General features: G+C 42.8%; 1 protein-coding gene and 1 long non-coding RNA gene across 11 annotated transcripts in view; both read left to right on the top strand.

Moving 5' to 3' along the window:
- Positions 1–8,169, top strand: part of LOC125430592 — an 11,722-nt gene extending 3,553 nt beyond the window's left edge. The window contains exons 2-3 of the long non-coding RNA XR_007244196.1: positions 5,183–5,384; positions 8,042–8,169. This is a non-coding gene — a long non-coding RNA (uncharacterized LOC125430592). The remainder of the gene's footprint in view (positions 1–5,182; positions 5,385–8,041) is intronic.
- A 23,896-nt stretch (positions 8,170–32,065) lies between these two features.
- MBNL2 (muscleblind like splicing regulator 2) lies at positions 32,066–139,947 on the top strand. 10 transcript variants are annotated; one of them, XM_048492733.1, is made up of 10 exons: positions 32,066–32,368; positions 67,499–68,208; positions 97,619–97,783; positions 99,828–100,028; positions 101,587–101,850; positions 110,287–110,340; positions 110,973–111,126; positions 120,239–120,274; positions 123,750–123,844; positions 137,884–139,947. In XM_048492733.1, the coding sequence occupies exons 2-10, from the start codon at positions 68,035–68,037 to the stop codon at positions 137,896–137,898; spliced, it is 1,158 nt and encodes a 385-aa protein (XP_048348690.1). In that variant the 5' UTR covers positions 32,066–32,368; positions 67,499–68,034; the 3' UTR covers positions 137,899–139,947. The 10 variants fall into 10 exon arrangements, 9 of the variants coding, with proteins under 9 accessions (XP_048348690.1, XP_048348692.1, XP_048348688.1 ...); XM_048492735.1 differs by lacking the exon at positions 120,239–120,274; XM_048492731.1 differs by lacking the exon at positions 123,750–123,844.
- The last annotated feature ends 4,232 nt before the right edge of the window (positions 139,948–144,179 follow it).

The raw sequence follows: 144,179 nt of genomic DNA, 5'->3' as shown, positions 1-144,179 counted from the left end.
GTTGACCCCCTACCTCTCCCATGCCGATCTAACCACAGTGATCCATGTGACAGTCACCTCCAGGCTAGACTACTGTAACTTGCTGTATGCTGGTCTATCCTTGAGACTGATGTGGAAGCTAAAGCTAGTTTAATATGTGGCAGACTCCTCATTGGAGCTTCAGTGAAGGAACATATTACTTCCATCTTACACTGGCTGCACTGGTTACCAGTTGAATTTCGGGTCATGTTCAAGGTGTTAGTTTTGACTTTCAAGGCCTTGAGTGGTCTTGGACCTTCATATCTTCAGGACCACATTTCCCCATATTGTCCACAGAAGTTCATCAGTTCCTCTGACAGAAATCTGTTGGTGGTCCTTAGCCCTAAGGACATTAGGTTTGCCTGAACCAGAGCCAGGATGTTTGCGGCCATGGCTTCAGCCTGGTAGTATTCTCTGTCAGTTGGCATCAGGGCCCCGTGGGATCTTTCCCAATTCTGCCGGGGCCTATAAGACAGAGGTATTCTGCCGGGCTTTTGATTGAGGCCAGCCATTGCAGTGGTATCATCTTGCTGGCCACCCAGCCACTTACCACCAACTATAAGTGGATTTTTGAGTTTAAATATCAGCAAGCGCCTGTTGTTATATGCTCAAACCTCCCCTTCCGGTTTGCACCTTACTCCACCCGCTCTTCTTCTTGTGTCTAGAAAATGGGAACTTTATAAGCTGTATTAATTATATTTATTGCCATCTAGAAAGGAATTTTAATATTCTAATTGTATTTTAATGTTTCTGCCTTATGTCAGGTTTTACTCTTTGTAAGCTGCCCTGAGCCTGGCCATGGCCAGGGATGGGCAGGGTATAAGTGCAATAAAATAAAAATAAATAAAATAAATGAACTAACAACCGCACAAGTCAGGAAGCTACACTGGGGAGGAGACAAAACTATTGTTTCTGCCCCGTTCATCAGTTCAGATCCACTCCTGGAAAACGAAGGATGACTTTTCCCCCTTCCCAATTCCCTTTGCAGCTTTCCAACCCATGGGACTATCAGTCCATGTGAGTCCCATGACCTGGGAACAAGCCCGCCCAAGGTTGGAAAGGATTGCAAGGGGAGGGAAGCATGGGAAAGAGCTGCCGTCTTTGCCATTACTGACCACTGGATCCAATCCCTTATCTCAAATGTTTAAGATAACAATTGTAACAACTTCACATTTATGAGGTTGACACATTAACTCTTCACCCATTTGAATCAGTTATCAGGCCAGGTTTGAAGACCAAATCAGCATGGGTAGATGCAATCTGTTTAGAAATCGATAGAGATAATGACTTGTTATCGATCCCTTTTGATTTGTCTACAGCTTTCCACACTTTGGATCTTTCATTCTCCCTGAAGTGCTTGGGAAGGGAAGTGGGGTTTCAAATACCATTTCTGGGTTGTTTTGTTCCTTTTTCCTTAAAAGGATATAAAGAGATTTCACTAGGGATGCTAAATCATCTGTTTGAGATGTGAAGTCCTTCAATACTCTTATTTAAAAAAATGCTGTCAAGTCACATGTGTCTTATGGCAACCCTGTAGAGTTTTCAAGACAAAAGTCGTTCAGTTGTAGTTTGCCATTGGCTGCCTCCATGTCACAATTCTGGTATTCCTTGGAGGTCTCCCATCCAAGTACTAGCCAGGGCTGACCATTCTTAGTTTCTAAGATCTGATGAGATCATGCTATCCAGGGGTTATCAACTGGGGCTATCCAGCTCTCACCAATAGTTTTCAAATATTTGTGCTGTGCCCCTAATTACATCATCTGGAGCTTTGGAGCTTGGTGTTATCAATATACTTGTCATACCAAGCCTCTGGAAGCAGCTGTCTTCGTCCTGAAATATGGTCTGGAAGTCAGGTCAGTCTGTGCTCAAGTGGGTGAAGGTGAACAAACTGAAACTGAATTAAGGTAAGACAGAGTTGTCATTAGTTGGGAAAGCTGATGTTCTAGAGGGGACTGACCTACCAACTTTAGATGGATTCACACTGCCATTAGCAGATCCTGCACTGAATCATTATTTGACTGAAAAGCAAGTTGGAGCTATTTCTGACATCTTTCTGTCATCTATACTTGATTTTAGATTAAATTATCCTCCCTTCTGGATTTTGCTGACTTACCTTATGGATCTCTGGTTCTGTTAGTGTTATATTAGACAACTGTACCACACCTTGGCGACATCCCCACTGCCGATTAATCCCGGTTTCACAATTAATCCAGGGAAGGGGAGGGAGGGAGGGAGGGGTGGCATGCAAGTGAGGAGACGGAAGGGGAGGGGGCCAGGCATCTGGACATGGCCCACCCACCCTAGCAGAGGAAGAGGAAGGGAAGGGAGGGGTGACATGTAAGTGAGGGAAGGGAGTGTGGGGTGGCATGCAAGGAAGGGGAGGGGGTTAACCCAGGTTTCACTGTCGATTAATCCAGGTTTCATGAAGAACTCCCCACAGCTGAACCGCCGAACACAGATTCATTGCGGTTCTGGTGCTCCTCCCCCCTATTCTGTGTTCTTTCTGAACCTGCATGAATGTGAACCTTTAAAAAAAACACATCTCCAATCCAGATCGGTGGGGAGGTTCGGGGGTCTAATGTGGTCTAATTTCCCTCCATAGAAAGTGACGCAAATGCGTTCCAGCCAATTAGAGTGCGGTGGGCTGTGCTTGATGCATGCGTAGCCTTTTTTTGTTTCGCTTGGCTTTTTCTGTTTCGCTTGGCTGAGGCTATTGTTGAAACGTGTGCACGAGGGAGCGAGAACCGCTCTAGCGTGGGCACAAGAGAATGGGAACCGGTCAAACAAGGGGTCAATCAGAAAGGGGTCAATCAGAAGGTCAATCAGAAGGGGCACAAAGGGTCAATCAGAAAAAAAGCTGCATATTGAGCGTAAGCATCTATGTGCTCACTTACCACGTACTGTTGCAACAAAAAAGTTCCCGCCCCTACATGGCATGACAGCCAATTAGGATAGACCCTCCAAGCCAATCGTGTGTAAGTGGGGATTGTCACATTCTTTGCAACCGAGATAGACATAGATGCCTTCACTAGAAACATGCTGCAGTGAGGTGGTTGAAACCTCGATGAAAAGGTGCAGTTTATGTTGAAACCTGGTTGTATCTGTATTTAATTTTCAGTGGGGATTTGGCCCTTGAGTGGGATTACCCGTGAAGATGATGTGGGAGCTTCATGTACAGAATGTGGCTGTTTGCCTTGGTCACTTGGTGCATGTTGTTTGTGTAAAGTGCCATCAAGTGCAATTGATGTATTGCAACCCAGTAGGTGTTTCAAGGCAAGAGAATATCTCTCCAGGTTCCAGAAAGAATTGATCCCAGCTGGTTGTGAAGGAACTGAAAAATGATGTTGCTTGAGCAGCTACATTTGAGGTTACATGGGGAAGTTTATGGATGTGAAATAGCAGCTGGGGGTCGGGTGGGGTGGGGTTAGCCACTTCTCCCAGCATGCTGTGATCACAAACAGAAAAGAGTTAGTGTGCAGGTGGAGGCACAGAAGTAGCCATTTTGAAATCTACAGCCTGATGCTTCAAAATATGAGAATTACCCACCAAATATCGCTGCCGCTCACCTTATCTTAATTTCAACGTGGTTTGAACAGGAATTCAATTCATGCAACTGAGCTAAGGTTGCTCTGTTCTGTGTTTTCACACTGGGTTACAATATCTTATACCGTGTTTGTGTGTGTGTCAGTATCTATCCATCCATCCGTCCATCTGTCCATCCTGGATGGATGGATGGATGGATGGATGGATGGATGGATGGATGGATGGATGGATGGATGGATGGATGGATGGATGGATGGATGGATGGATGGATGGATGGATGGATGGATGGATGGATGGATGGATGGATGGATGGATGGATGGATGGATGGATGGATGGATGGATGGATGGATGGATGGATGGATGGATGGATTTTGCCCCTTGTCCTCATTTGCCCTGCAATTTATCCAGTCCTGAACATCAGCCTGTTTCAAGAAGTTTCTAAGGTTTGGGCTGCTGGCCAATTACAAAGCATTAAAGCGTTTGCATCCCTGAGCTGATCTGGCTTGTTTTTCCTTTGCCCTTGGACCGCACTCTCTCATTCCTCCCTCTTTTGCTGGGTGTAGGAAGAGAAGGTATCACTAGATTTTAGGCCTCTCAGATTGATAACATCTGCCTGGTATTTTTTTAACAGACTGTTACCATCTTATGCTAGATACAAGAACAGCACACAGGGAGTTTGAGATGCTATTCTAAAGGCAGCATTTTTCAGCTATAATTACACCATTTACCATATGAGATATGTTTACTAGCATAATAAAAACTTGGGCAAATATGGGAAATTAATATTAGCTTTATATTAGCAAAAGGCTGTTTTAAACATTTTCCTATGCTACATAGATACCAATTTGAAATTTTGTTTCTCAGAGTATTCCTCAATTCAAACCGTAAGTTTTCTTCATCACTGTTCTATGCAGATTCTGTGCAGTGTGAGTGAACGGAAGAAAACAATATATAGGTAGAAAATTTGGCACACCAAAAACCTTGCTGGTATTCTTTAAGAAAAAAACAGAGGTTCTTCAAAGCATACTAGGAGCTTGACAAGGATTGGAAACCTCAATTCCATTATTTGAGGCATCCTTATCAGAAAGAGAACCAAGATTGAGATTTACAGGGAACAATATAGATTTACACTTGTCGGCCCACTGTTTTGCCAACAAGGCTTGTTTGAACTCATTTGGACTTTTGTTAAGTGCTATCAATTCATTCCAACCTATGGCGACGCTATGAATCAGTGTCTTCCAAAACATCCTATCATTAACAGTCCTGCTCAGATCTTACAAACTGAGGCCCGTGGCTTCCTTTATAGAGTCAATCCTTCTCATGTTGGGTCATCTTCTTTTCTTGCAGCCTTCAACTTTTCCTAGCAGTATTGTCTTTTCCACGGACTCTTGTCTTCTCATTGGGATTTACATTCCTGTTAACCGGGGGCAGAATCAGTCTGACTGAATATTAAAGATCTGAATAGTAGTACTAACCAGAAAAAATATAATGAATTTTTACAGAAATAAATGGATTTGAAGAAAAACATGGGCTGTGTTAATAGCTTTAAACCTCAGTATCAATCAGGAAAGACATAAAGAAAGCTTGGCTATTTCTAACGTGGCATCCTGTTTCCCTCAGTGTCTGACCAGATACTCAGGAAAGCCCACAACAGAATCACAAAAGGAAGATTGCTCCTTGCTGCTGCTTCAAGGACAACTGGAATAATGCCTCAGGAAGAAGAAGAGTTTGGCTTTACACCCCACTTTTCTCAACCAGAAGGAGTCTCAAAGAGGCTTTCAAACTCTTTCCCTCCCCCTCCCCACAACAGGCACTTTGTGAGGTAAGTGAGGCTGAGAGAGTTCTGAAAGAACCATGACTAGCCCAAGGTCACCCATTCATTTTCATGTGTAGGAGTGGGGAAACAAACCCAGTTCACCAGATAAGACTCTGCTGCTCATGTGGAGGAGAGGAGCCTCAAAACCAGTTCTCCATATCAGAGACCACCGCTCTTAACTACCACATCACAGAGGTCTAATTCAGCCATCATGGCTAATAGTTTCTAGTGAGCCTGTTCTCTGCAAATCTGCCTTCAATCTTTTTTCTCTTTAAAGCCTTCAGTCTTTACCATATAGCATGGCAATAATCTCCACTCCACAAATTAATATGCCTTCTTTTGTCCTGAATCTACTGCCAGTCAATGTCATTGTATGAGCCCATGTGCTAGCATTTCAGGAAAGGGAGATGTTTCCTCCATAAACTTTCTGTATACTGTGCATAATTTAAGAAATGTTTGTGCATTATTATATCAACCTCTATCATGTTGTCTCTATCACCTCTATCACTGTTGCCTCTGTAATGCACCATTATTACACAATTTCCTGCTTTGGTCACTTCATTTGTCTTTGTTTTCCATCTTCAGATCACATTTAGAGTTCTGATTGGGTTGGTGATAATTACAAGACACAGTTTACAACGCCATCAATGTTGGGGTTAAATCCCCACCCAGATGACACTTTGAGTTTGTTTTTGTTTGTTTTGCAGAGTCCATAGAGAACTGGCTCTACAATATTGTCCTTTTAGGACATTATTAAACAATGGTTAATTCTGCACAGCGAATGCATTATGGGTTGCAGTCATTATAAAGGAACCCGTTTTCCTTTTTCCTGTTCACATGTGTGTTGTGCAGGCAGTGATTGGAGCCCATGGAAACAATTGAGGTTGCTTACCACTTTTGCTTGGAGGTGCCTTTATTTTTTTTAAATTTCCTACAACACATGCGTAGCTATGCAGGCATGCAGAAATGAAGCGCCGCAGCCATGCCGATTGTCACACAATCAGCTGCACCTGTGTAGCTGTACATGTGCAACATGCAAAGAAAAGAAAAAGGGGCCACTGGCAAAGGCAGGACAGTGGCAGGAGGATTATCACTGACTGTGGATGGCGCAGTAGAAGGGAGGAAAATAAAGCGCCTCCTGCCTGGCCGTTTGCACAGAAGTGGTTCCATCCCAGGCTGAGGGGAATGGGCAGACTCATTTTGGGATGGGACCTGTGTGAAGGCCCCCCCCCCCAATGATTTGTATTGCATCCTAGACTCATTATATTTGCCCCGTGTGAGATCCACCAATGTCTCCAAAGTGCAGTGACTTACCACATACAGTTTTCATTGTGTAAACAAAAAAAGCACCTGGGTACAAAAGAATCATAGAAATATACTTATTTTTGCATGTGGGCTGCTTTTTTGTAGCTTCAGAGTATAAATTGCATTTGGAGTTTAAAAAAATACCCCGTGGGTTTCTCCCCCCAGAAAACACTGCTCCAGGAAAGCTTTGTAAAGTTCTCTAGTTCCTTTTGATAATCTCCTCATTGCAGGGAAATATGTCCTTGGGCATTTATTTTCAATTTCATGTAAAAGTATGTTTTCAGGCTCTGAATATGTTTTTTTTTTCTTTGTGGAACATTTTGTATTCTAAGGTACATTGCAGTTGCACTTGAGCTATTAAGATACCTTATATGATCTTTTTATAGAGTCCAGCAGCAGAGTCAAGTGTAAATTAACTGACAGTAAGGGGAGGTTTATTTTGGTTAAGGGGTTTATGGAAGGGATTAAGTTGATTGTATATAAACTCCCCAAGCAAGGATCATGTAAAATTATTCGAAATTTTTAAAAGCCTTGTGGAAGGTAAGATACTGGCAATGAATTCTATGGAACATTTCATATATATTTGCATGCATCTGACAGTCCAAAGCATAAGTCTAGAGCCCTCCCAAAATGCTACAAGATCTTTATCTTATCAGTAGTCGGATATAACTATACCTTAAACTATATGCTTTAGACAATTTCTTATGGTGTTTAGTCTCATATCAATTATTCTTCTCCAAGTATTTTTTTAAAGCTGATTGTGTTCAGATATGAATTAAGTGCTAAAAGGTCAAAAATAAATACGAGTCACTAAATAAAAAAAGCAGATATAAAGCAAAAATATGTATGCATTTATTACAAATTACAATCTTCACATCATAGTAGAAGGCCAATGATAGCCTGCCTTTTGTGCATAAAATCACAATGACATAACAGAAATCCTATGTCACACTTTATGACCTGAAATTTGACGCATTTCGGCCCACTGGCCTTCCTCAGTGGTTAAAAGTGGCAATACAATGTATTCGCTATCAGACTACAAATGCAAATAAAACATTTAAATGACAGAGACCAATTACTAGAAAGTTATATAAAACTGACACCCAGGTCTTCAATATAAAGCCAGTGCCCCCTCAAAAGGTATAATGCAGAGGCCCAATGATACCAAATTCTGTTATGGCAGCATACTATAATAAATTATATATAATACATTTATTGCTCCTGACTTAAATAAATCCTTTCTGACTGAAATATTATAGGCCCATGTCTATTCTTGACTTTTTGGTACTTAATTCTTCTTCTTTTTTTAGGGTAAATTTTGTTAATTTCCACTTTTCTTGTTGACACATTGTTTTCAGATAGGTTCATATGATTATGGAATGGGTCCCACTTACACTGCAATTCTAAGAACACTTACCCGTGAGGAAGCCCAGCTGAATAAAATGGGACTTCTGAGTATGCCTGCTTAGAAATGCTCCCTTGGTAAAGTAATAATTTTATTTATTGCTATTTATTGTTTGTTGTTTTAAGAGATGTCCAGGGGTGGTTTGCCATAGCCTGTCTCTGCGTTACAACCCTATATTTTCTTTGTGGCCTCTCATTAAATACTGACCAGGGCCAGCCTTACTTCACTTCAGAGATCTGACTAGATCAGGGGTAGGGACCTGCGGCTCTCCAGATGTTCAGGAACTACAATTCCCATCAGCCCCTACCAGCATGGCCAATTGGCCATGCTGACAGAGGCTGATGGGAATTGTAGTTCCTGAACATCTGGAGAGCCGCAGGTTCCCTACCCCTGGACTAGATCAATCTAGCCTGGGCTATCCAGGTCAGGGATGATTGATAGATAGTGGTGCTTAAATATGTTCGTTCTGAAGCCAGCCTAGACAGAATAAATAAGGAAAGAGATTTCTTATTTGTCAGTCCATGTTACAAAAGGAAAGAACTATAATATTTATGGGACAGAGAAAACGGTTTTTAATATATTAAAAAGTTTTAGCAATGAATTAGTTTAGATGATAATAAAGGAAATAATTTCAACGCCAAATGGGGAAAAATGACTGAGAGATAAACCCTTCCTAACATCTAGCCTTATCATTTTGTAAATGGACCATCAGTATTTCCTTTCATTAGTTTCAAAGAAAATGTGCTATGAATGTGTTATGTTGCATTGTTGACATTTTTCTTCTTCTAAACTGAGTAAGATACATCATTGTCAAATTACAAGATGGAGATGTAATAAACTGGATGCAGATTATAAGTGGTTGCATGTTCTGAAGTCCACATTTTCTGGAAAAAATAATATACCTGATTAAAGTCCGCACCTACACTCTGTCTGGAAAGGATTTATTATTGTGACCAACCCCTATGCTGGCATAGTTTATAGATTCATCAAGATTGGCCATTAGTTACAAAAGGGCATCTTCCATTTGAGTTCTTCTGTTCATTACTGGAATATACGGACAAAACTGCTCAAGATCAGCATAATCTCATATGTCACCTGTTAACAGCTGCAAGAATCCTGATAGCTGTGAAATGGTGTTCTCCTAAAGTGTATCTGCGAAAACTGATATGTCATATGTGGAATGCAGCCTCGTTTTCAAACATTACAAGATGATACAATTTTAAAAGCTTTTTAAATGCTGGCAACCATTCATGTTACTTTTTCAAGGAAAGATTGAATAGTGATTTGTATAAATGGGGATGTTGCTTAATGAGCTGATTTATTTTTTATATTTTTCACAAATGTAGAGACGAGTGTGCCCTGCCCTAAATGTTCAGCAGGAATCTTCTCACTCTCGGGATACCAGCCTCCAGGTGGGATTTGGGGATCCCCTGGGATTACAGCTTATCTCCACACTCCAGAGATCAGTTCCCCTGGAGAAAACAGATGTTATGGAGGGTGGACTCTGTGGCATTCTACCCCACTGAGGTCCCTGTCTTCTCATCCGGTGCTGGTGGTCGGGCAGCAGATGTGAAGACAGGGAACTCAGTGGGGTACAGCCTGGCAACCCTTTCTCTCTCATACTTATCCTCCAGTCTTTATCTGTCCTTCATTCTTGAAAGGTAAGATGGACTACCCATTTGCTTCATTTTTACATTTTAAAAATTATTTGCAAAGTCTCTTTGGATAAGCCCAGGGGCTCTGAGCCCGCAGTGGCATTCATTTCATTCAGAATTGATATTCCAGCGAAAGCAGAAATTTTAAATGCTGTAATGGGTGAGCCTCAGAATATAAATCAGGTATGTGGCTGCGTGATAAGGGCATGAGAGAGAAATGAAAATGCCACAAACTACCATTGTATAGGAGTGGGATTTTATTAGTCTGCATTAATTTTGTAGGAACAGATTTAAACAAAACCCCAAATCATCTAGTATTTTCTTTAACAGAAGTGCTCTTAGGGCTGGACTGAGGCTTTAGTACTGCATTTTTAACTTCTGCCACAGAACCAGCGATCCTCTCCCCAATGTTCTATATGAGCCCCCTTGCCCAGCTGGTCAGGAGTTTCAGTCTAGGTTGCCATCAATTTGCAGATAACACACAGCTGCATCTGTTGATGGATGGCAGGCTGGATTCTGTGCCAGGAGACCTGGCCAGGTGCCTGGAAGCTGTACTAGGATGGCTGAAGAAAAGATGCCTAAAATTGAACCCATCAAAGATGGAGGTCCTGTGGTTAGGTTGGGTGGTTCAGCTGCCCACTCTTGATGGAGAACAGCTGGTATCAACTTTCACTGTCAAGAGTCTGGGTGTGACTTTGGTTGCCTCTCTTTTGTTAGAGGCCTAAATCACAAATATGGTTAGGGTGGCATTTTTTACTTCTGCCAAGGGCAGCATCTGGACCCCTACCTGTCCCCCATTTCATGCTGATCTGGCCACAGTGTTTTGTGCAACGGTCACCTCCACCTACAGTAGACTGGACTACTGCAACTTGCTGTACACAGGGCTGCCCTTGAAGTTGTTCCAAAAGCTTCAACTGGTCCAGAATGTGGCAGCATGGGTCCTCTAAAGGACCCCATGGAGGTTGCATATATAACCAGCCAGCTGCATTGTCTTCACATTGAGTTCAGGTTCAAGATTTTGGTACTTACCTTTAAAGCCTTGAATGATCTGGTACTACCTTTGCATTTGTGGAGTTTTTGCTCTTAGAACTTGCTAGTGATCCCTGGCCTCAGAACTACCCAGCTCAGCCAGGACCAGGGCCTTCTAGGCCTTGGCTCCAGCCTGGTGGAACTCTGTGTCTAATGAAATTTGGGCCCTATAGGTTAATTCTGCAAGGCCAGGTATGTGGTTGAGGCAGCAATGATTTGCAGATGAACTGGCCTCCCTCTGCCTTCCCTTCTCTTTTCTTCCTCTTTTCTCCCTTTTGCCTTCCTTCCCTCTTTCCCTCCCCTTTCATTCCTTTTCTTCCCTTCGTTCTCTTTTGTCAGTCCCCTTTTGTTTTTCCTAGTTTCTTCTTGTCTCAACTCCTTGGAGGATCTGTGAAATTCTGGGTCATTATTGGTCATCTGCCTATGGCTGGTTATATACTAGCTCATCTTTAGGAATAATCAGCATTATGTATAGTAGGTATAAAATTAGCATGCCATTTTTTAACTTGAATTAGAAATTGTTTTATTCTGTGTTTTAATTTATATACTGTACTCTGTATGAATTATTTGTTAGAAGCTGCTCTGAGTGTGACTTAGTGGGGAAAGTGTGGAGTATAAGTTAAATTACATTAATTAAAATAAATAGTACTGTCACAGAGATCTCTGGACCAAGGCGAATGACATTCACTGCATCCTCAGATCATGAGCCGCTGCAGTCCTAGTTTGTGTGAATCACTCATTATTATAGCAAGACAAACATATTCTGGATCTAGTCTATAATCCCTATTGGTCTAAGTTCAGGTTTACACAGTTGGCGATCTACCAAGCTGAAGGTGATCATGTAAAACCCTAATAAGGGCTTTATAAATTACCTGTGTTTGCTGCTTGATTGGTACTAGGGAAACATGGCTTGAGGCATTTGATAGGCTACAATAAATGTCTGGTGGGCAGAGTTTTGCCTGGTAGGTCACAAATGTTCTGGCCTGGTGTGATATTTTCTTCAGTCAGTAGGTGCAAAACAAAGTATTGTCCTGATTACATTACTGAAAGGCAAAATTACTGCAATAATTGCAGTTGCAAAAATTGGCTCTGTGGAATGGATTCTGCACAGCATATTTATAACAATTGCAACTGGTTGTCAATGTGCTGTGCAGAATCCACCTATGTTGAACTCATAAAAATGTTCAGTGTGGTAATACAAAAGAAAACTTACATGTGCATATATTTTCTTTATCAATTTGATTGCATTCTTAAGAAGTTTTTGCCATAAGAGGTTTTTATTTTGTCTTTATTTTTTTATTTTGTGATTAATTTCTCCCACCAGATAAAGTGTAAAAGTCTTCTATTTATCAGCATTTCATTTGTGGTGAATTTTGCTGTGAGTAATCAAAGTCTAGGGAACTGAAACTCCACCATCTTTGCACTGTTTCTTTATCTATCTCAAGCGATGTTTGTATGCTGAGGTGGTTTCAATACAGCTTGTAAGTCCACGTGGAAGATAATTTGCTTTTATACCTTTATTGTCTTGTACATTTACAGGTGCAAGAAATAACAGCATTTCTATACAGTGTCAACTAATCTGGTAATGTATAATTTCTTGTAGCTTCAAGACATATCAGCAATACCTGCAATAGTTATAATGCTAGAAAAATGACACCAGTGTTATACAATTGGAAAAGAGAGCATATTGTCATTCTGAATTTCCGGGTTTTCCGCAAATTCAAAAACCTGGTCCTCATCTAGATAATTTATACTACCCCCAAATCATGTGCCTTGGGATATGCTGAAGGACCCTTCAATTAAACTCCAGCTTGGATGCAACCATCATTTGCTGCCCAATGGAGCAGAGGTTCCTTTTTGATAATTTCCCGGCTGCCACTGCAGATCACTACCTCCTCCAGTAGAAGGTTTGTCTGGAATATCCTACTTACCGTTTGCATCTAGCACTGCTGATTCCCTGATTCTCTTCAGCACCATGTTAAGCAGCTGAGCAGTAGCCCTGGGGGGTGGAGTTTGACTTTCTTCTGCTTTCCAATGGGAGTTAAGGAGATGGGGGCTGCACCTTTGAGGGTCCATAACTTTGCCCCCCAGAACCAAACTTCACCAAACCGGGGGGGGGGGGGGGGTCATCAGGACAGTCTCCTGAAGATACCCTGAAATTTTGGTCTGATAGCTTAACAATTACACCCCTGACAGGCACCCCCAGAAATTTGCCCAAGAATCTTACTTCTGCATTGATTTTTTTCCATTGATGTCAATGGGTCTGGTGCAGCCTGTGGGGTGCACATTTCTGAAGGCACAGTCACAAAGCTTTCAGGGTATCTTCAGGAGACTGTCCTGATGACACCCTCCAAGTTTGGCGAAGTTTGGTTCAGGGGGTCCAAAGTTATGGACCCTCAAAGTGCAGCCCCCTTAGCTCCCATTGGAAACAATGGGAGATAGGGGCTACCTCTTTGGGGGTCCATAACTTTGGACCCACTGAACCAAACTTCACCAAACCTGGGGGGTATCATCAGGACAGTCTCCTGATGATACTCTGAAATTTCGGTGCTGATATCTCTAAAAATGCGCCCCTGCAGGCCGAAACATGAAAAAACACCAAAAAATAAAAACGCAAGAGCATGCCCTGCAAAATTCCTGAGCCCTGGGTACTGCCCACATTGCCCAGTGGACATTACACCACTGCCAGGATGTCACACAGGGTAAAAATATGACCTTTGAATACATGGAGTTCCCCTTCAAGTGCTCTTTTGAACTTAAATCCTTAAATAGATAGCAGAGAAGCACCAGAAATGACATCCTTCATAACAGAATGACTTGACTAGAGTGTCTTGCTGGAGCTGGGATATCTTAAACTACACATTGAATTTCAGTTTTCTGTGGATTTGGGAAGTGAAAATGTCTGTCTCAAAGGCAGACTGTACTTGTGCAGAATGTACAATCCGTTATGTTGTTTCCAAACTGAGAGCTTTGTTCAGCAGGCATTCAGGTCAGTGGGAAACAATCCATTCCTGCCAACAAAAGCAGGATCATTGCAGAACATAGCCATGGTTGCCAATTATTGAGACCATGTTTGTGTCTAAGAATGAAGAGCAGCATTACCAAAGGTCACTGCTCACAAATACTGACTTTAGGCGTCCCTCATTGATAATATTTGGAATGTCTGAAAATCAACATGGAAGGGTTAATAATACTGCAGTATTCAGCTTCCCAATCCACTGTTTTGGTGGCTTTGTTAAGGGGCAGCCCCATCCAAACCCTGAGGCAGTTGGCCATGGTGCAAACGCCCCACTGCCTCCAAGAGGGCTTTCCAGCAGGGCAGGGAACAGCTCTGAACCCCTCACCCCACCGCCGAAAAGCCTTATAGGGCACACAGCCCCGTAAGGCTCCCAGCCCTCAACCCCAGGTGGGAGCTGACTAATATTGGCTCCACTACCGGAAACCCCTCCCCCCTTGCCCATGCTGGCATCCAAGCGGGACATGAGTGCAGCCCCACCACAGCCTGGATTTCTGGGTTTTGCAGCACTGGGGCTGCAAGACAGGTGGCTGCTGGCATGGCTGCCCCCTCCGTTGGGGTAACTGTCCTGGCAAACACGCTGGTGCAAGGCTGCAACATTCCCCGAAGCCCTTTTGCTCCCACCCTTTGCATGAGGCTGAAAGTCATTTTTCATTCTGTTGCTTTACTTCATGAGTTTCTAGATCTTGTAGCCAAGAACAGTTTGTGAGTTCAGTCAGTGGTAGATCACTTTATGGTGGAATAATTTCCTCCATCCAAAGGAGCCTTTCTCCAAATGAAGTGACTTTTCTGTGCCACTTAAGTTGGAGGAAGTCATCAGATTTTGCTTAGTGAAGGCGTAGGATATAGGCCAGTGAAGGAAAACAGGCCCACATGAGTGTTCCAGAGGTAGTGATGCCTGCTGCTCCCTCTGGCCTAGTAAAAATCCAGGTACATATATCATGCTCTGTTTAGGAGCAGAAGAGATGCAAAGCACAACCCTAAAAACTTACCATCTGCTTGATATGACTACACTTAAGAAAGATGTTATTGGAGATCAGGATTTGGGGTGGATGAGGCAGAAAGCCAAATGGCAATTTTCACTGATTATTTCAATTTTAACTTTTTGAAATCTATGTTCTTGGAGAATAGTGTACCCTAAGTGGGAGGGTGACAGAGTGTTCACTTTTGTGGTGCAGAAAGGAGCTCTGATTTTCCAGGAGTTAAGGACAGCTTAGATAGGTTTTGCGTTGGAGAATCTTGGCGTGATTGCTTTCAGTTGTATTTGACAAATAAAGCCTTGTTTACTGTTAGTGTTTTGTATGATTCATGTTCTAACATGTGCTGATTGATTCAGGCAACGAATGGGTGTTGGCAAGCAGTCTGAGAAGGCTTTGAATTAGGGGGGGCTTCACTTTGGCTGCCGTTTGCTCCATGAGTTGATAGGGCTTTGACGTTTTGCTCCTTGGAGGGATCACCCTCACAGCAGCTGGTGCTTCTGAGCTATTAAAACCATTTGGGGTGCATGAGTCATAACTGCATATGCTCAGCAAGATGGAGGCCCTGCTGCTTGAGATGGTTTTACAGTGGAGATGCCAGGAACTGAATGTTAAGCCTTATGGATGCACAAGGCAGTAGCCGGGGGTAGGTGCACTGGCCCACCTAGAAGGCAGATTCACCTGACCTAGATTTTTTAAAAACCCCACTGGTTTCTCAACATGAGGCCTGAAAGCTCCCCCGCCCCCCTAATAGGAAATCTATGCATTTGAGACAAATCAGTGGAGGCTGTGTGATCTGGCCAAGGTTTCCTGGCTCAGGGTTAATTTTCAAGATCATTAACATGCTAAAGTTATCCAGAAAAAAAAACCTCCTTTAACTGCAATGATTGTAAGCAAGGTAGGTGCTTAAACAAAGAAAAAAGTGACATTAAAAAGGGTGCTTGACCTCTTTGGCCTGGACTTGGGTCCTCCTCAATCAGGCTTCTTGAGGACTGTTTCTTTTCCCATTCTCATTGGCCTAATGGATAATCAGTCTTCCAGCCTGAAGCCCCCTCCCTAATAAAATGGGAGGGTCTTTACATCTAACATGGAATCTGTTCTGCAGATGGCACACATGTACCTATCCAGAAACTTTTTCTTTTTCTCCAGATATTTATTTATTAAAGGAAAACGTTTATCATAGGTGGGTAAAAGTGTGTACTTTTGAAAATATCTGCCATCCTTTGACTTCTTTGTTGTGGATGCTAATAATCTGTAAAACACTTATATAGGAAAAATGGCCTTGGCAACAGAGTTACAGAAATCCCAGTGGGTTACAAGGAAGTCACTAGGTGGCATCCTATCTGGCAAACTTCCTCCAGCCTCCAACTTAAGTGGCTCTTTCGCCAGAGGAATGTCACATAAATCAGAGGAAAGCTCCTTAGACTGGAGGATGTTTTAGATTTGCATAGTGGAGCGGTAGGGTGCAGGCCACTCATTTTCCATCCCCTTTTCTGAAGCGCCACCTGGAAACATAGCAGTCTCCCTCAGGTCAAGGGAGGCTGGCTATGACTCTGTGTACAGAAAGCATCTGCTGTACCACTGAGCCACAGAATTCAATCTATCAGTCAACTTTTATTAGGCATCAATTATAAAGTTACATCACTCAGTTATATGTCAGTAAACAACAACAAGACAAACAATAGTAATGTTCGGACTCATCCTCAGCTCAAAGAGGATTATTCATACTTCTTAATTATGTATGATAGGAATTTGGCTGTTGTCAGCATTACATTATAGTTCTTATTTAGCAGGTAAACTTTTTTTGCAAATCCAAACTACATGGTTTCCTGTCTAGTACCAGTAAGTTAGTTCTGAAAGACACAAAAAAAATAAAACAATGTGTGGCCCAGTGTCTCAACAGCATTCACACTTCATGCACAGATTCTGTCCTGAAATGGGATTTTTAACTGCCAGCCTTGTGGTATGGCGGAAGTGTTAGGGTTGCATCTAGCGCGTATAGAAACCCGTCGCTGGCAAGGTACAGATAGCTGAAGTAAATACTTAGATATACAACCAATTTCAGGAAGAATAGAATTCTATAAATGAACTTAGGAACAGTGTTCCTAAAGGCGCTGTTGGGTTCTGCTAGGGACAGGTTTGAGCCCATCATCCAACTCAAGGGTTGCTTTTAGTTGAAGTGCCCCAGGATACCGCCTTAGAATAAAGCAAGAGGGTGTTCTTCTTTACCCAATTCACCCCCACCTGTCAGTGGGCAAATGCAGTTCAATGTAACAAAATGTAAAGTGATGCACACAGGGGCAAAAAATTGTTAGTGTATAGAGTCGGGTTAGCGCAATAATGAGACAGAAGCAGCTGCTTATAGAAAAATAGTTTAGTTACAAAAAAGGGGAAGGGTAACTTGGAAAAACAAGACAAGAAAAATCTATCTGATTGGCTAGCTCCTTCATGGTGCTTGTTGGTTGACTATTACACGGCTAACAAAACGCTACTACTGAGCACGTGCGGTGTAACAAAGAATATATATCTAATGCCTAATGTTATATTTATTTCAACCTGGGTTTTACAAAAATTGCTAAACTAAGAACATGAGAACATTAAGAAAGAGCCTGCTGGATCAGACCAGAGTCCATCTAGTCCAGCGCTCTGCTACTCGCAGTGGCCCACCAGATGCCTTTGGGAGCTCACATCCAGGATGTGAAAGCAATGGCCTTCTGCTGCTGCTGCTCCCGAGCACCTGGTCTGCTAAGGCATTTGCAAAATCAGATCAAGGAGGAGCAAGATTGGGAGCCATACACCGACTTCTCCTCCATAAATCTGTCCAAGCCCCTTTTAAAGCTGTCCAGGTTAGTGGCCATCACCACCTCCTGTAGCAGCATATTTCAAACACCAATCACGCGTTGCGTGAAGAAATGTTTCCTTTTATTAGTCCTAATTCTTCCCCCAGCATTTCAAAGTATGCCCCCTGGTTTTAGTATTGCGAGAAAGAGAGAAAATTTTCTCTGTGTTAACATTTTCTACCCCATGCATAACTTTATAGACTTCAATCATATCCCCCCTCAGATGTGTCCTCTCCAAACTAAAGAGTCCCAAACGCTGCAGCCTCTCCTCATAAGGAAGGTACTCCAGTCCCTCAATCATCCTCATTGCCCCTCTCTGCACTTTTTCTATCTCTTCGATATCCTTTTTGAGATGTGGCGACCAGAGCTGAACACAGTACTCCAAGTGCAGTCGCACCACTGCTTTATATAAGGGCATGACAATCTTTGCAGTTTTATTATCAATTTCATTTCCTAATTATCCTCAGCATAAAGTTTGCCTTTTTCACAGCTGCCATACACTGAGTTGACATTCCCATGGAACTATCAACTAAGATGCATTTGTGATGGGATTTGGCAAGTGCCAGTCACACAATCCAGTAATGAAAGAGTTAATTGATGCATGCTAATTAGTTAGTGAGGTCAGAAGTCGACCAGGTAATTATGGCCACACTACCGGGAAAACCCACAACAGTCAATAAATTTTCAATTTTAATAGTGCAATCCTAACCAGAGTTGTGCCGTTCTAAGTCTAGTGAAGTCAATGGACTTAAAAGAGTAATAATCTCCTAAGGATTGCACTATAAACCTTGAAATGGTGTGAAATTCATGTATAGGTGGGTTGTCATTTGCGACACAGAGGATTATAGTAACAAGTTACATGAAGGTATACCCAATGGATCACAATAGTTGTTTATTTTTCTAGGCTTGCAATATTAGATATCTTGATCTCAAGCAATCCCTTAAAACGGGTAAAATTAGTTGAAAAACAGTTTCAAACTAGAATCTGTCCCTGTATCATAAATAGCGTGTAAATTATAAGCAAAAAGCTATTTCCCACTGCCCGCCTGCATGCTGTATGCAATACATGCTAAACAGATTTTGTAAAAAAAAAATCAGTTTTCTTATGCCTACATTTGTGCCTCCTGCTGAGAAGTACACAAAAAAATTAGTAATATCTTTCACTCCAGGGCGTGAACCAAGCTGGAATATCAGATGTGCTCAACTAAGAAGGATGCATGTTTTTGCAAGCTTTCTTTTAACTTCTCAGCATTAACGATCCCACGGGCACATTCTTGGGAACAGTTGGATGGTTCTCCTGTAGAAGTAATGAAGTCCATGCAGGACCTGAAGTTCTCTCCAAATTATAACTGATCTCTTGACAATAGTGATCAGTTTACCTGGGGGAAATGGCAAGCTTTGAGGGGGCACTCTAGGAGAAACTGGAGTCTCCCCTCCCCCAGCCAAGGCACTGCCCCCAGATCTCCAGGAATTTCCCAAACCACAATTGTCAGCTCTGTTCTGCTGATAGGTTCAACCTAGGCCTTGTTGGAGAGGGCTAGGAGTATATCAAGATATCTTCTTGACTGTAGCTGAACAATGCCAGTTGCACCAACTTGGAGCAGTTGATTTTTTTAAAACATTATGATATTTTACATGTTGACCTCAAGATGAAGGAAGAGAATGAAATTTCTTTCCAGTTCAGCCTGTCCATGATTACCCCTTTTGATTCCCTGTTAAAAGGCAATTTAGGTAGAACTTCCAGTACATCCCCGTGTCCCTGGTCACCTTCTCTGTGGGGGCACACTCTCCCATCATCGTGCTTCTGCCCCTTGTGTACCACATTTATGAGGATTTTGGTCTACACTGAGTGGTATCCTGCCACTCTGATCAATAAACAGTGGAGCCTATCTCCAGCCCAAGGAGTCTTCCACTGGCAGAAGAGGTTACTATGTTGCTTTTCCTCTGGGGGAAAGTGACTTGAGTTTGAGGAAGGTTCCCTATTTTCCTAAGCAGAGTAGTAAGCCGCAAGCCCATGGGTTCCTTTTTCCCATTTTCATGGCTACTAGAATGACTATGAGACCTGAGCTTAGCTGCTGAATCTGCTGAGCAGGTATCCTGCTGTTAGTGTGGGTAATTGCAAAGGATTTTGCTTTTTCCAGGATCAATTTGTGTACTTCTGGTTGTATGTTGTCCCACTCTGTGCTTAATTAGATATTTAAATGTTACAGCATAGCCATCGTCTGAACACATGAACCTGCCTTGTAATTGCATCAGACCATTGGTCCATTATGGCCAGGACTGTCTACTCTGATTGGTCGCAGGGCTCTGGGGTCTCAGGAAGAGGTCTTTGACAGACACCGTCCAATGCCAGATTCTTTTTAACTAGAGCAGGTGGGGAATGAAGCTGGGCCTTCTGTCTGAAAAGCAGATGCTCTATCACACAGGGGTCAAACTCGCGGCCCTTCAGATGTCATGGACTAAAGTTCCCATCATTCCCTGCCAGCATGATGCTGGCAGGGGATGATGGGAGCTGTAGTCCTTAACATCTGGAGGGCTGCGAGTTTGACACCTATGCTCTATCACCAAGCCAGGTCCCCACTTTAAAGAGTCATTTTGAAAAGGAACTTAGTAGAGAAGGATTGTTCTAAAAATTAAAAGTTCCCAGTTCTGAGGTGTGAAGAATCAGGCAAACAAATTAGTCTGGCATGTCTTTGTTGTGCAGGAGGGTCACCTACCCCTGGCCTAACGTATTTCACAAGGTGGCTCTGAGGATAAAAGGAAAGACCAGACCGTGTGCTCTTTTGAAACCCTATGGATTGTTCGTAATGATGGCCAAATGTCTGGGAACTGGCTATTGAAATTGCCTTACATGAAGGGTGCATGTGTTACTATTCTTTGTTGGAGCGTATCTGCCTGATTGTGATGTGTGGGTGGATTCCACAATGGAAGGCGTTTGTGGGAATTGCGTGTTCAGAACACAGTTCTGCATGTGGCTGGCTGACATTTCTTGCAGGCATCTCTTCTTACTAGCTCTGTTTGTTTCCTTCTCCCTCATCAGTTTAAATCCAGTTTTTACCCTACGGGGAACATTATTGTCTGAGGCTTGGGTGTTGTGATGAATTCTCTAGCAGATATTATGTTTGCGCACATGCTGTTTTCACTCCACCATGCCTTCTTCATTCCTGCTGTGCTTCCCCAGTGTTGTCTGTGCATTTCCTGACTTTTTGTTCTTGTTCCGTAACCCACTGGGTCTGTATTTTTGTATATGGGAGAGACTTGATGCCTATGCAAGTGTGGGGAGAAGCAGGTGTGTTTAGTCATGTATTTAAAAGGTGTGAAGTAATGGAATGTGGCTGGTTTGTGTGGAATGCAGAAAACAAGTGTGGACTAGGATGTTGTTGCATGGCGGTGTTCCAGTAGTATTTTCTCTTGACGTTTCACCTGCACATGCAGGCAAAACGTCAGGAGAAAATACTACTGGAACACAGCCATACAACCAGCAAAACCCACAACATCCTAGTGATTCCGGCCATGAAAGCCTTCGACAAGTGTGAACTGTTTCTCTCATTGGGCTGCAAAACTGGGGTTAGCCATTTGGGTGAGTTTGAATTAATACTAGGGTGAAACTGAAGTGGTGTGGCAGATCTGGAGCAGGAGATGGGCAAAAGTGTTAACTCCCATCTTTGGCTTCGAGCCCTTAAGTGAAATACTACCAGTAAGAAATTTCTTTCACTCCTGGTTAATACTCATGTTTCAGCCGGCATAACACATTGACGTTGCATAAACACGTATTATAAATAATTGGTGCTGGAGATGCAGTTAGGTCATAATATTGTGTGTGTAAAGTACTGTCAATCCCAGCTGACTTACGGTGACGCTGTAGGGTTTTGAGGGAAGAAGAGACCAACAGAGGTTTGCTGTTGCCTTCCTCTGCATAGTGGCCCTAGAATTCCTTGGTGGTCTTCCATCCAAGTACTAACTGGGCCAACCTTGCTCAGCTTCTGAGATCTGATGAGATTGGGCTGGTCTGGCCCATCCTGGTGAGAACAGATCATAATGTTACTGATATTAACAAGGCATTGAAATCCCACGGATTTGCTCACACACTGCCTTTGGCAGTTTGCTGTCCTCATTGTTGCTCAAGCTGTTTTTGAATTTTTATACCCCAGTCTCCTGGAGTTTCCCAACCTGGATCTGGCAACCCTACCCTGCCCACCCACCCCCATCTGCTGCCGGTGGCCAAGGGGGACCTGGCAACACTAACCTCTGCCACCAGTAATGTAGTTTTTCCTTTAACATTTTAGCTGAACCTGATAGAGTTCACATGGTCCCATAGCATGGCAGGACCATGTTTCATTTTTGTGTGTGTTGTGCTGCACCATTCAAAAGGGCCTTTGGTACAAGGATAGGAAATGGCACATTTAATTCCTCCCTTTCCTCTGCACACCACACCCATTATCCTTAAGTGCTGCTTGGGGAGATTTTGCTCATGCTGCTCTATGAATCACCGTGCTCCACTAGGACAGGAAACCCTCTGCAGTTATATCTATACATTCTTTTCTTTGAACGAGGAAAAGAAAGGGCAGTAAGAACATCCCTAAAACTGAAGAAGTTGAAATTGCTCTATATTTGAAGCGTACATACTTCTTTTTAGGTTTGAGCAGCAACTGAAGTAAACCTTACATGTGATAATGCCTGGTTATGGTTTGGCCATCTATACATATTAAAAACTGTTTCCAGCAGCCCCAGTTTGCTACATATTCCAGCAAGTCTGGGTAGGTGGCCAGGTGGTGGTAGTGGCAGTTGGGTGATTAAGAGGTGAAATTATGTAAATCGGAGAGCAAGTCTGACTCTTAATAGAGATAGACACCATGCATCATGGGAAGTTCAGCTGAGATGCTGAACAGGGTGCCACAAATTTCTGCCTGCAGTCTACAGGGCACCTCTTTCTGCAAGTGCCCAATCTGTTACAACAGCAGGAATTTCACTGATGTTTAACATAATCTAGTTTTCAGCTAAGGTTATAGGCCTATGAATGGTTGCTTAGAAATATAGCCTTTTGAGCTCAGTGACTAGGGTTGCCAACCTCCAGGTTGGGCCCAGAGTTATAACTGATCTTCAGGTGCCAGGGACCACTTCCCCCAGAGAAAATGGCACCTTTGGAGGGTGAAGTCTGCATATTATATCCCACTGAGGGATCCCACTGATTCCCCAAAACACATCCTCCCCAGGGTCCACCTCTAAATCTCCAGGAATTTCCCAACCTGGAGTTGGCAACTCTGTCCATTAGATTTATTTCCAGATAAACATGCATAATCAGTGCAGGAAATGGGCCCACCAAAGAGTATAGTGAGAAGACAGGGAACGAGAACATGTTACTGGTAACAGACGGGGGGGAAAACTCTATTTGCTAGACGATGATCTTTTTTTCTGTTTGGGATAATCACCTCTGGAAAGGACAAAGAGGAAGACTGGGAAGAGCAGCTTAAGAAGGAAACTGAATGTAGAGAGAGTTGACAGGAGATAGCCAGTAAGCTGATTAGAAAAGAAGAGGGCAGAGTTGAGAGCCAGGCTTAAAGCGGAGGAAGTTGGCAAGGCCTCCAGACTTTCTCCAGAGGCGTTTAATAAGGAGCACATGTGGGCAGAGTAATCTAAGGACGGAGCTGCAGTCATCTTTAGAAACAAAACCGCACTGAACATGTTTCTTTGTGATGAAGGACCTTGATGCGAGTTAGAGCAACAGCCTGTAAACCAGAGGAATGTGTTTATTCAAAGCCAAGCCCTTGGCTTCCTTTCTGTTCTGACTGTGCACCACACATGCATGCCACATGAGTTGGCAAGGGGTGACTGCCCATTCCTCCTTCATCCAAAGGCAGCAGCTTGTCAAAGGCTTTTGTTGAAGGCTGTTTTGCCTCAGGTAGTTTTCTTTTTCAAGCCATACTAAGAAAAAAATGTGATACACTTTTGTTGGACTTATTTAAATCATGAGGCTAAAGAGATAAGATTCAGCTGAACATGAAAGTTAACTTTCTAGGAACCCAGAATGACTCATATTCAGAGGTTTTATAATCACTGACATAAATCCAACCTTTCAAAATTATAGACAGTCATCCTTACATTTTTATTGCACTTGGCTTGGGCAGGTTGGTTATCTACAACATACACTGAAGCAAGATAAAAACAATGTGTTTCAATTTATACCCCACTTTTCACAACTGTAATGAATCTCAAACCTTCCTCTCCCCTTCCTTCCTCTCCCCAGAACAAACATCTTATGAGGTAGGTGAGGCTGAGAGAGTTCTGAGAGAATCTTGACTAGCCCAAGGTCCCCCAACAGTCTTTATTTTTAGAAGAGGAAAAACAAACCTGGTTCACCGGATTAAAATCTACTGCTCATGTGGAGGAGTGGGGAATCAAACCTGGTTCTCCAGATTAGAATACACCTGCTCTTAACCATCACCATGCTGGCTCTGGTGTAGTCGTTAAGAATGAATGGGTTGTCAGAAACCAATGGAGCAAGGATGTGAAACCAGATTTCCTCTGTTCAAGTCTCACAACCTATCCTAATATTTCTCAAACTGTGCCATTGAAAGTAACTGAAGAGTGAAAGGGTCAACAACCCACCTGTTCTGGAGACAGCTTATTGCATCTCTGTATAATGTGTTGCTTGTTGCCTCAAAGAGGGTATTCTGATCTGAGACTTGCCTATATTGGTCTTTTCCTTGGGGCCCCTGAATGGCATGTGTTGGGCACAAAGCACATATTCCACTGTTGAACAGTCCTTACTGTCAGGAGGTTCTTCCTAATGTTTGGTGGAATCTTTTTTCTTGTTGTTTAGATTCACTATTCCATGTCCTAGTCTCTGGAGCAGCAGAAAACAAGTTTGCTTCCTCTTCAACATGACATTCCTTCAAATATTTAAACATGGCTATCATGTCACCCCTTTGTTGGTTCTGAATATCCCTTCTGTCCTCAGGGGAGGTCTTTTTTAATCCTAGAATCACACTCTGTCCCAATCCTGATGCAATATAGAGCTGTTCAGATAAACAGAAACATTATCATTGGCCTCTGCAGAATGTAGATTACATGCAGGACACTTGCATACTGTCTAGTATTCACTACTTTAAATATAATCTGCGTAAAAGTGTGTTACATGACTCATAACAGTGCTTCCCAAAGGCCTCCATATTCAAGGTAGCCAGGCCATCATTTTCTCTTGCTGCTGTCCTAAGGTGAGTTAGCATGCAGTTTGAATGTCTTTATATAACAAAGCCATTAAAATGGTACCTTCAGCTTCTCTTCTGACCCATCAGTCTGGAAGGTGTCCCCTCTCCCAGCAGTCAGTGTTCAATATCTCTGGACATCTCTCTGTCTGTTGACATTGTCCCCAGAGCGTTGTTTCTTCTTCTTCCAGACTTAGCGTGGGTCACTAAGCTTTGTTCATTGGATCTATAGCCACTTCAGGATCTGGTAAAGTACCCCTAAAAACTTCCCAGTTCCCTTCATATATCTCCAAACCTAACCACTCAACACTGCTTACATCCTGGGACTGCATGTATGCTCTGCTACTTTGATCATTGTGTGCTTGTATTTTTATTATTTTCTTTTAAATAACATTGTTAAGCTTTATTTTGCTCTCCTATGGATTTCTTGCTAAAGCAACTCTCCATAGACATTGGCAACCAAGTATGCTTGTATTCCAAGCTTGCCCAACCCCTCGCTAAGCAAAAGGTCTGTTCTCGCAAATTCCCCAACTCTAAAAGGAACAGACACACCACCACCACCACCACTTCAGTTGCCAGCTCTGCCTAACTGATGCCACAAGATACTCACTACCTCTGGAAGACCAGTTTGTCCCCAAATGAGAACTGTCAAACTGTCTTTTAGCTGTTTCCCTCTTCATAGGGACTGGCCTTTATAGTCTCTAAGCTTACAGGTTCTGTGTCTCTTGACTGGCATAATCTGCTTTGGAAGGCAACTGTCTGACCACAGAACAAAAATACAACAAACAAAGGTTAAAGGACGTGGCCCAGCCATGCCGCCACACTGTGTATCATATATATACTTACATAAATTCATATATATACTTATATAAATTCTTATATAAAGAATGCTGATTTAAATCCTGCCGAGTTCAATAATTGAGCAAGTGCCTAATGCTTCTTTGAAGCCAACTGGGCTTCAGAATGTAAATGTAGATAGATTATGCCCAACATATGTTTGATGTAAGTACAAATCAAAGTATTCCTTTTATTTGAAACTAGATTGGACTGATTTCAAAATATTATCGTGTAACAAGATTTAACATTAGTCAAATGTACTCCACAGTCAATATTCAGGGCTGCCTTTCCCTTCCTAAAGGATACTTGAAAGCAGTTTGCAATGCTGAATAATGATAAGAGGATTTTTTTCCCTGCCTTGAACGGCCCATCTAGAATTTAGCATGAGCTCTAAAGATGTAAATGATGCCATTGCTGAAACAGTAGCACAGATTAAACATCTGAAAACAATGAAAGAAGGAGATGCGACATTACTTACCCACTGAAAGAGCCATAACACCTTTTCTGTATTTCTTCTGTAAGAAATAAGGAAGAAATGAACAAGAACAGTCTATTCTTGACAATCTCCCCATGCCTATTATGCAAGAGCTTTAATGCATTTAAATCTTCTATGAATCATGGGGGCTGGGGGGGATGACGAGTAGTGACAACAAGCTAGCAGATAAAAGGTTTCTGAATTACTAAACGTACAGGAGGGGGTTCTTCAGAGCAAACTGAATATGTGTCTGTTGTGACAGGGTTTTTGATCAAAATAAAAACAGTGTCTAGTAACTGCAAGGAAATAAAAAGGGAGTGGGTTTTCAACTGAGGCAAAGTTAATCACAAGGTGTCTTAGCCTAACCCCTAGCAGAGAAGTGGAAGCCAACCACAATCAGCCCAATCTTCCTTTGGGATTGGGTCAATGTCTACAAATCCATCTGAATAATAAAGCAGTTATGGAGGTCCTGTGCTGTAGCCAATGGGGCAGAGGGGGTGGGAGGCTATTTCAGAGTCCTTCCTGGAATCTCTAGCACAGCTGGAGAAACAGAACACCTGCATATCCCTCTTTCTGTTATTCAGAACCTTATTGGAAGAGTTTGGTCTAGAGTTAAGATTAATGCAAGGTGGTTCCAGGTGGCTCCAAAAACGTGGGGAGGTCAGTGTGAGAGCCATGTGTGTTATGTGTAGAAAGATCCCAGATCTGGGGGCCCTCAGTACTCCCATTTACAAGGGACTTTGTGTAGTAGCTGATGTGAAAGACACACCCAGAAGCCCTTTGAGCTGCTGCCTATTTGGGAGGAGGTGATACTGACCTTGATCAGTTTATGGCTTTTGTGTGCTCCGAACTGCCTTAAGAAAGCGAAGGACTGGCATACAAGTAAGCTGGGATTTGGGTTACATATGGATGGGCAGTGCAATTGTAAAGGTGTTCCAATACAGGCTCATGTCTACTTGCATCTTCTAAGTATATATTACCTGATTGTGCTGCTATATTGGATTACCTATCTCTTAGAAATCCCACATTGGGGCCTAAAGATAATACCTTTTTAAAACTGGAAATCAAAGGGCCTAAAAAGAAGACTTAAAACATCCAATTCAGTGAAACCTTTATTAGTATCACATGGTGTTGAGCATTTTTTCATGACTCCTGCGAACCAAAGGGTTGGATTCCACCAGCTTTTCTGTGGGTGGGAAAGGGAGGAAGTACCCACAAAGGCTATCCTGGGGATTATGGGACCTCTGTGGTCAAGAACTGTGTGGGATGGGAACTATAGTAAGGAGGAGAATATGGGAAACTGGCTGGATCCAACCTGAATTTGGTAATGCATGCCAAATCAATAAAGGTCAGTGAACTTTGACAGTACAAATACATGACAATTTGGCAATAAAAAGGGACTTTAATTCAATGCTGTTAAACAGGCACATTTCAGAGCATTTAGGACCTTTATAGATTTGTTTTTTAATTACAGTAAAGGCATGTGTGTATTTCTTGCTTCAATGGTGTTTTAGCTGGAAGAAAGCCTGTATTCTTGCGTTTCCCCTCCCTTCATGTCTCTTCTACTCATTCCAAAAACATAATCATCACTAAAAATCAAGGCTAGCCTAAGCATGGTATTGCTAATATAGTTTCTTCCTGATCTGAGTTTTACAAAGTCTCACTTGCCCCTGTGAATATAAGCATATAGCTCTGAAGGTGAGCAGAATGCCACATGTGGTTTCTTTGGGGCTTGTATAAGACCAACGGAAAAACAAAGAGCAATCTTGGCAGTATCAAATGTGCGCATGCTATGACGGTGGCTAAAAAATGAAAGCTTGGGAAATGTGTTGAAGCCTAGGGTTTTTTTTATTTTCCTTTTCAATTTTTAAAAATGAAAATGCAACAATACATGTAAATCTCAGTTTTGAATGTTGGCGAAATGTTAGATGAGCACTTCAAGAAAGAACAAAGCTGCTTCAGTCTTCTTCAACTGGTCTGGAAACAAAATGAACATTTCCAAACAAAATATGTCTTGGAAACTACAAAGTGAGTTGGTATCATTGCATGCATATGCCACGCGGTGCAACCTGAAATCTTCCAGATTGCTCTTTCAAAACCCACCTACTGGGCTCCTGATCATTTAGAGCGCATTGAAAATTAACATTAAAATAATGGATGTGACATTTTATTTCAATCACTGTGTCTAATCCTAACTTCCACCTCCTGGGCTGCCTGACATGCACATTTCCTCGTGCCCCAGGAGGTGCTCTTTCAAATCCCACCCACCAGACAAATGGCCGTTTCCAGCAAATATCTCTTGGACTTCAAGCCAGCAAACTGAGGGCTGTGAAAGGAACAGTTTTCTGAGCCATTGTTGGACTGATAATATCAGCTGCCCGTGGGGAATGAATTAACGTCTTCCTAAATCCCAGCCAAAGCCAGCAATTTTTCCTAGCAGAAGGAGCTTCCTTAGCTGAGGACCATCTGGTCCTGGGACTTATTTGTTAAAGCAGGTAGGAAGCTATCATCTGCCGCTTCAGGAGGAAAGAAGACATATGCCTCTTCTTCTCAAGCAGTGACTACTTTATAACATCCCAAACAACAAAATGTATTTACTTTTTAAAAATATGCTTTTTCATGATAGTGTTCAATTAAAGAATGAAAGACATCTATTCATTAGATAGAACTGTAAAGATACATTGGGTCAATCACTATTGACGTTATAAAACTTTTGGTATACAATGATCACAAGGCTAACAGAGAACGTTATCTTAGGCTGATTATGCACTAGCGTTCTGCCCCTTAGTGAGCGTACGGTTCCTACGGGGCAGCAATTCTTATACTGACGCCATTAGAGCTGTCATAGATCCTGGACCCCCTGCAGTTTGTGAAAGTGGGAAAACTGCCAGGTTTCCCTCTCGCTGTGAGGTTTCCCTCCTTCTGGGTTGCCGCAGTCAAAAGGCGAGATGAAGGTTGCCTATTTTGTTTCTTTAAGGCCCTTTAGTAATGTTGATATTGCTAGTATCAACCCTTTATTGGCATATATGTTGCTTATATCAATATTGTTGAGGCTGCTTTTTGCTGCTATTGCATTTTTAGGGAAAAGCTGGCCATGGATCCCTGAGAGGACTAGGAGGGGATCTGCCATGCCCCTAGAGACACCCTCATTACTTTCCTTATTTAAGCCTCAGTTGTACCCTTAGTTGGAATGCAACCACGAGAGACTACTCTTTCAGGTTTGAAGAAAAATACAAACTTCTGGGAGGACAGACAATTGGGCAGAATAACATGGGATAGGGAGTGGCCAGGCAGGCAGGCAGGCAGGCAGGCAGGCAGGCAGGCAGGCAGGCAGAGAGAGAGAGAGAGAGAGAGAGAGAGAGAGAGAGAGAGAGAGTGAGTGAGTGAGTGAGTGAGTGAGAGTGTGTGAGAGTGTGTGTGAGAGTGTGTGTGTGTGTGTGTGTGTGTGTGTGTGTGTGTGTGTGTGTGTGTGTGTGTGTGTGTGTGTGTGTGTGTGTGTGTGTGTGTGTGTGTGTGTGTGTGTGTAACCAAGATTCCCACTGACTGTGAGTTTACTTGAGGGGATGAGCCACGACTGCATCGCCTGGGCCCAAGGAAGCAGCATGCAAAGGAGTGCAGAGGGAGGGAGGACTAAGCAAATGGTTCAGCAGTGGGACGCTGCCACAACCAAGAACTCACCACATGCAAATCTTGCAGGTCCCCTCTCGTAGAGTTTCAGATTTGTGCCATACAGGCCACAGCCTGAACTAAACCCTTGTGTTATTTGGTCGGGTTCAATGCTGTTGGAAAGCATTTTTTGTCATGTTTCTTCTTAGCATCATAGCACATTCATTCACCTTCCAAGGTTTCCTTAGATTTTCTCTGAACTTCCTCAAACCTGCTTGGTTGCAAACTTTTGGTAAAGCGTGGATGACTGCCAAACATGGAAAAAACTGAACTTTCCCACCCAACATAGTAGCCATTTTCCTTGACCCTGTCCCTGGGAAAGCCATTCACCTCCCACAACTTTTTTTTTAAATCAGAAACTATATTATATTGATATGGGATTTTAACGATGCATGTTTCAGGTTCTCTGCCAAAGGAAGAATAACAATATTCTAACATTAGGTATTAGTTTGTTGACATCAACCGTGTCTGCGTTTTCACTTAACACATTTTTAAATCTTACTAAAAGCTACAAAGTAGATCAATATACCAATTTTTTTATTGCACCAAAATTTATGTTTTGGGTTATCAAACCCTTTAATCAAGCTGAGACGAAATCGCCCTGAAGTACATTATTCAAAAAGCCAAACAGACATTCAAATCAGATTTAAATCAGAACAGTGAATGCATTAAAATTATGCTATGAATATATTCTTCTGGTTCATGTTATTAAAGTTATGTGCAAAGAACAGGCAGAAACATAACAAAACACTGTCATCTGTTACCTCAGAAGATCACAGTCCAAGCTAGACTCCCATTCTGCCTTTCTACAGTTCAGGGAAGTGATCATAGCTTAGTGGTGGAAACCTGTTTTGCACATTACCCAAAGGTTCAATCCCTGGAATCTCGAATGAATGGACCAGGCAGCCGGTGAAGTGAAATCATCTACCTCAGACCCTGGAGAGCTGCTACCAGTTACAGTAGACAACCTTGACAGAGCAAAGGTCTGACTCAACTTCATGTGTGCTTTCTCAGATAGGCCAGGAAATCAGCAACACCTTCCACAACACATCCCAAAGAATGAAGCATCAGGCTGACAAGGGGTGTGTGCATCTTTGAGGCCTTTCACCCATCTGAGCATACGCTTGACTCCCTCAGCCATTTTCAGGGGTGGGAGTACAACAAAAGATATAAAGCAACCCAGCAAGGCACTATTTTACGTTAACTGTGATTGTTAGAAAGACAGGCTGTATATATTTTAAGAGTCCATTTCAAAATCAAGTCTCTGCCCGAACCCCGTTATCTGTTTTTAAGGGGGGAGGATGCAAAGTACTTTGTCATGCGAGGTGCAAAGCAAGCCCTCCCCAACCCAGTTCTGCGCTGGTCTTCTAAAAACATCCACTGGACAGACAGCGAATGCTTCACCTATTTCACACATGCATGTAAAAGCGACCCACCATGGTTCAGGAGCTGGAAATCCCACATTTGAATCTCCCCTCGCTCTTGCTCAGCCTGACCTGCCTTATAAGGCTGCTACTGGGACAATAAAATGCTGAGGAGGAGGGAATAACATTGTAAACTGCTCCAGGTCCCCACTGGGTGGGTAAAAAAGATCTAAAATAGCACAGAACCCAGAAGGCAACCAGGTTGCTCTTTTGGCAAGGTGATCAGTTAGGCTCTTTATCATTAAATATTTAAGGCTAACTTGCTGCAGGATTAGGATCGGGGTGCCCACCCTCCCATAGAAACGGAGTCCAAAGAGAAACCCCCACTCTGAAGATACCAGCTGCAGATGCAGGCGAAACATCAGGAGAAAATGCTACTGGCACACGGTCCTACAGCCTGGAAACCACACAACACCCCAGAATCTCCCACATTTGTCATGGAGTCACACAGCCCATGTATGGCGACCCTGTGGGGCTTTCAAAGCTAGTGTCTAACGGGATTTGCCATTCCTTGCCTTTGCGTAGACTCTGGACAACCTTGGCGGTCTCCCGCCCAAGTATTGACTAGAGCGGACCCTGCTCGGCTTCTCCGATCGGACGAGATTGGGCTACCCAGATGGAGGCACAAGTCCCTAAGTCTCCGTGTCTCTCCTTCCCCCTCCCCCCTTCATTAAAGGGCCACCAGAAACCCGCCAGCATCCCCGCAGAGGCGGCCCTCCGCGCCTGCTTTGCCTTCGCTTCTCTGCCCAGGACACCCAAACACGTAATCCCTCGAACTAGCCCGGAGGCGCGTGTGAATGCGCGCGAATGCATGGGGGCGAGCGCGCGCACAGGGAAGCGCCTCCGCAGCTGTGCAGTCGGCAGGCGAGGATGGGAAGCGGTGAGCGAAGGGGCGGCGGGACTGCCTCCGCCGCCGCAGGGAAAGCCGTGCCTGGTTTACACCGCCCCGCAGCTCCTGGGCGGCCCCTGAGCCCGTGAAGAGGGAGGAGGCGGAGGGAGGAGAGAGCCGCCACCGCCGCCGCTTTGGTTCAGCCCTTCGGGGAGGGGCCGGTCCGGATTGTCGCCGGCGACCGCGCCAGGAGAGCGGCCAAGTTTCTGCCTTTCCCGCCGAGCCCCAGAAGGGCGGCCTCTGTCTGTGCAAAGGGCTCCCCAGCAGGTGAGCGGGTCCGGCGCGCGCCTCCTCCGTCCGAGTCCCCGCAGAGGCGCGTTGGAGAGACTTGGGCTGAGGCGGGCGATGGGGCGCCTGGGGGCTGAGAGGAACCAGACGGGGGTGCCTGAGGGGGGCGCTCTGTTGCGCCTGGGGGCTGCGGGGAGGGAGGCGCGCTGGTGCCGCGCTTCATGGCCGTGGCGCGAGCGGGGTTGCCAGGCGTCCTGTTTACCCTCCACACGCCGCTTTCTTTCGCATTGGCGGTTCGGCCGCTGCCGACCTGGGAGGGGACCAGCCCGAGCCCCGGAATACTTCTCCTTCGCGCCTTTAACCCTTCCCGCGCCTCCGCACCTTCTCTCGAGGGAATCTGCAGGACGACGGGGCTCTGCCTTCCCCGAGGAAACGTGCGGCTGGCGAAGGGCGGCGCGCCGTTGTGTTTCTGGGGGGCGGGAGAGGAGCTTGTGCGCGCCATGGGAACCGGCTCCCCCTTTGCCTCAGTAATGAGGAAAGCCGGCTGGCGCTCTCCCCCTCCTCTCGGCTGGGTTATTATGCCCAATAACATCAAGCTCTTCTGGAGAAAGGAGCTGGTGTTTGCAGCCCTTTCACCGCTTCTTCCCTGCAATATGCAGCAACATCAGCACCGTTCTGACGTCTGCCGGGACACGAAACGCCGAGCGCAGGGGAGGGGGGGGGGGTGATTCCATACCATAGTAACGTGAATCCCGCCTCGGTCATTTCAACCACTTTGGGGTAGCTTGGAGGTTTTGTTAATGTCGGGGTTGTTATTGTTTTGTTTTTTTGTTTTTTAATCACACACTTTCGTTTGTATTGCGGAGGAAAAGTTATCCGCTTGGCCGCACAGGCCGGGATCGCGTCATGGTTCTTGTGGAAAGAAAGTGACCTGCTCCCTATTAGGTTTGGTTCAGTGCTGATTCATAGTTTTGTGAACTCAGCGTTTTGGCAACCTGGGGCTTTTGGTAGATTGCAGCAGAGCACCGAGCGGTTCGTTCTAGCAAGGAGGACGTGTCTCTGCAAGGTACACACCACCTTCTGTATTCTTTTAAAACTTCCCCAGTTCTGCCACTCCAGCTGGCTGGTAAAATTGGTGTGAAAAGTAGCACTGGGAACTTGATGGATCCTGGAGTGATTTGACGGTCAGTATTAAATAAGGAGGCTGTACGTGTTCTGTCTGCTGCTACTGATCCCTAGCAAAACTATTTTGAAGGGGAAAGGGGTCGAATAAAATACAACATATGAGCAAAAGAACTGCATTTAAAACTAAGGTTTTCTCACTGATACTTGAAGAAAGGATAGCTTTTCAGACACAAGGAAAAAATGCACAGCACAATCTTTTGCATTTACATTTATTTCAGGATAGACTAGATCTGACCCAGGTTCAGAACTGAACTTCACCACTGAATCTTGCTGGGTGATCTTGGATCAGTCACATACTCAGCCTAACCTACCTTACAGGGTTGTCATTGTGAGGTTAAAATGGATGATGCCAGCCACAGATGCCTTTTGGGTCTTTGCTGGGGAGGAAGGTGGAATATAATGGAAGTAAATCAATAATTAAAATAACTAATAATTAAATAACTAATAATTAAAATAATAGAATTGCACTAATATTATACTAGAAACTTTATTTAGTATTAAGTTTGCAGAAATGCATTAGGGACTGGTGTCTCACATATTTACAGGGGTTTTTTTTTGGTGTGTGTGTGCAAACTTACCTAAGATCATCCTGCATGCATGCAAACCACCTTCCATTCAAATCACTGTAGAGGCTGTATAAATTTCAGTAGAGGTTGTTTGCAGAACTTGGACCCCAGTTGTGTTGTAGTCAAGCACAGTAGAATTTCAGGAAACTAGTGGGTAGCCTGAAAAAGGGTTTGTCATTTGCTGTGCAAAACTAGACACACCCCATCCAGCCTGTGTGTTGTGGATGTGGGTTGCATTGAGCTTATATCCAGTCTGCATGATATTCCCTGTACTACATGTGAGGCTAGGTGAGTGAGTATGTGAATCCCTAGAGGCCGAAGCTTGTTTCCCTGTGTTCCCTTTGCTGAGTTGGGCAAAAGGAGCTGTCTTGTTCCTGTTGAAGTGAACGACAAAACTCTCATGTATTGTTGAAGGCTTTCACGGCCGGATTCAGCTGGTTGTGGTGGGTTTTCCGGGCTGTGGCTATGGTCTGGTGGATCTTGTTCCTACCGTTTCCCTCTGTGATACACCTCTGAAGATGCCAGCCACAGATGCAGGCGAAACGTTAGGAACAAGATCCACCAGACCACGGCCACACAGCCCGGACAACTCACCCAAACTCTCATGGATGTACTGGAACAAGATTGCTGCGTAAATGAGATTATTAAACAAAAATGATCAGATTTTTTTTCAATTGCAGTTATCAACATGTAGAACAAACTTTTATGTTATTTTTAAAAACTCTGTGTGCATTTGAAAACCTGATACACATTCAGCTGCCAAACTGTGATTATATGTAAGTATAAATATATAATAGTCTAGTATGGGAGTGTTACGATGTAGGAGAAACATCATCCAAAATGTTGGGTAGTTCATTGGAATTAAGTCCCATTGAATTGAGCAGAACGTACTTCAGCAAGTATTCTGCATCCCCATGTACCTTTACCTGGGAATACATCCTATAAAACTTGGGGTGGGGGTGGGGGTTTCTGAATAAATATGCAAAGTATATTGCATATTTAGGTTTGCAAGTGAATATAAACACAGAGGTTATTAAATATTTGGATTGTGTGGGTGGGTATTAGTCCCATGGGCTGGATGGTCCACCAGAGCGTTCTTAATGAATTAGCCAGCGAGTTGTTATCTTCAAGGCCCCTCGGAGAATGGGTGATATGCCAGATGCCTGGAGAAGGATGACTTGTTTTGATTTTTAAAAAGAGGATGAAGAATGATTTGGGCAATTATAGGCTGTTCAGCTTAACCTCTGTTGCAGGGAAAATCTTGAAGCAAATTTTGGAAGCTCTGATTTGTAAACTTCTAGAACAGGGGTCGGCAACCTTTACCACCCAAAGAGCCATTTGGATCTGTTTTCCACGGCCCTGAAGATCTACTGAGCTGGAGAGGCGGCTCCACATGGAGCCGCCTCTGGTTCGACCCCTCCACTCACCTTTCCTTCCAGCTCTGGAAGGCAGAGCCGCCAGGCAGGGAAACTCCCTTTGCCTGCTCCGTGGGGCAGAGGGGGGTGGCAGCTGCAGGGATGGCAGAGGGGGGATGATGGCTGCTCTGGAGGGACATGCGCAACTACCTTCCGACCTCCAGGGGTCAGAGGGCAGCGTGGGCATGTCCCTCCAGCACTCCAGAGCAGCGCTGGAAGGAGAGGTGAGTGGAGGGGACACGGAAAGCGGCGCCCTCATGCACGGAGACGCCTCTGGTTCAGCCCCTCCACTCACCTTTCCTTCCAGCTCTGCTCTGGAGGGCTGGAGGGACATGCCCACGCTACCCTCCGACTTCTAGGCCACATGGAGCCACAGTATAAGGCTGAAAGAGCCGCATGCAGCTCCAGAGCCATGGGTTGCAGACCCCTGTTCTAGAAGATGACTGGGTGATAAGTAGTAGTGAGCATGTATTTGTCTCTAATAGGTACTGTCAGAGTAATCTCGTTTCCTTGTTGATTGAGTGGCAGCTTTGGTAAATTGTGGGGATATCATGCATATTGTATACCAGTACATAGGCATATGATAAGGCTCCTCATGATGTTCTGATCAGTAAGTTGGAGGGCTGTGGATTAGGTTTTAGGATGACTAGGTGGATAAGGAATTGGTTGGATAATCACACCCCCAAAATGGTAGTTCATGGCTCCTTGTCTGATTGGAGGGCAGTATCTTGTGGTGCCACAGGACTTGTTTTTCAGCTCAGTGCTTTTTAATATTTTTATCAGTGATCTAGAGGAGGGCATAAAGGGGCTACTCATCAGATTTGCAAATGACCCCAAAATAGGTGGGACAGTGAAAACTCTGGAAGATAGAGATAAAATACAAGCAGACTGGGGCCATTTATGCAGGTTGGTCTCCTTCACTTTGAGTGTAAATTCCCTTCAGGCTTGATTCTCAGTTGCGTACTTGTTTTCCCCTCTCTGGCATTCACCCTTGCTCAGATCAGAGAATTCCTGCAGTTTCTGAAAGCTCTTTCAGAGTGCAGCTTTTTTTCTCCCTTCACAGGGAAAGCGAAGGAGATCCATGTGCATTAACATGTCTTCAGGTTTTCTCGCTCCTTTCCACCATCCCTCACTCGCACCAAACTGTCTTCCACTCTACCAGCCACCATTTCACGATGTTCTGGTTTCCCCAATGGCTTCTTCTTTTTCTTATTTTCACGTTTAAAGTCTATCGCAGGAGCGATAGACTGGAGCAGTGAACTTGGTGAAATTGGCAAGGTTGACTTGTCTACTTGAATAAACAACCAGGGCTCTTGCCAACCTAACTTGTCTCCCCCCTCCCTTCAGCTGCCACCACCTTTTTTCCTTCCTCCATCACATCCCTCCCAAGCCTCCTGCAAGACTTTAGTCTTTTATTGCTCATCACTGCAGACCTTGCCCTGCTAGTGAATCACACTGCTTTTGTGAAGCAGGAATAGACCAAAGCCCCCCCCCCCTCAGGTAATCTCCCAAAATGGAGATTGCATGGCAACAACAAGGAGACGGGTAGGCAAAATGGTGGATTGGCTTGAATAGGGAAACAAAAATGCAGGGGGAAAATGAATGGTATAAACAGGGAAACCCCACTGTGAAGCACAGTTAGAGAATCATTTTGTACTGGGCTACCCTATTGCTACATGGAAAAGCCCTGCTGAATAATTCAGTTTTGCATAGTTTGCAGAAAGCCTGAGGAGTGGGAACCTTTCTGACCTCCTCAGGCAGACTAGTGGTACTATCACATTTCATGTCCTAGATGCATCTGTTGAGACGCCATAAGATCAAATTTGCGTTCTTTGCTGCTGCATCACATTGGCTTCTCATACTCAGTTTGCAAACCACCAAGCCCCAAGATTCCATTCACACATGCTACTACCCAAAAGAGTGTCCCATATCCAGTATAATGTGCATAACATTTTTACTACTTTGGTGCAAAACTTTATATCCATTAATGCATGCAGCCCATTAATGCATGCACAGCTTACCCCACAGTTGAGAAGTGGTCAATTCTCAAAGTTCCTTGGACAAATTATTAGTGACTGTGGTCTATACTATTGTGTATAGTTTGCTGTAAGTTGGATCCTATTATAGTTTTGCATCATTTAATGTGTCATGTTAGTAATTTGCTTTGTTTCACGTCAGTTTTTTTTAAATTTCTGGTTGGTTCTTCAACCCAAATCCTGTTTCATTTATTCAGTGTCCCATTTTGTTGATAGGATTGACTCACTCTGTGTAATCCACCTTGAGTTCTAGTGAGAAAGCCGGACTATAAATAAAGTCAATAAATAACACAACATCACATTTGGAGATACTGTGTCCAGTTCTGGAGGCCTTTTATACAAATAACATAGAAACCTTAGAGCAGGTACAAAGGAGAGTGATAAGAGTGATTAGGGGTTTGGAGACTAAAGCCGATTATACACAATGTGCTTACTGTGCAATGGGGGCAAATGTCCATTGCCGCAAGATTTCTTGTGTGGACCTCTTTCCTGGAGCCGCGCTTTCACTTTCCATTCTCTCCACAGCAAGCAAGACCAGTTTTAGCATAACTTTTAATTTGCTTGGCCACCAGAGTGGGCAGATTTGCCAGTGAGCACAGCTTTGCCCTGAACATCTTCCCTCCAGTCAAAGCCAGCCTTCCCACTTTCTCGCACCATTTTGCATGCCTTTCCCTCACCACCACCCTCCATGTTGCTGGCTCCTTTCTGCTTCTCTAAGTACTCTTATCAAGAGATAGATATCTCAATATACTAACAACAAATAAGGCTTTTGCATGGAAAAGTACAAGCAGGCCATCTTTTTGGCTCCACCCCATGGCCCCTGCTCTGTTTCCACCCTCCCCAGTAATCAGGAGAGCTTTTAAAACTTTATTTCAGACAAGACTGTGTTTTAAAACAAGCCTCTCCTCTTGCAGCATCGAGAGAGAGAAAGTGTGTTCGGGGGAAGGGAGGGAAAGAGAATATCAGCTCTAGTGCTGAGACTCCCAAGTGGGAAGAGATGTGTGCCTCTAAGGCTGCTGATGGGCAGAGTTAAGAGAACCAGGCCAGGAGAGTTTTCTGCAGAAAAGCTGCACACCCAGGAGGGAGTGCCTCTTTGCATTTAAACAAAGAAACATGAGGAGAGCCCACTGTAAGCCCACTGCACAGAAAAGAGTCCCGAGGCAAGTGTTTCATTCATAATGGGCCAACAGTGCAATCCTAAGACCATGTTCCTTGGAGTAAGTCCTATTAAAAATGCCTGAGTAGGCTTGCTGAGGATTGTCCTCTAACTTATGAAGAAAGACTGAATGAACTAGGAATTTCCAGCCTGGAGAAGAGGAGGTTGAGTGGGAATATGATTATTCTTTTTATTTGTTTAAAGGGATGTCATTTGAAGGAATGTAGGGTGTTATTTCAGTTGGTAATGGAGGATAAGACTCACAATAATAGGTGTAAATTATGGGTGGGGAGATATTGGCATGATATTTGGGCGGAATCAGTTGCCAAGCAATTTTGTGGGTCTCCCTCCTTGGGGGTGTTTAAGCAGAGATTAGATGATTATTTGTCAGGTGTACTTCAAGACAGACTGCATATTGCAGGGGATGGGACCGGATGTTTTTTCAGCCCCTTCCAAGTTTTTAATTCTATGATTCTGGGATTTTAAAAATTCTATGAATGTGAAGAAAATGGTATTGGCAAACATATGCGTTATATTCTGAGGGCAAAATCCTCACCTTGTTATTAGAAATATTTTACACTTAGTGAAACCAGCACCACACTGTGATTTAGGTACTGTGCCATAGCTATGACAGTGGTGAAGGGGGTCTTTTTGGTGGGGGTTTCTATCAAAGTGCCATTCAATGGAGTTGTTCCAGATAGTCACAGAACTACATAAAGTTTGTCTTTTCCTGCTCACTGTGATAGACATTCAGCTATTTCATAGTCAGATTTTTTCAGGCTTGGGTAACTCACAGAACTGATAGTTGGAACAAGGAATAGAAATTGACGCTCCCTTGGAAATAAACTTGAGCACAGATGAAAAAACTGCTACATTTCAGGCGTTTGTTTGTTTTTTAACTCAGATTTTTTTAACCCAGAATCCATTGGCTTTATTTGACTATTACTGAAAATATTTGAAAAGCACCGGATGGGGATGGATCCTGCATGCAGGACTGAACTGGGTCAGGATAGGGCTGTTCCCTCCCACCCCCTGCCCTTGCTTCCCAAGCCCTTAGGGCTTGAAAAGACGGGGGGGGGGGGGGATAGATCCTGCATGCAGTGCTGAGCTGGCTCAGTGCCGCATGCACGATCGGGCTGTCTCTCCCTCTCCCATCAGTGGGGGACAGATGTCCATATGACATAAAGATCTCTCTCTCCCTCCCCCCTGCTCTTTGCTGGCTCCGAAGTCCACATGGACTTGGGAAATGGCGGCAAGGGGAGATTTCAAAAGACGAAAAAGCCTAAAGTTATTCAGCTTTTGCAGCCCCAAGTGTATTTGGCTTTTTGAATTCACCCGGTTTTTTTAATCTGTAAAAGTAAAACCTGAAAAAACAGGGGTAAGGGTGTTGCCCGTCTGCGCTGTTTTAGTGTGTAAACCAACAACAGTGATACCTCTGCTCTGCTTTAATGAAAACTAGCAGACTTAAGACTTCTGCCAGAAATAGCCTTGCTGCAGGGAGAGACAGACAACTCTTTAAAATTTTAGTTGACTGGTTGGGCATGGAAGAGAATGTAGCCTTTAAGGAAAAATTAATAACCAGAGGGAGAAACATGTTCCAGTGGTTACAGGGCTCAAAGTAGTTCAGGAATGTGAGAGAGATTTTTTAATGTGCCTAGCTCTGATGTAATAGGAACCATCAACTGAGCGCTCATGATAGTAGTACAGGCCTGCGCCAAAGAATGTGCAACAGTTACACATTGGAGGCAAGAATCCAACTCATTGAGTTGCAGTGCAATCCTAAACATAGTTAGACCTTTCTAAGCCCTTTGACAGTCCTGGCCTGGAACTCTGTTTAACTCTGTGTAAGACTGCCAGATTTGAGTCCAGTAGCACTTTAGAGAACAAGAAGGTTTTTGGGGTATAAGTTTTTCTAGTCAAAACTCCAGATACCCATGAAGGTGATGCATTTCCACTCTATGCATTTCCACTCTAAAAGCCTTCTGTGAAGCCTTTTCAGAGGCTATCCGGGTTGATCTGTAGTAGAACAGCTAGATTCGAGGCCAGCTGTACCTTAGAGACCAACAAGATTTTTTGGGGTCTACGTTTTTGAGAGCCAACACTTCACATATGACTTCATTGTTAGAGGTTCATTTTTTCCCCTCTTGACTCTGGTTGATTTGGTCGTGTTTTTTCATTGTGGTGATAACCTGAGAATTGTTACTACTTTGATGCCCTCGAATTTCTTCTCTGGTTTGCTTGAAATATTTAGCTTTGTTTTTGTTATTTCTTTTGTGCTTCTCTTGATGTAATCTGCTTTGAACAAATCAGAAAAATTCAGTACAAAGATTTTAGTACCTAAAAGAATCACTCTTTCCTTACCAACACCTCCAGTTAATGGTGGTGAATGGATGTAAACATTGCTCTTTTGTAGTGGTAATGCTTGTTCTATGGGCTCTTGGTTATGTTTTTTTTTCCAGCATAATAAAGACCTGTGTGGCTTCAAAAATGGTCTGGATATTAGCTAGTCTAGTTTTCCAGGAGGCTTGTCTAATGCTATGATTGTGCTTGGAAATTTGACCAATAATTCTCACTGCAGATGAATATGACACTTTTGTTTCTTCATTTATGAAATCCCTCAGGAAAACAGTAGAGAGTGATGATTATGCCCTGGGACTTTCACTAAGGATCTGTTCTTTTGTGTGTGAGAGAGAGACATCAAATGACAGCCGATTTATGGCGACCCTCTAGAGTTTTCAAGGCAAGAGATGTTTGGAGTTGGTTTGCCATTCATTGCCTGTACAGGCTGAGAGAGTTCTGAGAGAACTTCGACTGGCTCAGGGTCACACAGCAAGCTTCATGTGGAAGTGTGGGAAATCAAATCAGGTTCTCCAGATTAGAGTCTACTGTTCTTTAACTACTACACCACTCTGGGTCTATCCATTCTTATTCAACCTTATGTGAAACTATCAGGTAAGATTATAGGAATTAATTGGATTGACAGTGATGCTTGTCTCTTTTTCACGTCAGTCTGGGTCATTTCGCACAATATGGAAATTTTGGTAGCAGATTTTTGGCTTTTTTTGTACAAGTTGTGATAAAGAAAATTTTAACAGAGAGGGGAAATACGAACCTTTGAACTCAAACTGACTGCAGCACGTGTTTGCTTTGAGTGTAGGCTGAAGTACATCTTGTATAAATAAAAATGGCCTGCACATTTTGAAGGACTTGTCAGCAGTGATCCAAACGTTATATTTCCAAGTATACATTAGTGTTCTATCCTGAATACCATTTGAAGCTCAGCTGTTATATATCCCTCCGTCCCTATATGTTCCAGCTTCCTGTGTTCTAAGTGTACTCTTAAAATCTGCTTTGTTTTAATATTTGGACTAGAAATAAATTATAAGAATTAGAAATGTGACTTGTTTTCTTGTGCTATTAATTAATATATGTATACATAATTCAAGTAGAAATGCAATTGCCACAGCAACTTGTAGCTTGAATTCTTCTGAATCATCTTGAGCACATTTTTTAGAAAGGGAAGGTGACACTATTTTGATTGACTCATGTATATATATATATATATATAAATCCCTTGACATCTATGGATAACCTGTTGTTAATTGCAGTCTGTTTAGCCGAGAGTAGACCCATTAGCACTAACAGACTGCTTCTGAGAAAAATCACTAGTGATTTGTGGTTGGATCAGCACTCCAGGTTTAAGGCATGGTTTGTTTCCTTCAGACTATGCCTGCCGTCCTGCTTCTCTTGTTAAAGCTGTCTAAAATCTCCCTGTAAAACAGTGAATCAGTGCTTTAGCATCAGATTGTATTGTGTTGCTGAGCTTAAATTTCTGGGGTGTTTCGTAGGTGTCATTTTACCTTCCCAGAAACACCATTTTCCAGCGAGAGGGAGATCCCTCTTTCATTGGCATGGATGTATTGTTTTTGCACATTAGGCAAGCCCTGCTGCCTTGTCAATCACGACATTCCAACCAGTTTAAGACCAGTAGAGCTGCTGAACTTTTGTGTGATTGGTTACAGTATTCTGGGAGGGATTTCGCTAGAAGGAAGGGCTGCAGTCGCTCACCAACAGAGTTCAGGCTGTCTTTGCTTCATCATCTAAAGGAAAATCCCCAGATAAGGCACACAGTGTTTTCAGTGAGGCGGGGGAAAATAAGCAGTGGTAATTGTTTCACAGGAGACTTATTCGTCATTGTGATGCAATCGAAAAGATAAGGCTACTGTTACATTGCAGGTTTCTGTTTGCCAGATGAAAGTGTCTGATAGAGCTATATAAGGTAGGTAGAAGGCTGTTTTCTTTTACTGAATGTTTAAAGAGTTTGCTGCAGTGTGCTGCATACCATATGTGTTGCTTAGGGGAGTCAAGGAAATGAGATTTCTCCTATGCACAAAGAATCTGTGCAGGTGAGGGTGTTTATTGTTTAAGCAAATTTAGCTTGAAGCAATTTAAATTATGTTTGTGTACAAATCACAGGAATGATAAGTCTCCCATTAAAATACACATATGCAAAAATTTACTTAAAGGAAAAACCCAGGCAGTGTGCTCTAAAAAGTATTACTTGTCTAAATATAAATTAGGAGAACTTTGTACCTTGGAGGAAAAATTTAATGATCTTTACAGTAGACAGATTTGAAGGGAGTTCATGAAATTAAAATATTTTGTCCTTAGGGTCTGGTAAATCCCTGTAAACTAAATGTGATGATTTTAGCAAAACTTTGTAGTTTCTGATATATATATATATATCAGTGAAAGAAGGGAGGAAATTGTAAATATGCATTATAAAGGATCTCGTATTGTGGTCTAATTGAAATACATTTCTTTTCTGTTCATTTTGAAAATAGTCAGTACACTGGAGCCCTTACATAAAATCAAGAAAGGCTTGGGCTAGTAATAGTTACTGCAGATATCTGTTCTATATCCATTTTTAATGAGTACACAAAGTCAGTACGATAATTTAATGAGCAAGACTGGCTTTTAAAACATTGCTTTTCTTATGCTGAAGTGTGTTGGCTTAGTTGATAAGGACTAGTGGCAAGCAGGAGAGAAGATTTATAATAAACAGTGGGACAGTGGCTATTGGGGTGAAAGTTGGACTTAGAAATGCAGTATTTGTAGCCCATTTTGTTGGTTCTAGTATCCATTGCCTTTAAACAGAAATTTCCAGGTTTTGTTGTCAAAACCTGACAACCCCTATGATCTCCACACACACACACACACACACCTTTTCAGGGAATATACTATATGGAAAAAATGTTCATCAGAAAGAATGAACTGAGCTCATTTAGTCGTGTTTTGCAAATGTTTCTTTTACAGAAGAGTCTGGTTTGTTAAGGGTTCCCTGTTGAAGTAATAGAGTAACTGGCTGAATGCTTTCAGGATTGCTCTATAGCTAAGTAAACTAATATTTCAAAGTTTGTTTACTTTTTTAAAAAGATACTTAAAGAAAGGTTAAATTATTTGTGCATGCTGCAGTGTTGCTGTCATTTGCAACAAGTTTTTTGTTTTGACCAATCCAAACTTTTCTATACCTGCTAAAATAGGAGGGTGTCACATTTACCTGCCCTGTCTTTCTCTTTCTTATCAAGTGCAGATGGGAATGGAGGTAACAAGTGAAATATCACCTGAATGAATAGGAAAGGTGCCTAGAAGGTTAATTTTGATTTTTTGTTGGTTTGTCTGGTCTTAATCTGTGCCTTTTTGATATTGCCACACAACAGATAACCCTCTTAACAGACACTCATTTTAGTGTACTGGAGTCTGCTTTTTATGTTTTCTCACATTTCCCCCCCTCCCCTTTTGTATTTAAAGTTTTTTATTTGTACTTCAAAATCAAAGCAAAAGCATACACAAATACAGAAATTCACTAAATTATAAAGTACTTATTTCATATAGACTCCCAGTTTCTTCTGCACTGGATACTAACTGTTAAACCTGACCCCCTCAGCACTTGGCCATTAAGCATCAAAATGAAATTAAATCTTTATCATCATTATTAATAAATAGGCTCACAGTTCTCTATTAGATCTTAATGTAACAATTCTTAACCTTCAAAACCACTAGTCATCAATTAATTTTTTTCAGTTTTATCTAGCTATTCTGTCAAGGGTTTCCAATTGTCCATTAACTTAATTGTGTTATTTTCTTTTACTAGCAAGTTAACTTGGCCATCTCAGCCAACAGTGGTACTTTCACCCACCATTCTCAATTGTAGGAATAGTTGGAGTTTTCCATTTCAGTGTATTTTCCCACAGTTCTGAAGCTCCTCGTCCGGCAACACGCAAGACTGCTGTAAAGGGACAAAAAGAAAGCACATGGAGCCGTTGTTTGGATGATGGCCTCTTCTTAGGCTGCAGTGTATTAAAAATGGGCCTGCCTGTTCAAAATTAATATAACTGTATCTAAATATAATTCAAGTAGCATCTGTGTTATCAGTAATCATATTTTAACTTAAAGGTGTCCAGGCATATCTGTTTAGCTAGGAAATAATTATATTTCTGTTTAAATTATCAGTCACCATCAATTAATATGCCCTGTGTACTGTACTAATTAAAGTGATATTAAGACCCTGCCTGTAGATGTGTGAATTAACTGTCAGCTCTCTCTAACTGCAACACAGTCTAAGCTTTTAGTTTGAGTGGAGAATTTCAACTCTTACGTTCGGTTTGCTTATTTTGCACTGTACAATTCCAAATGTTCTTTTTACCAAATGAGGGCAAGGTCAATACGAGGAGGTGGTATGGAAGGATTTTTCTCTCTCTTGATTTTTCTCTCTCTTAATCAGTCAGGCCAAACAGACTTCATACCAACGGGTAGGAATTGCACTCCTGTGTAGAATGTGCCTCAGTCCTTTTGCTTGAGTTGTCAACAGCTATTTGCTCTGTAAGTAGTTTTGTGCAGCACATCAGTTCTCCACTTATGGAGCATTGTTGTCTAGACAAGCTAGAATGGTCGATGTGTGGGCCTGCCCCTAGGCATAAGATGAGGATGGGAAGTCTTTGGTAATTTCCATCACTTTAGGTACCAAGCTAGGGACCGTTTCCTAGAGTGTCTTGTTCAACCATAGAAGGAAGGAATGCTTTTGAGTGTAGGTTGCAGAACAAGGCTAGGATCTATGTGTGCTCCTGTAAATAACTAGTATGATTAGTACTGAAATAAGGCACACCACCCTCAGCTGTACATAATTTTTGTTTGCCTTTGTTCGTTGTTTTATTCTGAATGGGGATAGATAGTCAAATGTCAGATATTTCAGTCATCTGGTTTAATACAAAAATGTGAAGGTAGTGTTGCATATTCCATGTATATACTGATTTATTTGAAAAGGGATTAGAGATTTAGCATGTTTGCAGATTCTGTGCAGTGTGGAAACTTGTGGCATGATGATACGGTCTAAATTTATCTATTTGAATGGGGGTGGTAATAACTTGCTTAAATATCTTCCATTCAAATCAGGTGGCCCTTAAAGTGCTATGTTTTGAGTGTACTGTATACTTTTTAAAAATACTAGAGTGTATTAGTCTTTTTGGAATCAAAACAATTGTAGTTTTCTGTTTTCGTTAAATATTGATTCTCTTTCTTAATGTTTTTTCCCCTTTAAATCATACTGCCCAGAGGGACATATGGAGTCATATGTCCCCAGGCATACTGCCCAGAGGGACATATGGAGTCATATGTCCCCAGGCAGCCACCATTTAGTCATGTTGGGGGCAGAAAATTACCCCACACCCCTCCTTCCCCCCCAGCAGCCCTCCTCGACCTTGGGGCACTTGGCCTGGCCTGGCCCGGAGGTAGGCAGCAAGCGAGGAAGGAGTAAAGACTTGGTTCGCCCCGCCCCCCAGGCCCTGCACTCTCCCTGCTGCCCCTGCCGCTGCCTGGAGAGCCCGACGCTGTGGCCTGCCAGGCTGAGCAAGCCCTCCACCCCCCACAAGCAAGCCTCCCTGCCTGTGGATCCTCTGATCCATGGGGCAAGCAAGCCTTCCCCCACACTCAGCAAGCCCTCCCCGCCTTTCCCACCTCCCGCAAGTCTCCCTGCCCATGAATCCTCTGATCCTTGGGGCAAGCAAGCCCTCCCAGACTTCCCCCACCCCCAGTAAGCCCTCCCTGCTTCCCCAACTCCCAGCAAGCCTCCCTCCACGTGGGTCCTCTAGTTCATGGGGCAAGCAATCGTTCCCCACCTCCCCCCACCCCCAGCAAAACCTCCCAGCCTCACCCCCACCCCCAACAAGCCTTCCTGCCTGTGGATCCTCTGATCCATGGGGCAAGCAAGCCCTCCCCGCCTCCCCCCACCCTCAGCAAGCTCTCCCGGTCTCACCCCCAGCAAGCCTCCCTCCCCATGGATCCTTTAGTCCACGGACAAGCAAGCCCTTCCCGCCTCCCTGTACTTCCAGCAAGCCCTCCCAGTCTCACCCCCACCCCCAGCAAGCCTCCTTGCCTGTGGATGCTCTGATCCACGGGGCAAGCAAGCCCTCCCCGACTCCTCACACCCCCAGCAAGATGGGTGCTGGATGCTAGGGGGGACAGGGCTCAAAATCAGTTCTTTCCCCGGGCGCCATTTTCTGTAAATATACCACTGCTTTAAATACATTGCCATGTTGAACATGGGAATTACACACCTATAGGTCTGTATACAAATTACAGTTCTACATATATGTTTGTATTGTTGTGATTCCTGACCAGGATGGCCTAAGCTAACTTGATCTCTTCAGATCTGAGAAGCTAAAAAGGGCAGAGCTGGTTAGTATCTGGCCACCTAGAAATACCAGGGTCAGTATGCAGAGGAAGGCAACAGCAAACTGTCTCCGTTAGTTTCTTGCCTTGAAAACCCTATTGGGTTGGCATCTGAATGTGGAGGTCTTATTTGGCTTCCATGACTAATAGCCATTATTTTCCACCAATGTGTCTAAGCATGTACAGTCAGCTATTACTTGACAGCACTTTACACTCACAGTGTTTGATATCTGAATTTGAAATAGGATATGTTGTATAGATATTTAGGATAATAAATTGTTAGTATAATAAATATAATAAAGTGTATTGTCAACAAATAATCATGTCTCTTTCATAGCAGTGATCTGAAATTTGCCTTGTAGTTGTCCAGAATTCCACAAACTTCATCCAGTTATTAAGTTATCTACTGTTTCAAGTTCTGCATTAATTAACATTCTCCTGCTGCTGTGCCATGCTATTCCCAACCATTCTTCTTTTGAGTAAATTGATCTTAATTTCCTGAATCATGTTAATGTAAATTTAGTGGTTAATAACAAGTCCATAGTGTATTGTGTGTTCCAACACAGTTTTGAAGATGGCCCAAAAGGTCTACTACCAGATCTTTCTCCTAGAGTCTGCTGAGGTACTTCCAAGACACCCTCACTTCATTATTCCTAATTTATGATCATGTGCAAATAAATAAACTTCTGCTTTCTCTTACCCTGAAATTATTATTCAGCTTTTCTTCTATAGGTTATTTTTTATTTATTTATTTATTTTTTCAATTTATATACACTTGATCGAAGAATCGAATGGTGAACAACTAGAACAATCACACAATAAAGCATAGGCTCCATCTCATAAAATGGCTTAAAACTCATAAAATAGCGATAACAGAATACATAATAAAATAGATGAGAAGTCTGGCCCCCCAGTTTAAACCTACCACCCTGAGGGGGGCCAGTGGGGCCCCTCATAGAGGACCCTGATGTGACTGCCCAGGCACAGAGCAGTGGGGGGCACCATCAGCCCAGCAGCTGGACACTCCAAAGGCCGGTGGAACAACAGGTCTTACAGGCCCTGGGAACTCACCCAGGTCCAGGGGCCGGACCCAGCTGGAAGGGTGAATTCCACCAGGCTGGAGACCAGTGCGTGAGCCCTGGCAGCGTGGAGGCCAGCAGCATCATAGAGGGGCGAGGGACCACCAGCAAATTGGCCTCTACCCAGAGCGCCAGAGGCGAGGTGGTATAGCAAGGGCGATGGGTCCCGAAGATACGAGGCCCCAGGCAGCATGGGGGGGCAACAAAGGTCAACACCCACACCTTGAAGATGATTGAATTGGCAGGAGCCAATGCAGCTGCGCAGCACAGGAAGGCTGGATGTGTTCTCGAAGAGCCTGTGACAGAAGCTGGCGGCTGCGCATGTTGGACCAGTTTTAACTTCCGAATCAAAAATCCTATGGCATTTATGGCAAAAATCCTGAATTATGTGAGGAATGACTACTGTAATGCTCAGACTGGAGCAATGACGTGGGAGTGATGTTTCTTTACAAAAAGCAGATTTCTGTGGATTCCAGTTTTTTTCCCTACTGTCTGCCTCCCTTCCCCCCTGAGTTCTTTACAGGGGTAGGGAACCTGTGGCTCTCCAGATGTTCAGGAACTACAATTCCCATCAGCCCCTACCAGCATGGCCAATTGGCCATGCTGACAGAGGCTGATGGGAATTGTAGTTCTTGAACATCTGGAGAGCCGCAGGTTCCCTACCCCTGTTTTATAAGAACAAAAGCATTTAGAGATGTTGCTGCATCTGAATGTGGAGGTCTTATTTGGCTTCCATGACTAATAGCCGTTATTTTCCACCAATGTGTCTAAGCATGTACAGTTCAATACTGGGTGGGAAGCAAAACTGCATAGGAAGCGGTGTAACCCTGGTGCCAGCATAAATGCCACATGTGCTAATGTGAAAAGCATTTACGTGGCGCAAGGGTGCTTCTGTGAGTGTTGGGGAGCCGTATGGCAGTGCAACACCCAAGTGCCAACACAACAGTGACAGCAGCACTTATCTGGCACCAAAGGGGGCATTCCTAGGGATTGGGCAGCTTCAGTGGCTTCCTGAACCCTTTTGACGTGGGAATGGCCTTCCCATTTGCTGGTGCAGACTTACATCAGCAAAATCATTGGTATAGCCTACTGTGCTGCATAGGCCATTTTCATGGAGAAAACAGCAGAGTCTTGGCCAGCAAGCCTCTTAGGAGGTGGTGCAGCTTTGCTGCCCCGCCAGGCTGGATTGCACTGCCCAGATAGTGGTCACAGTTACATGCTGGTTCCTTAAGTTAATTGAAGCCTTCCCTTTTATTTGTCCTAAATCTGCTGCCCATCAAACTCTGGTGTCCCAACTTTTACTACTTGGAGAAAAATGTCTCTCTCTCCATGGGATAGACATAATTTCATTAATTTCTATGGTGGCATTCTTTAAACTGCTTTGTTTCTAAATCCAAAAGCCCCAAATTATTAATCCTTCATAGAGAGGTTATTTCAATCCCTTTAACATTTTTGTTGCCCTTCTTTCCTACCTTTTCTTTCTCCACAATATTCTTTTTATGAAACAGGCTATTTACGCGCTTGCGTTCTGCCTCACAGCCAGCTTACCTTTCCTTCACCATAGACTTTCCTTTATGCATTGTTTTTTGTCCTTTCCGAAACCTCCATGGGGCAGAGCGGAGAAGCTATGCAGTTTCCAAATGCTGGCAAAATTCAACTGTTGCTGTTGCTTCACTTTCCCCCACAAAGCAGAACAGTTATACAGCAAGCTTATTTCTTTATCCAGTTTTTGTTGCTCCTTCCTGCCTTCCTCACCTCACCCAACAGTAGTTTTTCCTGCTCTTCTGGCCACTATTTCCGAATGACCAGAAAGGCTTTGTTTTTGGGTGGGTATTTTAAAATGCTGCAGGTTTAACATTGAAGCAAAAGACTGTTCTATTGAGATATCAAATGCCAGCAAAAAAAAGGGTGAGGGAGCAACTCCAAATGGGCTCTTCTGGCCATCATTTCCAAATCATCTGAAGGGTTTTCTTTGTGTTTTTTGTTTAAATGCTGCAGTTTTAATATTGGAGAAAAGGAACCGTGTATTGAGTTTATCATATGCCACAGGGGAAAGTGTGTGTATGCTGGGGGTTTTGTAAGAAAACAACAAGGTACACAGGATTTAAACTTTTACCCCTATTGGACTGGCAGGAGTAGTTTAGGAGTAGTTTATTGGACTGGCAGGAGTAGTTTAGGAGTAGGCAGGAGTAGTTTATTGGACTGGCAGGAGAAGAAAAGGACCCTTTTAAACTGCAGTAGTGTAAGCAAAAGGACTCTGGTGGGGCAGTAGGTTTATTGTGTATTTATGTATATAATAGAAGACCCTGCTCCTCCTGTGTGTTTTAGTTTGGTCTTATCAAGTGGAGTGCTGGTTTCGATTTCTAGTTCCCCATTAGCTGATGCTGGTGGTTATAAGAGGTGCCTTCCTTTCAAAGCTATGTTAGGATTAATGAGATGCAGAATTAGGCTGAAATAAGAGGGAAACTATGCAGGATCACTCATCCTCTCGCTAGCACAGGAAAGTGGTCATGTTCTACCCTCTCTATTTTGTAACAACTCACCTGAAGTAGAAGCTAACTGATGTATAATTCCCCAGGTCACCCTCTAGTGCCCCTTTTTAAGAAATTGGCTTTCCAGTTGCATTCTGGAGAGGCATATTTTAATGACAAACTGTATATTGTCATTAGTGGTATATTTTGCAAGCGTGCCAGCCATCTGGCATTTACAGACACATAGATAAGAACCCAGTTATATAAAATGTGATCTTGAGCCAGTATCTCTTTCTTATCCTAACCTACTTTGGCTGAGCCTTTTAAAGGACGAATAGGATAAAAATGCAGGAAATCAATATTATTAGAATTTCTTTAGAATTTCAGGTTTGAGTTCTTTAAGAATCCTTGAATGTAAGCCATCTGGATCATGTGATGCTCCTTTTCATGTATCAGTTAGCCTTAGAACTTCATCTCTTGACTCTGTTGTTCCTAAAAAACAGCCATTCCAGCATTGCGCGCACACACACACACACACATACACACACACACACACACACACACACACACACACACCCCATCATCCACAGTGAAGGCCAATGCAAAGCGTTTACTTAGCTTCTTTGCAATCTCCCTGTCTTCCTTGAGTAATCCTTTCATGCTTTTATTTTCTAGAAGCATATACATATCCCTGGCTGGTTTCCAGTTCCTGAAGTATTTGAAGATATTTTGGCTCAATGTTGTCTTCAGCAAAATCCTCAGCAAAATCCTCAGCTCCTCAGATTTTTGTTTTATTTGCCTTACTGGCAGACTACATGTTTTTTGCCAGAGGGACTGTGCTATTCCTTAATTTCAGATGATAGCTGTGTTGGTCCACAGTAGAACAGTTACACTGGAGTCCAGTAGCACCCTAGAGAACAAGATTTTTGGAGTATAAGCTTAATATGGTGCTTTTTGTTTGCTTTTTTTGGGTAAGGCCTTCCATTTATTAAAACTGGTTGCCAATATTTTTGAGCCAGTGGGCACATTTGGAATTCTGACAGTGGGCACAGTGACAAAATGGCTGCCACAGTAGCAGTGGCGTAACTAGGCAAACTGGAGCCCTGGGCAAAACCTGAGTTTGATGCCCCCCCAGGCGCATGCCCAATGCACCATGCACCCCCCCTTGTAGCTACGCCCAGTGGCATATCTAGGCAAACTGGAGTTTGGCGCCACCCATGGGCAGCCACCCTCCCCCACTGTGACCCAGCAATGATTTTTTACACCAGGTTGTTTCAAAGTCACCATCACATTATAGAACTTGCCCCAACTCACAAATCTGAACACAGCAATAAGCCATGCCTCACAGCAGAAATAAATGTTTGAAAACATTTTCAAAATGCTTTCAAAATGTTTTATTACTGCTATGAAAACATTTTATGGTGTTGTATCCAGTCCCCCCGATTGAGGGAAACAGCATCTCATTGTTTCAAAGTGATGCTATTATGGGGTTGATTCTCCCCCACCCTGAAACAGCATCACTTTCAATGTTTAAACTGGGGTCCTCAGATTCTCCCTTTAAATCCATGTGTAAGGTGGGGGGGATTTAAAAGGAAAATCTGGGGAAATTTGGGAAGTGCCTGCTGTCACTGTTAAGCTAGCAGCACCAAACTTTCAGGGTATATTTAGGAGACTCTCCTAATGATACCACCCAGGTTTGGTGAAGTTTGGTTCTGGGGATCCAAAGTTATGGACCCTAAAAGGTGTAGCCCCCATCTTCTGTTAGCTCCCATTGGAAACAATGGATGATGGGGCACCCCCTTTGGGAGTCCATAGCTTTGGACCCCCTGGACCAAACTTCACCAAACCTGGGCTGTATCAGTAAGAGACTCTCCTGATGATACCTCCCAGGTTTGGTGAAGTTTGGTTCAGGGGGTCCAAAGTTATCGACCTTCAAAGGTGTAGCCTTATCTCCTATTAGCTCCCATTGGAAACAATGGGGGATGGCCCCCCCTGGGAGTCCATAACTTTGGACTCCCAGAACCAAACCTCACCAAACCTGGGTGATAGCATCAGGAGAGTCTCCCGAAACATCCCTGAAATTTTGATGCTGCTAGCCTAAAAACTGCGCCCTCTGCAGGCCAAAGAAAACACTGAAAATACAAAAATACACCCTGCAGTTTTTGCGCCCCCCACAGGGCTGCGCCCAGGGCAACTGCCCACTTTGCCCTATGGGAGGAACGCCTCTGCACAGTAGGCAATCTTTACTGCAAAGATTGTCATGCCCTTATATAAAGCAGTGGTGCGACCGCACTTGGAGTACTGTGTCCAGTTCTGGTTGCCGCATCTCAAAAAGGATATTGAGGAGATAGAAAAAGTGCAGAGAAGGGCAACAAGGATGATTGAGGGACTGGAGCACCTTCCCTGTGAGGAGAGGCTGCAGCGTTTGGGACTCTTTAGTTTGGAGAGAAGACGGCTGAGGGGTTATAGGATTGAAGTCTATAAAATTATGCATGGGGTAGAAAATGTTGACAGAGAAATTTTCTCTCTTTCTCACAATACTAGAACCAGGGGGCATTCATTGAAAATGCTGGGGGGAAGAATTAGAACTAATAAAAGGAAACACTTCTTCATGCAACGTGTGATTGGTATTTGGAATATGCTGCCACAGGAGGTGGTGATGGCCACTAACCTGGATAGCTTTAAAAAGGGCTTGGACAGATTGATGGAGAAGTTGATTTATGGCTACCAATCTTGATCCTCTTTGATTTGAGATTGCAATTGCCTTAACAGACCAGGTGATCAGGAGCAACAGCCGCAGAAGGCCATTGCTTTCACAGCCTGCATGTGAGCTCCCAAAGGCACCTGGTGGGCCACTGCGAGTAGCAGAGAGCTGGACTAGATGGACTCTGGTCTGATCCAGCTGGCTTGTTCTTATGTTCTTATGCAAAGCCAGCTGCAAATTGATTGCCACAGCTTAACTTCAGAAGATCAGTGTAAAGCATTGTGTTGTGATGACAACCTCTGCCAAAAGCAACATGTAAAAAGATCTACACAGTCAATCAAATCTCCAGAAATCAGTGAGAAGCCTTGCTAAGCAAAAGCCCTTCTTGGGCCCACTCATTTCTTAAAAACACTTGGGAGGCACCAGAGATGGTGTTGGGCATCATGGCACCCACATATTCGAGACCCGTGTCTTAAAGGAAGCCTTCTTGCCTTTTATGGCTTCCTTAATTTATTTCATGAAACACGCTGTAGTTGGGGGTTTTTATTTTTGGCAAAACGTTCTAATTTGTAGCATAAGCTTCAGTTATTCTAAATTTGAAATAATTTCAAAGCTTCCTGAAGAGATTTGATCCTGTTTGTTGCCTTCCTTTTTCAATTTACTTTTGACTTGTCCTCTTCAAGTTATAACCGCAATCAGCCTTGCCATCTCCATGCTCTGCGACTTTCAAGACTTGTTTTGTTGGAATTTTATTGTCCCTCCATTTGTATGCATATGAAATCCTTGCTGCAATTGTCATATACATAAAAAGTGTTCCATATTGATCAGGAATACTCTCCCCCATCAACCCCAACAGAAATGCCTCAGGTTTTTTTTCAATTGTTATTTTCAAAATCTTTTGCATTTTTAAAAAATCATATCCCAAAACAATTTTGCCTGTTTATGTGTCCATCGCATATGAAAAAAGAGCCATCCTGTTGTTGACATTTCCAGCATTTGTTTGATATTTCCTTATACATTTTAGACAATTTTTGGGGCGTTAAATACCATCTATACATCTTATAATAATTTTCTTTTGAGTTATAACAAGCTGTAAATTTCAGATATTTTTCTCGTAATCTTTCCCATTGTTCCATTTGTATGCTTCTCCCCACATTTTTAACTCATTTTACCATCACTGATTTTACTCCCTCTTCCTCATTATCCCACTTTAATAACATCTTGTACATTTTAATAACCAATTTATCACCATTTATACATAGGTTACTTTCAAACTCTGTCATCTATGTGGCAAAATTTGTATTTTTGTTGTCTGCTTTGAATGTTCCTAGTAATTGTTAATAATTAAACCAATTTTAACTATATCTTTTAATTCATCCAGTGGTTTAAGCTCCCATTTCTTATTCTGGTATGACAACAATTCTCTGTAAGTGAGCCATTTCTCCTGCATATTCATTTCTTTTCTTGAAAACTCTTCAATTGGGGACAACCATAAGGGGGTTATACTTGCAATAAATATTTTATATCTCAACCATACTCAGAGCAGACCGCTTCTAATATAGTGATTTGTAAATTCTTTATGAATCTTTGCTTTATTGGAACACAAGTAACCATGCCACCCAAATCTTCTATAAAACCCCTCCAGGTCCAACAGTCTAGTATTTTTCAACATCATCCATTCTCTTATCCACACCAATACAGTTGCTTCAAAATACAATGTTAGATTTGGCAGAGCTAAACCTCCTCTCTCTTTTGCATCTTGTAAATTCTTATATTTTATTCTTGGTTTCTTGCCTTGCCAAATAAAATTGCTGATACCTTTTCACCATTGTGTAAAACATATTATGGTTTTAATTATTGGCAACACCTGGAAGAGAAATAATATTCTTAGAAGCACATTCATCTTTATCACAGATACTTTCTCCAACAAAGATAAATTCATTCCGTTCCATCTCAACAAATCTTTCTTTACTTCATTCCATACTTTTACATAGTTATTTTGAAATAGTAAACAATGGCCATTTCCCCACTGAGAAATTAAAGCCGGATACAACCAGGTTTCAAAAGAAACGGCACCTTTTCATTGCGGTTTCACCCTCCCCACTGCAGCGTGTGTGTGTTGAGGACATCAATGTCTATCACGCTTTCAAACAGTGAAGCACTCCCCATGATCGCGCGATTGAACGCATGATCTGCTCAGCAGCTCTTTCTTCCTTGTCCTGATTGGCTGTTGCGTTGTGTTGGGGTGGGAATTTTTTTTGAACTTTTGCACAGCTACGTCACCATGCGCATGTGTAGATAGAACAGTAGCTGTTTTTTGTGCTAAGCTACGTTTATGCGCAGCTTCAGCACTCTTTACCCACGCAGCTGCGCTGGCACGAAAATCTAATTTTAGTTTACAGTTGGCACAGAAATCACATTCTATGCAGCCATGTTTCAACATAGCCTCCGCTGGTGCAAAACAAAAAAAACCACGCACAGCCCACTGTGCTTTGATTGGCTGGGAGATTCCACGTCACTCCCAACGGCAGGAAAGCAAAATTCCAGAGGTTCAAGCCAAGCTCAAGATGGAGCAGACAATTTAGAGCAAGAGCCACAAGAGACATGTGGCTTCCATGCTGCCCTTTCCAGCTGCTTATAAACACATTGCAATTCACACTACCTGTAATGCCGTGCATCTGCCAGCTGCCTCAGATCTGCTTCTGTAAACACTTAATCTTTGCTGTGGACACTGGGTCAATGTTGGGCTGCCAGTCAAGCACTTTGCCTCCTGTCCAGTATGACCCTGCGTATTCTTTCCTCGTGCCTTCCCTGAAGCACTGGTGATGTGGGGATGGGCGGAATGACAACTGGCTTCCCGCAGCTGGCTCAGAACTGGGAGGTTGAGGGGTCACAGTGTTGGGTCCTGTCTGTAGGTTTGAGCCAACGGCGGCTGCTTCTTCCTGTAACACTTCCACCACTGGCTTTGGATCAGAGCCAGGGCTGCTGGCTGAATCTTTGTTGGAGGAGTTGCCAGTGACTGCTGGACCTGGCAGGTTCACAACAACCCCCTACTTCCAGGACCTTTAGCTGGAGATGCCCAGGATTGAACCTATGCCCTTCTGCATTCTAAGAAACTGCTCTACAACTGAGCTGTGGCCTAATGGTGAGACTCAAAGGATGGAAAGATGGCTCAAATTATAATTTGGAAGTAGTGGCTTGATATCAGTTTGCAAACCATGATTTGGTGGTACTCATGAGTAGGACTAACCATAGCTTGCTCACTTTTCATGTTGTTGTTTGTTGAACTGAAATATTTATATCCTTTCTTTCCCGTTGACTCAAAGTAGCCTACAAATCACAAGTTGAAACATACAAAAAATAAGACCCAGGGGTGTACTGCCCAGGGGGAGATATGGGGTCAAATGTCCCCGGGCTGCAGTCATTTAGTCATGAGGGCGGCAGAAAATCATCCCCCGCACCTCTCCTCCTTCCCCCCGGGTCCATACACTGACTTCAAGACCTGGTTAAAAAATGTTGTTTGGTCATGGTGGGGCACAGAAAACTCAGATTTTGTACCAGGCTACATTTTCCCTAGATACGCCTCTGACAAGGCCTCAACACCTCCCCCATGATGAAAGGGTGGGTAAAATCTTGCTGTGATGGAAGAGGGAGAAACAAAATTCATGTGCCTGCAGTGGTTTCCCAGTTTTTAAGAGATGATTGACAATCAGACTTGTAAGATGAGGCTACATAATGTGGAAATGACAGAATAAAAAGAAATGACTAGAATATGCTAGCTTGTTCAAGTGCATCCCATTAGGTAAAGCCAGACTGTTCCTATTATCTTTTCTGATCTCATTGTTTGATAATGCTGCTATAAGATTTTGATGTGGTGCATGTCTGTATTTAGGACAGATGCGTGCCTCCTTTCGCTTGCTTGCCAACCCCATAGCTTGTTGCGCTTCAATATTTAATGGTAGTTTGAATACTGAATAAGCTGCTATTCTCCTTGCCAAAAGTGTGGCAGCAATACTGGCTGAAGGAAGAGTGAGCATCCTTTCCTATGAACTGTAGCCCAAATCAGATATGTAACTAATGTCATATCCTGCCTTTCTCCCTAATGAGGATCCGAAACATTGTTCTCCTCTCCACTTTATCCTCATAACAACAGCCCTGTGAGGTTAGGCTGAGAATGTGTGACTGTCCCCTGCCACCCAGCATGATTTTATGTGAGAGTGGAAATTCAATCCTGGTCTCATATTCTGACCCCATACTTGCTCTGATTACTCAGGGAAGTTCTTAAACCCTGCTTTGTTTTGTAAAGGAGGGAACATTGGCTTCCCGGGCTGTTTCTGCTTCCCTCCTTCCTAAAGTGGCTCAAATCATTCTCCATTTTATTCTTACAAAAACAGCTCTGTGGGGTTGGTTTGCCTGAATGTGTGTGTGTGACTGGCCTAGGTTATCCAGCAGAGATAATTTGGGACAGAATGTTCTGAGTCTCTTCATTTTTGGCAATGCAACTTGCAGAATCATCCTGAAGCTAGTGACTAGTTTTCAAACACCCAACTTTATTTTTGGATGAGTTATGCCTACTTCATGAAAAGAACTTTGGCGTCTATGGTAAATAGCATGTTATCTATCTATCTATCTATCTATCTATCTATCTATCTATCTATCTATCTATCTATCTATCTATCTATCTATCTATCTATCTATCTATCTATCTATCTATCTATCTATCTATCTATCTATCTATCTATCTATCTATCTATCTATCTATCTATCTATCTATCTATCTATCTATCTATCTCTTCTTCCATCCATCCATCCATCCATCCATCCATCCATCCATCCATCCATCCATCCATCCATCCATCCATCCATCCATCCATCCATCCATCCATCCATCCATCCATCCATCCATCCATCCATTTCATCATACTTATAACCCGCCCTCAGGGCAGCATACAAAAACAGAATAAAACAACATTGATATATAAAACAATTCACTAAAGCAGTTCTAATAACTGAGATAAAATCAGATGGCAACAAAACCCACCTCCCTTCCCTCCACAACCATGGTCAGTCAAGGCAGTAGTTGGGATACTTATTACCGCTCCAGCTAGCCAGGTGGGAAGGCTCAATTAAACAAGGCTGTTTTGCAGGCCCTGTGACATTCTTGTAGATCCCGCAGGGCCCTAACCATTCCACCAAACAGGGGCCAAGGCCGTGAAAGCCCTGGCCCTCGTGGAGGCCAGTTGGATGTCTTTGTGGCCAGGGACTTCTAGCAGGTACTTGGAGGAGAAGCGGAGGGCCGTAGGGGGGCAATACAGGAAGACGCGGTCCCTCAGATTTGCAGGTCTGAGACCGCTCATGGCCTTAAAGGTTAAAACCAAAACTTTGAACATGATCCGGAACTCGATTGGCAGCCAGTGAAGATGGTACAGGACCGGTGTAATCCAGTCCCGGCTGGATGCTCCAGTAAGGAGCCTGACTGCCGCATGCTGAACAAGTTTAAGCTTCCAGATCACAGGCAAAGGCAAGCCAGCATAGAGTGAGTTCCAGTAATCCAGTCTGGAGGTAACCATTGCATGGATCACTGTGGCTAGATCAGAGCGGGAGAGGCATGGGGCCAGTTGCCGTGCCTGATGTAGATGGTAGAAAGCCGCTGGGGTCATCTGGGTAACCTGGGCCTCCAGCAATAACACTAGATCCAGGATAACTCCCAGACTACGGACAGTCGAGGCTAGATACAAAGCCTCACCAATCATCATCATCATCTTCTTCTTCTTCTTCTTCTTCTTCTTCTTCTTCTTCTTCTTCTTCTTCTTCTTCGAGGGGACTTATCAGGCTTACAAGTCAGTTGAAGCAACGCTCCCACCCTGACCTAATATTGTTCTTTAGGAAAGTGAGGAATGCTTTGAAGTTAAATCCATTTAAGATGGGGTCCTAAGGCTGGGCCAGCAAGGGTCCAATGGAGTGTGCCAATTATCTACTCTTGATAGCACACAGTTAATACCTGCGTCAACTGTCAAGAGTGTGGGAGTGATACTTGATGCTGCCCAACGATGGAGGCTCAAGTCACTCACGTATCGAGGTTGTTAGCTTCCTACCTGCCCCATCTAGCTACAGTGATCCATGCAACCTCCAGATTAGACTACTGCAACTTGCTACCCTTGGGTCTTCTTCAGAGGCTCCAACTCATGCAAAATGCAGCAGTGCGGAGCCTTATGAAGACCCCGTGGTATGTGCATATACCACCTGTGCTTTGCCAGCTGCATTGGTTGCGAGTAGAATACCGAATCAGATTCAAGGTTTTGGTGCTTACCTTCTAAGTCAGTGATGGCGAACCTTTTCGAGACCGAGTGCCCAAATTGCAACCCAAAACCCACTTATTTATCACAAAGTGCCAACACGGCAATTTAACCTGAACACTGAGGTTTTAGTTTAGAAAAAAAACAGTTGGCTCTTGAGGCGTGCGTTACTCAGGAGTAAGCTTCGTGGTAGTTGGTGGCTCTGCTTTGAAGCAACCGTGCAACTCTTCCAATGGGTGAATCACGATCCTAGGAGCAGGCCCCATTGCCAGCAACTGAGAAGCAAGCCCCGTTGCCAGCAACCGAGCTTACTCCCAGGTAAAGGATCGTACTTTATTATTATTATTATTATTATTATTATTATTATTATTATTATTATTATTATTATTATTATTATTATTATTATTTATTAAACTTGCTATACCGCCCTATCCCCGGAGGGACTTTAGTTCCTCGCATGAAAATCAGTGGGGTTTAACAGCGCTTATCAGGGTTACCTACACTGCTTCCCCAAAAGTAGGTCTTAGGTTTAATGCTAATAATCGAGCCCAGCGGCCCAGGCCATCCAAGATGGGGGGGGGGGGGGCGACTCTGTTTGCACATGCCCACAGAGAGGGTAATGAGTGCCACCTCTGGCACCCGTGCCATAGGTTTGCCACCACTGTTCTAAGCCCTAAATGGTCTGGGGCCATCATATCTATGGGGCTGCCTCTCCCTGTATGTCCCCAACAGGTTCATACATAACAACGTAATACAATCACATAATACATACATAATACATAATAAATAATTTGCTGGTGGTCCCTGGCCTGAAAGAGATCCGGATGGCTTTGACTAGAGCCAGGATATTTGGCCCTGGCCCCTGCTTGGTGGAATATTCTGTCTAATGAGATCAGGGCCCTGTGAGACTTAATACAATTCTGCAGGGCCTGTAAGACAGAGGCTACTTCCGCACATGCAGAATAATGCACTTTCAATCCACTTTCACAATTGTTTGCAAGTGGATTTTGCTATTCCGCACAAGTGTATTGAAAGTGGATTGAAAGTGAATTAATCTGCATGTGCGGAAGGGGCCAGAGTTGTTCCATGAGGTCTATGGTCAAGGCAACTACAGGGGTTCCATCTAAGTGGCCTCCCTCCTCTTTGTGCCCTCAGTGGTGCTTTCAGCAGGGTTAGTGTGTCCCTGTTGTCTTGTAAACTATATTATTGCCATCCGGGACACTGTCATAACTTTTTTTTGGTTTTAAATTGTGTTTTATATGTATAAGCCGCCCTGAGCCTGTAAGGGGAAGAGCAGCCTAGAAGTGTAATGAAATAAATTGATGCTTAGTTGTCTGTTTTATCTGAAATTCTGAATTGTTACAGCAAACATAAGCATAATTTTTGTTTGATGGAGAAGGAAGAACCACACATCATTTGCTAAATACATGTTTTTATGTTTGCTTCAAAACATAAAGTTCTTAGTAAAATTTAAAATTATTCTGTGATAAAAGGCATAATTCATGCTAGTTAGCACTATACTCTTTTAACCATAGCACTGCATTAATATCCTAGGAAGTAACTGGAGATAGCAGGATCACCTGGCAGATCTGGTTGCCAACCTCTAGGTGGTGGCTGGAGATCTCCTGCTATTATAACTGATCTCCTGGCAAGGGAAATCAGTTCCTCTGGGGAAAATGGCCAGTTTGGATGGTGGGACTCTATGACATTATACCCCACTGAAGTCCTTTCCCTTTTCAAATCCTGTCTCTCTCAAGCTCCACTGACAAAATCTCCAGGAGCTAGGAACCCTATCAGGTGGACTTGATTACACATTAGGCCATGTTGCTAGGAAAGTTATTTGCTTAATTTATATCATGCCTTTTCTCCCACTGGGGATGCAAAGCAGCATACTCTCCTCTACTCTTTTCTGACAACAGTGCTGTGGGGTAGTTTGTTGAGAGTGTGTGACTGGCCAAGGTTACCCCACCAACTTTCACGGCAGAGAGAGAATTCAAACCTGAGTCTCCCATATCCTAGTCTGACACTAGCCATTACATGGCCACTGGTGCTCACAAAACAAGGAACTTGAAGAGCAATGTGATTATAAAGTTTGTGGGCTAGAGCACTCACAGCGTAATCCAGAGCGGGCAGGCGGGGATCTCACCCTGGCACTGCGCTGGCAAATCTCACCCTGGCACTGCGCTGCTCCTCCAGAGAGCTTTCCCGTGGTGCAGGAAGCCAGCTTTCGAATCAGGTGCCACGTAGCCACGCAGTTGTAAGTTACCCCTCTGCTGCACCAGCAGAAAGGGCATTTCCGCTGCTGCAAGAGTTCACCGACTCCAGAGGGGGATTCCCCCCCCCCCCCCCCCCCCCTCCCAGGATTAGACTGTCAGTCTCCTAGCTATGGCAGACAATCAGCCTCGCCATCCCTTCTCAGTTAGAGGATGACAGTCTTGTCACTCTGGGAATAGAAGTCACAAAGGCACCCTCCTGTGGTTTGTCTGCATTTTCATTGTGGGGACATAAGGGATGCCTTACTCCAGGGGCGTAATGCCCATTGGGCAAGGTGGGCAGCTGCCCAGGGCTCCATCTTGTGGGTGGGCATCAAAATGCAGGGTTCGTTTTTGGGTATTTTTAGTGGTTTTCCATTTTTGGCCTGCAGAGGGCGCGGTTTTTAGGATAGCGGCACCAAAATTTCAGCGCATCATTAGGAGACTGTCCTTATGCTACCCCCCAGGTTTGGTGAGATTTGGTTCAGGGAGTCCAAAGTTATGGACTCCCAAAGGGGGTGCCCCCATCCCCCATTATTTCCAATGGGAGCTAATAGGAGATGGGGGCTACAGTTTTGAGGGTCCATAACTTTGGCCCCCCCTGAACCAAACTGCATCAAACCTGGGGGTATCATTAGGGGAGTCTCCTGATGAGACCATGAAAGTTTTGAGACTGTGCCTTCAGAAATGTGCCCCTCCCCCCCAGCCCCTGCAACCCCCATTGACAGCAATGCAGAAAACTCAATGCAGAACAAAGATTCTTGGGCAAATTTCTGGGATGTTCCTGCAGGGAATGCATTTTTGCACGCATCAGCACCAAAATTTCAGGATATCATCTGGAGACTGTCCTGATGGGACCCCCCAAGTTTGGTGCAGTTTGGTTCAGAGGGTCCAAAGTTAGGGACCCTCAAAAGTGTAGCCCCCATCTCCTTAGCAAAGAATGCGGGATGGGGCACCCCCTTTGAGGGTCCATAACTTTGGACCCCCTAAACCAAACTGCACCAAACTTGGGGGGTCTCATCAGGACCGTTTCCAGATGATACCCTGAAATTTTGGTGCTGATATCCCATCAAAAAATCTTTGCAGCCCTGTCAGGAAGATCCCAGAAATTTGCCCAAGAACCTTTGTTCTGCATTGAGTTTTCTGTATTGCTGTCATAAGAACATAAGAACTAGCCTGCTGGATCAGACCAGAGTCCATCTAGTCCAGCACTCTGCTACTCGCAGTGGCCCACCAGGTGCCTTTGGGAGCTCACATGCAGGATGTGAAAGCAATGGCCTTCTGCTGCCGCTGCTCCTGAGCACCTGGTCTGCTAAGGCATTTGCAATCTGAGATCAAGGAGGATCAAGATTGGTAGCCATAGATCAACTTCTCCTCCATAAATCTGTCCAAGCCCTTTTTAAAGCTATCCAGGTTAGTGGCCATCACCACCTCCTGTAGCAGCATATTCCAAACACCAATCACACGTTGCATGAAGAAGTGTTTCCTTTTATTAGTCCTAATTCTTCCCCCCAGCATTTTCAATGAATGCCCCCTGGTTCTAGTATTGTGAGGAAGAGAGAAAATTTTCTCTGTGTTAACATGCATAATTGTATAGAATTCAATCATATCCCCTCAGATGTCTCCTCTCCAAACTAAAGAGTCCCAAATGCTGCAGCCTCTCCTCATAAGGAAGGTGTTCCAGTCCCTCAATCATCCTCGTTGCCCCTCTCTGCACTTTTTCTATCTCTTCAATATCCTTTTTGAGATGTGGCGACCAGAACTGAACACAGTACTCCAAGTGCGGTTGCACCACTGCTTTATATAAGGGCATGACAATCCTTGCCGTTTTATTATCAACTCCTTTCCTAATTATCCCCAGCATAAGAGTTTCGCCTTCTTTTCACAGCTGCCATGCATTGAGTTGACATTCCCATGGAACTATCAACTAAGACGCCCAAATCCCTTTCCTGGTCTGTGACTGATAGCACTGACCCTTGTAGCGTATATCTGAAGTTTGGATTTTTTGCCCCTATGTGCATCACTTTTCATTGTGCTTCATTGAACTGCATTTGCCATTTCTTAGCCCACTCACCTAATTTATCAAGGTCCGCTTGGAGCTCTTTGCAATCCTTTGCAGTTCTCACCACCCTACATAATTTGGTATCATCTGCAAACTTGGCCACCACACTACCCACCCCTACTTCCAGGTCATTTATGAATAGGTTAAAGAGCATTGGTCCCCCAAAACAGATCCTTGGGGGACACCACTCCTTACATCTCTCCATTGTGAGAACTTCCCCGTTATACCCACCCTTTGTTTCCTGTTCCTCAACCAGTTTTTAATCCATATCTTGTAAACTTCTTGGGCTTAATTGACTTAAAAAACTAACATTTTTAAAAAAAAAGTTTAAAAAGGATTTGTGGTGACATTTGTCACCAAGGTGGCAAACTACAATTGCCGCTACCCTCCCAGGCCAGCTTTCAAGTGCATGCTGGAACTTGTAGTCCTATAGAGCTTACTTCCAGACTACATCACTGGGGGGTTGCAGGCGGGGCACATTTCTGAAGGCACAGTCTCAAAACTTTCAGGGTCTCATCAGGAGACTGCCCTAATGATACCCCCAGGTTTGGTGCAGTTTGGTTCAGGGGGGCCCCAAAGTTATGGACCCTCAAAACTGTAGCCCCCCATCTCCTATTAGCTCCCATTGGAAACAATAGGGGATGGGGCACCCCCCTCTTGGAGTCCATAACTTTGGACTCCTTAAACCAAACCTCACCAAACTTGGGGGATAGCATAAGGACAATCTCCTAATGATGCGCTGAAATTTTGGTGGTGATAGGTCTAAAAAAGCACCCCCTGCAGGCACCAATGTCCTGGTGCAAAAAAAATTTGAAATTAGTGGTGGAGTGGCTAAATTCGGCATCTTAACTCAGGTTTTGCCCAAGGTTACAGTTTGCCTCATTACGCCCCTGCCTTACTCTTATCGTAGCAGACTTCAAAATATGGTAAATTATCTGTCCTAATGCACAATTATCTAGTCTCCTATAAATGAATTTTTCTCTGCTGTTGTAGCAGCAAGCTCTGCTTCCTTTACTACTGGTGTTATCCATCTGCTTTCCTGTATGACATAAGCTTCACCAGTGCTGTTATCATATAAAGCCAGCTTTAGAGTAAACTCAGATTTCCTTAATAAGCTCATTGCTATCCTGTAAATAGCATGAGACAAGACATAACCTAAACCTTGCTTATTGTAGCTAGTAGACCAGGATATCAGATTTAGTAATCCTGGTGAAGAAGTGGTTGATTTTAATAAAATCGTTGTTGTAGGTAGATTTTATCTGTTTGAGTCTTTGTATATATTTTGTCACCTTTGGCGTCTGTAAAATGAAACTTTTTAAAGGCATGTGAACTTTTTTGGCTTAAGTCTGTGGGTCAGTTTACTTTAGGGCATATAAAATTTCCAGAACTTTTGAAGTCACATTGGGGAAAACAGTTTGTTTTCCTTGGCAGAGGAAAAAATGGAAATGTTGGGGGAAATTGAAATGTATGCAATACTTACATCCTTACAAAATCTATTACTGATTTAACAACACAAACACATCATTCATAATGTTAACATATAAAATTATGCTACTTGACATATTTATAGATTTTTAAAGTATTAATGTATTTGTTTTCTATCAGAAAAATTGCAAGTACCTCAGGGCCTTTCCCCACTTACCTTAAGCCCCGCGCTACTCTCCTCAAGTAGCGCGGGGTCCCCCTACACTCCCCACGACAGGGGCGATGACCGTGCTAAGCCGCAGCTCCGACGCTGCGGCTGTACTAGCGTCCCCCTCAAGCGCACGGCATCCCTGGCTGAGCAGTGCAAACTTGGCACAGATGACCCCGCGCAGAGCGTGGGGTTGTGGGGATGCCTGGGTGTGCGGCATAGGGGGGATCCTTGTGAGTGGGGAAACGCCCTCAGATGTACTTGCTGTACTCCATACTACCCTGGCACATGTGTCTTAATTTTTGCTGTCTAAGAGGCTGTAATAAACAAAAGGAAATCTATTACTTGGACAGAAACTCTCTCATACAGTAAAAATAGGAAGGACTACTAGAATATTTAGATATTAAGTTAAACTTTATAAAATTAAAAATACATTATAGCATATTAATTGTCAGCATTATTTCCAGTTCAACAAAAATATTCTTGAAAAAGGGGTATGATGAGGTAGGGCAACCCAATCCAAAATGGGGTGGGAATAGGTTTACGGAACTGGTGTGAGTTCGCACCAGCCCGTTCACCCACCCCGCCAGTACATTTGCCAAAAGGGGCGGCAGAGTGAGCAAAACTGAGAGGTAAGTGGGGGCCGCAAATCTTATTGGTGTCTTATCCAGAAGGGAGGCTGGCCTTTAGAAATGTGTTGGTATCCAGGGGGAAACCAGCACAGCTGGCCTTTCAACCCGGGAATGCTGACCCAGGCCCTTGGAGTTATGCCATCTGAGAGGATGCTGTGAGTCCGCTTTTGGGTATGGGAGTTTGTGAGGTGGTTGGGAATTTTCAGAGCCTCGCTGCTTCACCGTGCTGCCTGGAAACCTTCAGGAGGCAGTACAGCAGCGGTGCCACCCCTGGCCACTCAAACCCTTTGGATGAGACTATATAAGAATGATCATTATCTAGTGTTGTAGATTGCCTAATGTCTTACATAAACATTTTTTGTACTATACATTTTGAGTGACATTTTATTTTTCATCTCACTCATTCCAGAGAGGGAATGTCATAGGGAGTTTTTTCAGTGTTCTTCCAAATTTCCCAAAACTTGTGTCAGTCAGATAAGTATGTGTAAATTAGTTATTTCAATGATGGCAACTGGTGGGAGAATGTGAGGGCCAGGGACATGTAAATTGCCACTGCTCCAATGGTGTGATGTCACTTCCACACAAATCTGGAAGTCACTTTATGGTAAAAACAACAACAACCACCTATAGAGTTCCAATGAAATCCTAGAATGTCATCCTATCACTTCTGGATTTGCACCAGAAGTGACAGATTAATGGTGATTTCCCATTTATTTCCCCCTTGCCACCCTACCAAACAACAATTGGGGGATGGGCTGCCCAGCTGGAGGTCTCCTACTGGAGTGGGAGACCTGCCAGTTCTGTTTCTAAGGGTTTGTATTATATTTCCTAGTTTCATATATGACTTTTGAAAAGTTTAGTCTATTACAGTGTGCTGCTAATGAAGTGTAATAGCTTGCCAGAAAAAAAGTAAAAAGTTTTGAATATTACTGGAATAACTGTTTTGTTTCAACAGGTGAATGAACTGAAAGTGCCTTTGTGAAGTCACGTACAAGAGACAACTTCTCTGTCATTGCTATTTGATTTTTGCCAGCTAAATATTGCTCTTATCATCTATGTCATCTGTAGCAGTTACAAGCTGCTTGATGAGAAACTGATTCCAGCATTAAAAAAGCAAGAAGAAAAGATTAGATTGGGCATGAAAACAGCTGAATGTATAACCCTTCATATATAATCACTGTCAACACAGAGGATACAAGAAGCTCAGATGTTATAGTGGTGTGTCGTCGAATGAAAACGAAGCTGAACAAAAGTGTGTTGACGAAACCAATTAACAGGCCAGAAATGCTATCGAGCATGAATATATTGCATCCACAAGTTTACAAGTGGCACATATTGCTTGATTGACAGACTTGCTTATAAATAGTTGCTCATTCAGCTTTGTGCATATTGGACTCTACTAAACGGTTCTTACATCATCACTGCTGGGAGCTATTTGAAAGACTTTCAGTGTTGGAGTAATTTCAGTCACTCTCAAATCAGTTTTACACTATGGCTTTGAATGTCGCTCCTGTAAGAGACACAAAATGGCTGACGTTAGAAGTGTGCAGACAGTTTCAAAGAGGAACTTGTTCACGCTCTGATGAGGAATGCAAATTTGCACATCCCCCGAAAAGCTGCCAGGTTGAAAATGGAAGAGTTATTGCCTGCTTTGATTCTCTAAAGGTAAGAATAAAAATTTGTATGTACTAGTTCTGGCAAATAGGAGAGCTTTAGTAAATATTCTAAAGGTGTTACTGGCATTAAAAACTGAGACCTAATTAATAATTAAATCTTGAAAAGTGTAGCTCTGTTAATGGTTTTTAAAAAATACTTTGTGCTCCTGTGTGTATGAATGCAGAGTCCTTGGAAGAAATTTGACATGATACGAGACCAGGACCTATTTTGCTGGGCTGTTTTCAGACTGTCAGTGCTTCGACCTCTGACTCCTCTTTCAGAACAGAAAAGGATAAATATGTACATCAGCAGTTCTATTGGGATCAGCACGTGATTTCAAAAGTCTAAAGGACAATTTCCTCCAAAAGGAACATAATGCAAAGTTCTTCCATTGAAACCTATAGAAAAATTTTGTGGAAGTTGTGTGGGAGCTTGGGCAACCACAGAGCACTGCTGGCTTAGGGTTCCAGTGTATAAAGGCTGAAAAAACGACAGTTGCACATGGTATGATGTACTCACAAAGTTAACCTCACAAGATGGAATTACTGCTTTATTTCAGTTGGGTCTGAGACCTATAGCACCTCAGAAACCAACAAGATTTTCAGGATATAAGCTTTTGAGAATCAAAACTCCCTTTATCAGACACAAGTAAAAATTGAGATTTCTGTCTGATTGAAGGAACTTTGATTTTCAAAATCTTGTATTCTGAAAATTTTGTTGGTGTCTAAGTTACTAGTGCGTTTTAATCTAACTGTTCTACTGCAGACCAACAAACTACTCTCTGAAACAGTTCTTTTGAAATTCCATCATACTTTTGTGTTTTAGGATCTAGAGATCCAATTGGGCAATCACCAGGGTGTGCCTGCTGCCTGCCAGGCAGATGACTTGCTTCCACTCATCTGCTGAGAGGAAGCAAGTGCACACTCACCTTCCTGATGAGTGAGCTATTGAGGGAGAGCCTCTCACACCACAGCAGGCACTCAACTTGCTTCTGTAAATGATCTTGAGATCTTGAATATTATGAATTCATGGGTTTTCCTCACAACAATCTTGTGAGTATGTGGGATCCAATCCTCCAAAGTGGCAGTCTTTTTTCTTCAAACAAGAGTATTGTTCAGATACAACCACAAACCATGTGTTGAGCTACCTGAATGAATTTATGGAGATCCCTTGAGCTTATGCATACTTACTCTCTCCCCTCCCTCCTTTCCATGTAGAAATCTAATTAGAGATGTTTGCTTTTGTGCCAAACCATAGGTTGTCTGTTAAGTTTGTTTGAACCATAAACTATGTTACATTCCCTGCGAACTATTGTTACAAACTATTCTTTTGTCCTGGTTTATAAGCAAGAGAGCAATCAGTAGGTTGGGATTCTGATACACTATCGAACTGGAGCTGCATTTAGATGTCATAACAAACCTCTTTTTGTGATGGACACGAATCTGACTTGTTTGCTGTTCTCATGCACTCCTTCCACCTTTTGAAAATGGGGGGTTATTCATGGTGCCTTAATTTTGGAATTGTTGAACTGAACTCCAGTTGGGCAAAGTGGAGTTTGTTTCTTTACCACAAACCATGTTTAAACCTGTGGCTTAGTAAACACTGCATTGGCATTCAATTATCTGTATATCTTAATTCCCAACCCTGCCCTGTTGCTGTGGATACTTAAATCCATGGATGAAGGGCAGACTACCCCCAACAAGTTTTCTGCAGAGTTGGGGGACCGTTATGGGCTGCAGATAACTCTGAACATAAAACAATGGGGATTTAAATATCTCCAATTGAAAAAGCAGCATTGACTGCACATATGCAGACAATATACTTACTGTTTAAACTGCCAATGGCAAAGATCCTCTCTGGTCCAGCAGCCATGTCAGAGCACACTGGGAGGCACAGCAGTCGTGGGGGAATAGCCCTTCAGCTGGAGGGGGAAGCCGGCAGGTGTGGTGATCCTGGGCGAGTTACCTTTCAGGTGAGGGGGGGCGATCTGTGAGAATGGTGGTCCCAAGGAAGTTGTCCTTCACAGGGGGAGCCAAGAGCAGTCCAGGGAGCATTGCCCTTCAGATGAGGAAGAGGAAGCTGGTGGTCCTGGGGGAGTCAGGGAGCAGTGGTGGTCCTGGGGGAGTCACCCTTGGGTTGGTGGGGACAAGGTGGGAGTTGTGGGGGTCCTAGGGGAGTCACCCTTCAGTTATGGGGAGAAGCCAGGAGACACAGAGAGACCATTTTTACAGTAATCCCTGTCTGCCTTCCCACCATAGCCGTGCCATTCATCTGAAGTGGAAATCAAAGCCTCACTTTGCCTCCAATCCCTACCAGATCCTCCCCCACATTTTTGCCTGGCAGGGAGAAATGCCTGGGCAGAAAGTGGCTTTCCAGTGATGTGCTTGACCCTGGCAGCCGGTGCTGCATGGCTCAGCCTGCCTCCCTCTTTACCCAGGGCAGGAGGGGAAGGTTGGAAGCAGCGACATGATGGATCAGGAGAGAAGGAGTGACTGGTTGGATCTCACCAGGGATTGGTGCAAGCAAGGCAGGCACAACTGCTGTCTTCCCTGTGGATCCTGCCATTGAGGAAATCCTGTTTGCAAGAGGTGACCTCATCTGCTGCCACTTTTTTCCAACTCCAGGCAGGTAGACCCATCCATTGTCTTTTCCTACCTCTGGGCCCTCTCTGTTTCACCTCTTTGACCTGGAACTCCCAGCTCTACTGCTTCCAACTTTGCTCTTACCAGCATTGCCTCCTCCTGCCCCTTCTCTTGAGCTGTTGGGAGTCTGGATCACTTGGCCATGCCCTTTGCGGGGACTTGCTGGGGCTCAGTGTGCTGATAAAGCTCTGTTCTCAGCTTGGGATTGGCAGGAAGGGTGCCTCTCAGATGACCCCTTCACCTGTGACCAACATCTTTGCAGCTTCTTTTGCCCTTAAAGTTGGAGAAGACTTGCCAGCCCCAGCCCCCCTCCCAATGATGAGACAAATGAGTAGACGACTGGTTTTGTCTGTCTTGGGCAGGGGTGTAGCTATGGAAGAATCCCAGTGCTTGCTACAAGTGCTATGTTTTTTTATAGATACACCCCTAGAGTAAAATTAGACATTCTCTATGTGAATGGAGTGGACGTGTGCCTGCCCCCATCATTTCGAATTTGGTCTTCAGTCGTGGATTCATTGGGTTTTGGGGAGTAAGCCAATATTTCTATCTCATTAACCCTTTAGCTATGTAAGAGCTGGTATCCAAGTGAATAATATGGAATGTTGCTTTCGGGTGAAAATGACTCCCATTGCTTGGAACCTGCTTGAATTTGGGTATACAGAAGGGATGTATACCCAAAAGTATCTGTGAGGTACTGTCTGTAGACAAGAATGCTGAGTCTCTGGAGATGTCTTTGAAATTGAGGTTAATGACTCTTCATCACCTTTTAGATTTTCAGACTGAAGCATCAAGCCCCTTTGATTTAGGGTTATGTGGTGAAATGGTTATAGTTCCATGTAATTCATCTGCAGTGCAATTTTACTTTTCAAAGTAGTGGCATGCATGAAGATATTAGAACTCACAACTAAGGGCAATGCTAAATTAAAAAGCTTTTTACAAAGTCTACCTTACTGAAGCCCTTGAAGATGGTGCCAAGGCTACCTGATCACTTGGCCAAACTGACCAGGTTGAAGTTAAGTAAAAAAACTTAATGCATAGAAATATATCTACAAGGAAGAGATATAAGGAAATACCGTGATGAGGAAAAATAGCTGAAATGCACTTTTTCTGTTACAAATAACTGAAAGACCTTATAGTAAGAGTGAATACATCTGAGGGAAGAAGCCTGCCATATAATCTATGGCATGTTTGGACTGTGAAGAAACGTTAGGAAGAACTTCCTGACAGTAAGGGCTGTTCGATAGTGGAATATGGTGCCCCAGAGGGTGCTAGAATCTCCTTCTTTGAAGGTTTTTAAACAGAGGCCGAATGGCCATCTGTTGGGAGTGTTTTGATTGTCTGTGCCTACAGGTGGTTGGACTGGATGGCCCTTGTGGTCTCTTCCAACTCTACGATTCTATGACAGTGTCTGGTCCCCTGGATAAGCTGCATGCAGGATTATCTTAATTCTGTTTCCTGGCAATACTATCTGAAAAAGTATGCATTGAGATTTGGAGGTTATGGGGTCTCTGAAGAATCTATAGATTGGCAGGCTTCCTCTACTTTATTTCAGTTTAATTCTAGAGCACTGCAAAGATTACAATAAGACTTAACTGAGTCTGCAACAGAATAAATGATTGAACAGACTTGTATGCTAATTTTTAAATTCTATAAGCATATACACACACAAAGTGGACCCCAAATATTTGAGACTTAATAGTTAGGGATTAAATGTATAATGTTTCTTAGCATTGTTGCTTAGCAGCAGAAGTGGTATACTGGCAACAAAGAGCCCAGATGACATGTTCTGCAGAGAACAGGTTAGAAATACCAGATATAGCAGATACTCATACTATTTCTAGGAGAAGAGAACATTTCATTGAATTGTTAAGGTTTAGATACAATTGTAAACACACACACGCACATATGACATAATGCATTAATGTTTAGAACTACTGTTGAAAATTATACTGGATTGATTCCTGTGGCTATGTTCTGATAACAGTGGTATTTTCCTTCAGCTCAAAGAACCTTCCCTGATGCTTGAGACTCAAAGAGATGGGCAAGGGGGTCTTTAGCTGATAGGGAGGATTATGTTCTGTACAAATTTGGTGTCATTATCTTTATAAATAGCTGACCACTGAAAATAATAGTCCTGAACCTCTGGAAACTGAATAACCCACTCAAATTTGAACCCTAAACTCAAAACGTCCTACATAAACATGAACAATCAAGGTAAAAAATTCCTCCCCAAAACCTGGATGTGAAATAATATGACATTTTTCTTGGTGAACATCTTTTTTGAGATCTGCTACTTCATTTAGTTTGTTGCACAGATGTTAAATTCTAGATCAGACTTCTTGTCTACTTACCAGGAGACTAGGGCAAGAAGTGATTTATCCTTAACGGGGACTTTACTATAAGCTTGAGTAAAACTGGCACTGTACACTCTGAATGCAAGCTTTTGCATTCCCCAGGACTCTTAATTATGCATGATGCTAAAAAAGAAAGAGGGAGAAAATGTTGGTGAGTGGGAGAATATGTCTTAAGGTATTCTTCATCAGCATCTGATGTGGATGTTTTATTGGCTTCCACGGGCACCAAATATGATTGGGATCAGGGTTATTCTAATTATGGAACCCATAAAAATGGAACCCATCCAACTGAAAACATAACCAATAGTTGATAAAATGTCTCTTCACACGACCTTAGCAGATGAAGAAGTGACTCCACTCAGGACCATTATCCATTTGGATTGTAAGGTGGTTTTGTTTTGAGATATTTTAAATGGTCATACATTTTTAATTTTTTATGAAAATGTGTGGAAATTTCTTGTTTTATTTTGATGGAATCGTTGTTGCTATGGCTTATTCACTGATGCAATAAAGATAGACTGAATTGGAAAACTCAATATAATTTTCTCTGTAAAGCCCATTTACAACCTTGTTGTTACAATGTTGTTAGTGTGTGGACCAGCCGATATGTTCTGGGTGTGCATGTCTCTGTAAAAATGGAATTCTTTCAAAACGGAAGCTACATTCATGAACTGGCCTCAGATACCTAATGTGGAGAAACTTCCTGTTAGACTGCTCAGAGTTTTAACTCTGGCCGTTTCTGCATGGCCAGCGAGCAGGGGTGCATTGGCATAAATTATGCTGATACACGCACACACACACACACACACACACACACACACACACACACACACACACACGGGACCGTTCGCATAGACGGTCCCAGTAGGGGCGCAGGCGACGGTGCAGCCTTTGCACAGGCTGTGCCATCCCTGACCGGCTTACCTGCTCCTGCTGGCTTCCATCGCGTTGTGGAGGCCAGGGGACACACACCCCTGGCCAGAGCGATGGCTCTGGAGATGGAGGCCAGGAAGTGTGTTCCCTGACCTCCACAGCACGATGAAAGCCAGCAGGAGCAGGTAAGCCGGTCGGAGAAGGTGGAAGGGAAACACCGCCTTCCACCTGCTTCTGTTCACAAGGCAGCGGGTGGAAGGCGCCACTTTTGAAAAACCTCGCTTATGGAGCGAGGTTCAAAAATGGCGTTTCCGCGCCACTTGGGTGGCACGAGCATGTGCGAACGCCTCCCCAGGGATGGCTTTTTTGCCATCCCTGTGCTGCTGTTTACCGCCCGTGCAGAAACAGCCTCTGACTGAAGCAAAATGCTTTGTGGAGCAATACTTTTATATGTTGCCCAAGAACCAACATTGATCCACTCACTAGCTCTAATGGTCCTTCCCTGGGTGAGAAAAATCTGTAGCTTTTCAAGAAAGATTAAGCTCCACTGAGGGAAGAGAATTGGAGGACAGTTTCTCACTCTTCTCCCTCCTCAGTGCAGTCACTAGATCTACGTAGCTATCAATCCTTACAAGTCTTAGGACCCTGGAAATTAACTTTCGTGGGACCAAAAGTGATTTTTGGGGAGAGGAGATTGGAATGATCCATGACTGCCAGCATCTTCCATTGGATGGATCACTGCATCCAACCCCCAGTAGTAGTTAATGCCATCTAATTGTGACTGTAGACTTTCTAGGTTGGGAAAAATAGATTATTCAAAACATGCCATGTTCCTGGAAGTATATTCAAATTCTTTATGCTACCCACTGTTTACTTTTACATAAAATAGGCATAACTATTTTCCTCTGAACTATTACTGAGAATGAAATTCCTGACATTGTAAAGATATAGACCCACAGTTACCATAGTTAATGACTGCTGTATGCACACCGGCAACCTCCACATTCTTACGTGAAATAATGTGACTGTTGATTGTGCATACAGCAGAAGAAGTGTTTTTGTTTATCTAGGTCTTTACAGAATAGGCAGAGATGCCAATTCACATCTCTGAGTGACCATGAAGATGCTGACTTTGGGATAATAACTGCTTCAGCAAAGTAGAGGTATCATTATATTCTTATCTTCTCAGTTTGCTGTTTATGGATATGTTCAGCGTAACATGACTTAAGTCACATTAGGTTTGATGCACAGTTTAATGCATTCCAGACAGTGGAAAAGATCCATAGGATCTCTATGTTTCAAACCCCATATTTTCTGCCTTCCTGAAACTGTCTCTTGACAGAGACAAGATGGTGTGTTGCAGCTAACAGGTTTTTTTGGGGGGTGGGGGGGGGGGAGATTGGGATATGTAGGATCCAGCCTATTAGCACCTATCCGGTAGAACCGGTAGCTAATTTTTTGTCTAGTTCAGAGAACTGGCTGTAATCCATTACTGTCTAGTTCAGAGAACTGGTTGTAATCCATTACTGAGTTCATTCGAAACCGGTTGCTAAATGATTTGAATCCTACCACTGGATACGTATGATTGAAGATTGGGTGCATGGTTCTGTGTCCTTGGAACAATGCATGTATTTACTTTGTTTGTTTGTTTATATTTTTACTTATTATTTATTTACTTCTTTTATAACCCACTTTCCTCCCTGGCGGGACCTAAAGTTACAGCTTTCTCCCCTTCTTCCTTTTATCCGCTCAACAATCTTGTGAGGTTGGTTAGACCAAGAGAGTGTGCCCGGCCCAAGATCACCTGGCAAGCTTCCAAGGCAGAGTAGGAAAACTACTGTATTGTAGATGATGCCATCTTGTTGAGAAGTTTGGGAGAAGAAATAGGTTATCAGGAGATGGTTCTTGAACTGGTTAAAATAATTCCTCATGGGTCGGAACTCAGGGTTGCTACTGGAAGCCAGTTGTCATCAGTGTTGGACCTGTCTTGCTGGGTTCCACGGGGCGCAATTCTATCCCACACATTTGCAGTGTCTATAATGCCCTTTAGTCAAATCATTCACAGTTTTGGGTTGTTGTCATTCATGCACTAACAATGCCCAGCTCTATATGTCTTTATCCAAATCTCCTGATGGTGAGGTTTATCATTGTTTTCGCCATTAAGTCACAACTGACATGGCAATCCCATAGGGTTTTCAAGGTAAGAGATGTTCAGAGGAGTTTTGCTATTGTTTGCCTCTGCACAGGCTGCAAGAGTCCTGAATCAGTGCCTGGCTGTTGTGGTTAACTGGCTAAGAGTAGAGAAATTGAAACTTAATCCAGAAAAGACAGCGGTAATGTTGGCTGAAAAGGCAGAAGACTTGGAAGATGTTATTCTCTCTATTTTTGATGGAGTTCAGCATCTGACTCAGTTAAAAGCCTGGGGGCTATACTGGACCCAGCCTTGCTATTGGAGAAGCAAGTTAATGGAACTACAAAAAACACCTTCTGCCAACTCAGCCTAACCCTTAAGATGGCCCCATACCTTGTTATAGATGATATGGCCACCTGGATCCATGTGACAATAATATAAAATCTGGGCTGCTGTAGTGCACTGTACATTGGTCCTGTCTCAAAATCAATGTAGAAACTCCAACTAACGCAGAATGCTGCAGCTTGACTGTCATTGGGTGCTAGACAGAGCAGTCATATTACGTCCATTCTGCAGACACTCCACTGACTTCCCGTTTTGTTACTCAATTTAAGATATTGCCTTTATCAAGCCCTTCATGGCCTTATCTGTGAGACTGCCTCTTTCCTTATGCTCTGCCACAGCAGCTTTGCTCATGTTGGCATGGGCTTTTCCAGGTGTGTACTTGCCAGTTAAGTCAAAAACTGCCTGTACATGTGCTTTCTTTGCAATGGTTCCCACCAGTGGCGAAGCTCCCAGGGGGCGGGGATGTGCGCGATGCACTGGGCGCATGGATCTGGGTCACGTGGGGGGTGCAAAATCCCCCAGCCCCTCTGCCTTTCCCCGCCTCCCGTGGTGCCCCCCCCCCCTGCAGCGCCCCCCACACTTACTTTAGAAAACCAAGCAGACTGGAGAACAGGCCTTCTGGTGGGAACTACATTTCCCAGGGTCTCCTGGGAAATGTAGTTCTCACAAGAATAGGAAGGCCTGTTCTGCAGTCTGCTCAGTTTTCTAAAGTAAGTGTGGGGGGGGGGCGCCACGGGGGCCCTGGCATGATCCACCCCCCTGCGGCGCCCCCCCACACTCTTACTTTAGGAAACCGAGCAGGCTGGAGAACAGGCCTTCCTGTTCTGGTGGGAACTACATTTTCCAGGGTCTCCTGGGAAATGTAGTTCCCACCAGAACAGGAAGGCCTGTTCTGCAGCCTGCTCGGTTTCCTAAAGTTAGTGAGAGTGGGAGCGGGGGAGGGGGGAGCCAGAGTGCGCACTGGGCGCACTCTGGCCCAGCTACGCCTCTGGTTCCCACCTTATGGAGTAGCCTGCCCAAGTTGGTCAGGAAGGCTCCCACTTGCCTGGCATTCTGCATACTGTGCAAAATTGCATTATTCAAGAGGGCTTTTCTGCACAGGTAATAGGGTTGCACTGTAGAAATGGTTAACAAACTTACTTGGATAAATTATTAGGGACTGTGGTTTGTACTGCTGTGTATAACTTACTGTAAGTAGGGTCCTATTATGTATTTTTTTGCACCACTTAATGTATCATGTTAATACTTATGCTATACTTCAATTCTTTCTAGTTGGCTCCAGACTTCTACAGTCCTAATGCACTGTTTATTGAATGTCCCATTTTGTTTTTTGTACTGACTATAAATAATGTAAATAGAATAAAAATATATAACGATGGTCCTTGTGTTAGAATATGTATTAAAGCATTTCTTCATTCTGAAAACATTGTGTGGTTTGCAAACCATTTTTTTGGACACAGATTTGATCTGCTGAAACCTAATACCTTATTTGATTAAGTATGTGTTTATCTTATGACAGCTATCTCCTTTAAAGCCCCCAGTGTGGTGTAGTGGTTAAGAGTGGTGGATACTAATCTGTAGAAGTGGGTTTGATTCCCCACTCCTTCACATGAAGCCTGCTGGGTGACCTTGGGCTAGTCACAGTTCTCCTGGAGGCCATCTCGGGCATCTTGGATGGGTGATTTCCAACCTATACTCAGGGAGGCAGGACTAAATGATGTCACTTCCTGTAGAGGCTGGAATCCATCTTAGATCCCCAGTATTAGTTCCTGCCTAGCAGGGAGCGCAGTGCTTGTGAGAGGGCTCCAAGCAACTTATATTTTCTCTACCTTTATTTTTCTCTCAGCTTTAATTCTATTCCCCGCTTTTTGTGTGCGTGTTTCTATTGTTCCTGTCGGCTCCTGTCCTCTTGCGAACATCCTTTCACTTTTTCCCGCCTAAACGGGCCGCCTTAAAATGGCCGCCCATGGCATCTACGCTCGCTCCTTCTCACCCCCGCCTGAGTCTTTTGGAAAGACAGCGGCAGAGGGCACTCGGGCAGCAATCCGAAGGGGGCAACAGAAGATCACCAGTCAGGAGACCTCGGCTGAGGTTCCCTCCATCTCTTCCTCTGCCGCATCTAAGGCGGCGGCGGCGGCCGCGGTTTCGGCGGCCCCTCAGGAGATGGCGCAGGCCGGAAAGAACAAAGCCCCTGCCACCAAGAAATCGCGCCTAGAGCCCTCCAGGGCCGTGCCGAGGCGCAGGAGCACCAGCGTCCCAGTCCGGGCCGCGGAAGGTGTAGCTCCGCACTCCCCCCCACACTCCCAATTTTTAAGTGTTAGCCACGCCAGCGGCGGCAGCGCGGGGGAGCGTCGTGGGACCCAGGAGTGAGCGGACGGCCGGACGGCGTCCCAACAATCTCCCCATAGATCTTCGCAACTCAAGGCAAGATCAGAGGGACCCAGTGGGGGAGGGAAGTCCCCAAAGCGAACCTGCTCCCACCCTCGCAGACCCTGCATCTTGGGCTAGCATTCCTGCTCCCCAGTTGATGAGTATGTTCAGGGCTGCAATGAGGGAGGAGATCTCCCTCCATGACAAGAAAAAAGACGCAAGTAGACGCAGAGGGAGACGCAGATCCCGCTCTAGGAGGGGGTACAGACGCAGACGCTCGTCTAGTTCTTCTTCCAATTCCCCTCCCCCCCAGCCATCTACCTCCGCTTATAGAGATCCTCTTAACGAGTATGGGGAGGAGAAATTCAGTGAAGGGGAAATGGGACATTCCTCAGAGCATTTCTCTGAAGGGGAGGAGGACATTGTGGAGCCCAAAGAAAAACTCATTAGATTTTTTAGAAAGGAGGATTTAGCTTTAATCATGGCTAAAACCATTTCAACATTAGAACTGCAGGATCCAGCGGATGCTGAGGACCCAGAGGGCCTCCCATCATCCAAGAAAACAGTCAAAGGTTGCCCTAAAGGGACCACAAAATTTTTCCCCCAGTCGGAAGATGTCCCAGAAGCCTTTCCACTCCCAGAGTACTTTGAAAAGAATTTTTAAAAGCAATGGGTAAATCTGGAGGCTAGCAAGAGCTGCCCTTCACATCTCAAGGCTCTATATATACTACCTGAGCACATACATAACATCATTAAAACCCCCCTGATTGATGCACCTGTGGTTGCCCTCCAATCTGGTGGATTAGTCACCAAGGACGGGGAGGGTTCCCTAAGGGATGCCGCAGACCGCAGGGCTGACGTTTTCCTAAAGAGGATTCATGACAGACTCGCCCTTACCATCAGGGCCCTGGCCCTTTCTTCCACTATGGCCCGAGCCTCCATCCTATGGCTTCGGAGGCTTCTCATAATGATCCCTCCCGAAGCGCAAGGCTTAAGAGAGGGCTTAGAGCGAGTCCTCACCGCCGTTTCATACTGGGCAGATTCCACCTTTGATTCCCTTCTGTTAGTGTCCCATGCATTAGCCTTGGGAGTAGTGGTAAGGAGATAGGCTTGGCTGAGAACCTGGACCGCGGACTTCCACTCTAAACAAGTGGTGTCTACTTATGACTATCATGGATCCAGGCTCTTTGGTAAAGATTTCGATGCTGTTTTGGTGGAAACCAAGGGAAACAAGAAATCTATGCCTAGGTACGTTAGGCCAGATCAGGGTTCCTCTACCTACAAACCTTACACTTCCTTTCACACTCAGCGCACACTTGCACGAACTCCCAGAGACGGCAGAAGGTGGTTTTCTCAACAACCTCAACCACAACAACAATCCTTTCGCAGAAGGGGATTCTTTGGCAGTTCCTTTCGTCCCAACAATTCTCGACAAAACAATAGAGGGGGCAAATCCTTTCAACCTGAACGACCGCCCAGGTCTTGACTACAATCACATTCCAGTAGGTGGTCGTCTGCAATTTTTTCAACACCGATGGGTAGGCGACCATGTCGACCGCTGGACCAAAGAGGTCGTCACACACGGCTATCTCCTAGAATTTTCAAACTTTCCAAGATCCAAATTCTGGACCTACCCCCCTCAATGCAACCCGGACAAACTGAAGAGAACACAGCAAGCCATTCTCCATCTACTGAGTATACAGCCAATCGAACCCGTACCCACCTCAGAGCGTTCTTGCGGTGTTTACTCTCATTTCTTTACTGTACCCAAGAAGAACGGCAACTGGCGTGCCATCCTGAACTTGGGTACATGAACAGATTCATGCGCCTACGCCATTTCAAGATGGAAACCTTGAGATCCATCGTGGAGGCTCTTCGTCCAGGCGATTACTTAACATCTCTCGACCTGACCGAAGCATACCTTCACGTCCCCATCAACCCGCTCCACAGACAGTTCCTCAGGTTCATGGCACAGTCAGAGCATTACCAGTACAAAGCTCTTCCCTTCGGGCTCGCTACAGCCCCGAGAGTTTTTTCGAAGGTCCTTCTGGCACCCATCATGGCTCTCCGGGAACAAGGTCTCCACATTCACCCATATCTGGACGACATCCTGATACGGTCCAGGTCCAGAACACAAGCCCTTCGAGACCTGGATGTCGTCCTGACCACCCTTCGACACCACGGGTTTATAGTCAACTTGCAGAAGAGTTCCCTGATTCCAGCCACTCGAATGGAACATCTCGGTGCGACCATAGACACAGTGCACAACCGCCTCTTCATTCCGCTGTCCAAAATCCTCAAGATCCAGAGACTTTCCGCCCACTCCGGTCATCCCGAAGCTCATAAGGAAGATCTGGTCAGAGAGAGCCGACGTAATTCTAGTGGCACCATGGTGGCCCAGGCGACCATGGTTCTCCTCAATCCTTCAATTGGCAACTTCTCCACCCCTGAGGCTGCCCACGCCCGCGGACATGTTATCTCAAGGACCCATAGTACATCCCAACCCCAAGTGGTTTGTCTGACCGCTTGGCACTTGAGCGGGGGGCCCTAGCCAAGAAAGGCTATTCCGATCAGGTCATAACCACAATCATTGCGTCTCGAAGACCATCAACATCTCGGATCTATGACTCTTCGTGGAGGACATTTCTCTCCTGGGCTCAGGAGGTCCATATCGATCCACTGCGCCCTTCTGTCCCTCAGGTCTTACAATTTCTCCAGGTCGGGTTCCAGAAGGGCCTTAGAAGTGCCACTCTTCGCAGACAGCTGGCAGCGCTCACGACAGTTTGGCCTAAGGTTCATGGTCTACCGTTTTCCAGGCACCCAGATATCCTTAGATTCCTCAAAGGGGTCTCACAAACACAACTTCCAATAGTTCATCGATTCCCTTCATGGAGGCTTAACACTGTTATATCAGCTCTCACCAAACCTCCCTTCGAACCCATCCGTTCCGTGCATCTGAAATGGGTTCGCATGAAACTTCTCTTTCTGATTGCCATCACTACAGCCAGAAGAATCTCAGAGTTGCAGGCTCTATCCGTTAACTCCCAGCTCTGCATTTTTCATAAGGACAGAGTAATTATGCGATTGGATCCCACCTTTGTCCCAAAGGTTGCGTCCAGGTTCCACATGAAGCAGGAGGTGATCATCCCCACCTTTTGTCCAAGTCCTTCCCATCCCAAAGAAATCCTTTGGCACACCTTAGATGTCCGTAGGGCACTCAAGTCATTTATCATCCGAACAGAGAACATCAGACGAACTGAATCTCTCTTTATAAATGTCACTACACCTAATCTGGGAGCTCAGATGTCCAAAGCTGCACTCAGTTACACTCTCAGAATGTGCATTACCGAGGCATATAAAGCCTCTCACATACCTGTGCCGAGTGGCATCACCGCTCATTCCACTCGGAGTGCCGCAACAAACGCTGCATTCAGACGTCATATTCCCTTGGAGGATGTTTGCAGGGCGGCCACATGGTCCTCCTCCTCATCCTTCATTAAACATTACAGGCTACATTCCATGGCGGCTAATGAGACCGCTTTTGGAACACGAGTGCTTGAACATATATTTGGAGACTAATATTCCCACCCATTTCGGGACACTGCTCGGGGAGGTCCCATCCAAGATGCCCGAGATCGCCTCCAGGAGAACAGTCCATTGGTACTTACCCTGAAGGGGCCTTCTCCTGGTAGGCGATGAGGGCATCTTGGCCCTCCCTAGGGGCATTTTTTATGCAGTCTCCAAAATTAATCATTCCCTACATTTCTTATGCTACTATAGTTTGGGGTAGTTAGTTACAGAATACTTGGAGTTCCTCACAATCTTACGTAATTACTGTTCGTTTTTCAATGTTATTCTTCGTTAATATGTTATTCTCGTTACTTCCTGTTATACTTCTTAAGACTATAGAGTTTTTTCTCTCACTGCTGTGTCAACGGAATACTGGGGATCTAAGATGGATTCCAGCCTCTACAGGAAGTGACATCATTTAGTCCTGCCTCCCTGAGTATAGGTTGGAAATCACCCATCCAAGATGCCCTCATCGCCTACCAGGAGAAGGCCCCTTCAGGGTAAGTACCAATGGACCGTTCTCTCAGAACTCTCTCAGCCCCACCTACCTCACAAGGTGCCTTTTGTGGGGAAAGAGGAAGGGAAAGAGGCTGTAAGCTGATTTGAGTCTCCTTTTAAAAAGGTAGAGAAAAGTGTGGTATAAAAGCTATTAATATTATTATTCTAATTAAAAATAATATTTTTTGCAATTTATTTCTAACTGAAACATCATTCAGAAAGTTTTTGCCCTCCAAAAAGCAACATTCCATTTTCCCAGTGTGTTAATGACATTGCTAGACATCGAAAACATAGTTGTAAAGGCTATGTCTTTATCCCCACCTGTTTAGAAGTTATGACCATCAACATTTTTGATTGGCCATTATCTTGTTTTCCAAGGTTTTTGACAATTGGATTTCAAAATACTGCTTCAAAAATCAGAGGTTTGGTTTTCACATACCCGTAGTCTTCAGAAGAAAGTGATTTTCCAATTTCTGAAATGTGCCTTTTATCCCTTTCTGATGCTACCATAGGATCACCTGCCTACTTAGACTCCCTTTCTAGGGGAGATTTTATAGTTCTTGATATGGGCTCAGTAGCTTGCTGCAAAGCCTTAGGCCTCCACGTTGGTTGAGTTAAGCCTAAACCAGACAAGGATTCATAAAGTATTTATTCAGAACATGTAATAAACATTCGGAATCTAAAGAACGAAGAAACGAGAATCTGTCATTTGAAAAAAACACCTTACTGGGGCTTGAATCTGGGCAGGCCTTTTATATCAGCAACTGGACTGAAACCAATAGCAAAGTTGTCAACTAGCTCTTAGCCAAAATATTTATTACTCTGTTTTATTTCTACAATCTATCTGTAAAATCTAAGCCTATTTCACCTTTCTTACTTCTTGGACACTTTTCTAGCTGTCCTTCCTTATAAAGCTTTAATTTTATTGTTTCATGCAAGTATAAAGAATTTGTAATAATTCTTGCATCACAAAAATCTATTGTCCTAGTGGAAAGGAACTATCAGATCCAACCTCAAATATGTTGCACAGATTGTGTTGTCTTGTAGGAAAAGATCCACGAATGAGATCACTTATGAAGTTGCAGAACTATTTCACAGGGCTGTTATTTTTTCCCTTTTTACTTTTTGCAGTTTTAGTAGCTCTTGAAGCAAAGAAATTTGGGATATTCAAGATTCACTGACTTGTAACAGCTTGTCCTTGTAATTACAGTTTTGTTTCAAATTGTAGCCTTCTAATCACTGCAGACACTGTCATCTTGAATTGAACTGAACAATTAAGAGTATAATGTAATGAAGCAGACTGTTTAAAGAAAATCACAAAAAATACAGCATTATATTATTTTTCCTCTTTGTTGAAATTTGGGGTTGTTGCTTTTTTGTTTCACCTGACTATTTGTTATGTCAAATGGTATCATCCATTCAGCAACATTTTCCCTTAGTTATTACACAGTTAAATAAATATTTTAGAGTACATTTTTTTTCTAGAGCAAATCTGTGTAGCAACATCTGGGGATAGTGAACAAAAATGTCCAATCACTTGTAACATCCTCTTATTCAAATAGTTAGAATACTTGAAATGTTTTTGGGAATGGCTATGGCCTATGAATTTCTAGGTTCTAGTTAAGCATGGAGAATAAGAGTGGTGTAGTGGTTAAGTTGTCAGACTAGTGGTTAAGTTGTCAGAGAGGTGAAGTGGTTAAGTTGTCAGACTAGGATCTGGGAAATTCAGGTTCAGTTCCCCACTTGCACCATAGAAACTTACTGGGTGAACTTGGGCCAGTTCCTTAATCAGCAGCTTCAGTAAATATTTCAGAACTCCGACACTACAGAGCACGTTAAGGTGGTGCCTTATAGATCAGCTTATGGTGTTTTATGATAGACCTGTTGCCAATATTTCAAGTCTAATAAAGCAGATTTGTGGTCATTTGTGTAATAAAATTTTGTTGAGACAATTCTGTTGGGATCCTTAGAAGTAATCTGTAGTAATTATCTGCAATTATATATTACTGAAAGCTGTTCCTCATTCTTTCCCAAAGAAACATCATGTACAATTATTCTTCTGAAAAATTAAATTCATTAAAATCTTTACTTGAAGCAGTGACTTAGCTCCCCCTTCTAAATTCAAGGTTGCTTAGCAATCAAATCCTGTGAATATTTTCTTCTGTTGAATGGTACTCTTCCATCATCATTTTACTATGACAGCTGGTTGAAGATAGGGAGAAGAAAAGATTTTGCTCAAGCATATCAGTTATTTTTAGAATAGATATAATTTTTTTAATGTTGTGGAAAAACTGTGAACTGAAAGGGCTAAGATGAATCACAGTTCGACCTTCATTGTATTTTAACCAAAATCTCCTGTATATATAAAGTGGCATGTCAGAAAGAGAAGCTTGAAATAAATAATTAAATCTTCCTCGTTTTAAGAGAACTGCTGTGTGATAGAGAGAGGAAAACTTGCAGTGTTGTGGCCATTGCAGAAATGAATTGAATCTTGAATCTGATCAGGAAGGTTTGATTTCTCAACTAAATTAGCCTTTGTTTTGTAGATGCCCGTTAAAAATAATGAGCACTGTGCCTTGCCATGTGTTTACTCATGTTAATAGACTTCCTTATAGGTAGCTTTATACATATTCCTGGAGATCTGACTCGTTGCTAACTGAGTTGCTTCTGCATAGATGTTTTGGGGAGGTTTTTTGGTCTAAACTGGTGGGTTTGTTAGTTTGTTGGAGCATAACGTAATCTCCTAACCGTATACTTTCCCTGGTTCACTTCCACTTTGCTGCAGTCATTCACAAATTGGTTTGGAGTGTCTTTTGGAAATGATTAAAGTGCCTTTGAATGCTACGGGGCCAGGAAAATGCCAATTTTTTGTAGGTCTGGTCCATGTCAGGGCCATTAAAAAAATCCACATTCCTTGTATACAGTGTATAACTTTTAGAAAGAGTATTTAATGGATTTTCACCCATAAGATGAGATGGGGTGTAGGGTGGGGAAGTCCTCTCAAGTAATGAATCTAGTAGGGTGTTGGTGGCAAAGTGGCAAAATTTTCCTGAAAACTGTTAAGAGGAATTCAGTAGTGCAAATCAGTGAAGTCAGACCTTGAACTTGATTCTGGCCCCTTACAGGCAAGATAAAAAGTGACTTGTACATTTCTTTTGATAGAAGAAAATGTGATGGGGGGGGGGGGATACATATAAGAACTCTAGCACTAGCCAAGAATATTCAGAACAAAACATGAAGGTTGGAAGTACCATTATCTTTGTAGTCTAAAAAGTGCATTCTTGAAGTTAGAGAGAGGCTTGTCTTTCCCCACTCAGTGTCTGTGACTGAGAAGGGCTGCCATTCCTACTGGGCAATGTCTGTGGTAGCATTATAGTACAGTCTCTCCACTACATCTATTACCCTTTCACATGGATCTGCTAGGAGAAATCCAAACTCCTGTCAGTAGTGGGACCCCCCCCCCCCCCCCCAATTTTAAACTGCACATGCAAACTGTAAATGGGCAACTGGAAGTTAAATGAAGCTTGAATGTTCCCCTGTTTTTCTTTTTTCACCTTAAGCTTTATTCACAATTAAGGGTCTTCCTTATTTTTATTTTTTTCCTATGAGTTCTTCATCATTTTAGGAATCCGAACAGGTTGAGAAGTCTGATAGATGTCTGATAAATATATTAAATATACATTTCATGGCATGATGCTTAACTCTTATCAGTAGAAAACCACACATAAAAACCACAATGGAAAATATACATCAATATCTAAAAACACAAGTAAAATATCACAAAATATACCACAAATCGCCACAAGACCTCAATTGTTAGGGTCATGCACAAAATATCCCAAAATCTACAGATAAGAGTTAACAGCGCAATGAAATGTGTATTTAATATATTTTAACAGACATCGATCAGACTTCTCACACTCTTCAAGTTCCTCCTCTCAGCCTCTTTGTTTTTCAGGTTGGGTCTGGATCCCCCTCCTTCTTTGGCTGTTAATACTTTTTCAACACTTTCCCAGTAAATGTGAACATGTTTCATATTCTTTCTCTCATTGGCAAAACCCTGCTACAAAACCCCTAATAAGGCAGTTGTAATTTTGGCATTGATATTAAGTGCTGACTCGCCTCTTTTTTAAAAATGTCACAAGAGGATGTACACTTCTAACCTCCCTATAATTATTACGCATATTTTCATCCATCTACTTTTTTTAAACAGAGAAGCCCCCCCCCCCCCTTTGTTGGTTTGGGGGGAAAATGCCTGCTTACTGAAGAATGAATAATAAAGTGATATAAAGCCTCTGTATATTGTTCATAGAACAGTAATGCTCACAGTCTCTGGATGAAATCAGATTCATTTTGTGTTAGGCACTTAATACATGTACAATAAAAATGGAGACCTTGCTTTAGGCCACAGTACAAGCCATTAGTATTCACTATCCGAGAAAAGAGCAAAGATACCTGACTTTCTGAGGTCAAGCATTATAAATTGGATATTGGGTGACATCGTGCTTTAGGCAAGACAAATTTCCTCAAACGTAAAAAGTCTTCAGTTGGATAAAGAGTAACTTAAGTTGGAGGAATGCTCTGAAGGCTGGATGAAGACTTTAGACTTTGCTGGGTTGGGTGCTAAGCCAATGCTGTGTATTTATTGTGCAGACAACATTTGAGCAAGGACATTTACATGCACCTTGGAGGAGATAACTGAAATGTCCAAGGTCAGAGAGAACAGGAAGTCATTTTGCTGGATCATGATGGGAGAGTTGGAACTTTAAAACAAGTATTCCAGGGAAGCCTTTCTAGCTCTAACAAGGACAAATCAGATCTGAAAAAAGAAAACAATAGCACAAGGCAAGGACACCCGAAGCAGAACCTCCAAAGATGGTCATAACAATCAGGGATTAGGTGGTCATTTAGGTATGTTATTTGCAAACCAAACCATGGCTTTGAAGGTCAAGACCAGCACATTGAATTGTGCCTGGAAACAAAGTGGAAACTAGTATATGTGGGCTAAGAGCAGAGTGATAGAACCCCTACAACCCACTCCAGTCAATATTCTGGCTGCAGCATTCTGTATCAGACATTTCCGAACACTTTTCACAGGCAGTTCCCCTTAGACTACATTGCAGTAGTCTCATCTAGATATAACCAGGGCATGCACCACACTGGCCAGATCTATTTTGCTCAGGAAAGACAGCACCTGGCCAACCAGTCAAAGCTGGTAAAAGGCACTTTTGGCCAAAGCTTTCATCTACTTATCCAACAGCAGTTCTGGATCTAAGAGATCCCCAGACCAGATAACCTCACACAGCAGTTTCATGTAGATGTTAAAGAGCATAGTGGACAAGATGAAATCTTATGGGATTCCAAACACCAAGGAGCTGAACAGCAGTTCTCCTTTTGAAACCTACCCTCTAGGTATGACCACAACCACTGCAGAATGGTGATCCAGAAGGATACCAAAGTCAGTGGTATTGAAAGCCATTAAGTGGTCAGGAGAATCAACAGTCACACTCCCTCTGTTCATCTCTCATCACAGGTAATCTACCAGGGTTATCAAGGGTGTTTCAGTCCAATAACCAGGCCTGAAGCCAGATTGGAAGGGACTTAAATCATTTGCCTCGTCCAAGAAGGCCTGGAGTTGTCCAGCCACCACCTGTTCAGTCTCCTTGCTTAAGAACGGAACATTTGAGATGGGTCAATAATTATTGAGATCATACCACAGCCTATTTCTTTTTTATCATCTTCATTAATATATAGTTTTAAAATACAATGTCAACACTTTACATTTTTATTTGAACAAGTGATCTGTCCTAAATACACTTTCCACTTCTTCACAAAAACAGGATTAATCTCTTCTCTATGTCCTAACTGACTTACTTAATCATACTAATATACTTATAATAGCATTCTATTTCTAGTACAACTGAGTCTACACAGTCTAATGTATAAAGTCTATAGTTAACAAACCTTTTTTCCATTTCATCTTGTAGGTGATGAATGGTTTCCGGGTGTTAGGATACCTGTCTGGGTCTTGTCCTATTATTCTTATTTATTTATTTTGTTGGGCTTATAGACTGCCCTCCCCCAAGGGGCTCAGGGCGGTGAACAACCATGATATAAATGCAACTTTAAACACCATAATATAGAATATGACTTTAAAACACAGTATAAAATTAATATCACTTACCGGTAATTAAAACCAAGAACCATATAATATTAGATGGCGTCATCCCTCTCCCCTCCCCTTGCACCCACGGGAGGCCAGATGGAATGGTAGCAATGTTCTTACCCAGGCTGGCCAAACGCCTGGTGGAACAGGTCCATCTTACAGGCCCTGCGGAAACTCTGTACGTCCCACAGGGCCCTGATCTCCCTTGGAAATCTGTTCCACCAGGTGGGGCCAGGGCTGTAAAGGCCCTGGCCCTTGTGGAGGCCAGCCTGATTGCTTTAGGGTCAGGGATCACCAATAGCTTCTCCTCTGAAGAACAGAGGGGCCTAATGGGGCGATATGGGGGAGAGGCGGTCCCTCAGGTATGCAGATCCGGAGCTGTGAATGGCTTTGAAGGTCAAGACCAATACTTTAAATGTTATTCAGTCCCTCAGTAAACCAAGGGACTATCTGAAACATGAGAGAGGGCCCCTGGGAGCAATCATGTCAATTGTCCAGGTCATTTCTTCATTCTAGAGGTCAACTAGGACATTGGCAGGAGCACCAACCAGTCAACAGAAAAATCCTGTAGAGCCTCAGCGATCCATTGGATCCATCTGACTCCAGGAGTGGACATCTTTTAATAGATCACCCACCCCTGCAGTGTCTTAGCATCCCTATAAGTCTAAGCCTGAGCTCTGTCCATAGCAGCTTGTGCGATATGACTTTGGATCCTGTTTTCCAGTTGGTGCCCCTACTTAGCATCCAAAGGGTACCAAACATGGCGTCTGGATGGCCAAACTGATGCACCAAGTCACGCAATAACGGCAGCAGTGCGTTCCAAACCATGCCTCGTCTCCCGAGCCAACAAATGTTCATGGCGGCATCCAAACCCAAGTTGTGTCCCCATCCGGAGTTTTCAGCGTAGCGTCCAGCCCAGTAAATGATGCTGTGACCGACCAGCCACATGGAGAAATTACGTTCCTGCAACACTAAAGGGAAATCACAAGGACAGGTGAGGCCGCACGTAGACCCGATAAGCCAGCGATCTCCACCGATCGATGGCCCTGATTTTGTCCTCAGACAATCCATCTCGAGCTGCTGATGTAGCCGCTCCAATTCTAAATGAATGAGGACCAAACTCCCCAGCTGGCATCCCCGCCGCTTGCAAACATTGCCGTAACACTGCCGTAAATTGAAACTTGGACAGTGAGGATCCATCAATATGAACGAACAGTGGACCCTGGCAGTCAGGCCTAAGGGACAGATATGCCGCCATAGTGGCCACTGGGCATGGCAATCCAGGGGGTGCGGCCGGCAAAGCTACGTGGGTGCCCCTTCCAAGCTGGTCTGTCTTTGAACTGCCTAACCATATCCGCAGCCTACCATCTTCTATGATAACATCCTGGTTTTTTAAAGCCCGGAGGGCCGAGGATGTAGTGGATGGAGCCACCAACTCACTGCATCTAAATGCCCCATGAAAAGCCAGGGTAAAAGCCGCTTGAAATAATATACTCTCGTATTGGGAACAGCAGATTGTTGAGGTAAAACTAAGTAATGTCTGCAGTAGCTCCCTGTTGATAGGCCGCCTGCTGTCCTGCTGCCGAGGAGCTGACCGCCGCCAACCTCCTAATGCCCGTCGAACAAAAAAGGAACGTGGAATGTCTGGCATCCCTAATGACTGACTAAAAAAGGAAATGGCCGCTAGGTGGACCTTAATGGTCCTTACTGCCATTCCCCTATCATGGTGGTCAGCCATGTATCGTAGCAAAATTCCTTCCGATATCCCCTGTTGGATCAGCAAGCCCTTGGAACCAGCAAAGTCTAAAAAGGTCCCTATCGCCCCTTCGTATGCCCTCCTTGTAGCCGGTGCTAAGGATTGCAGGACACCTTTGGCTATTGTCAGTTGCCAAGATCCCACAGGTTCACAGGAAGCTGGTTGGGCAGAGGGTTACGCGGGAGCTAGAGTTCTGAAGCGGTCGACCTGGCGGCGAGACAAAGCATCAGCAATGCTGTTGGTAACTCCTGGGAGAAAAACTGCTCTGAAAGAGATGTTATATATCAAACACAATAACACCAACTCTCTAACCAATCGCATAACCCGCTCTGACCGGCTTGATTGCCGATTCACCACCCTCACAACTGCCTGGTTATCGCACCAGAATTTTACGGCATGATCCCAGAAAACATCCCGCCAAAGGTGCACCGCCACCACTAGCGGAAACAATTCTAAAAAAGTCATGTCCTTGACAACCCCAGATTGGTGCCAGGCGACAGGCCATTCGCCACTGCACCAACGCCCGGCAAAGTAAATTCCAAAACCAATTGATCCAGCAGCATCCGTATGCACTTGGAAATTCTCTCTAAGTTCCCAAGGCACTTGCCACAGAGATACCCCATTGAAATGATCTAAAAAACGGAGCCAAATTGTCAAGTCCTGTCGGAGGCTGGCTGTAATTCTAATATGATGATGAGGTACCGAATACCCGGCTGTTGCCCTGGCCAACCGAGCGCAAAATGACCTGCCCGGAGCTACCACCTTGCAAGCAAAGTTAAGATGCCCCAGAAAGGATTGCATCTCCCTCAGCTTGCATTTTGACTTCTTGCATGTAAGCGCAAGCAACTCCTTCAACGCAGACAACTTGGCCTGCGGAAGGGATGACGTCCCAGCCTCAGTGTCCAGTTGTACTCCTAAATATGTCAAGCACGTTGCCGGGCCCTCCGTCTTGTCAGCAGCCAATGGGACCCCCAGGTCAGCTGCCAATGCCTGAAAAGTAGCCAATGCTGTTGCGCAGAGGTAGGAGCCCCCGGCACCTATAAACAAAAAATCATCTAAGTAATGTGTAACCTGTGTTGCAGGCAGCCTGTCCTTCAAGGCCCACTCCAGGAATGTGCTAAATTTCTCAAAAGCAGCACATGCGATGGAGCACCCCATGGGCAAGTCTTTATCGACATACCATTGCCCCCTGAAGTGAATACCCAACAAGTCGAAATCCTGCGGGTGTATGGGTAACAGCCTGAAAGCCGACTGAATGTCGCATTTTGCCAACAGCGCTAAAGACCCCACATTCCTGATCAGCCCCACAACCTCGTCCAGTGTGGCATACCACACGGAACAAAGGGGCCTGAAAACACTGAGTCTTGGGATGCGGTCCATAGCACTTGGAACAGACATGTTCATATCTGCACCTATCCCTTTTGCAAGAACCTTGATTAAAGTTCCAGCAAGTAAGCCTATTGGCTGCCCGCTGTCCCGACCAACTTGGGCAACTGATGGACTGAAGTCATCCACGTTTGGTCGTGGATTAAATCCCATCTCAGACCAGGACGATGGGACGCACTTCTCCTAAAGGATTCGTTGTACTGTAAGGCGGCCGCCTCCCCAGCCAACGAGCGAGCCTTTAAGACATTAGCCCAATGGGCTGCTAAATGCCAGGCCCGGAGAGGATACGCAGCACTAATGAGGGCCATATATTCTGCATACCCCTTCAGCCAATTGTCAAATGACCTGTCGGCCCCATGTATTTTTCCCTTGTTTCTGCTTGACCGAGAACCGGACAGCCCCGGGTCACCTTCTGGCCTCAGGACCTTAAATATGTCCACAAAATAGTCGTCCAGAGCTCGCTCTCTCAATTTACGAGAGAGGTGCGAACCCGGAGGATCCCCTGCATCCCAAGCGGAGGACCCGCCCGGACTGTCCGCAATGGGCGGATCACACTGCCCCTCACTGCCTTGCTTCCTCCTACGCGCCAGCCACACCGGTAATGAGGGAACCCCTGCTCCCCGCACCCAGTAATCCCCTGCCACCTGTACTGAATCCTCATCCGTCGATTCACTGGATGAGGATGTACTAGGGGATCGTCTTGAGGACCTTGAGCGCCGTGCAGATTTTCGCCCTTTACGTCTGCCCCCGGTCTGAGCTGTACTAGCCTGGCCGGATGGACCTGGCGCCTCCTCGCCTTGACCCGCCCTTTGTTCAGGTGGGGTGTTGACCAAGACTGAAACCTGTTGCTCGCCATGTTGACTAGATGATGGCAGGGGTCCAAATGGACCGAGAGGGAATACCTCCCTTGCAGGACCAGCTACTGCTTCGGTTGCGGGCATCTGTCCCTCCCCTATTGGGCTCGGGTGAAAAACAGAGGCTGGCACGGGGGAGAAACCGGCATACGGCTGCTGCAGGCCGGAAAAAACCGACGGCCACTGGGGAAAGTACGGCATTGCTGACGCCTGCCCCGGCCAGCCCATGGCCATGGCCGGGCCCATATAAGGTATGTGGCCAAAGGAAGGAGCACAGTAAGTGGGCAGCATCATATTGCCCGGCCCACCTTGCCCCGTAGGTGGAGGTGCTGGCATAGACACCTGGGTACCTGGGTCTCCCCTATTATAGATCCTAAGTGCAGGCTCCGTGAACAAGGTGCTGACGGCCCAGGTTGGGATGTTGGTGGCCTGTGCTCCTCCTCAGCTGGGGGAAGCAAACACTGCTGCGCCATCCCAGGCAAGGTAGCCTGCGGCTGAACCTCGCCCTCCTGGCCAGTGCTTGTTTGCGCAGCTGGGGTCCGACCCCTGCGCTGCTTAGATGTCCGGTTTGGTTTTGGTGCCATGACTGAAATTAATGCACCTTTTGAGATTATACCAAATTAAATGTAACAATATATAAAAATCTAACGATTAACAATTATTAATTTTTTATTTTTTTGTATTTAAGGGTTGTTGTTTTTTAGTTATTAAATTTTTTTAAAATCTATATATGTAATTTAAACTTATTGAACTTATATAACTGCTAACCTATCAACTATTATAACGAATAAGTCTAACAACCAGCTCATCCACTAAAAACTATGAAGTATATTTAAAATTATGAACTGCAGCAACTGTCAATCCAACCGGCAACTGACAGCTGCCAGAGAAAGAGCAGCCGAAAATGGCTGCCCCTTGCCTTCAAAGGTTCGAACCAAAAAAGGCCGCCCTTTCTTTACCAAATTGCAGAGCAAGCTGCTTAAATGGCTCCTACAGTTGGTCAAAGCAGCTGCAACCAGGTGGAAGCTGAACAAAAGGGGACTAATATATAAAAACCTAAAACCTAAGTGAGAGGAAGAAGAAAATAAAAGGTTTGCTATTTTCGCAAGAGGAAGGGGCCAGGAGAAGTCACGGCGCTTGACGCGCTCACAAAAAATGCCCCTTAAAACAATGGGGGATTTTCCCCTCAGCCGCTTTGCGAACCCCGTTAACGAAGGCCAACGGTCGAACACCGCTTCATGGCCGCCTCTCTCTCCTCCCGCCCCTTCCGTTACCACTAGGAGGCTCTTTAATTAACGCTGTTAGCACCGCTCCTAAAGCTCCCGCTGGCCGGACCCCAAGGGACGGGTGAAAAAGCCAGCGAAAATTTTTTTGCTTTTTTACAGCAGCCTCCGCTCTTCCCGCTAAACGCTGAAGGAGCGACGGCCAGTAACTGCCGTTCTCATGCTCCACAGCCTCGGAAGAGGCTGTTCCTCCCGGCCAAGCCCCTTACATGGTGTTGCTTGGCCCCTGTCACATGCCGGTTCCTGGTCACGTGACCGGGGCTTCTCCGGCCGAGAACAGACGGGCGGTCGTTTCCCGCTCTCCTCGCCGCAACAGCACCCCAGGTTAATGCCTGGGGCGCGTCTTAGCATCCAAAGGGTACCAAACAGAGGCCGTTTCCGCGTGGCCATGCTGTGGGGGTGCATCGGCGTAAATGACGCCAACGCACCCCCCTGGGACCGTTCTCACGGACGGTTCTGGTAGGGGCGGGGAAGACGGCGCAGCCTGTGCAGACAGCTCTGGAGTTGCAGGGCAGGGGGGGCGTGTCCCCTGGCCTGGGCAACGCGCTGGAAGGTCAGAGGGGGACGGTAAGGCATTCAGGAAAGGGGGGTAATGGCGCCTCGTTCAGGGAGCGAGGTTCGGAAACAGCGGCTTTGCGCTGCTCGGGGGTTGCGAGGCCGTGGCAGCGGCCGTGCGAACCCCTTCTCATGGAAGCTGTTTTTAGCGTCCCTGGGACGCTGTATTCTGCCTGTCCAGAAACAGCCAGACATTCTTAATTTCAATTACAATTGCTAGTTGTACTGTCTCAGGAGATATTGGAATTAAAATATTGGAAGCTTAATTTAAATCCATTATTTGGGGGGAATTTCTTCTTGATGAATTAATGTATGATTTAAATTAGTTTTTTAAGCAGTCTTTATTTAATTCATACCTCCCTTGCTGTTTTTAATGGTAATATGTGTACTAGTTCTTTACCAAGGAATCAACAGTGGCCCCAGACTTAGACAAACATTTTTCCTGGGTGAGTGGGTAGCTACTCTTCATTAAGAGTATTTCATATTCCACCATACAGACCTCCTATGTAGGCTGTATCCTAGATAAACCAGATACTAAGTAGAATAATCTCAAAATGCTGAGACACCTACACTGTATGCATGATGTGGAGAGCCACCAGCTCTTTTAGGATATATTCACAGGTAGATTGGAGCTAAGGAATAGGATTTGCCTTGGTGGGTGTGATGGACAGGAGGCTGTCTTCCCCATGATACAGCCAGGCACTTGTGAGAGCATGAGCTTACTGGAATCCAGCATCTAATCACTTTTTGGAAAGAGGGATTGAATGTTGAGGATAGTGCAGGAACTTGTGACTCTGGATCTGCCACAGGAAGAGGGCCAGATATGGGGGTTAAGTTTTCCCTCAGATGGAGGGCAGAGTGACAATCTAGGCAGTGGTGGGATCCAAAAATTTTAGTAACAGGTTCCCATGGTGGTGGGATTCAAATTGTGGCGTAGCGCCAATGGGGCTGGGCGGGGCACGATGAGGGGCGTGGCTGGGCATTCCGGGGGCGGGGCATTCCTGGGCGGGGCTGTGGCAAGGACGCCAGTCCTTGGGCGGGAAACGAATGCATGCAGGCGCAGGCTGCCACGCATGCCAGTGCACCTCCTGCTAGACTGCTTCAAGTTCTGTGCGCTACTGCTGAGAGGAGGGGCGTAACTAAGGGAAAAATCACGTGGCAAAATCACCAATTAGTAACCCCCTCTCAGCACACACAAATAATTAGTAACCTACTCTCGGGAACCTGTGAGAACCTGCTGGATCCCACCTCTGAATCTAGGCCTCCTTCTAATACTAAGCAGTCCAGTAAAAGCTGATGTCTGTCTATTGGGGAGAAGGCAAAGTAGTAAGATTAGAACCTGTGCCATGAAAGAGAGGTTCTAATCTGGTATTCAGGCTAAAGAAGCCTGGCAGAAACCTACCTGTTTCTAAGGAAAACCTCTGAGTGATAACAGGTTGAATCAATGTCTGTTTAGAACTGTGAAATCCCTTGCGATTTTAATAAGTGAGTGTGTATTTCAAATAACTTGGAGTCATAATTAAAACATAAGCAAATAAATGCTTCAGCTAGGCTATTTCTTGTTGGTATTTGGAAGCCCATGGGCAAACAACTGTCATCAGTTAAGCAAACCATTTCTGTTGTTCTCTTTTACTCTTGCTTCAGATGTCTCTGAGCCCTGCTATATCGCAGATAAAATTGCCTCACAGCAGCAAACCCTGAGTTATACTAAGGCTTTTATACACAGTACCCATATTTTCACATTGGTGAAGCGGTGTGGGAAAGATGTATTGCAACAAGACTTATCCCCTTCCCCCAAATTGTAGGAGGCTTCCCCAAAGGCCTTGGATTCTTCTCTGTTTAAGCTCTAGGGTGGACCTGAGAAATCCGCCCACCATATCTCATTTCCTGCCAAATCTCACTGAGTGCCATTTGGCATAGGGCAGTGCATGTTAAGTGTATTTCTGTGCCAAATATAATGTTGGATCCAGCCAGCTTTTTCTCTGGTAAAAGGGGCGACTTTTGATCTCCCAAAGAGGCTCTGCATGGAATTATGGGATCTACATGGACAAAGTCTTGACCTGGATGGGGCAGACTGGCCTGATTCTGTTAGATCTCAGAAACTAAACAGGGTTACTACTTGAATGGGAAACGATCAAGAAAGTCCAGGGTTGCTATGCAGAGGCAGGAAATGGCAAACCACCTCTGAATGTCTCTTGCGTTGAAAGGGTCACCATAAGCTATGACTTGATGGCATTTTTCACTATAACATGAACAAAAGCCAGGTGAGATAGGGATGGTACTAAAGAGGAAACTGTGTGATATTGAGTGAAGAAGCTGTCTGGATCCAAGCTGTTCTGTTGTAACTTTCCATCTCTCCCTCCCTACCATACTGTGCACAGATGAGACTCCACCTGATGTCAGAAGTATTACCGTACTTAGTTACACAGCTGATGATCACAGTATTCTGAAATAAGTCTTACTGATTTCATTTGAACCAGCTTCTGCGTAGTGTGATTAAAAGGAGATGTGGCATCTCGAATGAAAGCTACAAAAGTCATTGCTGTCCAGACAATTATTTAATTTCCCTGAAACACCAAACCACTGCAGATGCTTTTTCAAAATGCCAAAATAGTTAATAATGTACCATTTTTCAGGGCCGATGCACGAGAGAGAACTGCAAATATCTTCATCCACCAACACACTTGAAAACTCAGCTAGAAATTAATGGTAGGAACAACTTGATACAACAGAAAACTGCAGCAGCGATGCTAGCGCAGCAGATGCAATTTATGTTCCCAGGAACACCACTTCAGCCGGTGGTAAGTACCTATAAAGAAAGGATGGCCAGTTTGTGCTGCCTTCATAAGCCAGTCCCTACTAACCTGTCAAATGCTTTGTGGGCATTCAGTATTTTCAGTTTCACTTATGCATTACTTTTGGACTGCTTGTATGAAATGTGCTGAGGAAAATTTTGCAGACTGTATATTTTTTTAAAGAAACAACTCATCATTTTCTGTACATATGAACTATTGCAACCGTTTGGGGCCATTGTAATACTTTCAGGACCAGGCAATTTATTCATGATTAAGGCTGTTGCTAAAAACACATTATCTTACTCACAGAACTGCAGCTAATCTGCAAAATACATTTGCAACCTGTATAATTTAATTAATATGATTGTGCTAATTTACATTAATTTTTTAGTAGGAGTGATGAATATTGGTGGCTTTGTTTTTCTCATTTTGTTCTAAAATTTGGAAATATTAAATTAGATTATAAAACATTTGATATGTGGAAGTCACAACTGATAAAGATATAATGAACTTGCATTTCGTATTGGCATCCTTATCGGTAATCCTTTAAAGTTTCATTATCATATTTTCAGATATAACTGTAAAACAGAAGGACTAGCAGAAAAAGTGATTTTTTTCAGTAGGAAAAAAAATGATGTCAGAGACTCATAGAAAAATGCATCATCGTTAGTCCCCCTCCCCCCTTTAGAAAAGCTCCTGTCATTTGGGGCATCTGCAGTGCGGTCTGGATAACACCTATGCATTTCTTAATATGCAATTTACACCTACCCTTGTCTAGCCTAATTGAAAGCATGCTAGTGTACTATCATGAATACTGAGCTGTAATTCTTATTAATAATTCTGCCCTACACCGAATTGTTCCCTTCTAGGTCTGTTGAAGTTAATGGGATTAGAAGGGTGTTAGGATTGCATAGCAATTCTGTTTAGGATTGCATAGCAATTCTCTACACTGAAGGCAGATTAAAAAGATTGATTTCATGAAAGATCATGCCAACTATGTGTCATTTACAGTCCCATCCCAAGTAAAGTTCCATTCTTGGAAGGTAATTTTCTTCAGTGGACTTAGAGGGTATAACTCTTCTGAGGATTAGATTGTAACTATATAAATTCATATAAGCTGTATAAACAACTCACTACTTGGCTGTGTCATCTTCTTCCATGTTTACTATATATTTTTTTCTGTGTTTATATCTGCACCCCTTCCCTTCCCTGTTGGTTCTAAGAGTCTGCAGGCTGAACTGTTTATATAATAAAAGTGAGGTCAAAGTTTATATTTTAATCTCTACTTAAGAATGGTCGGACTTCATAACAGAGGCTGCCACCTCAGCAGAATGTGAAATATTCTAATGTTAGACATGCTAGTAATGATTTTCAAACTGTATATTGAAGGGATTTTACCAATGAAATTATATCTGTTTGTAAACACCCACCAGTTCTGCATTGTGAGCCCTAACATTATACGCGCTGTGTAACACCTTCTTTCAGCAACCTTTGGAGCTATCTTCTGGAAATCACAGCTGCCTACTTCTTTCTGTCACATTATTAAATCATTTTTCTACCACAAATACCCAGGATGTCATAAACTTTGCAGCTATCCCATGCTGTTTTGACCCAGCTTGTCTGTCTGTTTTTTCCTACTAAAGAACAATAATTTGCCTGAATGGTGGGAAGCATTCTGAACTGCCTTTGCTGCAGTGTGTATGCCTGCTTCTGTCTGAACAGTGTTTGTGCAACATGATCCTCCTGTATAGTGTGATTTGTTGCAGCAGTGTTAATGTGAGTGTACAATAGGCATTGCTTGTCAGGGTGACCATGTACTGAAGATGCATTAAAACAACAGAAATTCTGTTCTGAAATTAGTATCCAGATTCAAAATGCAGCCAGTTTAGAACAACAAACTTGATTTGTTATCATTTTATTTCATTGGATACACTGTCTCATAACTACACAGAGTGTGCAAAAATTAGAACAATTAAATGAACAATAGAGAACTCTGCTTTCATGTATGATTCACACATTTTCCCCTATTTCTTTCTCTTCTGTTTCTTAGCCCTCCTTTCCTGTAGGGCCAACAATAGGATCCAACACAGCATTAAGCTTTGCGCCATATTTAACACCAGTCACTCCCGGGGTTGGATTAGTTCCTACTGAAATTGTTCCCACGCCACCTGTCATTGTTCCTGGAAGTCCCCCTGTCACAGTTCCTGGGTCCACTACGACACAGAAACTCCTCAGGACAGACAAATTGGAGGTATGACAGGTGTCACGCTCTGATGCATGCAGTTCCTTAAAACTAAGTATTAAAAAGAAGAGGAAAGAAAATGTATAATTTTAGCGCATAGAAACAAGTACCTAAACGCTGTTTTTGCTCAGCATAGAAATTGTAAATACACTACCTATGCTGTACTGGCAGGAAATAATTGTATCATTGGCTATGCTGTATTTTTATATTATACGATTTTTGGGTTGCATTAATGGTGCTGGGTCCTTTATGGCAAAAGTACCTAATAAAAGCAGAAAGTAAACACAAGGGAAACTTTTTACACTTTGGTTCTTTATGAAGTCTGCCTGCAAGTTTGTAAAATGGTTTCTCAGAGTGGGAGGAGAACGTAAACAATGTACTTGGAAAGGTCTTGTACTTCCACCCAACTTCATGAATTTTGGTAAAGAACATTTAGGTGTACATGTGATATAGGAGGAAAAGTTCTGTGAAAATGCTAAGGTAAGCCAATGGGAGCAGGGTTGAAGAGGCCATTATTTTTTCTCTTCTGGATGGCAGTCAGTACTGCTTGTTTCTAGGTAGATGGTGAAGAAAAGAGAGTTCATTGTTTGCATTGCCCTGTACCCGTTTCTAACACTCTTTGCCAGCAGAAAAGGAAAAGCAGCAGTGGAGAAAGGTATCATTGATGTTCCAGAGTTGCATATGCGTTTTGAGTCTACCTTTTGCCATCAAGTCACTGCCAATTTAAGGTGACCCCATGGGGTTTTCAAGGCAAGAGACATTTAAAGGTGGTTTGCCATTGCCTGCCTTTGCATATTAACCCTGGTCTGCCTTGATGGCCTCCCATCCAAATACTGACCAGGGCTGATCCTGTTTAGCTTTCAAGATCTGCTGAGACCAGGCTAGCCTAGGCTATCCAGGTCAGAATCAGCCATATTTGGACAACTTTAAATAGTCTTGAAATTCGTTAGTAACTATGAAAACATCCAGTTCTCCTAAAATATACCAAGGATGCAAACAGTGAGAAGAAAAAACTAGGCCCTGAGTCTTCATCTGGTGGGTTGTGGGTGGGTGAAAGTGAAACCAATAGTACAATTACCGTCACTCAAAGAGGAAGGTTTACAAGCAAGGAAAGGAAAAAATTGGAAAGAAAGAAGGAGAAGCATACTATATAAGATACAGAATTAAAGGTTGGATCCTACATAAATTTGCCACCCGAGCAAGGGGGCTGATTTTTACCAGATTCTCTCTTCCGTGGCAAATTTCCTTCCCACTTCCAACTATGCTCCAGGAGCAGCATATCTAGACAAGTGGGTGGGATTTCAGGCTGCAGTGGGAGGAGAAGGTGGGAAAGTCTGATTCCCATAGATGGAAATTATTCCTCCGGCAGAAATTGTGGGTGGGATCTGAGCTCAAAATTGAGTCCCCTGCCACAAATTGGGGATAAAAGTAAACCTTCTAAAGGTCACTCGTGCAGATGACAGTAAAAAACCTGTTATTTTTTAATTCCTGTTTTGTTGTGTCTGTAATTGCCTCACCCCTCCCCTGCTGATCGAGTATGCATAATAAATATTGTTTTACGCACCAGGTATGCAGGGAGTTCCAGCGAGGAAACTGTGCACGGGGTGAAACTGACTGCCGCTTTGCACATCCCGCAGACAGCACAATGATTGATACAAACGACAACACCGTAACTGTTTGTATGGATTACATAAAGGGGCGCTGCATGAGGGAGAAATGCAAATATTTTCACCCTCCTGCTCACTTGCAGGCCAAAATCAAAGCTGCTCAGCACCAAGCCAACCAGGCTGCGGTGGCAGCCCAGGCTGCCGCTGCCGCTGCTACAGTGATGGTAAGTTCAAGGCTGCGTAATTATGGCTTTTGTAAAGTCAGTGTTGCTTAAGAGTATTCTTTAGCTTAACTCCATTCCCCAAGATATAATTTTCTGTTATGATGAAGCCAAAAAACCCCAGCAACCCAACCCCCCCCCCCCCCCCCAGTTATTTCAGCGTAATAAATACCATCTGGGAGCGCACAGAGAGGCTAAAATTCTGCCACTTTGTACTCTTGTCCTAACAAATTGGCCTTTTTCATTTTTTTTTAACAAATGGCTCTGGGTCATGTTTCAGTGTTCAGAAATTTGAATGAACAGGTCAGCTAACTTACGTAGGCAACACTTGAATAGTCATTTCTGGGCATGGATCCAGACTCCTGTGAATGTAACGGAGTTTTGGGAAGGGGTCTTTGCTGATCTAATGTAGCCATTATCTCTCATCTGAAAAGTCAGAGGGTGAGGAGCAATCTATACTCCCTGCCCTCTCTCAAACTGAAGCAAAAATAATGGTGGGGACAGGGCAGGATTTCAGCTGATTCTTCCTGCCCAGACACCATATCACATGTTCTTTGGGGATACTGCAGGGGTGGCCAACCTATGGCACTCCAGATGTTCATGGACTGCAATTCCCATCAGCCCCTGCCAGCATGGCCAATTGGCTGATGGGAATTGTAGTCCATGAACATCTGGAGTGCTATAGGTTGGCCACCCCTGGTCTATAGTATTGACCTTTTCGTGTCAGGCAAGGCAGAGCCACAATGGGAAGGAAGATTGGCAAAGATCCTTTCAAACTCTGTTCTGATTGTGGCAGTTTGAATCCCAGCCATGACAATAATTTGACTGCAAAGGACTGTCAAATATTGATTCACTTTTCCTGGCAAAATGAATTGAAAGTTAGATAAACTAAGTGACTGTCTCTGTCCATGTGTGCTACATAAACATAGGGACTATACTAGAATCTTGAATTCTGTTAGCCTCTCACAATTTATTTAACATGATCCATATGGTCCAATTTATTTAACATGATCCAGCTCACACTACTGGTGTAATAGTAACGTGGTTAAAATTACATTGTTCCTGGAAGTTGGAATAATTCCCTGGGAATTATTTTACATAGGGAATTATTTTACATAGGTTGAGTTCTCTGGAGGAAAAAAATGAATCTGTACATGGTGACCAGTGGGTTGTATTTTGAAATGTTCCCAAGATTATAAAAATGACAACATTCAGAGGATATGCTTTGTCTCTGTCCTATCAGAATAATCTTGTGAAATGACATTTCGTAATATAAAATAGAGAATGACTATGCCCAGATGGTGGTAATGGAAAGTTCTGTCAAGTCACAGTGAGCCAATAGGGTTACAAGGCAAGAGGCATTCAGAGGCGGTTTGTCGCTGCTTGCCTCTGCATATCAACACTGGAGTTTCTTTTTGGTCTCCCTTCCAAATACTAACCAGGGCTGACTGTGCTTAGCTTCTGAGATCTGATGAAACCAGGCTATACCTTTTTCAAGATAAAGTTGATGGTGCGATGTACGTCAAGGAGTCCGATTCTAATAATACTGGTTTCGATGGAAGCGGATCTTTAATAAGAATTTTAAATGCTGCCAGAGAATCAGAAGAGAGGAGAGGCAGGCAGGCAGGCAGGCAGGCACTAGGACCCAGGCAATGGTAAAGATCCAGGGAGATGTGGTGGATTAATGCACACTTCTCCTGTCATCTTTTTCCTGAAAAGGGAATATTTTGCAGGCCTGTGTCTTAACACTCCACTGAGCAAGACACGAAACCTTCTGGCAACTTGTGGCTCTACTTCTGATGGAAGAGCCATTTCTTCCAGTGGAAGAGTCATTCAGGTTGGAGGAAGTTCCTCCAGCCTAAGGTAGGATAGTGTTTTGTTACGTCATAAGGTTGTGGAATAGCTTAATGAATTGATGTGGCATCTTTACACATTTCTTAGAGCCACTCTTTCTTTAAAAGTTACTTTTTGCACTGCATTGCAAAACCATCATTTGAAACTCTCCCAGATTTTAAAAGCAAAGTGAAAAGCACTGTCTTGCATAAAGAGTTTTTTGAAATTATTTTCTGCAAAGACATTGTTGAGGTTATCAGAAATATCACAATACTATTTTAAAAAAATTAATTTCCTTTGGTTCTAAATACAGGCTGATGTGTATAACCCTTGGAGGTAGGTCAGTGTTTCCTGTCCACTAAAGACCCCCACTTCCAAGTATGAAGCAAAGGAACCAAGGGGTACAAGTCTATGAGCTCTGAACAAGGAGCCCCCCAACCACACTACTTGTAGCTCTGTGAACTGGAAGGGGAAAATGGCCCCAATAAAACTCCCACCCCAACAAAATTTTGGAATATGCTACTTTTTTCTAGCAATGTTTGTGCTGTCTGATGGTGGCCAACTGGTATTTATATGGTTAGATAAATAAAAAGCAAGCAGAATTTTCATCTCATGAAGAGCTTGCTCAGCATACAGATCAAAGAAGCATTGTCCTCATTCCTGGCACTGGCCAAGTAATTAAAAAATGTGAGTGGTGGCCATTGTATAGATCAGTGATGGCGAACCTATGGCACGGGTGCCAGAGGTGGCACTTGGAGCCCTCTCTGTGGGCACGCGCACACAGAGTTCGTCATGTGGGGAGGCGGAAAATCCCCACCCCCCCACACACACATCTAGGCTGGCCATGGCCACTGAGCATGACATGCGCACACCGCGGTGAGCAGGGAGGACTCGGCTGGCGGGCCTGGTGCCTGTGCTCTGGGTGGCTGCTGCCCAAGGGGGGGGGGCGCAGAGGAGGCAGAGATGCTAGAGAGGCACAGAACAGTGTGCACGGGACTTGCTCGAGGCTAGAGCAGGCTGGCCCCTGCTCAAGCCGGTGGGGCGGAGGAAGAGGGAGCCAACCAATTTTTTCTAAACTAAAACCTCAGCATTCAGGTTAAATTGCCGGGTTGGCACTTTGCAAAAAATAAGTGGGGTTTGGGTTGCAATTTGGGCACTCGGTCTAAAAAAGGTTCGCCATCACTGGTGTAGATAATGCATCCAGTTTCACTATGATGCCTTTCAGAAGAAACACAGCACTGTAAATGAAGGCTTATATTTAATGAAGACCCACTTATGCCTAGCAAAGGAAAAAAATCATGGTCAAAGTCTGAACTTGCTTTGGAGAAAGAAGATTATCTTAATATGTCCAGCATGCTGCAACATAGAAAAACTGCAGTTCAGAAATATGTGTTGACTTGTCTTCACACTTCTCCATATTCAGGTTCTTGAATGCAAAACATCAGAGTTATTTTCACCTTTCCTCATCAGAAGCTCCACACTGTTAACCTGGACTCTTCATATTAAAAACAGGGTAGGAATAGGGGTGAGAGAAGCTGATAGGAAGATTGCCCCCAGAGTATATTTGCTCTGTATTTTGTGACTTTTCCTTATTGGCAATTCATGTTCTAATCCTACAACCTATTTTTTTCTTTAAGCTTAACAGTGTTAAGGACATGTTTCCGTGAAGTATTGAATGTGATATCCTTATTCTATATGCTTTTGTCTATTTAAAGTTTTTAGAAATTCTACTTTTTTGTCTCAAAGGATTCCAATACATTTAAAAGAGTTATTAAATCATAAAATTCCAAACAAGAGGAGTTTCAAATTTGACAGCGGTACCCTAGTATAAATTTACCAACAGAAACAAAAGAATACAACACATCAGCAATATATTAAATTAAAACCCCACTTAAACAGCACAGACTTTTTTAACTGCTTCCTGAAAAACCAACAAATATTTACAAAACAAGACCTACAGGGGAAAGAGTTCTATGGTAATGGACAGCCAAGGAGAAATCCCAATTTTTGAAGCCTCCTGCCAACTTCAGAGGAGCATAGAGCAACGCCTCTCCAGATTATCTCAATAGGTTCATGCTAGAGAAGTAGTTAATCTGATCCCAAGCCATTTGAGGGTTTTTAGAAGTTTGGGCCTGGAAACAAACTGAAAGCAGATGAAGGTGTAATATTGGCTGTTGTACAATAAAATTGGCTAGAATCTCATCAACAGACGAGGGGGTACATATTGAACAGGTTGAAATTTCCAGTCATTTTTCAAGCATAACACTACATTGTGTATTGTCGAAGGCTTTCACAGCCAGATTCAACTGATTGTGGTGGGTTGTCCGGTCTGTGTGGCCGTGATCTGGTGGATCTTGTTCCTAATGTTTCGCCTGCATCTGTGGCTGGCATCTTCAGAGGTGTATCACAGAGGGAAGTCTGTTACACACTGTGTCCAGTAAGAAAGGAATGTTTAGTGGGGTATATATTGTCCATGTTCCAGGGTGTCCATGTTCCATCTTTGCATAGCAAGTTCCACCCAAACCCTTACTGATTGGTTCCCCACCCTGGGACATGGACAATATATACCCCACTAAACATTCCCTTCTCACTGGACACAGTGTGTAACAGACTTCCCACTGTGATACACTTCTGAAGATGCCAGCCACAGATGCAGGCAAAACGTTAGGAACAAGATCTCAAATTTCACATAAACTAATCAGAGCATTTTAAATGGAAGAGATCTGCATAGTATATTTCATTTACATCCCTAGGAAAGAGCAGTGTGGGTCCATTCCGCACAGCACAAATAAGACATCTGGGGAATGTCTTAAAAAGAGACGACTGCCCTCTTCAGTCCTAATGTTTTTCAGTGGGAGTCCTCTAAGATTCTCACATCCTTGTCTGCATATCTTTGAGTATAGCTCCTCCAAAATAAAAAATTAAGAAAATTATATATTGCCAGAATTGACAGGAAGAGCTCAGTACAACTATTTACTTTTCAAACTGAAAAGGTGGCCAGGGTTGGAGCCTGCAGTGCAAGCATCCTGGAGCAGTCTTCACAAATGGAGGCAGGAAGAAACCCTTCAGTGGCACACAAAATATTGGGCACAAGCAGAAGTGAAATTGACTAGAGAGCTTAATGGTCAGGCAGGAAAAATAAGACACTTCCTGAGCTCTCCATTCTGTGCAGTCAGGCAGGGGACATCTTGCAGGCGGCTTAGGTTTCTTATTGCAGTAGAATAGTGTGATTTGGCTGCTGTGTATACATAAGATACTTTGCAATCTTTGTTGAGACCTTGCATCTCAGAACGTGGTATCCTAACACACTTTCAGCAAGTAGATGAAGAAAGGAAGAGATTAACAGTGCAATTCTGAGGGAGGGGCAGAAATCCTCAGGAGGCGATGTGACCCCAGCACTGGCGTAAGTGCCACTTGCACCAGCATAAGGGACATTTGCTTTAATGCAAATGCAGTGTTGGGGAGCCACATGGTAGCCAATACTTGGGTGCAGGAGCCCTCACAAGTGCCTAAGGGTGACCTTCCCAGGAATGGGACTTTGGTGGTCTTCCTGAGCCCTTTTGGCCTAAGAATGCCCTGCTCTTGCTGGCATAGATTTAACACTGGCAATAAGGTAGGTGCAGCCCATAGAGCTGCATCGTTCCACAGGGGTTGGGGAAGCGTTCCTGTCAGTTTGCTGGCTGTGGCACAGCAAACCACTTTGAAGGTGGTAAGGCTGTGCTGTCGCCGGCTGTGGCACAACTCCCTTCCCCTTAGAATTGCACTGTAAGTCACCCTAGTGTTCTCCAATTAAATGAACTCAGGTAGTTAAAATTCACCACTTGAAAGTAAGCTATTTTCTTAGGCTAATTATCTTCTGATTACCAAATTTAACAGTGTAATCCTAAACAGAATTATAGCCTTTTAAACATACTGATTTTAGAGTGTAACTTTGCACTGCAAAATACTTTGTGATGCATTAATACTGTAAACCTGCGCATTTAGATAGATAATCTGCATTAGTAAACAAAGCTGAATATCATATTGAAATTGATATTAGATTTCTTTCTCTGAGATTCTGAGGGGGGGTGGATATGCTCTTTGACATCGTTAAAGCTCGATTGGAGCCCTAGAGACCCACAAGATTTTCAGGGCACCTGCTTTTGAGAGTCTGAGTACATCATTGACCTTCCCTGTTTTTTTGATGTAAGGCTTGAAAGGGACAAAGTCCATTAGATCTGCTTCTTCATCACCCAACAAGACTGTCCATTCTCCTTGGTTAGCCTCTCTCTGAGCTGACTGCAGTGTGCTCTAAGCAGAAAAGCAGCTGCACCACACGAAGGTGTCTGTAGAGTAAACAGCTGCTGATAGCTCATGCAGAGAAATTAAGTCTGATTATTGCATATGTAAACACCGGAAATGCTAAGAGTGCAATCCTAATAAAAGTGGCATCTTCTACACCTGGTGAATTACTGAGGCTTGCACTGTAGATGATATAGGAAGAAGTGTATGAGGTAATGGTCTAAGAGTGATCCATAGCAAGCTCCACAAGGAAGCTGTACAACCATGGAAGTAAAATGCAAACTAAAAGAACTTTCATGTTGCTGTATTGAAATTTCAATCCAGATTTGCCTAAACAAAACAAGGGACACTATGGGATTTGGTAATGGAAATATGAAATGTTACATGGCAAACCCATGCAGCACTGCATCTCACTCACTCAGTGGTATTTCTTTCTTGTACAACCATTTCCTTAAACTTTTCTAGTACTAATTCTAAACTGCTTTTTGGAACTTGGTAGAGTTTAGAGATTCTATAGGATTTTGAACATGAAACTTTATAAAGAAAAAAGGCAAAAATGATTTGTGGATTTTGTAGTGGTACTGTGTACATTGTCCTGGGAAGGGAATTCTTATCAATTGGCATCAAATTGTTCACCATGATCCTTCCAGAAAGTCTATCTCTTTGTTTATTTTAAGGTTCAAACCTCAAGTGGGCCCAATACTTTAGGGAACTCTGTTCTAGTTGTGCTGCAAGGATCAGAAACTACATCTTGCAGTCCTCAATATTAATATCATCTGAAGGTGAACCTGTTGTTCTGACTGTGTAAAAAGAGCTTATTGGATTTATTAAACTATTCCACATTTTCTGACCAAGTATAATTTTAATGCTAAGAAAAACTTCACAAGACAAACATTTTCTCTCAGAGAATGCAGCCAGGCCGACCTCTTTTCTTGTTCCTTGTTGTGTGGGATAGGCCCTATAGATTCATTGTATGCTGAAGGACTGCAAATAAATCCCCAACATGTTCAGTAAAAGGTTTGTAGGTATTAGGGCTATAGAGGCCTCTGCTTGGAGCACTGGAGGGCTGCATCTGATCAGGGCAGACATGAGTGGGCTACCTGGATGGATTCTGGCCCCTTCCGCACACGCAAAATAATGGACTTTCAATCTACTTTCAATGCACTTTGCAGATGGATTTTACTGTGCGGAATAGCAAAATCCACTTGCAAACAATTGTGAAAGTAGATTGAAAGTGCATTATTCTGGATGTGCGGAAGGGGCCTGAGAGCCAGACTCTGTATAAGGCAGTTTTATATATAGATAGCTGAAAGCTGGGCTGAGAAGAGACCTCTGCCTGACACCTTGGAGGCTCTGTCTATCAGAGCAGACAGTACTGCAGTTAAAGAAGTGTCTTTTGACATCGTACATTGAGAAGTTTGAAGTAATTTACAGTGCATTGTTAGAACCCTGACTTTTAGTTTTGAACAACAAGAACATTTTTGCATTTGCAAGGAGCCGTGTTTTCAGTTAATGTCTTTTACTGAGAACTTGGGATAGATACTGTGACGAATGACCCCCAACAAAATATACAAATACTTAATGTAATATAATGTGCAGTCCTCCTCAACATAATGTGGTAAGTCTTCTGAAAGAAACCTAAACTGTTGTTCCGTAGCATAGTAAAAAACTAGATAAGTTAGTAATCGCACTATATCAGTGTACTAAAACGGATGTTAATATTAAAGCTAATTCGCATGTACTTTTTGTTAATATATTTGTTCCCAGTAATTTTTGCCCTCTTTAGTTTTTATATTTGCTCATTCTATTAAATAAGAAAATACCTTTTTAGTTCTTTGAATTTTGAATGTTGGTGTTTGGAAGTTAATTTAAACATTTTAATATGGCATAGCTAATTTATCAGAAATTCTTTTAGGAAAACCCTGAAATAACTATGCTTTCCTATGTAGCGGTAAAGCTTTATTGGTGCTTATAAATGCTTATTGGTGTCTGCAAGCTGCTGTTTTTAATCAACTTTCCTAAATTTCAAACATCTATATTTTACTCTCTTATATGCTTTTAACTAAGGTATAGTAGATGCATTTTTGCTTCAGTACTAATTCAAGGTGTAATATTCATCTCTTTAGAAAAAAACATTTTTGTTGTTGTGCATGCCTAGTGTTTTGTATGTTGTATATTGCATTCAGTATATTTTTTTCCTTCTCACCTATCCACAATGCAATGCCGTTCCCATGATGCACCTCTGCTTGCTGTTTACCTGTATGTTAATTCGCTTGAATCCCATTGGCCCACTGCCATCATGTGCTCGCTGCCTGTTATTAAAAGACTCAGTCGACTGCCAAAGCAATGAAGCGACCTCTCGAAGCAACTGTAGATCTGGTACTTTGACCTTTCACCTTTTGCTTTGCATGTAGCTTTTCCAAAATGCAAATAATTTTAATGTTAACTGAATTCTCTTGTATTAGTAATTTTATTTTTTTAAATAATCAGTATTTAGCCATCTCATTTTCATATGTAGTTGTTGCAAAGCAGCTTAACTTCTTCCTTTAACACGGTTTCATTTTTAATATATATAAGTTGAAATGCGGGGGAAAAAACTGCCTTTGTAATTGAAGATGCTCATGCTATACTAATTAACATAGCTAACAACACAGAAATATTAAACTCTTTACAAAAAAAACGTAATGCAATACAAGTGCTGTTTTTCTTCTGCAGTTTGAAGTCCTGTTTTAAGACAGAACTTTTGTTTTCTTTAAACTTTCTTTTGTCTTGAGAAGCGTCCCTCCCCCAATTATGATGGTGCTATAATTTTAGTTTAATTGTACCACGCTTTTTAGTATCAGTAACCAAAAAATGCTATCTATTTGACATTGCTGCTGTTTTGAACTAATGTGCATGGCAAGGCATCTTCAACAGATTTTTAAAACAGTTACCGTGTGTTTTTTTTTAAGTTAGATCATTTCTTATAGCCTCCATTTACCTCACTGTGTTTTACCCCCTCCCGTTTGCAGGCCTTTCCTCCCGGCGTCCTTCACCCTTTACCAAAGAGGCAAGCTTTTGAGAAAAGCAATGGTGCCAGTGCTGTTTTTAATCCCAGTTTCTTGCACTACCAACAGGCTCTTGCTAGTGCACAATTGCAGCAACACGCAGCGTTTATTCCAACAGGTATGCCATTTTATAGAGTTAAAAAAATCATTAAATTTCCACAGCAAAGGACATTCTGTGTTACCAGTTCACTTTGTTGCTTGATTAAGCAAGCTGGCACACAACCTTTAGGTTGGGATATTACCGGTAGCAAATAGTTTAGTTTTTTAATACTTCTGGAACATATTAGCAATTCAGGAAGGCATCAAAAGGCTTTGAACATTCTAAGAACGTTGTCCAGAAGAACCCAAGTTCACTCCCTGGCATCTTCAGCTGAAAGAATCAAGAAGTAGGTGATGTGAAAGATTTTGACCTGAGACCCTGAGGAGCAGCTGCTAGTCTGAGTAGGCAGTTCTGACCTTGAGGAACCAGCATAAGGCAGCTTCATGTGTTCAAGAGAGTACTTAGCATTGGTCTTTCTCATGTGTTGTATCAGCTTCTTGAACATGGGACTTAGATCTCCTGGAAGATTTTTGTATGTGTAAGTGAAAGTGTGTGTGGGGGGGAGGGGGGGCTCACTCTAGCCCCCTGCGCTAAGTTAAACGTGGCATATTCTGAAGTGTTTTTCTGTTTCAGAAAGACATTGTGCAAGCAATTTCTGGGCACTTTAAGATACAAGGAAGAAAGCGCTAGGTGTTGTGTAAGAGCTAATGCAAGCAGAACTTCACTGAATCTGTTTACATTTCCACTTGTCTGTGGCTGGATCCAAGCCAAGCTGCTGTCGGTTCTACTTTTGATAGATTTTCTGTCTGCTTGAAGTGTGTTCTACAACACATCTTTCCACTGCAGATGTATTGGGAATGGAGGAGGAAGGACCCTGAGGGAGAAAGCAGATGCAGTCAGATTTACTAAGAGTCTCCTAAGTGCTTGTGATTACCATCTCTGTCCTTGCAAGTATATCTTGCATGACATTTTCCATTTCTGAGCCAGAGTCAAACTGCAATTTCACACAGATCTCCCTGCTAAAATTTCTATAAAGGAGTCTGATACTCCTATAAAGTATCAAAATGATGGTTACCCTCAGAAAGAATTGACAGAAGCAAGAAAAAGGAGTGTGTGTGTTCTGTGTGAGGCCACTACCCAAAGACATTGCCTGAGATCAGGCAATGGCGCACAACAGAGGTTGTGAAGAATCTCTTACCCTCCCAAGACAAAACTTTGTTCCATACCCTTTCCCCATTCCTCTTCCCCTTTGCCCTCTGCCACCTCAGCTCTTGTCAACAACACCATAAATTATCCGGAACCAAAATGGCAGAAACTGAATAAATTATGGAAATAATCCATTTGTGTAATTTGTTCTTCAAGAATAATCTGAATGGTTTTGTTGCTGCAAAATCTAGACTCCTTTTGTGCAGAATAGCTTGTTCTGAACATGGATATAAAGGGAAGATGGAAAAGTGCTTTTAACATGGCAAATAACTAAGTCATGTGACACAGTTTATGTAATAACTGCATAGCTTGTTGTACAAATATCTCTTCTGGTTCTTTGGTCAACCACTGGTGTTTTGATGTATTAATATGTGGTTCATGTGGAATGAAATTGTAGTAAGATCAGAGGTCCATTGCCACAATGACCTTATTTTACATTGCCATCCTAAGCAGATTTACACTTTTCGGTTAAAGTCAATGAACGTAGAAGGGTGGAACACTTAGGGTAGCATTGTTAGATTTTCAGAGCTATTGTGGGCATTGCTGCAATCAGTTAAACCTCATAATAACTGGGTATCCTAGTAGTCTAGCCGCTCAAATAATGTAACATCTGAAATGGGGTCAGATGGAAGACTGCAGTGGCAGCGTCCATGATTAGTTGTGTTTTTCTGGTTGCAGAAGAAGCTTTGTGTCAATTTGTATTCTTCTTCAGACATGAAGAAATAAATGAAAAACCTTTCAGAACATGTTGGGTTGGGGAAAAACTGGTTGAGTCGAACCCAACGTCACAACCAGTTCTGAAAATGAAATTAACTGAGGAAAAAATCAGCAGAAGAATATATCTGTTGGCAGTGTAACTTGTTTTATCTCAGGGGAAGAGGAATGACAACATAACCCATAATCATGCTTTCACATGGCTAGAACCACTCCCTTACTGTCTAGTAGTATTACCTATGCACGTGTCAAAAGACAATTCAAGCAATAAACATGTTTCAGTAATTGTGTTCCCAAAATTTGAAGTGAATCACCCCTTTGTATTGACCTCAGCATTTAACTAGTCAAGATCCTGGGCAATCTGAGGTTGGATTTTCCTATCACTTACTAAAGCTAATCTGCAGCCACACATGACTTCAGTTTAGATGCAATAAAGAGTTCAGGATTTTAACCACGGTTTGTTGTGTAGGTGGCTTTTGAATACAATTATCCATAAATTAATAAATCCTTATTTGATTTATCTGTACTTTTTGTGGAAAAGACTTCTATATAACCAAGAATAAGAATTAAATAGTTCAGATTGCAAGATGTTTACCTTTGCTATCACACGTAGCCAGGGACTCCCAACATTGACCAACTTTATAGACTTCTCAAGATGTGGTTGCATGAATGGCATCAAGGTACATTACAGTAAATCTTTAGATCTAATTTTTGCAATGGTGCAGTAACTTGGAAGACATTCTTTGAGATACAGAGGTATTCGGGGGCGGGGGGGGGTGTTTCTTTGTGTTTTTACTAAGAGCCCAAGGATATGCCAGTTCATTTTTCATCCTATCATGGCAACAACTGAGAAAATGTGACAGTTGGTGAAAACCACTCATGGTCTCCTACAGTGAGGTTACCATCTAAAAATATGGGACTTATCTCAGTCGTTGTAATAAAGAAAAGGCCTTACCAATTTCATTTACCGCCAGTCCTGGTGGAGGGGGCATAAGGGCTCTGGATGTAGTGTGCCGGCCTAAATGCCTCTCCACACAGCTGAAGCGGCATCTATACCAGCAGTGGGCACTTATGCCAGTGCAGGTTGCTACACGGCTATGTGATGGCCAGGTGCCAATTCTGCCTTTGCGTCAGGACTCCTCTGGTTTAGGGGCTTGTGCTGGCATTGGTGGGAGTGTTTATTTATTTTATTAAATTTTTATCCTGTCCTTCCAAATCAGGGTTGGGCTTAGGGCAGCTCACAGAGTTTAAAACACGACAATACAAAATATAAATCACTGTTGTTAAAACAACAACCACGGGACGGTGACAGCAAATTTCCAAATTACCATAATAAAACCAAAGGGGTTGGCATCAACAATTAATAAAGAAACATAAATGATAAATATGAGATGTGAGTTGGAAGCCGGCAGATGGAATAGGGACAACATCTCTGTCTTGCAGGCCCTGCGGTACTGTTTAAGATCCCGCAACACCCTGGAGTTCATGGTCACAGAGCCAACTTTAGTTTGCTTCCTGAGCCCTTCAGCCTGGAAACACCCCTTTTTGGTGTCGTGGACTTACACAATCAAAAAGGGTGATGCAGCCTATTGATCTGCATAAAGGGCCCTTCACTGCTCTCAGAGGATATTCCTTTTTGCTGGGCACAGCACCACAAAGGTCTTTGAAGGCAGCCAGGCTGCACCATGTTGCTCCTATATTACCTTCACCCCACCCCCCTGATTTCACTGCCCCACAAGTTTCCTATGTATGACTCCTAGAGTTTTTCACACCCTGACCCGGACAGCCCAGGGTAGCCTGATCTTGTCAGATCTCACAAGTTAAGCAGGATTGGCTATGGTTAGTATATGGATAGTAGACTATCAAGGAAAATGATGGTTGCTACATGGAGGCAGGCAGTGGCAAACCACCTCTGAACATTTAATGTCTGGAAACCCTAAGGGTTTGCCATAAATTTGCTGCGACTCGACAGCACTTTCCACTACCACCAAAGCTTTTCACAAAATTCAGGCCTGGTGCCCATCAATATTTTTTTTCCTAGCTAAGGAGAACTACCAGTCTTTCCCAGTCAGAATAGCGAAGCCCTCACATTTGAACTACGGTACTCTGTAGCCAGTTTTGTGACAGGGAAAGAAGGCAAGAAGTACAGCCAGAACCATTCATAAGGGATCAGCTATAGTGGGAGGACACAGTCCGATATAGAGCACAAGGCTGTAAGTAAAGATGGGTTGAAGAAAGATATGGCTGGCTACAGTGCATCCGAGTGTGCTGGGGAGACAGCTGAGGCAACATTTAAAAGACGCTAAGATGGTCAGCCTTGTTTCTGTGCTCCTTTCCACTGAGTTGATGCTGACTTTTTGCAGTTCTGACACTCCATGTTGGAAGGCCTGTTGTGTTGGTCTGTAGGAAGCAAGCTAAGACATTTCTTGATATGAGAAATGCAAGAACAAGGGCTGGGGGCACCTCATTCTATAATCTTCAGTTGTGGAACACACGTGTAGATAGCAGCCACTGCTGATAGGCAGCTAATCTTCAATCTGAACTGGCTGCAGCTATATGAAGTGTTTTTGCTTTGATTACTGTCCTCCCGATTTATAGAGCAGATATGCTTCCTGCGCATGAATACTGAATCATCGTGTACAAGGAGGCAGGGAATTCTAGGAAGTAGCTATGTGCCTTTCTAAATGAACATGACATCAGTAATTACAGTTCTTTTCCAATAGAGAAAACAATGTAGAATTCATTGCCTGAAATGGCCCTTGAATTCCTAATTAACAATGCAGTCCTAAGGAAAGTTACTCCTAAGGAAAGTTACTCATTTGAATGGGCTTAGACTGGAGTAATTCTGCATAGGATTGCACTTTGTTGTGAAGGGCTTTGAACACAGGAAAGTTTTTCATTCTGAAGTGATAAAGGTGCCAGAAACCTACAGATGAGTTACATAATGAAAGCTTCTGTTCTCTAGCACATTTTTTGTCACTAAGTAAAAGTTAAATAAACAGGAGTGAGTGGTAAGTTCCTGAAACAAAGATGTAGCGTTATTTGGTTCTTCCTTACTTTTAATGTGTTTTGGTGTGTTCTTCAGTGTTTCCAGCCAGTTATTGCTTTTAGGTTAGCCCCACACGAAAGTGAAAGGAATTAGTCCTAAGTATCTCTTTATTGATGAGCACATGGTAAAATGCATGTATGTTCTAGTTCTGACTGTTTCCCAGGTAACCTATATGGAACTATTGGAATAGTTTTTTTCCTTCCCTGGTTTTTGGTTATCTCTTGCATACGTTGCATGCTGTTGCTACAGGTCCACAGCTTGCAAACACAGATATTACCTTATTGATTCTTTCACAGTTATTTTAAAGTAATTGCGTTATGGATTGCTAGCTAAGTTAGTGTGCAGTTAGCATAACTATTTGGTAATGTGGTGCCTGATCATTTTACAATCTCAAAATCAATTTTTTTAAAAACTACAAATGTTAATTTTGTTAAAATGAGCATAGCAATGGCAATGAGTTAATTCTCTGGAAGTAGTTCCTTCATTATAAGGTCATTCATAGTTTTCTGGCTGATCATTGTATTTCTCTTTCACTTAAATGGGAAAAAGTTGATTAAAAGTTTGGGCTTTGTTGTTTTTAATCCTGACTAGGTATAATTTATAGTATACCTTGGCTTGCAATTTATGGCCCCTTCCGCACATGCAAAATAATGCGTTTTCAAACCACTTTCACAACTGTTTGCAAGTGGATTTTGCTATTCCGCACAGCTTCAAACAGCACTGAAAGCAGTTTGAAAGTGCATTATTCTGCACGTGCGGAATGAGCCTATGCTGCGCAAGTGTAGCAGCACTTATGGAAACAAAATTTTCTGACTGAACTTCTCCTGTGGCAGCCTGCTACACTGCCTGAAATCATTCCATTGGGTGTTGGTGGGATCCTGAGAACAACCTGGGAACAAAGCAGATGGAAGAGGCACTGGTGAAAATTGCTTTCCTCATTCTACTGGTGGATGTGCCCTCCAAAAGCAGAAATCGTAGTTAGAATGCAAACCTTAATTATTGTCATTTCCAAGCATCCTATGTATATGGAGCAGTTTTCCCTATCATTCCACAGGGAACACTGTAGTTAAGAGTAGATTCCAAGGTCATCAAAGCATGAAAAAATAATAATGGTGTATCAGTTACTATATATGGCCAAAGATTTAAAATACACACCAAAAATGATAGAGGCGGAACACTAATGTTTTTGATTTGATGGCCAGTAACATCTTGACTATGGGTTGGACTTAGATCTACCAGAGTGTTTCTGTGAATGGAAGGACTTCTGTCCACAGACCACAACTTTCTTGTCAGCCCCTCCCACAGCAGCCCCAAATGCTGTTCCTAGGAGTATCTTGTCCACAAGGAGCATCATAGTTGGGACAGACTTTGGATTTTAGCAGGACAGGAGAGGTAAGGAATTATGCTTCACTGACAGAAATCCTGCCATCAGAAATGCTCTGTGGCATCCCATCTTTATGTACTTTGCTAGGAGGAATTAAATGTAAAACTTAATTTTGCCTTTTCAGTGTATAGTACAAATACACCTCACTGCTATTAGTATTCATTTGTAAGTAAGTTTCACTTAATTGAATGGGGCCAACTTCCCAAGATGGTGCATCTGATTGTGTGTATGAAGTGCTATCAAGTCTCAGCTGACTTACTTACTTAATTAATTAATTAATTAATTAATTTGTTTAATTTGTATGCCCCCCTTCCCCTCATGGGCTCAGGGTGGCTTCTGACATATTATAAACAATAAAAACATAAATTAATTTACAACTAAAACCTCAAATGGTGGCTAGCCCATTCACCTTAAAATATCTCGTAGGGACAGAATTCCCATAGGTTTTCAAGGCAAGTGAGAAGCAGAGGTGGTTTATTATTAACTTCCTCTGCAAAGGCTTTCCTGATGATCCATCTTCTAACTTCTGAGATCCAATGAGATCAGGCCACCTTCCCTCCCCATCTGATTGTGTTCTGTGCTAAAACCCTCTGCAAACTCAAACACAGTAGAAATTATTTCTGGGAAAACATGCATAAGGTGAAATAATAGTGGTTGGTTGTAAAGCTATAAAGTAAATTCATTGAACTTAAGAGGATTCACTTCTGAGTAAATATATTGAGACGTTGAGCTATAGATAGTGAGTTGGATCCTATGGATTTGTTCCACTAAGGGTAGACCTTCCTCTAGTGCAGTGATGGCGAACCTTTTCGAGATCGAGTGCCCAGACTGCAACCCAAAACGCACTTATTTATCGCAAAGTGCCAACATCACAATTTAACCTGAATACTGAGGTTTTCGTTTGGAAAAAATGGTTGGCTCTGAGGCTTGCGTTACTCGGGAGTAAGCTTGGTGGTGGCTTTGCTTTGAAGCACCATGCAGCACTTCGAACGGGTGAATCACGACCCTAGGAGGGTCCCATTGCCAGCGACTGAGCTTACTCCCAGGTAAAGGATTGTGCTTTAGTTCTTCCCATGAAAATCAGTGGTGTTTAACAGCGCTTAACAATGTTACCTACACTGCTTCCCCAAAATTAGGTCTTAGGTTTAATGCTAATAATCTCCCTGAAATAATTACACTATTATCACACTGGGAGCCTGGCAAGGGAAGGGGGAAAGGTGTGGGGGGAGAGGGAAGTACTTTCGCTTTCTGAAACCCAATAACCCCCCCTCCACACACACACACACACACACCACAAAATAGAAGTAAAAAGGCAGTCAAGGAAGGCAATCTGAAGCAAGAATGCTGTGCAAGGGGTGGGATAACTTCAGGAAAGCTAAATTGGTGGAGCAGCCATCTGATCTGTGGTTTTTCCTTCACATGTCATCACAGCACTTGACTTCCCACAAAAATGCAACAGAAACAGAAAAATAAAAGCAGTTCTAGCAAAGACCTTGGTGTGCTTTTTAAAAATCCTAAATGCATCTCGGTTCCTCCTCTCTAGGCTTGATCTGCCCAGGCAATTGGCAAAAAACTTGGGCCTAAGCGTTTCCCTGGTGTTTGGAAAGGCACATGTTTTGTTTGTTCAACCCCTCGAGCAGCAGCAGCCAGCCTGCTCCAGCCTCCAGCAGGTCCTGCATGCACCCGCTGCTCTGCCCTGCGCTGCTCCAGTGCCTCTGCCCCACCCCTCTGCCTTCGCCCTACCTCCTCGAGCAGGGGCCAGCCTGCTCCAACCTCCAGCAAGTCCCGCGCACACCACTCTGCGCCTCTCTATCATCTCTGCCTTCTTCCTCTGCCCCCCTCAGGCAGCAGCCACCCGGAGCACAGACACCAGGCCCACGAGCCAAGTCCTCTCTGCTCACCTCTCTGCGCGCATGTCGTGCCCAGCGGCCCAGGCCAGCCTAGATGAGAGTGTGTGGGGGGTTGATTTTCCGCTGCCCCACATTATGAACTCTGTGCGCGCATGCCCATAGAGAGGGCTCTGAGTGCCACCTCTGGCACGCGTGCCATAGGTCTGCCACCACTGCTCTAGTGCAAGGTGTCTTTTTCCAACACTAGAGGCTCTTCTCTTGCATTGGGGGAAGGAATCAGGTTCTGGAAGAAGGTGCTGTCTTTAGCAGAACAAATCCATGAGACTCAACCCAGGATTCAGTCCTGGTTATTGTTATATCATCCAGACTGTTCTGGAACAAGGTTTTTTAAAAGCCAGATTCTGTTGCTGGAAGAAAATATTAAGGTGTTGCATAGTGTTTTCACTAAGGGGCAGTATGACTTTTTTTTTTTTACAAAAGAACAAATGTTATTTACAAATATCTGAACAGATATTTTGAGCATTAGCATCTCTCTCTTCACCAAGCCTTTGCTTCCTCTCTGTTTGGCTCAGTCCTTCATTTACAGTCCTCACCCAGGAAACATGCCTCCCAGTTCCATGGCACAGGGTCATCCTTGTTGCCAGCAGAGCAAACTGATACCAAACATAAGTCTGGTTTGTAAAGGATGACAAAAAAACCTCATACACTGATGTTCTTTTCATGTCTCACAAAGCTGAAAGAACTTCCAAAGCACAAAAGTGAAAAGTTCTGGACTGGGATCCATATGCAAATATGATGTTAGTATTATGAAACAAAATGCTTTGAAAGGGGTACTATAGCTATGAATGACCTTTTTGAAGTTGTATTGAACTAACTTTGGCTTATCCTTGGGGATGCTTGGATCTCATTTTGAATGTTAACTCTAAACAGCTAACCTGTTTCTTCCCTTTATTCACTTTTTCCCACCTATCATTGCATGACAAACAGGGTCAGTTTTGTGCATGACACCCGCTACCAGTATTGGTAGGTTTCAAACTTCTTTATTGATCTCTTTTTTATTGTATTCTGTACCTTCCTTTCTTTGGAGGAACTAAAATATAACTTAGACAATTGTTTTAATTTGATGGGTCATTTGGACTTTTTGCTCGAACTGTTAAAATATCCAGTTTGTTTAAAAGAGAAACAAAAAAATCTGCTGCTTAGATGCAACATCACTTGCTATAACAATCCCACTGCAAAAAGCACAAATATCATGAATTCCAATCTGCTTTTCTGTTGTCCAAATTTTTTCTCTTGCTATATTTTATATTGCTAGCATTATTAAATCATAAAATATTGAAAAGCAGGCTAATTTCATCAGTGTTTTGAAGTTTCATAGTGGTGTGCCTATTTCTCCCTTCTGCTGTGCTGTAAAAAAAGTTTTTTTATCAGCGTTTCCCAGAAGCACTCTAGAAAGTATTAACAAATCTTTGGTCTGAATTATGTTTCACCTTAAACAACATCAAAGCCACCTTGCAAGTGAAAACATTTGAAAACTTGCTTTTTCTGATCAGAAAAAAAAATTAGAGGTTTTCCTATTCAGATGATTTGGACAGATTTATTCTAATTTGATACCTCCTATGTCTTTGAAAAACTTCTTTAAGTAATCATTTCTTTTCTGTACAAAATTTGGTTGTGTTTGTCATAATGTTCACAACAAAAACAAAAATCAAATTATGCGTAAAACTGAAGTAAATTACCAGAAAAAAAATCTATTTTCCTGCTTGGGATGAGATACTAGTTAAAATAGGGAAAGAACTCTGGATTTCAGAACAAGCCCTAAAATAAATCATATTATGACTTAAGAGTTATTTAATGTTAATAAAACATACATTTGATTATCACTTGTCTTTTCAGAAGTAAGACAGAAATTTAAAAGTTAATTTGAGGTAGGAAATTAATAGTAGTTTACATTTTCTAGTATTAGTTCCCAAAGTTAAGAAAAGAAGTACATTGTACTTCCACCTAGGTGTATTTGGGAGGTAGTTTGTAGAGTCATAGGAGATTTTAGAAAAAACACACACACCCTTACATACTTACTAAACAGAAGTGACATATGGTAGCTCTAGGAATTGCCTGATTTTTTGCAATTCCTAGAGCGACCTTTTGTCAATTCCAGTAAGAATGTCTAATAAGTACACAAGGCTTACATGAGTATCCTCCAACCCCTGGGGGCTTAGCAGCCCTCAGGTGTATAAGTGCAATCCCATTCTGTTTCATATAAATTGTAAACTTAGTGGTTTCACTGTATAGTATAGCAGATCAAAACTGGTAAGAGGAGTTAGTTGTCCATTCATATGTCATACCCAGACTATAGCAGACTAAAAAAAGCAATGGTTTGGATCCAGAGGTGCCCTTCTGCTTACAGGAGGAGTCCTCTGCTCATGAAATACATGTTTGAATCAGACTCTATTCTTATAACAAGCTGTCTGTCAAAACGGGGTAATAAAATGCTTTGGTTCCAAAGGGAAGGAAAAATGCTCAAATATTTAGATGTGTTTTATAGAGAGAAGGTGTGTTATAGGTTGCTTAGCAATATCATCAAAGATAGAAAGTATTATGCTTATATAAGAAGCCTATTCTGAAGATTTAAAATAGACAGATCATTTGATTAACACTAGGGAAAATCTTGGAAGAAGGTACAGAGTTGGGCTAGGGGAAGGGAGTAGAGCAACCAGAAGAAACTGTTGAGAGCAAGGAGCTTAACCATAATTGGAGGCCATGTGTTGGAGAAACTTAAAAGGCATTTCCAAGAACAATGTTATTAAGAAGACCTGTGAAGGCCCACTCACTTCCTAGCCAACCAGCCCTCATCTTTTCTGCCCATTGTGCATTGCAGTGTTGTAAAGAAATATGAGGGCTAGGACCAGAGCAGACACCATGAGCAGTAGAAAAGCAACTAGAGCATAGGTGTCAAAATCGCGGCCCTCCAGATGTTATGGACTACAGTTCCCATTATCCCCTGCCAGCGTCATGCTGGCAGGGGATGATAGGAACTGTAGTCCATAACATCTGGAGAGCCGCGAGTTTGACACTTGTGAACGAGAGTATAGTGTAGCAATGGGGAACTCAAGAAGCAGATTTACATGCCCAATGTTACTTCCGATCCTCATCAGAAATGAGTCCAGTCTAAAAGTTATATATTTAGAACGTTTTTATGCCTGCTGTCTCCTGAGCATCTCAGGACCCAATTCCCCTCTCCTGTGGCAGCCCACAAAGTTCCCCCTTGTGCTGCTCCGCCCGCCCCGCACCCCCACCCCCACCCCCGGGGCAGGTTTTTGGGTAGTGGGAGAGGGTGGGCAGGAAGGTCATGCTTCCATACAATTTAGGTGGGATCCAAGCCATAGTGTGGAGAAATGTGACCAACACCTCCCCCAATCCCTACAGAGAGCTAATTTAGTGACTTAAACAGAGGAGAGGCTCATTGATCATAGTAACTGGAGAGAGATCATTTTTGTAGAATATTCTTAATTGACTGCAGTGGAAAAGTGACAAATGAACATAGAGTGAGGGAGAAGGAGGTTTCAGTCATTTCAGGAAGAGAAGATCATGGAATTGCCTGAGGGGTTTTAGTAGCAGCTGAAAGAAAAGGGTGAACGTGTGTCAGGGCATGGAAACATCCCCTATGCAGCCAGGCAGAAATCCAGGCTTGATAGGCCAAAGATTGAAGTGTCTAAGAAGATAGTGTGTACAACAGTGGTAGAGAGACTGAGAGAAATCCACCAGGAGTTGCTAATAGTTTGGTGAAAGGAAACAGGAAGAAATTCAGGAAAAATGTATCTCATAAGGAGGCAGGATTGGAAGGAAGGCTGCCATTTCAGCACAAGGCCCAATGACAAAAATGGAATCATAAAGGACAGGAAGATATTTGAAGAAAAAAGTATGTAGGAAACACTGGCCCGCACACGCAAAATAATGCGTTTTCAAACCACTTTCACAACTGTTTGCAAGTGGATTTTGCCATTCTGCATAGCTTCAAGTAGCACTGAAAGCAGTTTGAAAGTGCATTATTCTGCATGTGCGGAATGAGCCACTGTGATTTCAGAAAACATGTGTGTGACTTAAATTTTGATAGGGAGCTACCAATTTTTAATTCTGTAATTCTGTTTTGTTTTTAAACGCATAATCCATCCATTTTCATGAAAGCATTGTGTGAACGTCACAATATTAAATAAAAATATCCCCAATAAATGACTTTTAAAAAAAAGTTTCTGCTTCTGTTCTGGGAACCGCCGATAACTGTGACAAACCTCCTTTAAATTGTTCTTGTAATAAGCTATTTTCCCTTTTGTTTTATTTCTCTGCCATGCTTCCTTGCTTTGCATTGTGGTTGCATGCCATCTGCTGGTTTAACCCATGATGGCTTGCTGCTCTGATATTCACCATGCCAAAATGCCACTTCCATTGCCATAATGCTACACACTCCTGTTCATTGCTTCCATGGCTCCCCTCCTGAAAGTACCCATGATGCACAGCGCTACGTCCGCCACTGTCTCTGCAGCAACAACTCCTGCAACAAGTGTCCCCTTCGCCGCAACAGCCACAGCCAATCAGGTTTGCTCCTTTTAAAGCTTTCTTTCACAAATCCCAAACTCTAAATGAGTGCTGGTACTGATTTAAAACAAAACAAAAAAAAAATTCTCCTGGAGAATTTTTTTTTATTCATGTTTCTTACCCATCAAACTTTATTTTGAAACAGTTCTGTAGCAAGTATTTATGGACAGGTTGCACTTATTTAGAGTTAACATTTATTTGCAAATAATGGTGTAGCTGTGTGGTAGTGTTGCACTGTTTGTTTTTTTTGTTTCCTAACACTGTGTAATTAACCCTACTGAGGTAAGAGTTGTTTTAGTGGTGATCTAGTTCTATAGAAACTATCCAGTTAATTTCTGAATTCTGGAGAGACAAATGTGTTAAACCAGGTTCAATTGTCAATTTTCATTTCCTCACATGGTACAACTAACTGGTCTTTTCTTGAACACTGAAACAATGAACAAGCTCCAAATGGACAGGAACAGCTGGAAATAACCACTGGAGGACAGGGAATTCCTCACATTTATTCTTAGTATTATAATATGGAAACCTGGAGTTTCATTATCCTGAGATAAGGGAGCACTCTCAAGCTTGAAAAATCATGATTTCGTGTCTGTTAATTTTTTTATCTGCAAGTAATCCTCAAGATTGCTAATCACTGCAGTTCTGAATTCTGTCACTTTGTAATAGATCTGAACATGGCAAAATATTTCAATATGTCCCATGCAGGATTTGCATCTAGACTGATACAGAAAATAATAAACAGCTTGGTATCAGGAACTGGTTAACATAGTGACTAAGAGAATGACCTCAAATATTCCTAGTTCAAGTCTCTCTTCTGCCACAGAATCATTGCGGGATTTTAGGCAAGTCACAACCTTCCTAATATCAAGAACTTGCAGGGCTGCTAGAATAATTATAGCGACGAGAACGTTCAATGAACATTCAATGAAACTCATTGAACACTGAAAGTGCTATATAAATGCTTAAATACGATTATTGTTTGTAAGCTTTTCGTTGTCAGTGAGAATGTAGATTGCTTGCAAAATGTCGCAAAGCAACTTGTGATAAAGTCTGTAAATTCTGTTCCCTTTCTTCTGGCATTGTGATTGCCATTTTAATTCTCACTCCTCCAACTTCTGGTAGCTAAAGAAGTATCTCCAATGCAGGAGTGGAGGAAGAAGGATGGCTAATAGGGCTAATAGCAGAAACAACAGAAAGTTGCAGGTCAAAATTAGCCTCCCTACATCACAGAACCACTAAAATTTCTTATTTGTTTATTGGCAACTGTAGCTATTACATTTCCTTAACTATTTTCACGAAAGGGGAACAAAAACTATAGACCTATCAATCAATCTCTCTCTTCCCTGCTTTCTATCATCGTTCTATTAAAAAAATCTTTATTACATTTTAGAAAAAAAGCAAATCTGGATCTTTTAAGTTTACTGGTAGTCCTCTTCGAGTACTAGGAAAGCTGTTCTGGTATCATATGCATCAAATTGTATACTGACCAATATTCTATTTCTTAAACATATATGTCTTCCTTGGCTGTGGGGGGGAAGCATAGGAGTTTGTGTTTGCCAACGCTGAGGTTGGTTGTAGTTTATTTCTTTTATCAGGTCAAACGTTCCTGCAGACAATATTGAAAGCTAGTTTTCTGTCTTAAGAAAAATGTTAAGAGATCACATTTACAATGCAAGATTGTGGAACTGTTAGTTTTAAACAGCAAGAAAACTAATTTAAAAAACTGTTCTTGTACTTCTAAAACTACATGCCCCAAGTTAAGAGTCCCATCCAAAGGCGGGGTGGGGATAGAATATTCTTCAGGAAGTAGGAGGCGGGTGGATTTGCCCTCCCCAGGGCACGTACCCTGAAAGTGGGGGATCCCGTCAGTGTGCAGCCGCCACCCCACCCCAGCACTAGAATGTGGTGCTGAGCACTGCACCAGCACCCTGCAGCTGCCAGAGTAGCAAGGGTGAGCCAGGGGGAAGAGCCAACCTCAGTCCACACTTACAGTTCACACTTAAGCCAGCCTTTTGGTTGACATAAATGTGGTGCTGCCCATTGGGGCATCTCAGCAACAGGGAGGCTTTTCTACCTGCCCACACCACTGGGAAGATCCTTTCAGTGTGGCAACCAGGCACAGCTGCAGCACCACAGCTGGGCACCTGGCTCATGAATGGGGCTGCCCATCTGCATTTGCCAGACCATCTCTAACCAAGATTCTTCCTGGTTCTGGACTTGCAATATATTCTTTTTCATAATATTCATTGCATTGCTTTAAAATTGGATGCCTTGATGATTAATCACTCAATCTTATGTTAAAGTAAGGAGTAGCTTCAGCATAAATACTAGAAAAGCTGGGGATTTTAAACTGTTTTCATTGTAAAAAAGAGACAGCTAATGAATGGAGTATATGAGAGAGGTTTATAAAATTGTGTACAGGGTAGAAAGGGTAGACACAGATCATTTTTCTCTCTTTCCCAAAGTAGAACTAAAGGGCATCCAAGGAAGTCAGTAAGCACAAACCAAAGGGAATACTTCTTTACTCCTTGAGTTATTGAAGTTTGGAATTCACCACCAGAGGACATAGTGATGGCCACATGCATAGATATCTTTTAAAGGCGATTAGGAAGATTCATGAAGGACAGGTCTGTCTTCAGCTACTAACCATGGGGTTTCAAGAGAACCTCAACATCTGGAGACAGCAAACCTCTGAGCAGTGCCTGGAGGTGACATCAGGGGAACACCTTAGTCTTCATGCCCTGTTGTCAGCCTTCCTTTGTAACCTGCTGGCCACTGTGCGAGGCAGGATGCAGGACTAGATGAACTGCTAGTCTGATCTTGCAGGATCATCTTATGTTTTCGTTCCCTTCATAGAAAATATAAAAAACAAGATACTTCCAACTCCCACATCCATATCCTTTCTGGGCCCTGTCAGTACCAGTGTGATCTACTGGGTACAGTGTCCAACCAGGATCTGGAAGACCCCACCCTGCCATGGAAGTTTGCTGGGTGACCTTGAGCCAGTCACACAACCTCAACTTAACCCACTTTACAAGGTTGTTGTAAGGAAAATGATGTAAACTGCTCTGGCTGCCCCGTGGGAAGAACAGCGAGGTATAAATGAAGTAAATAAGTTCTATATGCTGTCAGTACCACATAAAATATGTTCAACAGCATCAGTGAGGAATTCGTCCAACATAATCCAGTATTGTGCTGCTTGTGTCAATTCCTTGTATGGCTGGACCACTAGTGTGAAGTGCCCATATGAGCCAGCATCCCCTATTGTCACATTGTAGATAATAGTTCAATGGCCCTACGGCATTCAGAAACCCTTCTAGTGCCACTAGAAGTTGTATAGAAAACATACCTCCCAAAAATTTGAGTCAAATGTCCTAAAAGCAGCAGGATGGGAAGCATTAAAGGCAGAGTACATGCTGTGACAATCTCACAAGTGAACCACAATTTAAGAGCAATTCAAAGTGGCGCTTCGGAAGAGTCACAGGTCAGTTCCTTGAGGGGGAGAATCAGTTGAACTTTCTGGAGCATTTTCTCCAAGCCTATGTTCAGACACTTTTTAAAAGAACATTTTAGCCTCTTAGCTTTGGGTTATTTAAGGCATTTCATACCTGTTTTAGTTTTCTTCAATGTTTTTGAGGATTTAAACCACAGTTTTTGAAACCTCTGTTCTTTTGATGCAAAGTCACTTCCTGTCAGGGAAAGGGCTGTTGAACTTTTAAAGTTGCTGCCCCCTTGACAGGGTATTGCCTCTACAAAACTTGATCTCTGTGCAGACAACAGCTCTTCGCAATAAAATAGCTGTACCTGCTTTACCTCTTCAGGCTAAGCTGGGACTTTTGCAGTGCTTTCATTTAAGGGCTGGCTCTTCCTTTCTCTCCTCATTTTTGGTGTTTTTCCACTTCTAATTTCTGACTTTGAGTGAAACATTTCCAGTCTCTTAATCTGTAGAGAGGTTGACTTTTCTTTTATACTGTTCCTTTCTCCTTTCCCCATTTTTCCTTTCTTGCTCCTTTGCTATCTCCAACTGGCCCATCTTTTCTTTTAAAATGGAAATACCAAGTTACAGCCTATTAGGAGATTGATTTAAATGCTGTCTGAAATCTCCATTCCCACCTTGCTGCAGACAATAATGAGACAGCAACAGAGAAAAATCAGGAAGTAGTATGAAAATGCTATAAGACAAAAACCTTCCCTTGAGTCAAAGACAATATCAGAATTACATTATTTCTGTCCTGATGCCTGCATTTTTGGCTTGGTGATATAAGTAGAATGTCAGATACAGGATGTCAGATGTCATGGATTTGTGCCCAATAAAGTTTCCCCTGAGAGAACTTGGGCTTCATTCACACATGGGTTCTATAGATTTGCAGGGTGTTCCATAACGCCGGAGATTCTAGCAAAACAAAAACAAAAGGCGGACCCAAATAGACAATTTGAAGGGAGAGATCAACCAGAAAGAAATTCTGGCATAATTTCAGTTGATGAACAGGCTCATAATGGAAGAAACCATCCTTCATATAGGCTGATTTCAGATTGTATAGGCCAGGGCTTTAAAGATTGAAAACAGCACCTTAAATTAGATCGGGAGGAATAATGGTAGCTAACAGCCCTCTTCTGCCCCAGTAAAAGTTCTGTTCAGTCTTCAAGGGCAGCCCTACATAGAGCACAAGGCAGTAGTTGCACCGCAGGGCCCCAGGATCAATGTGATTGTCCATGGAGCTTAAGAGCCAAGATGATTTCTAAACCAAATGCAGGTCTTTTGACATAAGTGCAGGATCCAATAATAACCATAAACTCTTCATTTAAAAAATCAGTTCAGTTTCACCCTATCCAATGTGGGTACGGCAATCCCTGATGAAGTCTCTAGCTCACCAACCAATACCTTGCATGATTCGGCTTTAGCTTGTTCTTCCTCAAACATTTGACCTTAGTCTCAAGGCCCAGCACAGAGTTTGCTGCTTCTGGTGACTTATTGGGATAGAAATCTCTAATTACATTACAAGGAACTAATTTCTGTTATCCAGCTGCATCTAGAAATCATTAATCAGGTCAGTCTATGGTTGATTCTGCACGGCAAATGTATAATGACTTGCAGTCGTGACAAAGGAATCTGTTTTCCTGTTCACATGTGTTCTGTGCAGGCAGTGATTGGAGCCCATGGAAACAATCTGGGTTGTTTTTGTGCCTTTGCATCGAGACGTTTCTCTTCAAAAAAAAAAATTCCTGCAACACATGCTTAGCTACAAAGACCTACAGAAATGAACCCCCACAGCTATGCCAAACATCCCACAATACGACCTGCTGCACCTGCGTAGCTACGCAGTTACAACCAGCAACATTTTGGAAAAGGGGCCTCCCTGCAGTGGCCAGGCAATGGTAGGTGGGTGATTGTGAATGGGGGCTCCAACCCAGGATTCTTTAAAAGAATCACTTGTTAGTTTAGCAATTTTCACAAAACTCAGGTTGGGGGAAATAAAATGGGGCAGGCTCATTTTGGAAACGGGACCTGTGCGAAGTGTGCCCCCCCCCCCCCGCAAACGGGTTATATAGCGTCCTGCATCCGTTATATTTGCCCTATGCAGAATCTGTGTCCCAAGTGAGGTCTGAGGGCAGACTGAAATGAGTGAAGAACAGATGGTTCATCCAGGCTATCCTGGAGTTGCTGGGCTACAATGTTCTCAGTACTTTGTCCAGGAGTTCAACACATGCTGTCTTTAAGAGAGCACAATTTATCATTTCCCTTAACATCTTTGGAAATTTGCCTTTCTATAATTAAAAGTATATTGTGAAACAATGGAACCCTTACTTTGTCTCTACCAGATTTAACTAACCAGGAAGCACAAGGGTTCAGTCTAAAGGCCAGGATCGTGTATACAATTTTTAAAGAGACCAATCCAATATTATTTGTCTGAGTTGACCAGAATGGTGCTTTGGACATCTCTCCCATCTGATTCAGCTCTGAGGGGGCACCCAAGTTGAATAAGACCAGAAAAAGTTATCAGTGGCCAATCAAGGCATCTGCTGCATGATGTATTTCCTCAATCCCTGCTTTTACTTTCTATTCTCCCTGTGGCAAGTTAGATCACTTCTAGCATAAATTTAATTTTGCTTCGCAGCCAGAACAGCCAGATTTACCAGTGTGCACAGCTTGCCCCAGACCTCTTCCCTCCACCCACAGCCAGCCCAGCTAGTCTTACCCCCACACTCCCTCACTCTGCTTTGCATGCTTCCCCCTTGCCCTCCTCCAACTACTCTAAATGCTTGTGTCAATACATCAATATAAATCAGCACAAGCAGAGTCTCTTTCTGGCTCCTGCCTTCCTGCTCTGCTTCTGCCCTCCCTGATGATTGGGAGGGCATTTTAAAAACTTTATTTCAGTCAAGCCTCTATTTTAAAAACAAGCCTCTCTCTTGCAGCAGCAGCAGCAGCAGCAGCATGAGTGTAAGAGAGTGTATGTGTGTAGGGAAAGGGAGGGGAAGAGAATATCAGCAAGATTTGTGCCTTCAAGGCTGTTGATGGACAGTATTATGAGAAGCAGCAAAAAGAGAGGCCAGCTGAGACTTCAGCAAGCAGCTGTGTGGCAGGCACTAGGCTGTCTCCTCACATGTAAACAGAGAGATGCTAGGAGAGCCCTCTGGAAGTCCACTGCACAGAGAAGGGTCCCAAGGTAAACATTCCCTGCGTAATTGGCCTGTGAAGAAAGATGCATAATAATTGTAGTTTATGGCCAGATTCCCATCACTGAAACTTACTCACAAGAACCTATAAAGTAGGAATTAACCTGAACGGCTGTGCTGAACATAATTCAGTTGATGTAATGGTAATGGAAGAGAAATCCCTCTTACCCCCAGTATTACTACCAGGGATAGCTTTGATAGCTATCGCCACCAAAGGTATTTCCCAGTATCTGGCTGGATCCAAAGATGCATGAATGGAAGAGAAATAGCACCTGATGCTGTTCCACACAACTGTTCAAACAAGTACAAATACTTCTTGTATAAAAGTTCTGATGCTGCTGTTGGACAAGAGTCTGCATATATGTTTCACAAGTAGGACATATTTGGATTTAGTGTCACTTTTTGTACATAATACTATAGATTTAAAGAAATCCTTCCATGAATGGAAGTCATCCTCCACTTGCAAGATCCAACCCAGTAAGCTAGTGAGTTGTCCAGCTTCCAGTTCAAGAAGTCATTCCTATGAGTACAGTACTACAAAAAGTTCTGCCGGCAGACCATGCCTGATTGAACATGTATTTTAGGGAGGTAGTTTTGTATTCTAGAGAAGCAAGCAGGAGTTCCTGTTTCTAGTCAGGCCTATTGTCTCATCCTACTCCTCTGGAGATGTACCACAGACTTGTACTTCTGGTGCTATTTGAGGAACCTGTGCTCTCCAGATTGACACTCATGCAGTCATTGGGTGCAACAACAAGATCTAGGTCAAATATGGACTTGAGCTTCTAGAAAGGTCAGTCCTCCAAGTTCCTTAGATGACTTTTTTCTATTCTTATTTAACATATGATTTCAGGCACACTGAGAGACTTCACACTATAGTCAATACGTTCATTAATGCTTCCGCCTTTTTATACTTTGGTTTGCTTAATGTCTTTTCTGCAGACAGTTTTTACCACAGTATTGTGGGATGCTTTAGCTGTAACAGAAAGCCAGGTCTGGTCAATGTAAACTCCATACTGTTATGCACCTTCCTCTTTCTCTTCCCTTTGAGCTTATTGTTATAATTTCAAAAAATTATAAGTCACTTTTCCACCCTCATTATTGCCACCAAATGGGTTAACAAATTAAAACATACATAATAAAATTACATCTTAAAAACATTAAAAAATCACCATTAAAACAATTAAAAGCAGAGTTTTAAAAAATATAAAAACATCTAAAACACTGGGCAAGAAAGAGGAATCACTGAGCCAAACTAACTAAAAACAAAAAATGAAACAAATTTTTTGAAAATGTCTGCCCTCATTGGCAGAGGGTTACAGCAAAAGGAGACAGATGAGTCTCCATGAGGAGAGAGTTCCAGAGTTTTGGTGACATAAAGAAGTCCTTTTGGCTTGCTGCTCTCCTAATCTCCAAAGGTGGAAGCAGCTGAAGCTGGGGCTTCACAGTACTTGGGTATGTTCATAAGGGAGTAGGCAGTCTTCAGGAATGTTGGTAAGGCTTTAAAGGTTAGCACTGGCACTTTTCATTGTCCCTGGAAACAGATTGGGAGCTAATGTAGATCGGTCAAGACAGGAATGATGTGGTCCATGTATCCACTCCAGACAGCTTCCTGAGTGCAGCATTCTGCAATAGTTGAAGTTTCCAAACATGTTTCAAGGGCAACCCTACATAGAACGTATTGCATTATCTGATCTAGAACACTTGGAATAACTGACCCTTCTCTGCATTACAGCATGTATCAACAAATGGGAACCTGCAAGGATATGCAAGAGCATTTCATTTTCCCCATGTCCACTATTTCTTCTTTCCCTTTTCTGAAGCCTCCATAGCTTCTCCCCATTTTTATTTTTCTTTCTACCCTTCCCATCCAACAGCCAACCTATATTTATCTGTCCCTTTGTCTTCAGGTTCTCTCCACCTGGCCAGCAGCCTCTGCTTGGAAAACTATAGCCCAGTTCTGTGAGGCTGGCCACTGGACCAGGCCCACTAGAATAGTAGGGCACCCTCAAGGTCTTACTTTCCCCCCTCCTGGCAACCCACATATCCTCTCCCCATTTCCTGCCTCATTCTCACCTTCTGAGCCATTCACCAACCTATCTTTTACCTGCCTCCTATCTTCAGCTATATTTGTTATTTATTGACTTTATTTATACTCCACCTTTCTCCATGATGGGGACCAAAGAGACTTATATTAATTTATTCTCCTTTTTATCCTCACAACAATCCTGCAAGAAAGATTAGATCTGAAGTATGTGACTGGCCCCAAATTATCCAGTGAGATTTCTCAGCAAGACGAGGATTTGAACCTAGGTTTCCCAGACCCTACTCTGAACCTCTTAACTGCTACAGCACATTGGTTTCCATAGGGTGGCATTTGTTGAAGAGTAGCAAGCAGCCATACCTAGGTGAGTCTCACAAGTCAGATGATATCAAGTCACCCAGTAATAACTGTCAGGCTTGGCTCCAATGAATCTTCCCTCAAAGGCGAAAGCAGCCCTGGAAACAGCCTTGCCTTCTGCTTACAGAAACCAAGTTTTGAAATGCTGTGGCTGCCTAGCAATAGCTACTGAGAGAATCCAAATCATCTGGTAGTTGCTGCCAGGTCTATGGTGCCAACCTCCAGGTGGATCCTAGAGATCTCCTGGAATTAAAGCTGATCTCCAGATCACAGAGGGCTGTCCCCCTGGAGAAAATGACTGCGTTGGAGAATGTACTTTATGGCATTATATCCATCTGAGGCCCCTCATCTCCTCTGTCCAGACTCGCTCTAGAATCTCGAATTTCTTGGTCTTTAGCTGGCAACCCTAGAGGCCTGGTTCCAATGAGTCTCCCCTCAAAGGCCAAAACAGCCCTTGAAAGGATCCTGCCTCCTCCCCTGCCTTTTTACTCACAGAAACCCAGCCTGAAAAACTGTGATTACCTAGCAGTGGCCACTGAGGGACTCCATTTGTTAAAGCTACAGGTGCTCCTTATATCATTTTGGGCTTTTTAAACCCCACAACGTATTTTCTTTAGATTTCAATTTTTCAAAAACTTTTGAGAAATTCTAGATTTATTTAAAGATTTGCCTTGCTCCTTCTCAGCTCCAATCATCAGATTTAAGTATCCTCAGATTTGGCTGACCACTATTAGAATATAAGATGATACCTGCTGAAAGAGAGGGCCATATAAAAGAGTTTATTATTGCTACAAATTTAAGGTAACATTAATGTACAGAAACATGAATAGTTTGTTGAGTGTTATAAAAAACTTGTTTTAAACCCCCTCCCCCCTTTTTTTTTTTTACTGGAAAACGATTCTACAGCTGATTTGAAATTGCATGATCTGTGCTGAGGAGCTGGGCAGGGAAGTTTGGTGAAAAAAGCAGAAATAGTTTAAAACTACTTTTAGTGGCTGGCAAGTATGGACTAATGTAATTTTGAAAGATATAGTCAATGTTTGTTCTCCTTTATATAACACTACCTGTTATTATATTAAATGTATGAAATGTAATCAGTCATCCATCTGAAAGTTAATGGCTTATATCCATCATTTAGGGTAGAGAATAGGTAGGTAGAGTAATATAGTAATTTATTAGTAGTAGCAGTAGTGAATTAAAAGTTAAGCACTAAAACTGCTTTCTGAAGAATATTATAAGAGTCTAGATGAACAATCCACCCTTCCAAAATTCACGGAATGCTCAAAAACTATTTTGTATCTGAAAGGGAGGGTGTTTTGAATAATTTGCTGGAAATTTAAGGTTGTTTCCAGTAAAGATAATCTTGTAACTAACTGCAAGAAAGGTATTCCCTGTCAACATGTACCTGCTCTGCTCCTCATGTTAAAGGAACTGAAAGCAGAAAACTTTACTTTGCTCGCATGAAACTCTTAACTGATGACTCTGCATATATCAGTAGTTAGTATTTTGGCAATAAGGCTTATGGTCACCCAAGAGTATCAGGTTTGGAAAATTGTAGTGCATACAAACATGAAAGGTGTGTCCTTTGCAACAATAGCAGATGCCTTTATAAGGCATCTTCAAGATGTTTTGTTTAAGAAAAAACTGAGCACAAAAATAACTAATGGAGTCACTCATGTATATTATTATAGGTGGTCAACACTGAGATCACATCTATGACCAAGCTACTCCAAGATTAATTTCTGTATTCCAGGGTATCTTATCAACTGAATTGTCCTGCCATAATTTTTTTTAATCAGCTGCTAATGGTTTAATGCAAAATAATTGTCTAAGTTCAAACTATATATCAAGCTGGGGAACCATGTGAATTGTTGTATAACAAAACTAGAAACTTTCAGTTCATTGGAGAGACTCTCCTCCCACCATGAGACTGTTCAATGAACAGCCTATAACTAGGTTAATGAGCAGAGATGATGAACACTCTCACTTTGGTAGAAAAAATATTCTCTTTTATGGCAAAACTGAAGTCATGTACAATAAGATACTAACTAGATTAGGGAAAGAACTCCAAGATATCACTGCAGTTTTTTGATAGAGGAAATTGAACCCTTCTACATAACAGTAATAGATTAATTGTGAACAAAAGAGGACGTAGCTTTAAAGTGATCACACTTGTGGACAATTTTATGCAGTTACTCCAGCCTACTTGGAAAATCAATGGGATTGCATTGTTAATATGCCAAGAAAGCAATATAAAATAAAGCCATCGCTTAGTTTCTTCTTCTTCTTCTTCTTCTTCTTCTTCTTCTTCTTCTTCTTCTTCTTCTTCTTCTTCTTCTTCTTCTTCTTCTTTTTCTTCTTCTTCTTCTTCTTCTTCCTCTTCCTCTTCCTCTTCTTCTTCTTCTTCCTCTTCCTCTTCCTCCCTTCTGTGAATTCTGGGAATGAGAATGAAATTTGGTCGTTTATGCTGAAAACTGTGAATTTAATCAAGAACTGAATCTGACAGTGTATCTGTTAACTTATGCTGTGGATTAAAAAGAACTGTCAAATGAACAGGTCTGTATTTTGGCCATCAAATCAGTTTTCAAACCAGAAATTACCATCACTTTTAACTGTGTCTTGTGTTGGATCCTACTGAGCTGTTCTGCTGACATGGAAGGAGTCTTTTTTCTTTGATCTAAATGAGATAAGCATCTGCCTTGTTCATTGTCTTCAACTTAGCGAGGCAGTCCCTGTGCCAGCCACTGCCAGCTGCCATATTTTAGGGCTTATTGTCATAGTTCCCTGCACAATTACATGGCAATAACAGTTGCAGAAGGAAGGGGAAACAGATCCTTAATGGATCTTATTTACAGTAAACGCTAAGGATACCCTTTTGACTACAGGAAGGTTTAATTTTGACAGTTAACAAGATGTGAAACCAAGCTGTGTTACTTTTCTGATGTAATGATAGCCCGTGGAAGCATGCTTAGTTAGAATGGTCTAGTGACTACTAGTTATGTTCACAGGAATAGACTTTCTTCATTGGGTGACTGTTTAGTGGGTCTTGGATATAGCAGGTGAAGCAGGATGTAGACAGTAGCTAGTTTTGTCCACTTCTGCAAATGGAGCACACAATCTTCCACATGCTCCCTTGTGCTACTGGGAGGCTCACAAAAGCTTTTACACACATGAATAATTACAATTTTGGAATTCACTGCCAATGGATGCAGTGATGGCTACCAGCATTGGTGGCTGTAAAAGGAAATTAGAGTAGATTCATGGAGATTATGCCTTTCAGCAGCTACTAGCCATGGTGACTAAAGGGACCCTCCACATTTAGAGCCAGTAAACCTCTGGATACCAGGGCTGAGAGGCAACCCCAAGGACTTCTGTGCCCTGTAGGTTGATCCTCCAGGACAACTGGTTGGCCATTGTGGGGAATTAAATGGACCAGTTTTGGTGGTTGCAGTCATTTTTAGCTTATTTTTAATAGATAAAGATATTGATTCTATAGCAGTTGAAATAAACCTGCTTCCAGTACATGGCAAATGAGTTTTGAATTTTTGTCATCTGTAGGTTAGAGGTGATATTTTGTTGTGATTAGCAGATCGTCTATATCACCCATTGAACACATTTGTGGTGACAATTTGCAGTAAATGGATAGATTTCTCATTAAGGCATCCTCAGAGTTCATCCAGAAAATGTGCTGAAAACTGTTTTTTTTTTAAAGTACTTAAATGTTTATTTTTGGAACAGAGGTAGTGGCCCTGTATTATCATAGAGTTTCGTGATTCCTAGTAACTGATGGTATCGGTACTGCATGAAACTGCTAGCTGAAACCAGTTTGCAAGCCAGTATTAGTATCGGTTGGTACTGCATGAAACTGCTAGCTGAAACCAAAAGAAAGAGACAAATTAATTTATTTTCAAATAATATCTTTTTTACAAAAAATTAACCCTGCATGTAAATCTACAAAAATTAAGACCCTGCAAGATTTTAGTTAGTCATTAGTCATTTATGACCTGAAAGGAAAGAATAACCTATTTTAAATAGCTTATCCGCTACTTCTTGTAGTGTGTTCTTATCACAGGTACCCTCATGAGTGACTGTTTACAAACCTGGAATAAATCTTTAATTTCTGGTCTTTAGCATTCAGAAATGAGACTTCCTTGTTTCTCAGTAATTGGTTAAGCATATTAAGTGTTGTAAGAAGCAGGTATTTCTGGAATCCTCTCTGATTTCTGGTTTGAAAACTACTTGTCAAAGAAGGAATTATATGACAGAAAATCCCAGGTTAACATGATGCCTTCAATCATTCAGATGGGGAATAACCTGAGCTTACCCAAGTAGGGTTGTTCTCTTATCTCTGGAGAAATTCCTGTTCTAATATATCCTCAGGAAAAATGATTGCCTTCATACAGTTTCCTGGCTTGCAAACAAACTACACCACCTTATTATTTGGAACATGAATTGTATTGAAAAAGCTCATACTTACAAATTAATTCACCTTTTAGATTGCTTTCAAACTGCTGGTATGTGTTCCTTACTAACTTCAGCTGGCTAAGCTTTAGGTTTGCAATAACCACACACATCCTCCCCATTCATCTTGTAAATAATACTGTGGCTGTCACTCCATTGAGAGAATGTTAAAGGAGTCCATGGGTATTTCTGATCATTAGCTGTCTATGCCTTTTGCAGGGATTTTCTTGTCCTCCCCTACAATTCAGCCCTCTCTAAATGCAAGACATATTTTGGAGTGTGCTTATTTGTCTTCAGTCATTTTGTTTCCTTGCGGCTGTGCCATTAAAAGGAAAAGATCAGTGTCGCCGGGAAAGATCTGCATGTCATGAAAATTTAGTTAAAGTCTCAGATGAATCCGTGTTTTCATTTTTAGGTAACACAAGAAAACACTCGCATCAGGGTGGGTTTTTTAAAAGTCTAATCACACATTCCAACCGTGTTTCTTTTCTTCTAACAGATAATCCTCAAGTAACCTACAGGAATGGAATGGAATGTCAAGAAGCTTCACTGAGAACAGCAAAGCATTGTTACTGTACATACTACCCTGTCTCTTCCTCGATAGAATTGCCACAAACTGCATGCTGAGTAATGAGATTGTTCGTCCGGACAAATCACAAACACTAAGGAGCTAGTGCTGCTATATCATATAGGAATATTAAATATGGTATGCTTTAGTATATTCCAAACTAATCTAGTTAACTACCTGATGCTAGCTGTGATGGTTCAAGACATAAAAAGGGTAACATTTTACTTTTAAAAAGTTTTATACAACATTGTTTACTTCTTAGGAGTATTGTCTTGCCACCATAACTATAGCTAATGTAAGTAGTCTTATTCATGTATTATTGTAGGATTCACAACTTTATGAATCTTTCTATGTTAGCAATAAACGCTTTACATTGGCCACTAAGCCCAGGATCCAAAGAACCACATGACAAGTTCCACATGACCAAGGGCGCTTTCTCAAACAGCTAATTTTGCCCAACTCCACAGGACAAATCACTTTAAAACTGCAGAAAATGTCAATAGTACTTCATGATAATAGCAAAGGAATCTGCTGCTCAAATTGAAGAGTGGGGGGTTGAAGTAAAAAAAAAGTCATACTGGGCGTATGCAAGTGCTCTGGTGCACCAGGGTAACTCTTTGGATCCTGGCCAGTATACACAAACTGGAGATTTTAACTTTTGACCCTTTGACAATTTTGTACTCTCTTTAAAAGCTCACTTCTCTATTAGGCAGTCGATGCCAAGATAAAAGAGGTGATGTGAAAGCAAAACCCTCAATTCCTGCATGTCACCTCCTAAAAATTCCCAATAGAGAATCCAAGGTAAAGCACAAATTGCTGAGATGCACATGAATTGATATTAGACTTGTACGGAGAAGCAGTATCGTAATTATGGCATTCTAGAACTAAAGTTAAACCTTTGCACGGTATGATTTTCATACCCCTAACAAAGTCTTGACTATGTTATTTTACAAAGAGAGAAAATATTTTTTAAAAAAAGCCTTTGCAGAAGTGCCTAAATTTTGCCACACCAGACTTGAAACTAAGTGATCCTGAGGTCTATAATTGAATCTATACCAAGTGATTAAGCTTTCAGATTTACAATCAGGTTACCAAAAAGAACTTGTTATGAAATAACTTCTTCCCAACTAAAGAAATGGGGCTATAGATGAAGAGATGAGCATGATATTCTAATTTAATTAAAACTGGCTGCAGTCATTGAAATAGGTGACTTTAATCTAGACGGTTAGGAGAATTTGAACATTAGAGAGCGAGAGAGAGCGCTTCAGTTTATTCATTCTTACTGTTGCCGTATTTTTAAAACTGGGTTAAAGAAGTTGTAACCGGATTACAGCACAGAGAAAGAAACTAGTTCTTTTTAACCTTTGTTTCTTTAAAAGCTTATTTTATGTCACAGAAAATGAAGATATCTTTAATACAGCTATATACATATTATATATATACACATACATATATATGGACAAAACAGATTTTAATGTTTACTTTTTTAAATACGTGTTGATTTACAAGGTAATTATATACATTTAATTAATGTAGGAGGTTTGTTTTAAAGATTTATTTCCTACACTGTTGTACCAAATATGTCATATTTCACATTTTATATGTTGCATATATCTATATCTATATAAATATATAGATATATAGATATCTCTCACAGAAAATCATAGTTTTTAAATTATTGTTTATAAAACAAAAAAGCAGCTGTCCTATGGAAATATATATAATTGTTTGAAACATCTGTTTTTTCCATGTGAACATTATGAATGATTGCAGTATTTTAACGTAGCCTTTCAGACTGATTCTAAGCTCTTCAGCTTCGATGGCACTGCCTGTTTTGAAAGACCATAAGCACTAACTGATTATTTGTTTAATGAAATTATTTTCCAGTGTTAATCTTGTTTTTAAATGTCTAATATCTGTTTATATTAAAACTGTAGATTTGATCACCTAAAGGGGGAAAGACCCAAAATCTAACAGTAAACATAGTGCTTGTAATCTTGCATTTGTTTCAATTTGTGAGAAATATATATCTTCTTTTATTTTTACTTATAAATTTTCTCAGTCAATACAATTAGGTTTCTGATATGGCAATTTACCTACATCTGTAGGTTTGGGTTTTGAGGTTGTTGTTTTTTTAAAAAAAATATCCATTTAAATATTTGGTAGTTTGTTGGAAAATACTAAATGGTAATTTATGTATGTTTAAATATTTGAATTGTAGAAGACAAACATTTTAGTGAACATATTATTTTCTTAGAATCACTCGAATATCTTTTTCTGTCCATTGGTGGTCAGATATCAAAATATATGAATTTTTACTCCTGGACAAAGAGAGAGAAAGAGAAAATGTATTTTGTAAAAAAAAACCAGAGATCCGTTGTTATCACCATATACATTTCTTCTGTTCTTACAAATTCTTAATACACTTGTGTCACTTGTTAAATCATTCACTCCAGAACAGCTGCACTGATGGCAATGGGGTGACAGTGGAAAGTAGCCCCCAGTTGAGAATGGGGGCAGGGTTGCCAATTGCAGATTAGGAACTCCTGAAGATTTGGGAATGAAGCCTAGAGAAGGCAGGGAACTCAGTGCCACAGAGTCGACCCTCCAAAGCATCCCCTTTTTTCAAGAGAGCTGATCTCTGTAGTCTGTAGATGCGCTGTAATTCCGAGGGATCCCCAAGTCCCACCTGGAGGCTGGCATTTCCAGTGGAAAGAGTCATTTTGAGGATCACAGTTTAAGAGCATAACACAGAGGCTGTGCAAACAGAAGTAACAGCTTCAGCAGGGATGAAAACCATGCTTAATCTTGAATCTAGCTGCCTCTCCATAACAAAATGCCTAGTCACAATAGTGAAATGCTTATCTGTTTTCCATGAACCTCCCAAGAATACAGTACTCTGCTCATTCCTAGCATGTCCTGATTGGCCTTTTGTCTGTTTGTTCGTTTGTTTCGCTTCCAAGTTTCTGGAATTTTCCCCCTGTCCGGTTAGCAAACTTCTAAGCATGACCATTCCTTTCAGTCTGTTCCTCCCTTTGCTGCGTCTACCTTGGCCTTGTTCCTGTCTATTGCTAATTTCCTATTGATGCATCATGCCAGACTTGATTCCTTTTATCTGCTCTCCAGCCATCCAGAAGCTTCCCATACAGTGTTGCTCCATTCTGTCCCTGTGCATGCCATTCTAACCCTCAAGCTATCTGTGCATCCTGGCTTGCCTTTCTTCATTTCAGCCCTTTGGCGTCTTGAAGAAGAGCAGTTTGGATTTATACCCTGTTTTTCTCAACCATAAAGAGTCCCACAAACTCCTTCCCTTCCTCTCCCCACAACCAATACCTTGTGAGGTAGGTGGAGCTGAAAGAGTTCTGAGAGAACTGTGACTAGCCCAAAATCAAACATGCAGCCTGGTGTAGTGGTCAAGAATGGTGGAGAACCTAATCTGGAGAACCAGGTTTGATTCCCCACTCCTCCACCTGAGTGGCAGACTCTTTTATCTGGTGAACTGGATTTATTTCCCCGCCTTTATACATGAAGCCTGCTGGGTGACCTTGGGCTTGTCTCAGTTCTCTCAGAAATCTTTCAGCTCCACCTTCCTCACAAGTTGTCTGTTGTGTAAGAGTAAGAGAAGGAGTTTTTAAACCATTTGGGGAGTCCTTACAGGAGGGAAAGGTGTGGTGTAAAGACAAACTCTTCTTCTTCTTTCCACTGGTTTGTTGCTTTCCTCTCCTGGTTCTGGCATTAATCTATTGCCTAAACCATAAACCTTATCCTAGGCTTAGCTTCTACTAAAATGTGTTTCACTTAAGAACTAACCATTTCAGCCCAGTTTGGCATGCTGGTGCTCTAATATCAACCCTACAAAGAACATTTTTGCAGAATCAGCCCAGTTTTCCATCTAGTCCAGCATCCTGTTACACACAGTGGCCAACCAGTTGCCCAGGAGGGACCAGCAAACAGGGCCCACAAAGCCATCCTGTTGCTTTGTGGCTATTGCTATGAAAGCAGAGAATGTATTGCCAATCCCGACTCCTTTCTGCCAATGCTCAGCTGCCCTTTGCTTAGCCTCTGTGCTCCTGCTTTCAATCTGTGCTAACAGTAGATATTTAAAAAATACGAAGTATACCAGAGCATTGTCTTATTTATTTATTATAGAGTAATTTTGTAGAATTCATTGAATTTGGGAAGATCTAAAACTATTTTTCTGTATAATTATTGTTTGCCAAAACTTCATTTATATTTTGGAAAAGAATATCTAACGGTAAAAAGCAGTCCTAAGTTGGTTTTATTTTTATTTTTTAAAAGCTCCCTTGAAAGAACCATGAAATGAGCCAACAGAGTCAGTTAGTACCAAATATATATATATTAAAAATGGGGGGCATAACTTCCAAGTTACATGAAATTTCCCAGAATTTTATTTTCTATGAAAGCTCTTTACCAAAATACCTTAATTTGCCCATACAAAATGACCAGTGGCGACCTTTCACACTGCACATTTTCACCAACAGTTAAACAGATTTCTTCTCTTATTCCATATATTGTAACTATCTAGCAGCCTGTTAAAAATCCATATATGAGTTTGTTGAGATATTATTTAATTACCAAATGTGCAACCATGGAAATAAAAAGGAGCATTTTAAAATTATCCTGTTACTTTGGTGGTATTTCATTGCTATAAAGAGAGAAGAAAAATGATTGTGTATTGGCAAAAGAAGAAAAATGATTCTTACACTTTTTTTAACTGACAGGTAATAAAACATAGTTTGAGACAAGACGGCTTTGTTCACTGAAGGATCGTGCCTGCCAGTGAAAGTTATGCAGGGTAGCAACTGTCCCCACACTGGCTGCGTTTACAATCAACATCACTGGGCACGACCACTGTTGCACGGAGCCAAAATCAGCAGTGCCAGATCTCTGTACCCTAGATGGTTCTGGCTGGAGGCAGCCCTTTCCCTTTTCCCCCTTTCTGTTTAGCACTGGGAGCAGCTGTAAAGGGCTGTAAGTGATATAAGTGCTGTAAAGTGATAGTCTTTGCACGCTAAGCTGAGTTTGCAGGAATCCCTGAGTTTTGACCTGTCAATGAGACAAGATGCTTGGAGACCCACGATCAGATCTTCCAAACATTTTAAAGTGGAAATAGCTGTGCTGGTTGAAGGGTCCTGATCCACAGGGACCGGGCATGATTCTATTTGAAATCCCCTTCCCCTCCATTTATATTAGCCTGACAAAAAAGTGACCCACTCACCCTGGGGGGAGGGGGAAAAAGAGAGGGGTTCCATCATCTGGTCGAGGACCAACCACCCTGAAAAGGGGGGGAGGGAAGGGGGAAAGGGCCCGTCAGGAAGGGTAGGGAGGGGATTCAATTAGCCTGACAAAAAGAAAAGAGAGAAGCTCATATTCTTTGCCTGTATGTTTTCCTTTCAAGGCTAGTAACATGGGGTGGGGGTGGTTAATGGGTAAAATCCTGCAAGAAGGTTTGTCACTCAGAGCTAGAAGCAATCTCCATGGTATTGGTATTACATTTCCCAGTCTATTTATTTTAATGACTCCAGTGTGTGTGCACGCATACTTACAGCTCCAAAACTCTGCAGTGTTGCAATGCACATCCATTCTGTGTGATTATTCTATGACACAGCTGTTCCAAGCCCTCTAATAAATTCATACAGTAAGTCTTTGTTGCCAGATACTAGTATTAGTACTTTCTTGTCCAACCAAGAAAGGAAACATTTAAGGGGAGGGGGAAACAATAAATATTTTGCAACACTGCCACCTTGTGGGGATTTTGTGGGGCATCTAGCTTTTTGAAATATATGGTGAAGCCATGAATTTTAAGAAACTTGTAACAAAATATGGTACTTAGTCATTATGATACACTGATCTGTATTTTCAACTATACATTTTTGGTGAGCTTTTTAGATTTGGGTTTCATGGCCCCATTTGCCTTTCAATTAATTTTTTAAACTTAATTTCTCTTATAAACCTCCAGAAGATATCCTTATGATGTCCTGAATGAATCCTGTAATTCTGTTTAAATAAGTGACTTTCCAAAAAATGTGTCAAAGTACACTGTGCAAAGACAATTACTCTTAACAGCCCCCACCAGCTTCCCCATTTCCTTCCTTGTCCTGTTATGAGCTCACTCCCCCACCTCCTCTGGCAAGCAGCAGCATATATATACTCTATTCTCAAATAAAACAGATAGCACGATTGGTCTGGAGATTGTATTTCCTGCC

This window comes from Sphaerodactylus townsendi, linkage group LG04, assembly GCF_021028975.2.
Source record: "Sphaerodactylus townsendi isolate TG3544 linkage group LG04, MPM_Stown_v2.3, whole genome shotgun sequence".
Taxonomy (NCBI): domain Eukaryota; kingdom Metazoa; phylum Chordata; class Lepidosauria; order Squamata; family Sphaerodactylidae; genus Sphaerodactylus; species Sphaerodactylus townsendi.
This window is presented reverse-complemented; position numbering and strand designations above follow the sequence as displayed.

Bases quoted from the DNA above. Each gene is read 5' to 3' on its own strand.
- MBNL2 (XM_048492731.1), top strand. From the start codon at position 68,035: ATGGCTTTGAATGTCGCTCCTGTAAGAGACACAAAATGGCTGACGTTA. The intron at 110,341-110,972 runs GTACTTTGACCT...TCCCGTTTGCAG, and splicing joins TCGAAGCAACTGTAGATCTG to GCCTTTCCTCCCGGCGTCCT. The intron at 120,275-137,883 runs GTAGGTTTCAAA...TTCTTCTAACAG, and splicing joins GACACCCGCTACCAGTATTG to ATAATCCTCAAGTAACCTAC.